The sequence below is a fragment of the Oncorhynchus masou genome, chromosome 31, assembly GCF_036934945.1.
Source record: "Oncorhynchus masou masou isolate Uvic2021 chromosome 31, UVic_Omas_1.1, whole genome shotgun sequence".
NCBI classification, from domain to species: Eukaryota; Metazoa; Chordata; class Actinopteri; order Salmoniformes; family Salmonidae; genus Oncorhynchus; species Oncorhynchus masou.
In genome coordinates this window covers 85013065-85157243 of record NC_088242.1, presented here as the reverse complement: position 1 = coordinate 85157243, position 144179 = coordinate 85013065, and the positions used below count along the sequence as shown (strand labels likewise).

At 42.3% G+C, this 144179-nt stretch overlaps 3 protein-coding genes across 5 annotated transcripts; 2 read left to right on the top strand and 1 right to left on the bottom strand.

Annotated features, from left to right (window-relative positions):
- Positions 1-13682: 13682 nt before the first annotated feature.
- LOC135524624 (N-acetyllactosaminide beta-1,3-N-acetylglucosaminyltransferase 3-like) lies at positions 13683-19598 on the top strand. The gene is made up of 2 exons (XM_064952331.1): positions 13683-13812; positions 18015-19598. Exon 2 carries the CDS (start codon positions 18025-18027, stop codon positions 19180-19182), a length of 1158 nt encoding a protein of 385 aa, XP_064808403.1. The 5' UTR covers positions 13683-13812; positions 18015-18024; the 3' UTR covers positions 19183-19598.
- A 56877-nt stretch (positions 19599-76475) lies between these two features.
- Positions 76476-110695, bottom strand: jak3 (Janus kinase 3 (a protein tyrosine kinase, leukocyte)). 3 transcript variants are annotated; one of them, XM_064952328.1, is made up of 24 exons: positions 110333-110695; positions 109593-109815; positions 109068-109185; positions 108712-108829; positions 106930-107075; positions 106508-106820; positions 100684-100806; positions 100374-100531; positions 100179-100290; positions 88931-89111; positions 86934-87058; positions 86607-86738; positions 85518-85605; positions 84977-85101; positions 84562-84700; positions 84078-84229; positions 83551-83701; positions 81573-81697; positions 80680-80869; positions 79978-80102; positions 79698-79870; positions 79336-79453; positions 78989-79102; positions 76476-78566 (listed from the first exon to the last, which is right to left on the bottom strand). In XM_064952328.1, the coding sequence occupies exons 1-24, from the start codon at positions 110426-110428 to the stop codon at positions 78447-78449; spliced, it is 3465 nt and encodes a 1154-aa protein (XP_064808400.1). In that variant the 5' UTR covers positions 110429-110695; the 3' UTR covers positions 76476-78446. The 3 variants fall into 3 exon arrangements, with proteins under 3 accessions (XP_064808400.1, XP_064808402.1, XP_064808401.1); XM_064952330.1 differs by having other exon boundaries at positions 109593-109668; XM_064952329.1 differs by having other exon boundaries at positions 109593-109799; positions 110333-110417.
- Positions 110696-125396: 14701 nt separating this feature from the next.
- Positions 125397-137508, top strand: slc5a5 (solute carrier family 5 member 5). Its single transcript, XM_064952327.1, has 15 exons — positions 125397-125560; positions 129307-129732; positions 129951-130016; positions 130226-130277; positions 130479-130546; positions 130655-130809; positions 130915-131055; positions 132256-132385; positions 132757-132845; positions 132942-133054; positions 133231-133301; positions 133513-133599; positions 133892-134094; positions 134332-134435; positions 135971-137508. The coding sequence occupies exons 2-15, from the start codon at positions 129367-129369 to the stop codon at positions 136171-136173; spliced, it is 1848 nt and encodes a 615-aa protein (XP_064808399.1). The 5' UTR covers positions 125397-125560; positions 129307-129366; the 3' UTR covers positions 136174-137508.
- The last annotated feature ends 6671 nt before the right edge of the window (positions 137509-144179 follow it).

Below are 144179 nucleotides of genomic sequence, written 5' to 3'. Positions count from 1 at the left end.
GAAGTGGGGACTGGTGAGTGGAGTGGGCTTGGATGGCTCGGCATTTGGGCAATGTTATTAAATTGCTGAGGTCAACACCACAACATTCAGCTGCGGTAGGGGAAGACAGGGAGACACAGATCCTTGTGGACTCTTTTGGCTTATGAGTGGATTTAGTACCATCTTGCAGTCTTCTGTTGGATTCCAAGTTGAGGACCCGTTTTGAGTTCCTTTACTAAGGGTTTGTTTAATCCTCTTGAAACCACGACGGAATCCTGAGTAAAAGATGTGTGTCCCCCATTCCTGTACTTTGTAGTCCTGCAGGAGATAATAGGTTAATCACTTCAATGCAGGTGTCCAAAGCAGGTATTCAATGCAGCAATTCAAATGAAAACTGAAAATGAAAATCAGCTGGCTCTAGATTTTGTTGATGGCAAAAGTCAAATTTCTCATCCACTTTCAATATTGAAGGTTAAAAAATGACTAGATTAAAACGATCAGTAATTGATGAGCTAATCTAAAACAAAAGGTTATTTAAGAAAAATGCACCTTAACTCAACTATAAATTTCTAATACAATTAACTCAGTGTGCTTCATTCAGTAGCTAGACGACTCCTGATATCTCCAGGCAATGGGAACACTGAGGGCCTTCAGAGAAGGCCTAATGATTTATAAAACATTTACCAGTCAAGTTTGGACACATACTCATTCCAGGGTTTTATTTGCATTTTCTTTATTGTACAATAATAGTGAAGACTTAAAAACTATGAAATAACATATGGAATTATGTAGTAACCAAAAAAGTTATTCAACGTAGCCACCCTTTGCCAATAGTGTGCAGAGCTGTGAAATATTCTCTCAGCTTCATGAGGTAGTCACCTGGAATGCATTTCAATTAAAAGGTGTCCCTTGTTAAAAGTTAATTTGTGGAATTTCTTTCCTTCTTAATGTGTTGTGTTGCGACATGGTAGGGTTGGTATACAGAATAGAAGTCCATATTATGGCAAGAACAGCTCAAATAAGCAAAGAGAAACAACAGTCCATCATTACTTTAAGACATGAAGGTCAGTCTATCTGGAAAATTTCAAGATCTTTTAAAGTTTCTTCAGTCGCAGTGCAATCACAAAAACCAGCAAGAGCTATGATGAAACTGGCTCTCATGAGGACCGCCACAGGGAAGGAAGACCGAGTTACCTGCTGCGGAGGATAAGATCATTAGAGTTACCAGCTTCAGAAATGGCTAAATAAATGCTTCAGAGTTCAAGTAAGACACATCTCAACATCAACTGTTCAGAGGAGACTGTGTGAATCAGACCTTCATGGTCTAATTTTTGCAAAGAAGCCCCTACTAAAGGACACCAATAAGAGGTGTGATGGTTTTGGGGTGCTATGCTGGTGACGATGTCAGTAGAGGAAGAGCGGAGAGAGACTGCAATTCGATTGGAAGGGAATAAGCAAACAATCAAATTGGAAGCCAATTCTAAAGTGTTAAGAGATGGGAGCTTGTTGGTGTTCTAAATTAGATAGCTATCTAGGCTACTCACCATACTATAGGCTACAGATCTGAACTATCACTAGAATAGTTATTTATATGAGTAGGCATGTATCTTTGTTGAATCTAATTATTAATCTAACAATACAAATCCTTATTGTTTTGTAAGATATGTAAGGTCTTTTATATGTTGCAATAAAGTTGACTAAAGTAGTAGCATTGTTTTTAACATATTTTTACTTGGTAATGAGTAATAAGTAATTATAGAAATTGCTTATAGGTAACTATAAAGTTACACTTCACTTTAAATAGCTAAATCATGTGTAACAACTAGCAAAAACCTTGTACTTATGCAGGTATGTACTCTGCGTATCACTGTTTATTTTCTCACTTGGATGGCTCTTTCAGAAGCTGATGATTAGATTGTCAGAATGGTTAACGTACTTTGTAGGTACACTTCAAGTAAGTACACGTCAAGATACACTTAATTATAAATAGATAAATCTTGTGTAACCCCTATTAATTACATTGTACTCATGCAGATATTACACATACTCTGTAGTGTACTTGTGGGTTTATCCTCTCACTTGGATTGTGCTTCCAGAAGCTATACAATTAGGGTCAGGTTGTCAGGATGGCTAATGTACTATATAAGTACACATAAGTACACATGGGCTCCCGAGTGGTGCAGTGCAAGAGGCGTCACTACAGTCCCTGGTTTGAATCCAGGCTGTATCACATCCGGCCGTGATTGGGAGTGTCATAGGGCTGCGCACAATTGGCCCAGTGTCGTCCAGGTTTGGTCAGGGGGCAGGCTGTCATTGTAATTAAGAATTTTTCTTAAATGACTTGCCTAGTTAAACAAAGGTAAAATTAAAAGCTGGACGTAATGACGTCACAACTTTAAACAAAAAACATAGAATGTCGAAATAAAATAAAGTGGTTGAAGTGTTTATATGACCCATTTAGTCAAAATAAAATAAAATTGTATTAGTCATGGGGACGACATCATTGATGCACTTATTGATGAAGCCAATGACTGATGTGGTGTACTCCTCAATGTCATCGGAGGAATCCCGGAACATATTCCAGTCTGTTCTAGAAAAACAGTCCTGTAGCTTAGCATCTGCTTCATCTGACCACTTTTTTTTATTGATCGAGTCACTGGTGCTTCCTGCTTTAATTTGGCTTGTAAGCAGGAATCAGGAGGATAGAATTATTGTCAGATTTGCCAAATGGAGGGTGAGGTAGAGCTTTGTACGTGTCTCTGTGTGTAGACTAAAGGTGGTCCAGACTTCTTTTCCCTCTGGTTGCACATTTAACATTCTGATAGAAATTTGGTAAGACTGATTTAAGTTTCCCTGCATTAAAGTTCCCGGCCACTAGGAGTGCCACCTCTGGGTGAGCGTTTTCCTGTTTGCTTATGGAGGAATACATTGATTGCGGTCTGAGTGCCAGCATCAGTCTGTGGTGGTATGTAAACAGCTATGAAAAATATAGATGAAAATTCTCTATGTAGATAGTGTGGTCTACAGCTTATCATGAGATACTCTACCTCAGGTGAGCAAAACCTCAAGACTTCCTTAGATATCGTGCACCAGCTGTTATTTACACAAATACATAGGCCGCAGCCCCTTGTCTTACCAGACACCGCTGTTCTATCCTGCAGATACAGCGTAAAACCAGCCAGCTGTATGTTGATAATGTCGTCGTCGTTCAGCCACGACGCCGTGAAACATAAGATGTTACAGTTTGGAATGTCCCGTTGGTAGTTTACTCCTCCACGTAGGTCATCAATTTATTTTCCAAAGATTGCACGTTTGCTAGCAGAATGGAAAGCAGTGGGGGTTTATTCGATTGCCTATGAATTCTCAGAAGGCAGCCCGCCCTCCGGACCCTTTTTTTCCGCCTTCTCTTCACGCAAATGACGGGGTTCTGGGTCTGTTCCCGGGAAAGCAGTATATCATTCACATCGGGCTCGTCAGACTAGTTAAAGGAAAAAAAGGATTCTGACAGTTTGTGGTGAGTAATCGCAGTCCTGATGTCCAGAAGTTATTTTTGGTCATAAGAGACGGTAGCAGCAACATTATGTACAAAATAAGTTTAAAAATAAGTTACAAACAATGCAAAGAAGCAAACAAAAAAACACAATTGGATAGGAACGTCAGCCTTCTTCTCCGGTGCCATCTGTATTCACAAATTGCACATTAATAAATTGACAACAGCCTGTATGCCATGCCCACCTATCTGTTTCATGTCTCAGGTAGCCCGCAAAAGCCTGTGGATAGAATGCAACAACTGAATAATATTTGTCATAATCCTAACATGCTGACCAGACCGGACACATTGCGTACGCAAGCGTCGCAAAATAAATTTAGAAATCCATGTTATTCAATTATTGCACCCACACTGCTCTTGCGCGCCAACGAGCATCTGCGATGCCAAGGGCTAACATGCTGACCAGATCGGACACATCGCATGCGCGAGCATCACAAAATACATTTGGAAATCCATGTTATTCAGTTATTGCGCCAACGAGTGTCTGCGATGCCAAGGACTCCTTTCTATTTCTGATGCAGATCGCGCTGAAAGTCCTGTCTCTCCCATCTCCTCACTGTTTTATAGAAGCAGGTACCCACGTGTCATCTCCTCATTGGTTAAACCCACGTGGGTGATTGAAAGACGGACTGTTTTGCCGGTGGTCGTGGTAATACTATGAAAGTTTAGATGCTGATCACCATATAAGTTCAATGATGAAAAAGCCTGGAAGGAGGAGAGATGACTAGAAACGATTTGGTTGTCTGTTTTATGCGTGGATTAATTGTCGAAGTAGAGGACCTTGTGCATTTCATGTAAAATAACATCTCAATGTTTATATCCCAGGACAAATTAGCTAGCAACAGCAAGCTAGCGAAATAGGACAGATTGGCTAGCAAGTGCAAGCTAACTAGCTAAATTGCCATACATGTTTAACGCTTATCAACCTGTCCCCAAATTATGTCATTGGTTCAGAGTTTGTTTTGATATTTTAATCTGCGTGTCGTGATTGCATTTGGTGTAGGGGGATAAAATACATTTATGCACGACAGTGCACACGCACAGCCGGTTTGGGTTCCGTGTAATTCTCATGTGCCTAGGCCTACTTATCGCCAGAGTCTGTGACATGGTGAAACTTGAACTCATGTACTAAATCTGAAACAATATGATGGTGACATTTAAAATTGCTGTCATTCTTGAAAGTCAGGACAATCCTTGTCCTGCAAAGAAACATAATTTTTTATAGTTTAATAAATTGATTTAGCAAGCAGTAGGCATTTTCGTGATGCCATCACTTGCCCCACATCTTCTAAATGATACATTTTGAAAAACACTGTTTTCATCATCAATTTTCACAATAAAGGAAGTTCGACAAAAGAAAATCCATCCCTGCCGAACGGATGAAATGTTAATTGATCTTTAGAAAATGTATCTTACATCTGCCGTTTTCATGAAATTCGCAATGATTTTTTTTGCCACATTGCTTAAATCGAAAAAACCTGGGTCAATGGAAACCTGCCTACTGTTTTTGCTAGCACTTGCCCCCAAAAAGTGTACCATCTCTGTTAACTTGGTTGAGTTTACAGATATACTGTAGGTCAACCTCACTGACTGGGTAACTACCAATACTGGTGGTATCCCAGATTGTAATTAATGTGTACGTTACCTATTAGCTAAAATGGGGAGAAGTCAGTCCATAAAAAAACGCTGCTCTGCCTTCTTAACAACACAATCAACAAGACAGGTCCTACAGGCCTTTGTTTTGTCGTACCTAGACTAGTGGACATCGCTAAACACGTATTATATTCAATAAATTAATATGCATTCTCAAACTCTAAATCATCGACAGTAAAACAAGCTTATATATTGTGTTCTGATGGGGTACAACGGTTAAACTAAGCTCATGGGATATTTTATAAATTATATAATTATATAAAATAACGTAAACTCACCCCATTCCTTGCAAATGTGCACAACCGCAACATTCAAACGAGGCTACAAAGAAAACTAATGGGACTGTAGCGACTGTGTTGACGTCAAAATCATGGTAATGACTCTATAGTATTGGAGAAAAGTTTTAAAAAACTGACCCTCCGTTACATCTTGAGGTGTCATGTCGTAACGTACAGCAAGCATAAAGCAACTATTTCTGTCTTACAATCTCTCTCCACCAGGTGTAGCAATTCTATCATCCTTTAAAAACAAGAAATGGACAGTGACTGGGGTAAGGGGGGTGACCTTGTCATTTTTTTTCATCATCATTGCATGCGATCATCATTCTCAAAGCTGCTGTTTACTTCTAAGATCAATTTAGCACCGCCCTAAACCCGATTCAAATTCGACACAAACCTTCAAATAGGTATGTAATGACATTATATAAACTCTTTATAGTGTTTAATTTACATTTTAGAGGCGATAAGGTGATAAGTTGGACAGATCGAGTGGAAAAATTTTCCCACACAACATCTCTCTTCTCACTATCACATATTAGTTTCGCTTCCCTTTAATATTCATATGTGTAAACATACTGAATTGTAATTGGATGCATTTTATCGTCATATCATACTGTGCTATGATTAGTTAAGACCACCCAAATGATTAGGTCATGGTCAGTTTGATCCTGGTTGGCGATACGTGAACATGCCAGTTATAACTAGCTAATAGAGCTACGTTAAGAAATATACTGTAGTACTGCATTTTATTATTTTGTAGAAATTGTGCAAAACAAGACATGGTGTCTGTAACGGTTGTCTTCCTCCCCTTTGACGAGGAGGAGTAGTAGGAAGGATCGGAGGACCAATGGGCAGCGTGGTAAGTGGTCATGATATTTATTATAACTCAGAACACTAAAGAACAAAACAATAAAGCGACAACAAACTAAACGAAACAGTCCTGTACGGTGAATACACAAAACACAGAACAGAAAATAATCACCCACAACTCAAAGGAGAAACCAGGCTACCTAAGTATAGTTCTCAATCAGGGACAACGATTGACAGCTACCTCTGATTGAGAACCATACCAGGCCAAACACAGAAATCCCAAATCATAGAAAAAAGAACAGACTGCCCACCCCAACTCATGCCCTGACCGACCATACTAAAACAGAGACAAAACAAAGGAACTAAGGTCAGAACGTGACAATACCCCCCCCTCCCCAAAGGTGTGGACTCCTGCCGCAAAACCTGAACCTATAGGGGAGGATCTGGGTGGGCGTCTGCTCTGGCGTCTGCTCTAGTCTTTCTCCGCCTCTTAACTCGCCTCTGTGGCCTCTTTAGAGCGGCCTTCGCCGCCGACCTCGGACTGGGGACCCTAGCAGCGGGTCCCGAACGGACAGGCGACTCCGGTAGCTCAGGGCAGACAGGCGACTCCGGCAGCTCAGGGCAGACGGGCAACTCCGGCAGCTCAGGGCAGACGGGCGACTCCGGCAGCTCAGGGCAGACGGCGACTCCGGCAGCTCAGGGCAGACGGCGACTCCGGCAGCTCAGGGCAGACGGGCGACTCCGGGCAGCTCAGGACAGACGGGCGACTCCGGCAGCTCAGGGCAGACGGGCGACTCCGGCAGCTCAGGGCAGACGGGCGACTCCGGCAGCTCAGGGCAGACGGGCGACTCCGGCAGCTCAGGACAGACGGGCGACTCCGGCAGCTCAGGACAGACGGGCGACTCCGGCAGCTCAGGACAGACGGGCGACTCCGGCAGCTCAGGACAGACGGGCGACTCCGGCAGCTCAGGACAGACGGGCGACTCTGGCAGCTCAGGACAGGCGGGAGCACTTGTAGGGAGGAGGCGGAGAGCCAGCCTGGTGCGGGGGGCTGCCACCGGAGGCCTGGTGCGTGGAAGAGGCACCGGATAGACCGGACCGTGGAGGCGCACTGGAGGTCTCGAGCACTGAGCCTGCACAATCCTACCTCCCCGTAGCCAGGCCAGTGCGGTGAGGTGGAATAGACTGCACTGGGCTGTGCTGGCGAACCGGGGACACCATGCATAGGGCTGATGCCATGTACCCCGGCCCGAGGAGACGCACTGGAGACCAGATGCGCTGAGCCGGCTTCATGGCACCTGGCTCGATGCCCACTCTAGCCCGGGCGATACGAGGCACTGCGATGTAACGCACCGGGCTATGCCTGCGCACTGGGGACACCATGCGCCTCACGGCATAACACGGTGCCTGCCCGGTCCACCTCTCTCCACGGTAAGTACGGGGAGTTGGCACAGGTCTCCTACTTGACTTCGCCACACTCCCTGTGTGCCCCCGCCCCAATAAAGTATTGGGGCTGCCTCTCTTCCCAGCCGCGCTGCCTTGCTAGCTCCTCATAATGCTGCCTCTCGGCTTTCGCTGCCTCCAGCTCTGCCTTGGGGCGCCGATATTCTCCCGACTGTACCCAGGGTCCCTTGCCATCCAAGATCTCCTCCCAAGTACAGGAGTCTTGAACCCGCTGCTCCTGGGTACCACGATGCTCGGTCCGGTTTTGGTGGGTGATTCTGTAACGGTTGTCTTTAACTCAGAACACTAAAGAACAAAGCAAATAAAGCGTCAACGAATTAAACAGTCCTGTACGGTGAATACACAAAACACAGAACATAAAAGAAATCAGCCACATCTCTAAGGTGAAACCAGGCTACCTAAGTAGTCTCAATCAGGGACATTGATTGACAGCTGCCTCTGATTGAGAACCATACCAGGCCAAACACAGAAATCCCAAATTATAGAAAAAAGAACAGACTGCCCACCCCAACTCACGCCCTGACCATACTAAAACAAAGACAAAACAAAGGAACTAAGGTCAGAACGTGACAGTGTCAGAGTAAAAGGTCTTAAAAGATGGATTTTTCTGGAGTTCCTTCACCTCGAATGGGCTGGGAGTCTACAAACTTACCCGATGCATGGAGTAAGTACAAACAGCATGTGGAGCTAATGTTCACGGGTACCCTGAAGGACAGAGGAGAAGAGGAAAAGTGCAGCTACCTGCTCCTCTGGATCGGTGAAAAGGGGTAAGATATTTACAATGCATGGACAGTTACCGAGGCTGAATCAAAGGTACTGAAAAATATACTACGATCGTTTTGAAGCATATGTTGCTCCGAAGAGCAATACGATTTTCGCTAGGTACAAATTCCATGAGAAAGTACAGGGAGCTAGCGAGTCTTTTGAACAGTTTGTGACAGAGCTGCGTCTGCTTGTGAAAGACTGTGATTGTGCAAACAAGGATGAGATGGTCAGGGACCGTATTGTATTTGGAATACACTCACCGCGAGTGAGAGAGAAACTTTTGAATGTTGGGTCTGAGGTAACGCTGGACAAAGCTATCGACATAGCCAGATCTCACGAGCTAGCACAGGCTCAGATGAAAAACATTTTGCGAGGCAGCATGTGCGCATTACGTGAACAAGCAGTGCGCAGTCAGGCAGACATAATAGCACACCTCTGATGCACAGAGAGCGCATTTTGCGACACAGATTCAAAACATGTGGATATTGTGGATACAAAGTGCATGGCGAACAAGGAAATTGCCCAGCTAAAGGAAAACAGTGTACTAAATGTGGAAAATGTTAAGGGTTGCATCAATCGAATCTGGTATCAGGATAAATGTGACATTGAGTCACCGATTGTATACTATGTACTTTTTATTAGCTAAGCAATAAGTAGTAAATGCAATATTCGTATATATGGGTTCGCTGTAACACCACGCAGGGTAGAACAGAGAACTGACTTGTTCCTGACAAAGATATTATAATATACTCTGACAGAAGTAATTCTTGCTTCCGAGCTGGCCTGTCACAGTGTAGAGACTGGGCGTGGTTTAAACTCACCCAGCCTATCGTTGATTGTTGGCACACAAGCTGGTCCCGGCCCCCTAGGCACTTCAGCGGTCAGTCGTTGTAGTTGTGTAGAATATCTATGCGCTCGTGCACTCAATACAGTTATCACACACCTGGCTCTTGTTATCTAACAAAAGACTGTTTGTTCCCTACACTACATTCTGTATGTGCCCCCAACAATTCATGATAGCTGCCTACACCCAAGGCCAGCCACAGCCTTTCCGCTAGTCACACCATGTTGCAAAATGTTGCTTTTAACATACACAGACACCCTCATGATAGGCCAAGCATATTTTCAATCCTCACAAAAATGGATTTCACTTTGCAAAAATGTGCAGAGCTTACTGTGGAAAAACAGTACACACCGTGAGTGAAGATGAAATGTCAATCAAAGAGTCAAACGCTGATGAACTGTTTATTAATTCAGTGACACAGAAAAGTCAAATATCAGAGACAGAGCAAGCCTTTGCTGACATTGAGATAGGAACACAAGGCACAAAGCTAAAGTTCAAACTAGACACTGGTGCACAAGTAAACATTATTCCTCTGAATAAGTACCACAGCTTGACATCTGAATGCAAGCTACAGCCGACCACGTGCAGACTGACTGGTTATGGTGTTGGACAGCTCCCAGTAAAAGGCACATGCACTTTCAAATGCAAATACAAAGAAAGTGACATGATGTTGGACTTTTATGTTGTTGACACTAGAGCACCTGCAGTGCTAGGTCTTAACTTCTTGCGTCGAGCAATCCCGGATCCGGGAATCTATTTATAGCCTCAAGCTCATTAGCATAACGCAACGTTAATTATTCATGAAAATCGCAAATGAAATGAAATAAATATATTTGCTCTCAAGCTTAGACTTTTGTTAACTACACTGTCATCTCAGATTTTCAAAATATGCTTTTCAACCATAGCTAAACAAGCATTTGTGTAAGAGTATTGATAGATAGCATAGCTATAAGCCTAGAATTCAGCCAGCAACATTTTCACAAAAACAAGAAAATCATTCAAATAAAATCATTTACCTTTGAAGAACTTCAGATGTTTTCAATGAGGAGACTCTCAGTTAGATAGCAAATGTTTTCAAAAAATACTATTTGTGTAGGACAAATCGCTCCGTTTTGTTCACGTTTGGCTATGAAAAAAAACCTGTATCCAGTTATAGCCTCAAGCTCATTAGCATAACGTAACGTTAACTATTTATGAAAATCGCAAATGAAATGAAATGAATGTGCTAGCTCTCAAGCTTAGCCTTTTCTTAACAACACTGTCATCTCAGATTTTCTAAATATGCTTTTGAACCATAGCAAAACAAGCATTTGTGTAAGAGTATTGATAGCTAGCGTAGCATTTAGCGGGCAACATTTGCACAAAAACCAGAAAAGGATTCAAATAAAATAATTTACCTTTGAAGAACTTCGGATGTTTTCAATGAGGAGACTCTCAGTTACATAGCAAATGTTCAGTTTTTCCGTTTTGTACATCACGTTTGGGTACCAAAAAAAAACGAAAATTCAGTCATCAAAACGGCGAACTGTTTTCCAAATTAACTCCATAATATCGACTGAAACACGGCAAATGCTGTTTAGAATCAATCCTCAAGGTGTTTTTCACATATCTCTTCATTGATATATCATTTGTGGATGTCTACTTTCTCCTCTGAATCGCTTTGAAAAAGACGTGCAGTTGAAGATGACGCACAAATTTCGACGGAGGACACCGGGCGGACACCTGGCAAATGTAGTCTCTTATGGTCAATCTTCCAATGATATGCCTACAAATACGTCACAATGCTGCAGACACCTTGGGGAAACGATAGATCGGGCAGGCTCATTCCTTGCGCATTCACAGCCATATAAGGAGACAATGAAAAACAGAGCCTCAAAAATCCTGCTCATTTCCTGTTTGAAGTTTCATCTTGGTTTCGCCTGAAGCATCAGTTCTGGGGCACTCACAGACAATATCTTTGCAGTTTTGGAAACGTCAGAGCGTTCTCTTTCCAAAGCTGTCAATTATATACATAGTCGAGCATCTTTTTGTGACAAAATATTGCGCTTAAACGGGCACATTTTTTTTATCCAATAATGAAATTGCGCCCCCATAGATGTAAACTGTTAAAGCATGTTTAGACATGGACCTCATCAAGCTAGTTTTATCAGTGACAGCACCAGTAGAGACAGACAATGTACTGGAGGAGTTTGCTGATGTTTTTACAGGAATAGGATTATTCCCAGGAGAATGTACCATTCACCTTGACCCAGACGCAACCCCTGTGGTCTAACCACCGAGAAAGATTCCCCTTGCTCTCTGTGCCTGTCTGAAGAAAGAGTTGGAGAGCATGGAGCAATCTGACATAGTCACCAAGGTTGCAGAACCGACTGACTGGGTAAACACGTTAGTGGTGGTGGAGAAACCACGCACAGGCAAGCTCCGAGTATGTCTCGACCCAAGAGACTTGAACAAGGCTATCAAAAGCCCCCATTATCCTTTACCGATGCTAGATGGCATCACATACAAGCCAGCGGGAGCACACTACTTCAGTGTCATGGACTACTGGGCTATCAGGCTACTGGGCTATCAAGCTCACAGAAGAGTCATCTAAGCTCACAACATTCAACACACTGTTTGGACGCTACAGGTTCCGTCACCTGCCTTTTGGGATTATCTCAGTTTCAGCGAAAGATTGACGAAGTGTACGAAGGCCTCGACGGAGTTGTGGCAATTGTAGACGACATCCTTGTCTATGGTCGAACCAAAGAGGAGCATGACAAAAACCTCTGCGCGATGCTGCAAAGGTCCCGTGAGAGAGGAGTCCGGCTCAACCCCGAGAAGAGCACAGTTGGTGCTACAGAGGTCAGCTACTTCGGACATCTTCTGACAGCGACTGGAATCAAGCCAGATGCACAGAATATCTTAGCCATTAAAGAAATGGAGCCACCAAAGAACCGTGCAAAGCTGGAAACAGTGCTTGGCATAGTCAACTACTTTGCCAAGTTTGCACCCAGCCTCTCCAATGCTAATGCACCCCTGCGCCAACTGATAAAGCAGTCCAGTGAGTTTCTCTGGGACAAGCAACATGACATTGCTTTCCAGAATGTGAAAGACTTGATCACGAGAGAACCAGGACCAATCCTTGCCTACTACGATCCCAACAAAGAGCTCAGAACTACAAGTGGACACGTCGAAGTATGGACTAGGTGCAGTGCTACTGCAAGAAGGAAAGCCCATCGGCTACGCTTCCAAATCTCTCACAGACTGTGAAATCAACTACGTTCAAATCGAAGAGGAGCTCTACAGCATTCTGTTCGGATGTAAACGTTTCCATCAGTACATATATGGATGACAAGTCATTGTGGAATCCGACCACAAGCCCGTGGAGTCAATTATGAGGAAACCACAGGCCGCAGCCCTACCAAGGCTACAGAGAATGATCCTTCAACAACAAAAATACGACTTCACAATCACTCACCGTCCAGGCAAAGACATCCCTGTCCAGACACACTCTCCAGGAAGTTTCTTACCTATAAGGACAGCAACCTCAGTGAAGGCATGGACATGCAAGTGCACACTGTGTATAGCAACTTACCAGTTAGTAACACAAAACTGAAGGAGATCCAAGCAGAAACAGAAAAGGATTCGCACCTCGCACAGCTGAGGAAAGTCATACAGGATGGATGGCCTGAGGAGAGCAGAAAATGCCCTCAGAGCGTCTCAGAATCCTGGAACCATCGTGATGAACTATCACAGATCAACGGAATAATTTTCAAAGGAGAGGAAATCATTATTCCTACCAGTCTCAGAGAAGAGATTTCGACAAAGATCCATGCTGGACACATGGTCATGGTCAGTTTGATCCTGGTTGGCGATACGTGAACATGCCAGTTATAGCTAGCTAATAAAGAGCTACATTAAGAAATATCCTATAGTACTGCATTTTATTATTTTGTACAAAGTGTGCAAAACAAGACATTCCCCACCCGACCAGACGGGGCTCATTGCCTGCTTAAATTATGCAGAAACAGGCAGCGTTTAGGTCATGTAATTCATTCTGTTGGAAAGGGGAGAAATTGTCCTTTACAATGGTATTGACATTACAGTTGATCTGCAAGTATTACGTTTTTGTGGTGCTAAAATAAGGGCAATTGTACGGACCAAGGCGATGTAGGAGTTTACGTTACACAGTATATCATTAATTGATGTATATCATTATTCAGTTTATCACAAATTGATGTAGCAATCGCAGATTGCCACCTTTAATTAATACACGACATTTCTCATAGTCTAAGGTTGGGACTTTGGTTGACGAAAGCGCTCAAAGCAGCAACATAAAATCTAACTGGCAGATAGAGGCCAATGCTCAGGGAGCAAGTGCACTTATAACACCTAGCGCTCACGAGCAAGTGTATTTCTAAACTGATTTCCTGAGCAAAGGACACACATGTTCGAGCGGTTCTGACAATAGGACGCAGGCAGAAAAGGTAATAGACAACGACTTTAATGTGCACTGGAAATATGGAGATATGCTTTTCTATGACTAGGAATGGGTTTTATACTGTAAGTTTATCATACTAGAAATACAGATTCCATATTTGTTCGTTTGTAGGCATATTTTATATTCGTCTAATAGCCCAATAATCTCGAAAAAGTCATTATTTGTGCCAGTTCAAAATTATACATGCGAACAAACAAATAAACTGCTTTTGGACGGTCCAATACAATTATAATAAAGTCATGCAGATCCTTAGGCTACCCAGAGAAAACTTGATGAATTAACAGCGCAATAGCTACTCGTGTATGAGACGTTTGTTTTATTTAGTGTGGCAAAGGCAAATGTGGTTATTATAAGAAAGTGTTAACCTATAAATTCACTGTTTGCTAAAATGTATTATAACAGCGAGTTACCACAGTCTCTGGTGGTTTTAAAACGGGCGTATTTTCAGATTGTGTATGATCTACTGGGACACTCTTATTCTGTTATTGTCAATGAAGGAAACACCTTCACCAACAACAGGATCTCTGACTCACTCAAATCGGTCAGTAGCTTATTAGGTATTTGTAATAATTGTAGTTCTACAAGTACTTGAACAGTGGGTGTGTAGACCTATTTTGTCTGTCAACATCTAGTCTTGGAAATCCCAGACCTATTTCAACAGCACTAAGTATGCATGTATGCAGCACTTTGTATGTCGAAACATTACCATTAAGCGAAATGACTTTTATACGTATTTTTCGGACGTTGACATCAAGTGTGTCTCAGGTGCTGAATGAAAGGTGAGAAGACATATTTTCTGGAATTCGTAAATATGTCTTATATGGACATACAAAAGGAACTATTTTCTGTACATTGAAAATATTTAATTTTCCGGATATTGAAAATACGTATTTTTCAGCCATTGATTGTATGGCCAAATTTCAACTGCTATATATTCTCAATGAAGTAAGCATTATGTCACAAGCATACTTTTCACGCCTCTTAATATGAAATAATAGCCAACTGAAGATTGCAACAAAATATTTGTTATTTCTCCTATTACATGCACTTATGCTAGATTTTTGAATTGCTTTGAAACTAGATGTTCAAAATACTTTTAAGGTACAGAATAAACCAGCAGACCACTTCAACTACAATAACTGTCACAGATAATCTTTTTTTTATTGCTATGACTGCGATATGTTGTGGTTTATCTACCTAAGTTGAATGCATTAGAGCACAGTAAAACACAGAAGAGTATAGTTCAGTATGGTACAGTACAGTACAGTTTAATTCATTAGAGTACAGTAAAGTACAGTACAGTAGGGTACAGAATAGTTTAATTTAGAGTATAGTGCAGTACGGTACTGTACAGTAGAGTTTAATTCAGTAGAGTACAGTTCAGTAGAGTACTTTAAAGTTAAGTAGGGTACAATACAGTACACTATACTTTACTGTACTCTAGTGTGCGCTACTGTATTGTACTGTACTTTTCTTTACTGTAATGTGTACTGTAATGTACTCTGCTGTGCTGTACTGGGCTGTCCAAACTAGTGAACCCTAGATGTCAATGATTGGTTTAGATTTGGTCCGGTTCGGACCAATGTTCGGTTAGCATTTTTTTTATCACTGAGCAAATTTCGGGGCTGAGGAGTGCAAACTTGAAAGTTGTGAAAATTCAATGCAACTTCCGGCGTGCGTTTACTGTGAACACTGAGGCTGTACCCACTTTAAGTTAGTTCTAACAGTGGTCATGTAGGCTACTGTGGATATTTGATCATAACGTAGGCCTACCATAGTGGCCTATCAACAAAAGCAATGGAGAAAATGCATCCCATAGCATTTTAACATGGAAATAGCTGTTCTATCGTTCAGCCTACAGTAGCAGCCAATGTGTGGTGTTCAATGTAGGCCTACATTCCATGAGACTTTTTGAAGAAAAACATGCAGGGCTTGACATTAACCTGTTTATCCACTTGTCCTTCAGACAAGGACGTGACTGAAAATATTGTGTTGTTTGATGCAAGAAACCACTTTACAAAATAAAATTCTTCATTAGTTCCATACCATTATTAAAGAGAATCAGACAAATTATGCTACCCTCTGCCTATTGGCTACTTAGCTTATTCACGCATGTCTCAATAGACAACACTTCCTCTTTAAGACCAAAAAAATCTCTTTACCAAATATGTCTAGAAATGACACGTTTTGTGCTCTTGTAAGAAGCCATCACTCCCCCATTGCTGACTACAAATGATCTATACCTGGGCTAATAACTCATTAACTAGCAAAGGTTATGAGGAAATGTACAAATGTGCACACGTCGCTACATGTAGCTCTCACTTTGATCTCAAAACAAGCACATCTACTCACAACCACTCATGCTGTAAAAACAGTCCAGTTCAAAGTGAATGGCACAGATCCATACAGTGCATTCAATATGTATTCAGACCCCTTCCCTTGTTACATTGCAGCCTTATTCTAAAATGGATCAAATATTTTTTTCCCCTCATCAATCTACACACAATACCCCACAATGACAAAGCAAAAACAGGTTTTTAGAAATGTTTTGTTAATTTATAATAATAAAAAACATTTCAAAAATACCTTATTTACATAAGTATTCAGACCCTTTGCTATGAGACACGAAATTGAGCTCAGGTGCATCCTGTTTCCATTGATCATTCTTGAGCTGTTTCTACAACTTGTTTTGAGTCCACCTGTGGTAAATTAAATTGATTGGACATGATTTGGAAAGGCACACACCTGTCTATATAAGGTCCCACGGTGAACAGTGCATGTCAGAGCAAAAACCAAGCCATGAGGTCGAAGGAATTGTCCGTAGACCCCAAATGTATGCCGGACCGGATGTCTGTGGACGTCTCGGAAAGTCTATGATTGGTTCAAATCAATGTCCTTGGGTTATTGATGCGGCAGGCAACCTGTCTGCATTGGTGGAAAAAGTAGTCAATTATCATACTTGAGCAAAAGTAAATGCTATACATCAAATTCATTATATCAAGCAAACCAGATGGCACAATTTCGTTTTTTACATTTATTTATTTATAGACAGACAGGGTCAGTATTTGTGTTTAGTGAGTCCTCCAGATCAGAGGCAGTAGGGATGACAACGTGTTATATTGATAGATTTGTGAATTGGACCATAATTATGTCCTGCCTGAGCATTCAAAATGTAACAAGTACTTTTTGGTGTCAGGGAAAATGTATGGGTATACATATCCCCATTAGCCGACGCCACTGGGATCCGACACATAACAAAAAATACTTTACAATTTACATACACTACCATTCAAAAGTTTGGGATCACTTAGAAATGTCCTTGTTTTTGAAAAAAAGCACTTTTTTGTCCATTAAAATAACATCAAATTGATCAGAAATACAGTGTAGACATTGTTAATGTTGTAAATGACTAATGTAGCTGGAAATGGCTCATTCTTTATGGAATATCTACATAGGAGTACAGAGTCCCATTATCAGCAACCGTCACTCCTTTGTTCCAATGCCACATTGTTAGCTAGTCCAAGTTTATAATTTTAAAAGGCTAATTGATGATTAGACAATCCTTTTGCAATTATGTTAGCACAGCTGAAATCTGTCAGTCTGATTAAAGAAACAATAAAACTGGCCTTTAGACGAGTTGAGTATCTGCAGCATCAGCATTTGTGGGTTCGATTACAGGCTCAAAATGGCCAGAAAGAAATAACTTTCTCTGAAACTTGTCAGTCTATTCTTGTTCTGAGAAATGAAGGCTATTCCATGCGAGAAATTGTCAAGACACTGAGGATTACATACAACGATGTGTACTACTCCCTTCACAGAACAGCGCAAACGGGCTCTAACCAACATAAAAAGAGGAGAGGGAGGCCCCAGTGCACAATTGAGCAAGATGACAACTACATTATAGTGTCTAGTTTGAGAAACAGACGCCTCACAAGTCCTCAACTGGCAGCTTCAGTAAATAGTACCTTCAAAACACTAGTCTCAACATCAACAGTGAAGAGGTGACTACAGGATGCTAGCTTGTTGTTAAACAAGTTTTCTGCCAGTCTGCAATTTAACCTCATAGTCAGAGTGCTGGAGTATTGAGCCAAAACAACAACAATATGTGTCACTGTTCCAGTAATTACAGAGGGTACTTAATCTCTGGCCCATTTTGTACCTTTAATGCCTTGTTTTTTCTCATTACAGAGCAACAAAAATGAGAAGGTCGTCTCGTTTGCTTGAGTCAACAGCTTTACTTGTGATCAGCATTCTGTGCTTGGTCATAATTTTTATTAAAGAGGACATTCGTCCTAAAAAACCCGCAAACCATTTCCAGATAAACAGGAGGGAATCAGCCTATCAAAACAGACCTCAGAAACCAACCAGTGAGAGCGCAGGTGTTTCTACCTGGGGCCATTGTGAACGGAATGAGTCTGCGGCCAATGTGTCAGGGTTTTCCTCTCTGCCAGTTCACATCCAAGACTTCCTTTTCTATCGTCACTGCCGCCACTTCCCAATGCTGCTGGATGTACCTGATAAATGTGGAGGCCCTCACAAGTCTGCTGACGTCTTTCTTCTGCTGGTCATAAAAAGCTCACCTGCGAATTATGACCGCCGTGAGGTACTACGGAAAACCTGGGCCAAGGAGAGACTGCAGAATGGAGTCTGGATTCACAGGATTTTTCTCTCGGGAACAACAGGCACAGGCTTTGAGAAGAGCAAGCTAAATAAGCTTCTACGCCTGGAGAACCGTGAGCATAATGACATCTTGCAGTGGGACTTCAACGACTCCTTCTTCAATCTCACCCTGAAGCAGATTTTGTTCTTAGAATGGATGGACAAGAACTGCCGCCAGGCCCGATTCCTCCTCAACGGTGACGATGATATCTTCGCCAACACAGATAACATGGTGGACTACCTTCAGAGTCTAAAAGACAATGGTGACAAGCACCTTTTTGCAGGTCATCTAATCCGCTATGTAGGACCCATTAGAGAGTCAGGGAGCAAATACTATGTCCCAGTCCAGGTTCAAGAGTCAGACTCATATCCCCCTTACTGTGGGGGAGGGGGCTTCCTGCTCTCTGGAAACACAGCTATGGTCATTTACAAAATGACCCATACCATTCCCATTTTGCCAATTGATGATGTCTACATGGGAATGTGTCTGGAAAAGGCTGGTCTTGGGCCAGAGTCCCATTTCGGAGTAAGGACTGCTGGACTTCATGTCCCCTCCCAAAACGTGGACACTTACGATCCTTGTTATTACAGGGAAATCATTTTAGTACACAGATTTCTGCCTCATCAGATATATATTATGTGGCACGGAATACATGACCCTAACTTGAGATGTAGTAATTCGCAAGGTTCTCTTTAGCCATCTGTCCTGTTGAAATCAGTTGCCTGTTGAGGTTTGTTTTTCCAGTCTTTTTTTTCCAAACATGTGTGATGTCTGAAAGTTGTTTTTGTTGTTGTAAATACAAACTAATTTTAAGATGTAAATTATGGGATTGATTGCTTCTTCTGTGTATGTACATAGAAATGATCAAAGTTTATATAATGTATTGTTTTAAGTCAGTATCACTTCTTTCTATTTCATAAATGAAAACATGCATATTAAAAAATCTATATGATATTGATTCTATATCAAACGCTAATAAAATAAAATGCATCTTTGATTTTTGCCATGTGTATGGCTTTAGCTCGTTCTGGCGATTGTTGTTAAGTAAATGAGGTAAATATTATTGAGTATATGTATATGTTTATAAAGTATATGTTTTTATTGTTCATTAACCCACCGGACCACAAATAAGCCATATTTCACAATAATTTCCACTGCAGATCACCATAATCAATGGATTTCATGAATTCATATTTTATTTAACCAGGCAAGTCAGTTCTTATTTACAATGACAGCCTTCCCCAGCCAAACCCAGATGACGCTGGGCAAATTATGCGCTGCCCTATAGGACTCACAATCAAGGCTGGATGTGATACCTCTGCGCCACTCGGGAGCCTACTCAGAATCTGTCATCCTTTTCTCTTCAGTACTTCAGCTGTAGCCACACATTTTAACATTTATAGTATGAAAGTAATACTATTATTACATAAACCAAGTAGAGACATGGGACGGCAGGTAACCTAGTGGTTAGAGCATTGGGCCAGTAAACAAAAGGTTGCTGGATTGAATCCCTGAGCTGACGAGGTAAGAATCTGTTGTTCTGCCCCTGAACAAGGCAGTTAACCCACTGTTCCCCGGTAGGCTGTCATTGTAAATAAGAATCTGTTCTTAACAGACTTGCCTAGTTAAATAAAACAACTTTTGGAAGCATACAAACAACATTCTGTTATTACAAGTGCCTGATACTGTATTGGCAAAGGGGGTACTTAGTCATTTGTTCAACTGAAATGTGTCTTCCACATTTACCCCAACCCCTCTGAATCAGAGAGGTGCGGGGGGCTGCCTTAATCGACAATGCCCGGGGAAATATTTTTACTTAAGAACTTTACACCACTGCTTAAGTAGTACTTTAAAGAATTTGTACTTAAGTAAAAATATTTTGAAGTACTAAAGTAGTTTTTTGGGGTTTCTGTACTTCACTTTACTATTTATATTTTTGACAAATTTTACTTAATTCCTAAAGAAACTAATGACATTTTTACTCCTTACATTTTCCCTGACATCCAAAAGTTACGTTTTGGATGCTTAGCAGGACAGAAAATGGTCCAATTCACACACTTATCAACTGAACCTCTATGGTCATTCTTACTGCCTCTGATCTGGTGCACTCACTAAACACAAATTCATAATCTGTAAATAATGTCTGACTGTTGGAGCATATCCGGAAATTTAAAAAACAAGAAAATTGTACCGTCTGGTTTGCTTATTAATACAAGGAATTTTAAATTATTCATACTTTTACTCTTGATACTTAGGTATATTTAAAACCAAATGCTTTTACACTTTTACTCAAGTAGTCATTTCCTGGGTGACTCACTTTTACTTGAGTCATTTTCTAATAAGGTATCTTTACTTTTACTCAGGTATGACAGTTGGGTACTTTTTCCACCACTGTACTTATGTAGTTTTTTTGGGTATCTTGACTTGACTTGACTATTTATATTTTTGCCAACTTTAACTTCACTACATTCCTAAAGAAAATAATGTACTTATTGTGAGCGGACCAAGTAATTTGGTGTTACTCTAAAGCGGAAAGTTGGAATAAATGAGTCAGGTGTAGGTTTTCTTAACTGAACAAAGTTCTCTATTGAGGGATTTCTTTCAACTCAAACACTCCAACACAATCAATGATGATCTTCCACGGAAAACATAAATCTTCTTCTTTTCACAAAAAAGGAACACAAGACGAGTGTCTTTAAACTAGGACATAAATCACGTATTTATCACCATCTTAATGCTTAGCTCGTGGATAGCTCCCCTCTCGTAGTGGCCTCCCCCCAGAGGTAGTTTGTCTTCTTTTCTCCTTCCGAAAGGTACGTCTTCCCCTTTAGAGGAGCAAACACTCTTTTCTTTCTTTTTCCTCCTTCACTGACGGTTCCCTCCTCTCTCTTGTAGGGGAAAGAGAATCGGTCATTAGTGCCGTCAGCTGTGCTTAATTGCCTCTAATCACCTCATCCCGTCAGTTGAGGATGCCTGGTTATTCTTTAAAAGTAACTTCCTCACCATTTTAGATAAGCATGCTCCGTTCAAAAAATGCAGAACTAAGAACAGATATAGCCCTTGGTTCACTCCAGACCTGACTGCCCTCGACCAGCACAAAAACATCTTGTGGCAGACTGCAATAGCATCGAATAGTCCCCGTGATATGCAACTGTTCAGGGAAGTCAGGAACCAATGCACTCAGTCAGTCAGGAAAGCTAAGGCCAGCTTCTTCAGGCAGAAATTTGCATCCTATAGCTCCAACTCCAAAAAGTTCTGGGACACTGAAGTCCATGGAGAACAAGAGCACCTCTTCCCAGCTGCCCACTGCACTGAGACTAGGTAACACGGTCACCACCGATAAATCCATGATTATCGAAAACTTCAACAAGCATTTCTCAACGGCCGGCCATGCCTTCCGCCTGGCTACTCCAACCTCGGCCAACAGCTCCGCCCCCCCGCAGCTACTCGCCCAAGCCTCTCCAGGTTCTCCTTTACCCAAATCCAGATAGCAGATGTTCTGAAAGAGCTGCAAAACCTGGACCCGTACAAACCAGCTGGGCTTGAAAATCTGGACCCTCTATTTCTGAAACTATCCGCCGCCATTGTCGCAACCCCTATTACCAGCCTGTTCAACCTCTCTTTCATATCGTCTGAGATCCCAAGGATTGGAAAGCTGCCGCAGTCATCCCCCTCTTCAAAGGGGGAGACACCCTGGACCCAAACTGTTACAGACCTACAGTGCCTTGCGAAAGTATTCGGCCCCCTTGAACTTTGCGACCTTTTGCCACATTTCAGGCTTCAAACATAAAGATATAAAACTGTATTTTTTTGTGAAGAATCAACAACAAGTGGGACACAATCATGAAGTGGAAAGACATTTATTGGATATTTCAAACTTTTTTAACAAATCAAAAACTGAAAAATTGGGCGTGCAAAATTATTCAGCCCCCTTAAGTTAATACTTTGTAGCGCCACCTTTTGCTGCGATTACAGCTGTAAGTCACTTGGGGTATGTCTCTGTCAGTTTTGCACATCGAGAGACTGACATTGTTTCCCATTCCTCCTTGCAAAACAGCTCGAGCTCAGTGAGGTTGGATGGAGAGCATTTGTGAACAGCAGTTTTCAGTTCTTTCCACAGATTCCCGATTGGATTCAGGTCTGGACTTTGACTTGGCCATTCTAACACCTGGATATGTTTATTTTTGAACCATTCCATTGTAGATTTTGCTTTATGTTTTGGATCATTGTCTTGTTGGATGACAAATCTCCGTCCCAGTCTCAGGTCTTTTGCAGACTCCATCAGGTTTTCTTCCAGAATGGTCCTGTATTTGGCTCCATCCATCTTCCCATCAATTTTAACCATCTTCCCTGTCCCTGCTGAAGAAAAGCAGGCCCAAACCATGATGCTGCCACCACCATGTTTGACAGTGGAGATGGTGTGTTCAGGGTGATGAGCTGTGTTGCTTTTACGCCAAACATAACGTTTTGCATTGTTGCCAAAAAGTTCAATTTTGGTTTCATTTGACCAGAGCACCTTCTTCCACATGTTTGGTGTGTCTCCCAGGTGGCTTGTGGCAAACTTTAAATGACACTTTTTATGGATATCTTTAAGAAATGGCTTTCTTCTTGCCACTCTTCCATAAAGGCCAGATTTGTGCAATATACGACTGATTGTTGTCCTATGGACAGAGTCTCCCACCTCAGCTGTAGATCTCTGCAGTTCATCCAGAGTGATCTTGGACCTCTTGGCTGCATCTCTGATCAGTCTTCTCCTTGTATGAGCTGAAAGTTTAGAGGGACGGCAAGGTCATAGATTTGCAGTGGTCTAATACTCCTTCCATTTCAATATTATTGCTTGCACAGTGCTCCTTGGGATGTTTAAAGCTTGGGAAATATTTTTGTATCCAAATCCGGCTTTAAACTTCTTCACAACAGTATCTCGGACCTGCCTGGTGTGTTCCTTGTTCTTCATGATGCTCTCTGCGCTTTTAACGGACCTCTGAGACTATCACAGTGCAGGTGCATTTATACAGAGACTTGATTACACACAGGTGGATTGTATTTATCATCATTAGTCATTTAGGTCAACATTGGATCATTCAGAGATCATCACTGAACTTCTGGAGAGAGTTTGCTGCACTGAAAGTAAAAGGGGCTGAATAATTTTGCACGCCCAATTTTTCAGTTTTTGATTTGTTAAAAAAGTTTGAAATATCCACTAAATGTCTTTCCACTTCATGATTGTGTCCCACTTGTTGTTGATTCTTCACAAAAAAATACAGTTTTATATCTTTATGTTTGAAGCCTGAAATGTGGCAAAAGGTCGCAAAGTTCAAGGGGGCCGAATACTTTCGCAAGGCACTGTATATCCATCCTGCCCTGCCTATCTAAGGTCTTCGAAAGCCAAGTCAACAAACAGGTCACTGACCATCTTGAATCACACCGTACCCTCTCCGCTGTGCAATCTGGTTTCCAAGCCGGTCACGGGTGCACCTCAGCCACGCTCTAGGTACTAAACGATATCATAACGGCCATTGATAAAAGACAGTACTGTGCAGCCGTCTTCATCGACCTTGCCAAGGCTTTCGACTCTGTCAATCACCATATTCTTATCGGCAGACTCAGTAGCCTTGGTTTTTCTGAGGACTGCCTTGCCTGGTTCACCAATTACTTTGCAGACAGAGTGCAGTGTGTCAAATCGGAGGGCATGCTGTCCGGTCCTCTGGCAGTCTCTATGGGGGTGCCACAGGGTTCAATTCTCGGGCCGACTCTTTTCTCTATATATATCAATGATGTTACTCTTGCTGTAGGCGATTCCCTGATCCACCTCTACGCAGACGACACCATTCTATATACTTCCGGCCCGTCCTTGGACACTGTGCTATCTAACCTCCAAACGAGCTTCAATGCCATACAACACTCCTTCCGTGGCCTCCAACTGCTCTTAAACGCTAGTAAAACCAAATGTATGCTTTTCAACCGTTCGCTGCCTGCAGCTGCAGGCCTGACTAGTATCACCACCCTGGATGGTTCCGACCTTGAATATGTGGACATCTATAAGTACCTAGGTGTCTGGCTAGACTGTAAACTCTCCTTCCAGACTCATATCAAACATCTCCAATTGAAAATCAAATTCAGAGTCGGCTTTCTATTCCGCAACAAAGTCTCCTTCACTCATGCCGCCAAACTTACCCTAGTAAAACTGACTATCCTACCGATCCTCGACTTCGGCAACGTCATCTACAAAATAGCTTCCAACACTCTACTCAGCAAACTGGATGCAGTTTATCACAGTGCCATCCGTTTTGTCACTAAAGCACCTTATACCACCCACCGCTGCGACTTGTATGCTCTAGTCGGCTGGCCCTCGCTACATATTCGTCGCCAGACCTACTGGTTCCAGGTCATCTACAAGTCCATGCTAGGTAAATCTCCGCCTTATCTCAGTTCACTGGTCACGATGGCAACACCCACCCATAGCATGCTCTCCAGCAGGTGTATCTCACTGATCATCCCTAAAGCCAACACCTCATTTGGCCGCCTTTCATTCCAGTTCTCTGCTGCCTGTGACTGGAACGAATTGCAGAATTTGCTGAAGTTGGAGACTTTTATCTCCCTCACCAACTTCAAACATCTGATATCTGAGCAGCTAACCGATCGCTGCAGCTGTACAAAGTCTTATCGGTAAATAGCCCACCCAATTTTACCTACCTCATCTCCATACTGTTTTTATTTATTTACTTTTCTGCTCTTTTGCACATCAATATCTCTACCTGTACATGACCATCTGATCATTTATCACTCCAGTGTTAATCTGCAAAATTGTAATTTGCCTACCTCCTCATGCCTTTTGCACACAATGTATATAGACCCTTTTTTTCAACTGTGTTATTGACTTGTTTATTGTTTACTCAATGTGTAACTCTGTGTTGTCTGTTCACACTGCTATGCCTTATCTTGGCCAGGTCGCAGTTGCAAATGAGAACTTGTTCTCAACTAGCCTACCTGGTTAAATAAAGGTTAAATAAAAAAAAATAAAAAAAAAAACTCACATTTCTGGCTGGGCTACTATCCGTGAGCCCAGCCTGCCCTCTGTTGGTCCTTCTACATTATTTAATTCTTACATTTTCCCTGACACCCTAAAGTACTCGTTACATTTTGACAGGAAAATGGTCCAATTCATACAATTATCAAAAGAACATCCCTGGTCATCCCTACTGCCTCTGATCTGCCGGACTCACTAAACACAAATGCTTTGGAATGTGAGTTTTGGAATGTGCCCCCGGCTATCCATCAATAAAAATATAAATAAATCAATTGTGCTGCCTGGTTTGCTTAATATAAGGAATTTGAAATTGTTCATACTTTTACTTTTGAGACTTAAGTACATTTGAGCAATTCCATTTACTTTTGGCAGTTAAGTATATTTAAAACCAAATACTTTTAGACTTTTACTCATTTAATATTTTACTGGGTGACTTTCACTTTTACTTGAGTCATTTTCTATTAAGGTATCTTTACTTTTACTCAAGAATGACAATTGAGTGCTTTTTCCACCACTGCTTCTCTTACACTACTTTTGTAAATGTAATTTGCATTTTAAAACCACAAGTATGTAGGTGACTCACTCAAGTCATGTTCCAGTCCAGAGATCAATCAAAAAACGTTTTACCATCTGTATGTGTTGTAGAGTTTGTTGGAAACAAACATGTTTTTTAAGTCCTTTATGTTTTCTAAATGCCTTGATGGTCATAGTGCTCTCTAAGGCTTTCCAAGAACTCATTAAACAGGACATTTACTGTTGTTCATTAACCTTCATACTACCGACGGAGGTCATTCTGTCCCCAAAGGCATATATTGTTTTTAATCAAAGGCCAAAGGTGGTGTCATGACGTTGGCCTGGGGGGTAGGTTTATGACAGTCATAAATACCTCTTCCCCCTTTTTCCTCTCTCTACCCTACTGAGGTTACATTTGGCCCGCCCTGTGAAGGCACATGGGCTACAAAACTTTTCAAACACGCCCTCCTCTCCCTTCCTATATAAGCCCTTGACGACAATAGAACTTCCTATTCCGAGGATGTGAGGACGACGGTCTGATGTCAGAATGGTTCAGATAATAACTACAGAACGTAGCCAACATCAGCGTGAGCTTGGTTGCGAATGGTATGAACTTTGAACTCTTATTCACTATAGAAGTGATAGCTCCTAGCCGTTGAGTTAGCAAACTATCAAAGGAGGTGGTCACCACTCCTCCGCTAATTAGTGAACCTCCACCCATAAAAGGATTGATCTCTGACCTCAGCAGCGATACCAACCCTAATTATACCATTAGCGAAAAAACAGCAGAAATTGCGAACGCTCTGCAAAATCAACCATCAAACACAGGCTTTGTGACGGTTCTACCCACTTTTGCACCGATGTATCGCCATAAAAAAGTGGCATCGGTCCAATACCACAGTGAACAGCTGAAGCACGTGCCAGACATGGCTAACATGAGGGGACAGGTGGAGAGAACTGAGCAACTAAGATGGCATAGCAGTTCAGACGTCTATTGTCCTCGTCTTGTCATGTCCCGTATATATATATATATATATATATATATATATTTACAACTTTTTTCATACATTTTTTTTTTTAAATTTTCCATAAACTCATCTTCAAAACACTCTCCTGCAACCCGCCTCACCAATTTATATTTATAAAAAAGTATTATTTACCTCAAATCTGTAATCCTGCAAGAAGCTAGCCAGAAACTCCAAGAAGCTAGCCAGAAACTAGCCAGAAGCTAGCCAGGAGCTAGCCAGAAGCTAATCCAGAAGCTAATCAGAAGCTAGGTCAGAAGCTAGCCAGAAACTAGCCAGAAGCTAGCCAGGAGCTAGCCAGAAGCTAATCCAGAAGCTAATCAGAAGCTAGTTAAAGCTTTCCGGAGCTAGCCAGCTGAGGAGTTCCATCAATCACTCCTGGGCTGCGGTCACCTATCCGGACCTGTTTTGCTGCCGCGGAGCCCCACCGGGCCTTCATGGCTGGACTGCCGACGTTATCTACCCGTTATCTACTCCTCCGTCGCGACGTTGCCTGGGCACCCATCTGCGGCCTGCTAGCCATTAGCTGTCTTATCGGCTGCTATCTGAATAGACAATCGGACAATTTATTTATTTATTTTTATTGTTATTGTTATTTTTTCTCTTCTTGGGCCTATTGTTTTTATTTTTGTTGTTGTTGTGTGATTTGGATTAATCCCCTCTACCACACGGAACCCCACTAATCTACTGACGGAACGCAAGAGGTGGCTAATAACAGACGTCCATCCTATGCTAGCTTGCTACTGATGGCCTGGCTAGCTGTCTAAATTGCCGTGACCCCCAACCAACCTCTCCACTCTCCGGACCCTTTTGATCACTCGACTAAGCATGCCTCTCCTTAATGTCAATATGCCTTGTCCATTGCTGTTCTGGTTAGTGCTCACCATACCTTATCCAACCTATTAGTTCCACCACCCACACATGCAATGACATCTCCTGGTTTCAATGATGTTTCTAGAGACAATATCTCTCTCTTCATCACTCAATACCTAGGTTTACCTCCACTGTATTCACATCCCACCATACCTTTCTCTGTACATTATACCTTGATGCTATTTTATCGCCCCCAGAAACCTCCTTTTACTCTCTGTTCCAGACGTTCTAGACGACCAATTCTTATTGCTTTTAGCCGCACCCTTATTCTACTCCTCCTCTGTTCCTCTGGTGATGTAGAGGTGAATCCAGGTCCTACAGTGCCTAGCCCCACTCCTATTCCCCAGGCGCTCTCTTTTGACGACTTCTGTAACCGTAATAGCCTTGGTTTTATGCATGCTAACATTAGAAGCCTCCTCCCTAAGTTTGTTCTATTCACTGCTTTAGCACACTCTGCCACCCCGGATGTTATAGCTGTGTCTGAATCCTGGCTTAGGAAGACTACCAAAAATTCTGAAATTTTAATTCCAAACTACAACCTTTTCAGACAAGATAGAACTGCCAAAGGGGGCGGTGTTGCAATCTCCTGCAAATATAGCCTGCAGAGTTCTGTCCTACTATCCAGGTCTGTACCCAAACAATTTGAACTTCTACTTTTAAAAATACACCTCTCTAAAAACAAGTCTCTCACCGTTGCAGTCTGCTATAGACCACCCTCTGCCCCCAGCTGTGCTCTGGACACCATATGTGAACTGATTGCCCTCCATCTATCTTCAGAGCTCGTGCTGCTAGGCGACCTAAACTGGAACATGCTTAACACCCCAGTCATCCTACAATCTAAACTTGATGCCCTCAATCTCACACAAATTATCAATGAACCTACCAGGTACCTCCCAAAAGCCTTAAACACGGGCACCCTCATAAATATCATCCAAACCAACTTGCCCTCTAAATACACCTCTGCTGTCTTCAACCAAGATCTCAGCGATCACTGCCTCATTGCCTGCATAATGGGTCAGCGGTCAAACGACCTCCACTCATCACTGTAAAACGCTCCCTGAAACACTTCACCGAGCAGGCCTTTCTAATCGACCTGGCCGGGGTATCCTGGAAGGATATTGATCTCATCCCGTCAGTAGAGGATGCCTGGATATTTTTTTTAAATGATTCCTAACCATCTTAAATAAACATGCCCCATCCAAGAAATTTAGAACCAGGAACAGATATAGCCCTTGGTTCTCCCCAGACCTGACTGCCCTTAACCAACACAAAAACATCCTATGGCGTTCTGCATTAGCATCGAACAGCCCCCGTGATATGCAGCTGTTCAGGGAAGCTAGAAACCATTATACACAGGCAGTTAGAAAAGCCAAGGCTAGCTTTTTCAAGCAGAAATTTGCTTCCTGCAACACTAACTCAAAAAAGTTCTGGGACACTGTAAAGTCCATGGAGAATAAGAACACCTCCACACAGCTGCCCACTGCACTGAAGATAGGAAACACTGTCACCACTGATAAATCCACCATAATTGAGAATTTCAATAAGCATTTTTCTACGGCTGGCCATGCTTTCCACCTGGCTACTCCTACCCCGGTCAACAGCACTGCACCCCCCACAGCAACTCGCCCAAGCCTTCCCCATTTCTCCTTCTCCCAAATCCGTTCAGCTGATGTTCTGAAAGAGCTGCAAAATCTGGACCCCTACAAATCAGCCGGGCTAGACAATCTGGACCCTTTCTTTCTAAAATTATCTGCCGAAATTGTTGCCACCCCTATTACTAGCCTGTTCAACCTCTCTTTCGCGTCGTCTGAGATCCCCAAAGATTGGAAAGCAGCTGCGGTCATCCCCCTCTTCAAAGGGGGGGACACTCTTGACCTAAACTGCTACAGACCTATATCTATCCTACCATGCCTTTCTAAGGTCTTCGAAAGCCAAGTCAACAAACAGATTACCGACCATTTCGAATCTCACCATACCTTCTCTGCTATGCAATCTGGTTTCAGAGCTGGTCATGGGTGCACCTCAGCCACGCTCAAGGTCCTAAACGATATCTTAACTGCCATCGATAAGAAACATTACTGTGCAGCTGTGTTTATTGATCTGACCAAGGTTTTCGACTCTGTCAATCACCACATCCTCATCGGCAGACTCGATAGCCTTGGTTTCTCAAATGATTGCCTCGCCTGGTTCACCAACTACTTCACTGATAGAGTTCAGTGTGTCAAATTGGAGGGTCTGCTGACAGTCTCTATGGGGGTGCCACAGGGTTCAATTCTTGGACCAACTCTCTTCTCTGTATACATCAATGAGGTCGCTCTTGCTGCTGGTGAGTCTCTGATCCACCTCTACGCAGACGACACCATTCTGTATACTTCTGGCCCTTCTTTGGACACTGTGTTAACAACCCTCCAGGCAAGCTTCAATGCCATACAACTCTCCTTCCGTGGCCTCCAATTGCTCTTAAATACAAGTAAAACTAAATCCATGCTCTTCAACCAATCGCTACCCGCACCTGCCCGCCTGTCCAACATCACTACTCTGGACGGCTCTGACTTAGAATACGTGGACAACTACAAATACTTAGGTGTCTGGTTAGACTGTAAACTCTCCTTCCAGACCCATATCAAATATCTCCAATCCAAAGTTAAATCTAGAATTGGCTTCCTATTTCGCAACAAAGCATCCTTCACTCATGCTGCCAAACATACCCTTGTAAAACTGACCCTCCTACCAATCCTCGACTTTGGCGATGTCATTTACAAAATAGCCTCCAAGACTGCATCCAATTTGTTGAGTAGGGTATATCACAGTGCAATCTGTTTTGTCACCAAAGCCCCGTATACTACCCACCATTGCGACCTGTACGCTCTCGCTTCATACTCGTCGCCAAACCCACTGGCTCCATGTCATCTACAAGACCCTGCTAGGTAAAGTCTCCCCTTATCTCAGCTCGCTGGTCACCATAGCATCTCCCACCTGTAGCACACGCTCCAGCAGGTATATCTCTCTAGTCACCCCCAAAACCAATTCTTTCTTTGGCCGGCTCTCCTTCCAGTTCTCTGCTGCCAATGACTGGAACGAACTACAAAAAGCACTGAAACTGGAAACACTTATCTCCCTCACTAGCTTTAAGCACCAACTGTCAGAGCAGCTCACAGATTACTGCACCTGTACATAGCTCACCTATATTTTAGCCCAAACAACTACCTCTTTCCCTACTGTATTTAATTGATTTATTTTGCTCCTTTGCACCCCATTATTTTTATTTCTACTTTGCACATTCCTCCATTGCCAATCTACCATTCCAGTGTTTTACTTGCTATATTGTATTTACTTTGCCACCATGGCCTTTTTTTGCCTTTGCCTCCCTTATCTCACCTCATTTGCTCACATCGTATATAGACTTGTTTATACTGTATTATTGACTGTATGTTTGTTTTACTCCATGTGTAACTCTGTGTCGTTGTATGTGTCGAACTGCTTTGCTTTATCTTGGCCAGGTCACAATTGTAAATGAGAACTTGTTCTCAACTTGCCTACCTGTTTAAATAAAGGTGAAATAAAAAAATAAAAAAAATACTGACAAAAGCTGGAAATGAAAACATTCTGCTAGTCGAGGAACTGCGTTTGAAATCTGAACAATTAAAAGTAATTGCAAATACTTACGACGATGAACTAGCACAAACTCTTCAACAAAATCGTCGTCTCCAGGAACAACTCGATTTAGCCAAAACTAAATACAATGTTATCCACTCCAAACTAGATAAATCTGTTGAGTTATCTACAAACAGGAGCGCGCAATTTGATAACATGCAGGCAGTTTTGTTGAACGTTACTCAGAGTAACACGGTTCTACTCAAAATTCTACAGACCAAAGAAAATCAATTGATGAACACAATGACTAAGTTGGATGACAAATCAGCAGAACTCATTGAAGTCGCTGAATGAATGATGAGAGAACTCAGGTGATGAAGATGGAAATCTTGATTTCTAAGCAAGAGGAAGAAATCTCATCACTGAATCTCTCGCTCCTGTGACGACCCTCCCACTCTGTCTGCCGTATTCTCTCTTTGTTCTTGTTTCCTTATTAGGATGCCGGTGGGCGGAGTTGGGAGGGTCGTCAGCTACATGGGAAACACCTGGGCCCGGTGTGTCCCAGGATAAATACACCACTTCCCCATTCATGGAAGAGACTCTCTCCATGCAGAGACCTTTACAGATTTTGTTGTGTATCTTGGTGGTTTATTGGCTATGTGTTAGTTGCCTGTGTCTGCACTATATATTTAGCTTCAGTTTCTCGGTCACTTTGGATTTTCTTTTTTCCTTGTTTTGGAAGAGAACGTGAGCCGGGTGCGCCATTCTCCTTGCGGAGATGGTGCAAAATCCACCAACGCGGTCGGTCCCTGGGATTGGGCTGGCCAACACGATTCGGTTTGCTTGGAAGGAAAAGGAGTTGGAGCCTTTAGGGCGGGAAACTATTGGAAGGACAATCTTGATGGGGATTCTTAAGCTGACGGTGAATGACGTATTTTGTTTCCAAGGCAACTCATTGGGAGGGAGCATATGACGTGGCACTACATACAGAGGAGAAACACGATGATATCCAAAGAAGGGCAAGAGCAGTGGGAGGTGAGAGGAACAAGCCTGGCGAGGAACAAGTTTAGGGTTGTAACTGTCAACATTTACAACCCATACGTTAAGGACGAGGAGGTGAGGGCCTTTCTGGGGAGATACATGGATAACATCTCCTCAGCAAGGCACCTCAAAGACTCCCTTGGGTTTTGGAATGGGAGGAGAGGTTTCCAGGCCCTCCTCAGGGAGGACCCAAAGGGACATGGTGGCTACCTCCATCCTCCAGCTATGTTCTCCCTGGGTGCTGACAGGGGGACATTGTTTTATGCACGTCAGCCCCCATTTTGCAGGTGCTGTATGGCCTACAGCCACATCCTCACCTTGTGCAGCACAAGAAAGTGCAGATTTTGTGGATCTGGGGAGCACGAGGCGAAGGACTGTGACAAGCCTAAGGCGTGCCACGGGTGTGGCTCGTCAGCACACCTGTGGCTGTTGAGAGCTCTCTAATGAGGATGGGAAAATGGAAGGTGCCTGGGATGGATGGGCTGCCGGCTGAGTTTTACCTCAGGTTTTGGGGTATACTTGGACCAGTAGTCCTCAAAATCTTGAAGGCCATCCTTGAAACGGGGGTCCCGGGGGGGATCAATGGCTGTTGGTGTGCTGTCACTTCTTTATAAGAAGCGGGAAGCAACTGACCTTGGCAACTGGCGGCCGTTGACCATGCTGTGCGTAGATTACAAGATACTTGCAAAGGTTTTAGCAGACCGGTTGCGCACAGCCCTTCCCTACGTCGTCCACGAGGATCAGACTTGCGGGGTAGAGGGCCGCTCTATTAGATGGAACCTACAGTTGATCAGGGACTCCATCGCTTAGGTTGAAGATAGAGGGCGGCCTTTAATGGTAGCAGCACTAGATCAGGCGAAAGCCTTTGATCGCGTGAATAGATCTTTTCTATTCAGGGTGTTAGGTAAATTAGGATTTGGGGAGAAGTTCATAGGATGGATCCGTACCTTATATGTCGGAGCGGGGTGCCGAGTTAGTGTAAATAGTCACTTAGGTGACGTTTTTGACCTCTCGTCTGGGGTCAGGCAGGGATGCCCACTTTCGGCTCTCCTCTTCGTTCTTTACATGGAGCCTCTGGGGGCTGCTATTAGAGCAGACACAGGGGTGGAAGGCTTGTTGATCCCTGGAAGCGGTGGGCTGCATGTTAAGATGACGCAGTACGCCGACGACACTTCCTTGCTGCTATGCAAGGATTCGTGCCTGACAAGGTCCCTTGCCATCATTGGGGATTTCACCCAAGCGTCGGGGGCAGTTCTGAACTATGCAAAGTCTTCCATTAAGTTTTTTGGAAGATGGCGCGGTAGGACGGATGTGCCCGGGGGGTTATCTCTCTGTGAGGGGGCCCTGAGGATTCCTGGGGTCTATTTTGAGACCTCTGGCTCAGCGACGCTGGACTGGAACATGCGTATCGCAGTGGTACAGAAGAAGCTAGCAATGTGGAAGGCTAGGTCTTTGTCTTTTATGGGCAAGGTCCTGGTACTAAAAGTGGATATGTTGCCGTCTCTTTTGTATTTGGCGTACATCTACCCATTGCCGGCTTGTCTGAGGAGGCCTCTAGTGAGGCTTGTGTTTCAGTTCATGTGGGGTGGCAGGTACGAGTGAGTTGCCAGGGCACGCATGCTCTGTCCAATCGGGGAGGGAGGTAGGGGGGTACCACATCTCCCCCTCAAGCTGGACACAATTTTTGTTTGTTTCTTGTTAACGGAGCTTGCTCATCCAGTGATACACCCGTCCGGTTACCTCCTGCGGGTGTTCTTCTTGTATCAGGCGAGAAGCGTAATGGTGTGGTCTAACACGGGTCCTCGGGCGGAACAGCTGCCGTGGCACTTTGGCCATGCGGCCAAGTGGCTGCGTGCGCACCCAGAGGTTGAAGTTGCCCGAGTAGGTTTAGATCACAGGCACCTGTACGAGGAGGTCAGACAGGCAGGGAGTCCAGCGCCTGTAGTGGGCATCTGGCAATGGTCTGGGAGGGAGTGCAGGCGCGGGGCCTGGACAACAGGCTCAAAGACCTGAATTGTTTGAGCCTCCATAGTTTGGCGCAATCACCCACCTGTCCAAGATCCTCTTGTGGCAGGGAGGAGACTGTGCGCCATGCCTTTTGGGACTGTGCCTTTGCCGGAGAAGTATGGGCTAGGGCACGGGTGTTGTTAGGTTTGGTATGAGGTGATTTTGTATTGACGTGGGCCAGGTTAGAGAGAGGTGTAGGGAGAGCGAGAGGGACGGATAGGGACAGGTTTCTGCTCTGGCTTCTCATGAGTCTCTTTAAACGGGGGCTGTGGGAAGCCAGGCAGAACATGGTTAAGACAGGGAGAGATTGTGGGGTGTAAGGGATTTCACCCCCGTAGTGGACAAAAATGAATGGCAAATTATTGGCATAGGACAAACCATGTACACATTGGCCAATACCACCCAAAGCGGCGTTGATTCATGCAAAGTTTACTTCTATTGCCATATGGGTATTGCCAGTTGTAACACTTCAAAAATCCAACAGGTGGCGATTGCACTCCACCATGGTTTTTCATATTGATATTGGACTCCAAGTCAACATCCAAAAGCCAAATTTTGAAAAAACAAATTTTTTGAAAAAAACGTATCACCCCTTAAAAAAGTGCTTTCTGGACCGTTTTTCGAAATTCTTTCGCTTTTTTTGACAATTACACATGTATAAGAACTGTATGAAAATACTTTTGTCCAATTTTATTATCATAATTTTTTTACTTTTTTTTTGCGCATATTGCATATGTTTTGTCCATTTGCAATATGATTTCATAGGAAGTCAGAAGTCAAAAGTCAAAAATTATAAAATTTCATAAAAAACTTCACACACCCCTAAAAAAGTGCTTTCTGGACCGTTTTTCGAAATTTTTTCGCATTTTGTGTCAGTTACACACGTATAAGAACTGTATCAACATACTTTAGTCATATTTTATTATCATAATTTTTTTTTTTTTTTTTTACTTGCGCATATTGCATGTGTTTTGTCCATCTGCAATATGATTTCATAGGAAGTCAGAAGTCAAAAGTCAAAAATTATTAAATTTCATAAAAAACTTCACACACCCCTAAAAAAGTGCTTTCTGGACCGTTTTTCGAAATTTTTTCGAATTTTGTGTCAGTTACACACGTATAAGAACTGTATCAACATACTTTAGTCATATTTTATTATTATAATGTTTTTGTTTTTTTTTGCTTGTGCATAAGGCATATGTTTTGTGGGGGCCAAATGTCATAAGAAATTTGACATGCTCAAAAATCCTTCAGAAATGCAAAATTGACTGGCCTGATGAACTCGGGATGGCCGGGCAGTGATTGTTGTTCCTTTCAATCACTCGTGGTGTTGATTTCATCATGTCCATTTGTTTATGTTTTCTCACTTTTGCAAAGTCACTGTGCATTTGCCATATGGTTAACTGGGCATTCACCATCACCAATTTGTCATGAATATCAATATGAAAAACCATGGTGGAGTGCAATCGCCACCTGTTGGATTTTTGAAGTGTTACAACTGGCAATACCCATATGGCAATAGAAGTAAACTTTGCATGAATCAACGCCGCTTTGGGTGGTATTGGCCAATGTGTACATGGTTTGTCCTATGCCAATAATTTGCCATTCATTTTTGTCCACTACGGGGGTGAAATCCCTTACAATCACTCGTGGTGTTGATTTCATCATGTCCATTTGTTTATGTTTTCTCACTTTTGCAAAGTCACTGTGCATTTGCCATATGGTTAACTGGGCATTCACCATCACCAATTTGTCATGCCATAAAAATCATGCAGGAATGCCAAATTGACTGGCCCGATGAACTCGGGATGGCTGGGCAGTGATTCTGGTACCTCTCCATCGCTCGTTTGGGTTGATTTCAGAATGTCGCTTTTGGTGATGGTACCTCACCGCTTAAACATATTGCTAATGGACAAGAGTCACCTGCAAGTCACCGTCCATCAGTCAATTTGATATCATTCAAAGCTAACTATTGGAGGCACTGTCAGTCTCTACGCACCCCAATGATACGTCCCTCCATCCATGTTGTGTATCTGTGTGATTTAGTTTTCCTTTGAATTTTTATGGGAAAAATGACTGATTTACAGTTCATGGGGGTTGCCTAATCATATATATGAAGTTTTGGAAAGATCTGATTTTTTTAACCCCTCCAAACAGCCCATGAGACACCAATTATGGCACTTCCGGTTGGCACAGGAAGCTGTAACTCAACATACATCCTCATTGGGGTATTCCATTAGAGAATCCTGAGTTTTAAGTCTATACCATGAAAACTGACTGATTTACACAGGGTTCAATGCACTATGTCCATCAAATTGCAGGCAGTGTATGGGTATACACTTTTAGGGCGATTTGAACCACTTCCGGTTGGTCCAGGAAGCTTAGAATCGACACAGGTAGACCTTATAGTGGCCTGATGGACTGGTACCAAAGACAGGTTCATACAGCATTCATAACCCATAAAGACTCCAGGTTGTATTTAGTGGAGCAGCCAATGTATTCCTATGGGGAGAGAAGTCAATGAACACTGTTTTTATGTAAACACCTTCTTTTGACTGTGAAGGGTTAATGTCACACGGTCAAGGATAGGCTTGGACAGATCAGGAGGACCTTAGGAACAGTCCTGTGGTTGAATTGTCTTTCTAAACCTAACGGTTCCGCCGCTGTCACCCAAAATCAAATGACGTACTGGTGAAGGCTTCATATTGGGCCTATTTTTCTCATGGTCGCCGCGCTCAGACCGAGCGAGCTACGGTCAAGCGGGGCACCTCGTTGGACTCGGCACAGTCTGGACACTATGGTCATGCCATTGTTTGTGTTGATTTCAGAATGTCCATTTGGTCATGTTTTCTCACTTTTGCAAAGTCACTGTGCATTTGCCATATGGTTAACTGGGCAGTCACCATCACCAATTTGTCATGCCATAAAAATCATGCAGGAATGCCAAATTGACTGGCCCGATGACCTCAGGATGGCTGGGCAGTGATTTTGGTACCTCTCCATGGCTCGTTTGGGTTGATTTCAGAATGTCGCTTTTGGTGATGGTACCTCACTGTTAAAACATATTGCAAATGTTCCTTACTTTTGCAAAGTCACTGAAAATTTTTGCAGGAATGCCAAATTGACTGGCCCGATGACCTCGGGATGGCTGGGCAGTGATACTGGTACCTCTCCATGGCTCGTTTGGGTTGATTTCAGAATGTCGCTTTTGGTGATGGTACCTCACTGTTAAAACATATTGCAAATGTTCCTTACTTTTGCAAAGTCACTGAAAATTTGTGCAGGAATGCCAAATTGACTGGCCCGATGAAGTCGGGATGGCTTGGCAGTGATTCTGGTACCTCTCCATCACTCGTTAGGGTTGATTCCAGAATGTCCATTTGGTGATTTTTCTCACTCTTTCAAAGTCACTGTGCATTTGCCATATGGTTAACTGGGCAGTCACCATTACCAATTTGTCATGCTATAAAAATCACGCAGGAATGCCAAATTGACTGGCCCGATGACCTCGGGATGGCTGGGCAGTGATACTGGTACCTCTCCATGGCTCTTTTGGGTTGATTTCAGAATGTCGCTTTTGGTGATGGTACCTCACCGCTTAAACATATTGCTAATGGACAAGAGTCACCTGCAAGTCACCGTCCATCAGTCAATTTGATATCATTCAAAGCTAACTATTGGAGGCACTGTCAGTCTCTACGCACCCCAATGATACGTCCCTCCATCCATGTTGTGTATCTGTGTGATTTAGTTTTCCTTTGAATTTTTATGGGAAAAATGACTGATTTACAGTTCATGGGGGTTGCCTAATCATATATATGAAGTTTTGGAAAGATCTGATATTTTTAACCCCTCCAAACAGCCCATGAGACACCAATTATGGCACTTCCGGTTGGCACAGGAAGCTGTAACTCAACATACATCCTCATTGGGCTATTCCATTAGAGAATCCTGAGTTTTAAGTCTTTACCATGAAAACTGACTGATTTACACAGGGTTCAATGCACTATGTCCATCAAATTGCAGGCAGTGTATGGGTATACACTTTTAGGGCGATTTGAACCACTTCCGGTTGGTCCAGGAAGCTTAGAATCGACACAGGTAGACCTTATAGTGGTCTGATGGACTGGTACCAAAGACAGGTTCATACAACATTCATAACCCATATAGACTCCAGGTTGTATTTAGTGGAGCAGCCAATATATTCCTATGGGGAGAGAAGTCAATGAACACTGTTTTTATGTAAACACCTTCTTTTGACTGTGAAGGGTTAATGTCACACGGTCAAGGATAGGCTTGGACAGATCAGGAGGACCTTAGGAACAGTCCTGTGGTTGAATTGTCTTTCTAAACCTAACGGTTCCGCCGCTGTCACCCAAAATCAAATGACGTACTGGTGAAGGCTTCATATTGGGCCTATTTTTCTCATGGTCGCCGCGCTCAGACCGAGCGAGCTACGGTCAAGCGGGGCACCTCGTTGGACTCGGAACAGTCTGGACACTATGGTCATGCCATTGTTTGTGTTGATTTCAGAATGTCCATTTGGTCATGTTTTCTCACATTTGCAAAGTCACTGTGCATTTGCCATATGGTTAACTGGGCAGTCACCATCACCAATTTGTCATGCCATAAAAATCATGCAGGAATGCCAAATTGACTGGCCCGATGACATAGGGATGGCTGGGCAGTGATTTTGGTACCTCTCCATCGCTCGTTTGGGTTGATTTCAGAATGTCGCTTTTGGTGATGGTACCTCACCGCTTAAACATATTGCAAATGTTCCTTACTTTTGCAAAGTCACTAAAAATTCTTGCAGGAATGCCAAATTGACTGGCCCGATGACCTCGGGATGGCTGGGCAGTGATACTGGTACCTCTCCATCGCTCGTTTGGGCTGATTTCAGAATGTCGCTTTTGGTGATGGTACCTCACTGTTAAAACATATTGCAAATGTTGTCTCACTTTTGCAAAGTCACTGTGCATTTGCCATATGGTTAACTGGGCAGTCACCATTACCAATTTGTCATGCTATAAAAATCATGCAGGAATGCCAAATTGACTGGCCCGATGCCATAGGGATGGCTGTGCAGTGATACTGGTACCTCTCCATCGCTCGTTTGGGTTGATTTCAGAATGTCGCTTTTGGTGATGGTACCTCACTGTTAAAACATATTGCAAATGTTCCTTACTTTTGCAAAGTCACTGAAAATTTGTGCAGGAATGCCAAATTGACTGGCCCGATGACCTCGGGATGTCTGGGCAGTGATTATGGTACCTCTCCATCGCTCGTTAGGGTTGATTCCAGAATGTCCATTTGGTGATTTTTCTCACTCTTTCAAAGTCACTGTGCATTTGCCATATGGTTAACTGGGCAGTCACCATCACCAATTTGTCATGCCATAAAAATCATGCAGGAATGCCAAATTGGGCCCGATGACCTCAGGATGGCTGGGCAGTGATACTGGTACCTCTCCATTGCTCGTTTGGGTTGATTTCAGAATGTCGCTTTTGGTGATGGTACCTCACTGTTAAAACATATTGCAAATGTTCCTTACTTTTGCAAAGTCACTGAAAATTTGTGCAGGAATGCCAAATTGACTGGCCCGATGACCTCGGGATGTCTGGGCAGTGATTATGGTACCTCTCCATCGCTCGTTAGGGTTGATTCCAGAATGTCCATTTGGTGATTTTTCTCACTCTTTCAAAGTCACTGTGCATTTGCCATATGGTTAACTGGGCAGTCACCATCACCAATTTGTCATGCTATAAAAATCATGCAGGAATGCCAAATTGACTGGCCCAATGACCTCAGGATGGCTGGGCAGTGATACTGGTACCTCTCCATCGCTCGTTTGGGTTGATTTCAGAATGTCGCTTTTGGTGATGGTACCTCACTGTTAAAACATATTGCAAATGTTCCTTACTTTTGCAAAGTCACTGAAAATTTGTGCAGGAATGCCAAATTGACTGGCCCGATGAAGTCGGGATGGCTTGGCAGTGATTCTGGTACCTCTCCATCACTCGTTAGGGTTGATTCCAGAATGTCCATTTGGTGATTTTTCTCACTCTTTCAAAGTCACTGTGCATTTGCCATATGGTTAACTGGGCAGTCACCATTACCAATTTGTCATGCCATAAAAATCATGCAGGAATGCCAAATTGACTGGCCCGATGACCTCGGGATGTCTGGGCAGTGATACTGGTACCTCTCCATCGCTCGTTTGGGTTGATTTCAGAATGTCGCTTTTGGTGATGGTACCTCACCGCTTAAACATATTGCTAATGGACAAGAGTCACCTGCAAGTCACTGTCCATCAGTCAATTTGATATCATTCAAAGCTAACTATTGGAGGCACTGTCAGTCTCTACGCACCCCAATGATACGTCCCTCCATCCATGTTGTGTATCTGTGTGATTTAGTTTTCCTTTGAATTTTTATGGGAAAAATGACTGATTTACAGTTCATGGGGGTTGCCTAATCATATATATGAAGTTTTGGAAAGATCTGATATTTTTAACCCCTCCAAACAGCCCATGAGAGACCAATTATGGCACTTCCGGTTGGCACAGGAAGCTGTAACTCAACATACATCCTCATTGGGGTATTCCATTAGAGAATCCTGAGTTTTAAGTCTTTACCATGAAAACTGACTGATTTACACAGGGTTCAATGCACTATGTCCATCAAATTGCAGGCAGTGTATGGGTATACACTTTTAGGGCGATTTGGACCACTTCCGGTTGGTCCAGGAAGCTTAGAATCGACACAGGTAGACCTTATAGTGGTCTGATGGACTGGTACCAAAGACAGGTTCATACAACATTCATAACCCATATAGACTCCAGGTTGTATTTAGTGGAGCAGCCAATATATTCCTATGGGGAGAGAAGTCAATGAACACTGTTTTTATGTAAACACCTTCTTTTGACTGTGAAGGGTTAATGTCACACGGTCAAGGATAGGCTTGGACAGATCAGGAGGACCTTAGGAACAGTCCTGTGGTTGAATTGTCTTTCTAAACCTAACGGTTCCGCCGCTGTCACCCAAAATCAAATGACGTACTGGTGAAGGCTTCATATTGGGCCTATTTTTCTCATGGTCGCTGCGCTCAGACCGAGCGAGCTACGGTCAAGCGGGGCACCTCGTTGGACTCGGCACAGTCTGGACACTATGGTCATGCCATTGTTTGTGTTGATTTCAGAATGTCCATTTGGTCATGTTTTCTCACTTTTGCAAAGTCACTGTGCATTTGCCATATGGTTAACTGGGCAGTCACCATCACCAATTTGTCATGCCATAAAAATCATGCAGGAATGCCAAATTGACTGGCCCGATGACCTCAGGATGGCTGGGCAGTGATTTTGGTACCTCTCCATCGCTCGTTTGGGTTGATTTCAGAATGTCGCTTTTGGTGATGTCGCTTTTGGTGATGGTACCTCACTGTTAAAACATATTGCAAATGTTCCTTACTTTTGCAAAGTCACTGAAAATTTTTGCAGGAATGCCAAATTGACTGGCCCGATGACCTCGGGATGGCTGGGCAGTGATACTGGTACCTCTCCATGGCTCGTTTGGGTTGATTTCAGAATGTCGCTTTTGGTGATGGTACCTCACTGTTAAAACATATTGCAAATGTTCCTTACTTTTGCAAAGTCACTGAAAATTTGTGCAGGAATGCCAAATTGACTGGCCCGATGAACTCGGGATGGCTTGGCAGTGATTCTGGTACCTCTCCATCACTCGTTAGGGTTGATTTCAGAATGTCCATTTGGTCATGTTTTCTCACTTTTGCAAAGTCACTGTGCATTTGCCATATGGTTAACTGGGCAGTCACCATCACCAATTTGTCATGCCATAAAAATCATGCAGGAATGCCAAATTGACTGGCCCGATGACATAGGGATGGCTGGGCAGTGATTTTGGTACCTCTCCATCGCTCGTTTGGGTTGATTTCAGAATGTCGCTTTTGGTGATGGTACCTCACCGCTTAAACATATTGCAAATGTTCCTTACTTTTGCAAAGTCACTGAAAATTTGTGCAGGAATGCCAAATTGACTGGCCCGATGAAGTCGGGATGGCTTGGCAGTGATTCTGGTACCTCTCCATCACTCGTTAGGGTTGATTCCAGAATGTCCATTTGGTGATTTTTCTCACTCTTTCAAAGTCACTGTGCATTTGCCATATGGTTAACTGGGCAGTCACCATTACCAATTTGTCATGCCATAAAAATCATGCAGGAATGCCAAATTGACTGGCCCGATGACATAGGGATGTCTGGGCAGTGATACTGGTACCTCTCCATCGCTCGTTTGGGTTGATTTCAGAATGTCGCTTTTGGTGATGGTACCTCACCGCTTAAACATATTGCTAATGGACAAGAGTCACCTGCAAGTCACCGTCCATCAGTCAATTTGATATCATTCTGACACCAAACTGATACAAACTGACACCAAACCCACTTTTCCCAACTCATTTAGGAGCCAAGTATAACATACTTCAGAGCTGGCCCAAAATTCACAAGGCCTTCGGTACAAAACATTAAAAAACCATAAAACACATAGTTACTTTCTAGCTGAGGGGCCAGTTCGGACATTATGTGTAGTCCTATGTGAGGCGACCCCGAATCCCGAGTTTCGGCCCGATAGGTCATTTGGTGTCCGAGTAAAAGCCTAATTGGTGCTGAAAATCCACTTTTTTCAATGCCTTGCTACGGGGTCCTTGAATGAGCTATCGGACCGAGATGTTGGGTTCTGTCTCTATGGGCCGAGACGGTCACAATGCACCTAGTCTTGTGTCTCTGGGACATTTCTAAATGTCGCCATTTTCGTAATGGTCAAAATGAATTGAAGTCATTGCAAATGTTCGACGCTGTTTCTCGGTCCGAGAACATTCTAGAGCGCCGTAACTCACCACGCACTATCTACCTGAGGTCTAGAACAGGATTCTAAAGTTTCGGAACTCTAGGTCTGACGGTTCTTTTTTAGCTCGAACAAAGCTAACTATTGGAGGCACTGTCAGTCTCTACACACCCCAATACGTCCCTCCATCCAAGTTGTGTATCTGTGTGATTTATTTTTCCTTTGAATTTTTATGGGAAAAATGACTGATTTACAGTTCATGGGGGTTGTCTAATCACACATATGAAGTTTTGGACAGATCTGATTTTTTTAACCCTTCCAAACAGCCCCTGAGACACCAATTATGGCACTTCCGGTTGGCACAGGAAGCTATAAATACACACATGTCTTGACTGACATAGAAACCTAGGGAATCCTGAGTTTTAAGTCTTTAAGTTGAGAATTGACTGATCTACACAGGGTTGAATAATGCAGAGGCCTCGGCACCTTTCGAGGTGATGTACATCCAAATACCTTTTGGGTCAATTTAACCACTTCCGGTTGCTCCAGGAAGCTTAGAATCGACACAGGTAGACCTCATAGTGGTCTGATGGAATGTCATAGAAGACAGGTTCATACAGCATTCATAACCCATAAAGACCCCAGGTTGTATTTAGGGGAGCAGGCAATGTATTCCTATGGGGAGAGAAGTCAATGCACACTGTTTTTTTGTAAACACCTTCTTTTAACTGTGAAAGGTTAATGCCACACAGTCAAGGTTAGGCTTGCACAGATCGGGAGGACCTTAGGAACAGTCCTGTGTTTGAATTGTCCTTCTAAACCTAACGGTTCCGCCGCTGTCACCCAAAATCAAATAACATTGTGGTGCAGGCTTCATTGTGGGCCTATTTTTCTCATGGTCGCTGCGCTCAGACCGAGCGAGCTACGGTCAAGCGGGGCACCTCGTTGGACTCGGCACGGCCTTGGGATTATGTTTATGCCATTGCCTGCTCTCTGTGTCTTTAAACACCACGCTTTGTCACTCCATCCTTGCTGTGTGTGTGTGTGAGAGCTTTTCTTTGACATCTGTTGGGAAAAATGACTGATTTACAGTTCATGGGGGTTGTCTAATCACACATATGAAGTTTTGGACAGATCTGATTTTTTTAACCCTTCCAAACAGCCCCTGAGTCACCAATTATGGCACTTCCGGTTGGCACAGGAAGCTATAAATACACACATGTCTTGACTGACATAGAAACCTAGGGAATCCTGAGTTTTAAGTCTTTAAGTTGAGAATTGACTGATCTACACAGGGTTGAATAATGCAGAGGCCTCGGCACCTTTCGAGGTGATGTACATCCAAATACCTTTTGGGTCAATTTAACCACTTCCGGTTGCTCCAGGAAGCTTAGAATCGACACAGGTAGACCTCATAGTGGTCTGATGGAATGTCATAGAAGACAGGTTCATACAGCATTCATAACCCATAAAGACCCCAGGTTGTATTTAGGGGAGCAGGCAATGTATTCCTATGGGGAGACAAGTCAATGCACACTGTTTTTATGTAAACACCTTCTTTTAACTGTGAAAGGTTAATGCCACACAGTCAAGGTTAGGCTTGCACAGATCGGGAGGACCTTAGGAACAGTCCTGTGTTTGAATTGTCCTTCTAAACCTAACGGTTCCGCCGCTGTCACCCAAAATCAAATGACATTGTGGTGCAGGCTTCATTGTGGGCCTATTTTTCTCATTGTCGCTGCGCTCAGACCGAGTGAGCTACGGTCAAGCGGGGCACCTCGTTGGACTCGGCCCTGCCTTGGGATTATGTTTATGCCATTGCCTGCTCTCTGTGTCTTTAAACACCAAGCTTTGTCACTCCATCCTTGCTGTGTGTGTGTGAGAGAGCTTTTCTTTGACATCTGTTGGGAAAAATGACTGATTTACAGTTCATGGGTGTTGTCTAATCACACATATGAAGTTTTGGACAGATCTGATTTTTTTAACCCTTCCAAACAGCCCCTGAGACACCAATTATGGCACTTCCGGTTGGCACAGGAAGCTATAAATAAACTCATATCCTCATTGGGGTATGCCTTTACAGAATCCTGAGTTTTAAGTCTTTACGTTAAGAACTGAGTTATTTACGGAGGGTTTAGTGAGTGTGTGTTATTTCAGAAAATCATAGAAAATCACAGAAATGTCGCAGAGCTCCGCAGCACATTTTAAAAATACTCGTATGAACACCCTGCAACTGGATCTGTAACCGTTGAAAAAAAAAACCACCTATATCTGAACATCACGATCTGGTCACCGTACGATTTCTCGTAAATGACGATAGATAAATGGCCGATTTTTTTATTGACACCGGAGGCTCCTTGACTTTGACGTGAAGTGAAAAAATCTTTTCTCTATTTTCATTTTGGACCTTTAATCCCAGAAATATGGCCATAACTCAAAAACCGTTGAGGCCTAGACGCCATCTTGTTCGGGGCCATCTTCCCATAATGCCAAACCTACGCTCACCAAGTTTCGGCTTCGAAATATTTTCGGTTTTCGAGATATGGCACGTCGTGATTCGGGATGTTTTGTCCAATAGCAATATGATTGCTTATGCCCTCTTGTGGGATATTTCGGCATAGCGCAAAAATGGGCTAAAATTTGTTTATTTTATTAAACGAAAACCGAATGTCCGACAAAGTTCATTTGATGACTTCCCGGTAGGTCTGGCCCTACCGCTCGGCCCGACGCCGTCCCCGAATTTCTAAAATGTTTTCAGACGTCTAGTAAGGGACCGTACAGTTCCAATAGGGACTTTCTCACTAACCATACGGTGATTGTCGAAATGTTCCCTTAGGGTATGGAAGGATAGTGAGGAGGGTGGAAGGAGACTTGAGGGGGAGGATGAAGAGGAAGGAGAGGAAGTGGGGGCAGCATGCTGCCCGGGAGAGGTGGAATGGGGGTTTAGAGCTGGGTTTCATTTAGATTTGTAAGGGGATAGATTAGGGACGGGGAGATAGGGAAAGCTAGTTTGTAGGATGAAGGGGAGGGAATATGCTCCCCTGAGGTTTTTTTGGGGGGGTTTTGTTTAGTTAAATTAAAATTCCATTATTGGAGTATGAATGAAAATGATGAGTAGTAAAGAATGAATGGTATTGAACGTAATAAATTATTTTTTCTAAAAATAAAAAAAAATCTTGGTGGTTTTTGGTTGTTTACTTTGGCACCGTTCAACATTATCACATTCATGCAAAACACTCACTTACACTACTGATTACTGATTAAACACACCATTGTATATTGTACTTAGTTTACTTTATTTAATAAATATATGTTTTGTTACTCCTTATCTCCACGTTGTCTCCCTTTTGTTACGGGCTTTGAGCCGGTTCGTGACAAGTGGGAGCTCATCCAGGATCTTAGAACGTATTGGTTTGGGAAAACGTGGAGGTAATGTTAAATTCTGTACGTGTTTGGTTTGCATATTTTGTTTGTTTTGAGTTTGATAGGCCCATTATTGGTTGCCTTTGTTGTTTGGTTTGTGTGCTGCGTTGGAGAGAGTATAATGGTTAGTTTCCAGGCCCTGCCCATCCTGGAAACTCTTGTTCTACTTGCTGTTGGGACATTGGTCTGAGGATGTGAGTAAATCGGCTGTGTACCTCGGTGGGAGATTTGGGTGGGGTAGTGGAACTTGCTACCCGGAGCTATAGCCTTTTCTCCTGATGGGCTGAGCGACGTGTTTCATTTTTGGAATATGTTGGGCATGGATAAATGTTATTTTTGTGGGGGCACATCCGTGGCTTGGTGGAATTTGACAGCATGCTGGGGAGTTTTATATCCTTGCCAGCGGGCTACAGTGGGTAAATAACCACCGCAAATCCGCACGAAACCTAGGGTTGAATTATTTTAGGTTTTGGGGAAGCTCCGTATCATCTCTCTTCTGTGGTGCTCAGGGTGATTGTCATTTCTCTGGTTGTGGTCTGATGTGCTCAGCAGAGTGGTTGAGCAAGGTTATTTACTTATGACTACGGCGTCTTAGGTAGACGAGTTCATTCACGTTCCATCAGAGGAACTGTTACAATTATGTACTAAAGAACAGCTGTTGAAGATCGCTGAACACTACAAGATTGAAATTATTGAAATTCTGTTACGTTGGGAAGTGACTATGAACCGTTGGGAAGTGACTATGAATCGTTGGGAGTTGTTGTAAATTAAGAAGGACCCTGATGTTCTTTTCATTGGAGTTTGTAGCTGATGCGGTCTCTTTTGTGCCCTGTTCCTGAATGTTCACGTATTGACCATTGTTTGGCGTTCCTGTCTGTTTCCTGTCTGTTTCCTCCTGGTCTTGTGTTCTTCTTTCCTCTTAAACGTTGCTTCCTGTGGGCTGAGGTCTGGGGAGGAGGTTGGCTGGGGCAAGTGGAAGTGTGAACACGTAATCCCTCATAAATTTGAGATGCAGAGGCTGTGTCAATTTGGGACACAGAGGCTGTGTCAATGCAGCAGAATACCGCCCTTAGTTACCATCTGGAGGAAGTCCAGAATGGTCACGCTGTAGAGCGGAGCCTTGTAGAGTGTTACGGATACAGGTTTCCTGTGGGTGTGTGTGTATGTATCCTGTGTTCTTTTCTCTCCTTCTCCCCTCACAAGTGAAAATCATCACTCCCCAATCAGTCACCAATCAATCATCAATCAGAAGACACACCTCCTCCTGTATCCTACCCAATCACAGTTCCTTTCCCTTGGTTTAAAAACCCTGTCAGTTGTTTGCTCTAGAGCTCAATCTCTCCGTAAATGCCATATGTCTGTAGATCGCTATGGTTCACCCTCTCCTACTATGTCTCTATCACTCTTGATGTATTGAGCTATTTTTTGTTTGAGCACCTCCATATCACTTTGTCCTCACCTGTGAGTATTGGTTATGGTGTTTGTGTTTGTTTGCTGGTGGGAAAAAGGGGAACCAAGACAAGGCGCCCATGGGCATACACTACCCGTAGATAAACTTTGTTAAAAACACTAGTTAGAACTCACTGTATTTTTGGTTAGTTAGCTGCTGTTGAAATAGGCTAGTCTAGCTTCGGGGTGTTTTGGATGCTTATTGTTTCTTTCCTTGGGTCCAGCTCAGCCCTTTTCCTGCCCCCCCCCCCTCCCCATTACAGTGTGTTTTCTAATAAACCATGTGTTTGACGGTAATTTAGTTGTCTGTGGTTATTTCGTTCTCACTTTTACTTTTTCACTGATATAATTTGCATGTGTTATGTTACGGGTCTCGTTACCATCTCCCCTAGACTGTCGGGCCAAAAGGGATTCATAACAACCGAAGCCCTGTACTCAAAGGAGTGACGACGATAGGTTTCAGACATTGCCTCCATTAATAAATCCTGTTCAGGCTAGGGACAATACTGCCCGCTTTGGATGAATTGCGTGCCCATAGTAAACTGAAAAGAAAATCTGTCCAAAATTGCTAATATATGCATATAATAATTATTATTGAATAGAAAACACTCTAAAGCTTCTAAATCCATTCAAATTATGTCTGTATGTAAAGCAGAACTCACAGGGCAGCCATTCTCCCAAACTCTCTCATCAAAGAAAGTTGCTCCAACTTTGACGTCATCGCGCCCACCCTTCCCAACCAGCTACGGATCTCGGCACAGTTTCTATTTCTTCAGCGTGCTCTCGTCTATCAATGAGACGTGGAACGGAGAAAATCGCACGAGCTTTGACGGGTTGGCGGGCAAAACACTGAGGTGTCACGAGCTTTTAGGTGCGCTTTCTGGCAAAAAGGGTTTCTTTGTTCCAGGTCGCCTGAGGAGAGTTGCGTTCTTTTGATTTAATCGCCAATTGTTTTGTACGTTAATAACATCCTAAAGCTTGATTCTGCACTTAGTTTGACCAGTTTAGTCGACATATAATATGTAATTTTGAAGCGCAACTGTTCGTGATCAGAAGTCCTTTTTGGGGTAATTCACCTGAAGCTGTTAGCATTTGCTAATACAAAGACACACCAACTGAAACCAAATGTTATATTAGGTAAGTATAACTCCTTCCACGACATTCTGATCGAAGACCATCAAAGGTAAGGGAATATTTATGTTGTAAAATTGTATTTCTGTCGACTCCAACATAGCAGAGAAATATTGCTAATGTCTGAGCGCCGTCTCAGATTATTGAATAGTGAACGAATTCTGTAACGTTAAAAATAAATGTAACACAGCGTTTGCATTAAGAAGCAGTGTATCTTTCTAAATATATGTAGAACATGTATATTTAGTCAAAGTTTATGATGTATATTGCTGTTATCTGGCGTTATCTGTCAAAGCTATTTATAATTTCTCCGGACATTTCTGTAGCATTTTTTGAACATGGCTCAATGTAAACAGAGATTTATGGATATAAATTGCATATTATTGAAAAAAACATAAATGTACTGTGTAACGTGCTATTACTGTCATCTGATGAAGATTTTCAAAAGGTTAGTGAATTGTTTTTCTTTTAATCCTGCGTTTGTGATTGTGCTATTTTCATGACCATTTGGCTACATATTGTATGTTTTCCTAGTGGTGGTTTGATATACATAGGTGCTATGTTTTCGCCGTAAAACATTTTAGAAATCTGACTCGCTGGGTAGATGAACAAGGTGTTTATCTTTCATTTAAGCTATTGGACTTGTTAATGTGTGGAGGTTAAATATTTCTAAGAACATTTTTGAATTCTGTGCGCCATCTTTTGAGTTGAGGGGGGGGGGGTGCCCCTAGAGACCCGTGTATCCTCAAGACGTTTTAACCTCTCTGCGCACCGAACCCGTTAGCGGGATTAAATTCGACAACATACGGTGATTGCTACATAAATAGTCATATTAAACATTCATGAAAATACAAGTGTCTCACATGTTTCGAAAGCCTAGAATCTTGCTGCGTTGTCAAAAAGGATTTACTGCGAAAGAATACGATGAGACTATCTGAGAACAAAGCCCCATTTTAAAAATAACTATTTCAACCAGCACAGGCGTACCATCACAAATTGCAATAAAATAAATTGTTTACCTTTGACGACCTTCCTCTGTTTGCAATCCCAATGCTCATTGTTACACAATGAATGGTCTTTTGTGTGATAAAATCCATTTTTATAGCCTAACACAACATTTTGTGAACCGCTTGTGTCGTGAATTCCGTCTCATTCCATTTTCGACGACACATTCGATGTAAATACACACACTAAACGTGACTTTTCCAGTCATGTTTTGTTTCATTGCAATCAACTGGTTTGTTTGTAACAATCAAACCTGATGGGTCATTTCGTGGGACGTATTGACTGAAAGAAACCGATTTGAAGACAAGTAATGACATTGTGCACCAATGATATGACCGCTGTTTCGTTGATTTACTATTTTAACCCAATGACCACTGATCGTCTTGAAATCTAGCTGGGTAGATAGCCAATGAGCTGAGGTAAACGGCAATATGGAATGTTTATGTGTTGGAAGACCAACCCATGTTGTAAACTCCGGCATAAAGAGGGTCATTCGCCATTCAAGTTTCATACCGGAAGGAGCCACGCATGTTACACACAGCATTGTTTTGGTGAAGCACATCTTCAGCTGTTTATATATCAATCAGTATGGCGACTAAGTCAGGGAAAGCTAAATCTAAGTCTAGATATACAGATGTACACACAATTTTAGAAGAAATTGATCGGGAAAGTGAGACAGATTGTTGGAGGACGATTAATTTAGCGATTCCCAACTGAAGGTATATTTTTTGAATGGAGAGGACATCGTTTTGGACTGGTAAGTTCTTCTCGTGCTAATGCCGTTGTTTGAAATTAATCATATAAAATATTATTTAAAAAAATTATTAGTAGCAATATATAATAATATAATGAAATGTGAGATGCGTGTGTCTGCAGCCCCACCCCACCCCCACATGAAATAGCCTATTTGAGGCTGTTGAGGGGAGGGCAGGCCCACAACAATGGCCAAAGTGAAATGGAGTCAGTAGATACAGCTGGTCTGTTGTAATATAATAAAGAAAGTAGATATAGCTGGTCTGTCATAATATAATATAGACAGATCTAGCTGAAATGTCAAAATATAAAATAGACAGTAGATCTAGCAGGTCTATAATATATTCAACCTTATCCTGTTGAAACTCCCCATCCCGGATCCGGGATCGTGACTAAAGCCTCAGGCTCATTAGCATAACGCAACGTTAACGATTTCTGAAAATCGCAAATAAAATGAAAATAATGCATCTGCTCTCAAGCTTAGCCTTTTCTTAACAACACTGTCATCTCAGATTTTCAAAATATGCTTTTGAACCATAGAAATTGACTAATTTGTGTAAGAGTATGCTAAGCTAGCTTAGCATTTTGAGTAGCATTTAGCACGCAACATTTTCACAAAAACCAGATAACCAAATAAATAAAATCATTTAACTTTGAAGAGCTTCGGGTGTTTTCAATGAGGAGACTCTCAGTTACATACCAAATGCGCAGTTTTTCCTGAAAGCGTCTGTGTGTAGGAGAAATCGTTCCGTTTTGTACATCGCATTTGGCTACCGAAACGAACCGAAAATTCAGTCACCTACAACATCAAACTTTTTCCGAATTAACTCCATAATATCGACCGAAACATGACAAACGTTGTTTGGAATCAATCCTCAAGGTGTTTTTTCACATATCTCTTCATTGATATATCGTTCGTGGAAGCTTGCATTCTTCTCTAAATTCCATGGAAAAATACTTGCAGCTGACTTTTGCGCACCAATTTCGGCGCAGGACACCGGGCGGACACCTGGTAAATGTGGTCTCTTATGGTCAATCTTCCGATGATATGCCTACAAATACGTCACAATGCTGCAGACACCTTGGGGAAACGACAGAAAGGGCAGACTTACTCCTCTCGCATTCACAGCCATATAAGGAGACAATGGAAAACAGAGCCTCAAAAATCCTGCTCATTTCCTGGATGCCGTCTCATCTTGGTTTTGCCTGAAGCTCACGTTCTAGGGCACGCACAGAAAATATCTTGGTAGTTCTGGACACGTCAGAGTGTTCTCTTTCGAAAGCTATCAATTATATGCATAGTCGAGCATCTTTTTGTGACAAAATATCTTGTTTAAAACGGGAACGTTTTTCATCCAAAAATGAAATAGCGCCCCCATAGCATCAAGAGGTTAAGTTCCCTGTACTCTATATCTGTTTATTATACCTGTTGATACAGGGCTCATATGTGAAACTATTCTAACTGAACATTTTCTTTCAGTAACACTGACTCCAAATGGGAGCTCCCAGTGCCAAGGTGTCCATCCCCCACTGAAGCTGGTTCATCCAGCTCCTGCCACAAGTGGTGTTCATCTGCCCAAATGTATTTCTGCTGGCATGGATGTGCCTCAGGGCCAAAAGGACACAGCATGGAGGCGTCTCTGTGTTCTTTGCAAAATGAAGTCCCCCATCACCTACACCACATGCTTGGTGACCCCCTGCTTTACAGCAGAAAGAGACTGCTATGGCACCTGGCATTAGCAGCACAATATTGTGTAGAGGACTGAGGGTCTTCCAAATATTGAAAGTGTTATTTTGTAAATGTATATATATATATTTTTATGTTTTTTCTCCATTTTTGGGGGGGTGTGTAAGAATACCATTTTGGTATTTTGTATATAGTTGTTCCATTCAAAATGTATAACTTCACCAATTTGGCCACTTGAGTACATTTGGGCTACTTGTGTGGGACACCTGGGTGACTTCATGATAAATGTCATGTAGCACACTCATTTTGGAAGTTATCATTCTGAAACCTTGCACCTTGCAAGTACTGTTGCCCTCTTATGTGTTTCACTGAAATTGTTCCCATCATTCTATCTGAATGTTTGTTTTGTCTTATTCATTTGAAAGATGATGATATAAAAATGAAAAAACATATGTTTTTTTCATTGTATTATCTAAACCAGATCTATTGTGTTATATTCTCCTACATTCAATTCACATTTACACAAACATCAGAGTGTTTTCTTTCAAATGAAACCAAGAATATGCATATCCTTGGTCCTGGGCCTGAGCTACAGGAAGTTAGATTTGGGTATGTCTTCAGGCGGAAATTGAAAAAAGTAGGGAGGACGCTGTAAGAGGTTTTTAAGTGTCCCTCAGTCTTCTCCTCTTGGCCATTCGGCACTGAGTAATATGTCGCCTCTTGGTCAACAAAGCCAAAGATTGGCTTCTCCTCTTGGCCTTTCTGCCCCATTTTCCCCACAGGATGAAGCCAACCCTCTCCGGCCGCTTGACGCGGAATACCTTGACAAACTCGTCAAGAATTTCCCCACCTTTGACCCCATTCCAGCCAAACGATACTGAGACATTCCTAGCTGACATAGAGGAGGCGTTGGATGGCTACCCGAACGCTACGGGTTCTGACAGGGTTTACCTGTTGAATTGAACGTCGAATAGACGCGTGACAAGGTTCATTCGCCTACAACAGCAACACGTGCTAAATGACTATGCTAAACTTGCCACAGCTTTGAAATTAGAATTCAGTGCAACTCGCAAATACGATCGCTCACTGGCTAACACGGTCAAACAAGCTCGGAACGAACACCCACAAGCTTACTATCATAGGCTTCGTTCAGCTTACTCTGGCCTACTCACTGAAACAGGCATGGAAGACCTGTTACCATTAAAACAAATGTTCCTGTTGAACCTGTATCCTACCTTCATTACCTACTTGGGCCCTGCTGCCCACGTTGGTTTGCCTATCTTACAACTCAGAGAGCTTGCAAGCACAGCTTTTGAGGCATCAAAAGCTCTCAACGCTAAGAGCCCTGACCATTTGGTTTTGAAGTTTGACCAGGAGCACTCACTCCAGTCAGAGGGTGCATTATCAGGTATTGGAGCGCTAAGAGATGATGCACAACAACAGTTTCTACCAAGAAACCATGATTCCAAAAACCTCCGCAGTCGAAATAACTAAAGTACGTCGCCATCAAAACGACTACCGCTACAATCGACCTGTTCACTATGTACCTGTACCCAACCCACACAGAGTGTCAGAGCACAAGGGTAGCAAAGGGTTGAAAGATGATCAAAACGTAGACCAATGTTCTCCAGAAGTTCAACTACGTGAAGAACTAAAGCGAGAAACATTTGAGAAAAGGGTAAAAGATAAGGCACAAGGACTAGACGGGGAATTACCGGACATCAGGTCCGCAGGAATTAACCTCTTGAAACTCCCCATCCCGGATCCGGGATTGTGACTAAGCCTCAGGCTCATTAGCATAACGCAACGTTAACGATTTCTGAAAATCGCAAATAAAATTAAAATAATGCGTTTGCTCTCAAGCTTAGCCTTTTCTTAACAACACTGTCATCTCAGATTTTCAAAATATGCTTTTGAACCATAGAAATTGACTAATTTGTGTAAGAGTATGCAAAGCTAGCATAGCATTTTGTGTAGCATGTAGCACGCAACATTTTCACAAAAGCCAGATAACCAAATAAATAAAATCATTTACCTTTGAAGAGCTTCTGATGTTTTCAATGAGGAGACTCCCAGCCACATACCAGATGCGCAGTGTTTCCTGAAAGCGTCTGTATGTAGGAGAAATCGTTCCGTTTTCTACATTGCGCCTGGCTACCGAAACGAACCGAAAATGCAGTCACCTACAACGTGAAACTTTTTCCGGATTAACTACATAATATCGACCGAAACATGGCAAACGTTGTTTGGAATCAATCCTCAAGGTGTTTTTTCACATATCTCTTCATTGACATGCAGTTCGTGGAAGCTTGCTTCTCTCTCTGTGCCCCATGGAAAAATACTGGCAGGTGACTTTTGCGCACCAATTTCGGCGCAGGACACCGGGCGGACACGTGGTAAATGTGGTCTCTTATGGTCAATCTTCCAACGATCTGCCTACAAATACGTCACAATGCTGCAGACACCTTGGGGAAACGACAGAAAGGGCAGACTCATTCCTCTTGCGTTCACAGCCATATAAGGAGATCATGAAAGACAGAGCCTCAAAAATCCTTGTCATTTCCTGGATGCCAAGTCATCTTGGTTTTGCCTGAAGCTCACGTTAAAGGGCACGCACAGAGAAGATATTTGTATTTCTGGACACGTCAGAGTGTTTTCTTTCGAACAGTAGCAATTATATGCATAGTCGAGCATCTTTTTGTGACAAAATATCTTGTTTAAAACGGGAACGTTTTTCTTCCAAAAATGAAATAGCGCCACCATAAGTGTAAGAGGTTAACACCCATAGCAAGGACGTTAAAATTCAAATCTCTCCCACTCCCGCTCTCACTCGAGACCCTATCCAGGGCCCGCTTGATCAAGAAACAAGCCCACAAGCTTTGTCTATAGACTCTGATACAAAGGTTGCGAAGAAAAAGGTCAAACGCTTCGTTAAAGCCAAGCCCACTCAAAATCTGAAAAGTCTATCTGCTTCCACCTTGAACAGAATTGACACATCACGTTGTTGCGAACGAGCACACTTTGTGGGGAATATGTCCACTAAACACTAATCGAAACGCCCATACCTGGAAACAGTCCTGGAGGACTGCTTAACTTGTCATGCGCTAATTGATTCGGGTGCGACAATATCACTCATCTCTCAAACATTGTTTGATGATCTAAAAAGGGCTTTGAAGCCAACTAAACGTTGGTTAAAAGTGGAACGATGCGACACTACACTTCAAGGGGTCACTCAGACTACCTCACCTCTCACATTGAGAGTCACGCTGAAACTACACTTCAAGGACGTATCGCTCGTTCACCCTGTGTATGTTACGCTAGCTGCAATGCAATCATTCACGAGAGGTATCTGTCAAAAGCACCCATTGGGGAAAATATGTTTAGAAACCACTTAGGGCAGAATGCAATCCAAGGAGATATTATGATATCTCGACACATTCCATCAGCCAATCTGATTGACCATTCTTATCATGATTTCGAGCCAGCTGTCTCTGTGAATGAGCAACTTCCCTCCTCCTTGCAGTTGTGCAATACGGTAGTTGATGTGAACTTCTCTTGCCCTTTGGACACTTCCGCAAGCACTGCAGCCGTCTCAGCAAGAAAAACATTGATGCGCAGAGTATACTCTGCTTCCGATGATACACCTTCCGCTTTGTGGGGGACTGTCAACCCTTACAATGACACTAATGGCGTCAGTCCAGCAAATGACCCGATGACTCCCACTGGTGAAACACTTTGCGATATCACAGACCGATACTGGTACTGAAGAGGTTGCCACACATGGACGCGGTGGGGACTGACAGACCTCAACAGCCACTGAGGGTGTTGAAGCACAAACATCAGGAGATTTGGTTGAAAGGTTACAGCCACTCTCATATTAACGCTGCCACTTGCAACTCGTACAAAGGGTCCGAACTTTTCGTTTGCACCTCGGATACCAACACCACCCACTGGTGGGGGGATCCCGAGACACAAAGGGGGGGAATAGTAGCCCAGACCCAGGATGAGCCTTATCGAGGCCGGTGGGGGGGTAGAGACTACGGACAACACCGTACGAGGCCGCCAGAGCATAAATCAAATCTAGTTCCCGGTAACTAATTGTCATCAGCAACCGCTGAATAGCATAGCGCCACAGTCAAATAATATTACTAAAAAATATTCATATTCATGAAATCACAAGTGCAATATAGGAAAACACAGCTTAGCCTTTTGTTAATCCACCTGTCTCAGATTTTGAAATGATGCTTTACAGCGAAAGCAATCCAAGCGTTTGTGTAAGTTTATCGATAGCATAACATAACATTATGTACACTAAGCATCAAGTAACTAGGTCACGAAAATCATAGTTTACCTTTGATGATCTTCGGATGTTTTCACTCACGAGACTCCCAGTTGCACATTAAATGTTCCTTTTGTTCCATAAAGATACCGACGTTTGTTTGACGCGTTGTGTTCAGAAATCCACAGGAAAGAGCGGTCACGACAAAGCAGACGTATATTCCAAATAATATCCATAATGTCCACAGAAACATGTCAAATGTTTTAAAAAAATCAATCATCATGTTGTTTAAAAAATAGATAATTAGATAATATATCAACCGAGTGTGTAGGTTTTTCAATAACAGCGGGAGGAACAATGGCGGCTTTACTCAGTTGCGCAAAAACTCACTCTGAGAGCCCCCACCTATCAACTTACGCAATGTGATCCTTCACGCTCATTTTTCAAAATAAAAGCCTGAAACTATGTCTAAAGACTGGTGACACCTTAGGGAAGCCATAGAAAACGGAATCTGGTTGATATCCCTTTAAATGGAGGATAGGCTTGCATAGGAACAGAGAGGTTTCAAAATAAGAGGCACTTTCTGATTGGATTTTCCTCAGGCTTTCATCTGCAATATCAGTTCTGTTATACTCACAGACAATATTTTTACAGTTTTGGAAACTTTATAGAGTGTTTTCTATCCTAATCTGACAATTATATGCATATTCTAGTTTCTGTGGCTGAGAAATAGACAGTTTCAAATGTCTGTTTTTTACAAAAACGAAAATACTGCCCCCTACACGCAAAAGGTGTCGTGGCGGAATCAGAATTATTTAGGTAGCAATTATAAATAAAATGTTTTATTTATTTTATTGCATGCTTATGTGAGATATGTCATTAGAATGTCTATTTTTGGATAATACTGTTGGCCGGTTGCAGTTATCTGTTCTCTGTCAGGTTTCAGTTACTTGGGCCACAGAAAGGTGAGAGGTCAAGCTTGTCTTCATATGTAAACAAATCTTTTAAACCATGTTAAGGGATGATTGAGGGGGAACCAATTATCTCTTGGCTCCACAATGTCTGTGTGCCAGTCACTGTGTCTCCGTGAGCTTGTCCAGAATGGGAGTGTCTAAAATGACAATTGATATATATATCCTAATGTCTTGGTACTATGTTGTACCAAGAACAAGGAGTAGAACCTCGTTTTAGGAGAGCAAACTGAACGATAATTTATAGCTAATGCTGTCTGGCTATGGAATACTCCTCTCTCAAGTAAAGTCTTCCTTTGTAATGTTCCTAAGATCTGTTATTCGTCATGTGAGTTAAGATGGGTGTGTTTTGGCTATAAATGATACTAAGAACTGTTTTGTAAGCACTCTCAGAGACACCGAATTGATCTGAGAGTCACAGGGTTGTGATGGAGCTCATATAATTAAAGATGGACTTTATGATAACTCTGACTTGTGTGTGGTTTGCTCTCATGATTTGGTAAATACAGGAAATTTCCACTACATTTGGTGACAATGAGGGGATGTGAATCTTCACTCGGTGACCGTTCCTGACGATCTAGGTAAATAAATCCTGCACGAGGGATCCCCAAAACTTGGGATCTTAGGGGAACCACACTTCGGGAACGAAGCAGATGGACCAACCTTTGATCTGAGAGGAAGCGAGCCGAGTGGATACCACATCTCTAACTGAGTTTTTTTAATGAAAATGAACCACACACAGATTTGAAGTCGAGTTTTTTAAAATATGCCTGTTACGTACACTCTGAGTGTGAATTCCTTTGTAAGGAAGGCACCTTGGCGGCGTAAGCATGGCCGAGTCAGGGGAGAGTAATCTGAGGGTTTGTGGACTCAAAAGATACTCTGCCACTGTCCGGTTGCTAGTGACCAAGAGCTGTCCTGACACTGAATTGATCACAGTGTGGATTGGTGCGGTCTGTCGGGGTGAGGGGTGAGGGGCCAGGGGACTGTGTATTCTAGGTGAAACATGGCACTTGGTGAAGCCCTATTGGAAGAAGGACCTCATTCTGTGCGTCTGTGTGATTGTCTAAGTGAACCTCAGAGGTGGTGAATTCCAATTATTTTAAATGTGCTAGCCAGGTATGCCCTGGGTTACTCTGTGTGAGTATTTTGTTATGGGATCACTAGGTAATAGTTGTCGGACCGTTCTGTGTGAGCGGGGTAGGTTGACTCTGTATGGGTAAACTTTTTTATGTTCTGATGTTCTATGTGGATGTCTGACCAGTGCTGTGTGAACATCTGACCAATCCTGTGTGGGTGATCCTTAAAGTTCTGTGTGAGTACCTAAGATTTCTTAAGTTTTATATGGATTGTGTGAATTATTTGAAATGATGATAAATTGTATGTGTATAATCAATTACTAATCAATTACTAGAGATTTGATAAAGTAATGCTGAGAATAATTAGATACAATTTAAACCACCCATTCGTAGACGTACATAGGTTTTGAGTTGGTATCTTTAATGTATAATTTGATAAAGATTATACATTATACATTTAATAGTGCTTAAAACCTAAGCACTATTAATAAACTAGTCTACAAAATCTGGGAAATTGAGCTCTAGAAACGGATTAGAGTGTGTCTACTTTTGGTTATTTCACCCTAACGATGTAACTAATTATTTTTCTGGGAATTGCCGATAGTGACGTGTCCTGATTTTACTTGTAAAGTGGGTTTATTTGTTCTGTTCACTAAATTATCTGCTGGAATAATGTATTGAGAATTGAGTCTTATTTAAATTACTGTATCAATAGAGAAGACAGTTACCTAAATTTAAGAAATTCTGAATAATAGCGGAGAGATGATGGCGATAGAAAGTGATTACTGAAATGTTTTTCATTCTTATAGATTGACTGACACATGTTATAATTTTGGCGCTGCGTGTGTTAATTTTAAAGAAATAGGATACATTTCATAAGTGTGAAGAGCAAAGAGAAGATGAAGTTATAAAGTTGGGTTTTAATCTTATGATAGAGGTAAGGAAAAACGTTGAAATGAGAGGGGTTATATTTTTGCCCACTGGGGGGAAAAAAAATAGTACAGTTAAACTGAAAGTGATTCAGGTGTGAGTAAGGAAACATTGTGATAATGTATTCTGATGGTTATTGATTCTTGGTTTGATTGTTTAAGTAACACCAGTTAATTTGAGCAGGAAAGTTCATGTAGTCTAACATTATAGTATGTTTCCATTATGTGGAACAATGTCAGGTCATTAAAGGTGATTACTGGTTGAGTAGTTTGAGAGCCTGTTGGCAGAAGACTGAATGGGTATGAATGTTGAAATGCAAGCTTGGGCCAAACTAGTAAACTAGTATGTTAAGTGGGGAAGTATCATAGATTTTAATTATAGTGTTGTTACCGCTATAATCAAAACAATTTGATATGTTTTGGTAAATTAGCTAGGTTGAATTTGGTTATTTGAGTTCCTTTTTTATTTGCTTTTTAAAAGAGAGGTTGGAATCAAGTATGATGCCTTGGTAATTAAAATCAGATATCACCAGGAGCTTTTTCCATCAGTAGTTGTTTTTTGAGGAACATGCAGACTGTGTTTTATTTTATTGAGATGTAAACATGAGTCTCAGTTAGGGGGAGTGATGAGCTCTACAGCAGAGTCTCACAACTCAATCGCTGGTTGAAAACTGTTTTCTGCCCCTCCCAAAAGATAGAATTTATAGATAATTGGCCCTCTTTCTGGGACTCACCCACAAACAGGACCAAGCCTGACCTGCTGTGGAGTGATGGACTCCATCCTAGCTGGAGGGGTGCTCTCATCTTATCTACCAACATAGACAGGGCTCTAACTCCTCTAGCTCTACAATGAAATAGGGTGCAGGCCAGGCAGCAGACTGTTAGCCAGCCTGCCAGCGTAGTGGAGTCTGCCACTAGCACAGTCAGTGTAGTCAGCTCAGCTATCACCATTGAGACCGTGTCTGTGCCTCGACCTAGGTTGGGCAAAACTAAACATGGCGGTGTTCGCCTTAGCAATCTCACTAGGATAAAGACCTCCTCCATTACTGTCATTATTGAAAGAGATTATGATACCTCACATCTCAAAATAGGGCTACTTAATGTTAGATCCCTTACTTCAAAGGCAATTATAGTCAATGAACTAATCACTGATCATAATCTTGATGTGATTGGCCTGACTGAAACATGGCCTGATGAATTTACTGTGTTAAATGAGGCCTTGCCTCCTGGCTACACTAGTGACGATATCCCCCGTGCATCCCGCAAAGGCAGAGGTGTTGCTAACATTTACGATAGCAAATTTCAGTTTACAAAAAAAAAAAATGACGTTCCTGGACTATTGGACCGCCATTTTATTACGTTTGCAATTGCAACAAATAATCTGCTCAGACCCCAACCAAGGAACATCAAAAGTCGTGCTATAAATTCACAGGCAACACAAAGATTCCTTGATGACCTTCCAGATTCCCTCTGTCTACGCAAGGACGCCAGAGGACAAAAATCAGTTAACCACCTAACTGAGGAACTCAATTTAACCTTGCGCAATACCCTAGATGCAGTTGCACGCCTAAAAACTAAAAACATTTCTCATAAGAAACTAGCTGCCTGGTACACAGAAAATACCCGAGCTCTGAAGCAAGCTTCCAGAAAATTGGAACGGAAATGGCGCCACACCAAACTGGAAGTCTTCCGACTAGCTTGGAAAGACAGTACCGTGCAGTACCGAAGAGCCCTTACTGCTGCTCGATCATCCTATTTTTCGAACTTAATTGAGGAAAATAAGAACAATCCAAAATTCCTTTTTGATACTGTCGCAAAGCTAACTAAAAAGCAGCATTCCCCAAGAGAGGATGGCTTTCACTTTAGCAGTGATAAATTCATGAAATTCTTTGAGGAAAAGATCATGATTATTAGAAAGCAAATTACGAACTCCTCTTTAAATCTGCGTATTCCTTCAAAGCTCAGTTGTTCTGAGTCTGCACAACTCTGCCAGGACCTAGCATCAAGAGAGACACTCAAGTGTTTTAGTACTATATCTCTTGACACAATGATGAAAATAATCATGGCCTCTAAACCTTCAAGCTGCATACTGGACCCTATCCCAACTAAACTACTGAAAGAGCTGCTTGGCCCTCCTATGTTGAACATAATAACCGGATGTGTACCAAACTCACTAAAAGTGACAGTAATAAAGCCTCTCTTGAAAAAGCCAAACCTTGACCCAGACAATATAAAAAACTATCAGCCTATATCGAATCTTCCATTCCTCTCAAAAATTTTAGAAAAGGCTGTTGCGCAGCAACTCACTGCCTTCCTGAAGACTTCAGTCTGGTTTTAGACCCCATCATAGCACTGAGACTGCACTTGTGAAGGTGGTAAATGACCTTTTAATGGCATCAGACCGAGGCTTTGTATCTGTCCTCGTGCTCCTAGACCTTAGTGCTGCTTTTGATACCATCGATCACCACATTCTTTTGGAGAGATTGGAAACCCAAATTGGTCTACACGGACAAGTTCTGGCCTGGTTTAGATCTTATCTGTCGGAAGGATATCAGTTTGTCTCTGAATGGTTTGTCCTCTGACAAATCAACTGTACATTTCGGTGTTCCTCAAGGTTTCTGTTTTTAGGACCACTATTGTTTTCACTATATATTTTACCTCTTGGGGATGTCATTCGAAAACATAATGTTAACTTTCACTGCTATGCGGATGACACACAGCTGTACATTTCAATGAAACATGGTGAAGCCCCAAAATTGCCCTCGCTAGAAGCATGTGTTTCAGACAAAAGGAAGTGGATGGCTGCAAACTTTCTACTTTTAAACTCAGACAAACCAGAGATGCTTGTTCTAGGTCCAAAGAAACAAAGAGATCTTCTGTTGAATCTGACAATTAATCTTACTGGTTGTACAGTCGTCTCAAATAAAACTGTGAAGGACCTCGGCGTTACTCTGGACCCTGATCTCTCTTTTGAAGAACATATCAAGACCATTTCAAGGACAGCTTTTTTCCATCTACGTAACATTGCAAAAATCAGAAACTTTCTGTCCAAAAATGATGCAGAAAAATTAATCCATGCTTTTGTCACTTCTAGGTTAGACTGCTGCAATGCTCTACTTTCCGGCTACCCGGATAAAGCACTAAATAAACTTCAGTTAGTGCTAAATACGGCTGCTAGAATCCTGACTAGAACCAAAAAATTTGATCATATTACTTCAGTGCTAGCCTCCCTACACTGGCTTCCTGTCAAAGCAAGGGCTGATTTCAAGGTTTTACTGCTAACCTACAAAGCATTACATGGGCTTGCTCCTACCTATCTCTCTGATTTGGTCCTGCCGTACATACCTACATGTACGCTACAGTCACAAGACGCAGGTCTCCTAATTGTCCCTAGAATTTCTAAGCAAACAGCTGGAGGCAAGGCTTTCTCCTATAGAGCTCCATTTTTATGGAACGGTCTGCCTACCCATGTCAGAGACGCAAACTCGGTCTCAACCTTTAAGTCCCTACTGAAGACTCATCTCTTCAGTGGGTCATATGATTGAGTGTAGTCTGGCCCAGGAGTGGGAAGGTGAACAGAAAGGCTCTGGAGCAACGCACCGCCCTTGCTGTCTCTGCTTGGCCAGTTCCCCTCTTTCCACTGGGATTCTCTGCCTCTAACCCTATTGCAGGGGCTGAGTCACTGGCTTACTGGGGCTCTCTCATACCGTCCCTGGGAGGGGACGGTATGAGAGACCCCCCTTGGGTTGTGCCGTGGTGGAGATCTTTGTGGGCTATACTCAGCCTTGTCTCAGGATGGTAAGTTGGTGGTTGAAGATATCCCTCTAGTGGTGTGGGGGCTGTGCTTTGGCAAAGTGGGTGGGGTTATATCATTCCTGTTTGGCCCTGTCCGGAGGTGTCCTCGGATGGGGCCACAGTGTCTCCTGACCCCTCCTGTCTCAGCCTATTTATGCTGCAGTAGTTTATGTGTCCGGGGGCTAGGGTCAGTTTGTTATATCTGGAGTACTTCTCCTGTCCTATTCGGTGTCCTGTGTGAATTTAAGTGTCCTCTCTCTCTAATTCTCTCTTTCTCTCTTTCTTTCTCTCTCTCGGAGGACCTGAGCCCTTGGACCATGCCTCAGGACTACCTGACATGATGACTCCTTGCTGTCTCCAGTCCACCTGGCCGTGCTGCTGCTCCAGTTTCAACTGTTCTGCCTTATTATTATTGGACCATGCTGGTCATTTATGAACATTTGAACATCTTGGCCATGTTCTGTTATAATCTCCACCCGGCACAGCCAGAAGAGGACTGGCCACCCCACATAGCCTGGTTCCTCTCTAGGTTTCTTCCTAGGTTTTGGCCTTTCTAGGGAGTTTTTCCTAGCCACCGTGCTTCTACACCTGCATTGCTTGCTGTTTGGGGTTTTAGGCTGGGTTTCTGTACAGCACTTTGAGATATCAGCTGATGTACGAAGGGCTATATAAATACATTTGATTTGATTTGGTCTCTGAGCAATTTTGTCATCTGAACCATTATAATAGTAGTGTAGTTTGTTATTTGCATGAATTTATCACTGTATCATCTACATACATTGGAACTTCAGACCCTGTACAGACTAAAGGAAGATCATTAATGGATGTGCTGAACAGTATTGACCTTCGGGGAATGGAAGCTTTGTGGATATGAGTGGGGGGGAAAAAAAGTTTGTTTCGATTTTTACGCTGATGAGACAGCGCCAACTTTTGAAAGATTTTAGATTTGTTTAAAAAATCAGGATCATTTTTACTAAATTTATATCAACAGGTTGAAATTATTCGATTGCTGATTAAAGGGGTTTGTTTATTTGTTTATGGTTTGTTTTAGGAGTTGATTTAACTTAATTAAACATTGTATTCTGATGTGTTTGAGTAGGATTCTTTCTTCCGGGATGGATGGAAATGATCTACATATGTAAGTTGAAGGAGCCATGGGAGAACACGTTTATTAAATGCCTGGGATTAAATTACTGATTTCTTACTACGTTTGCGACAGAGGAAAAAGTATTTAGATAGTAAGGATAATTGTATCTAAGGGCAACATGTTCAATTAAGCATACATATACATTGACGTTGATTAAAACTTATGATTAATGATTTGAGGTACAGTGGAATTATCATTAGGTTTGGTTTATAGTTCACTTTTGAGTTTCGGAATCGAAGTAGTATAATGAATTGTGTTTTTTCTGGGAAAATGGGTATTTCATTGTCTCTCTTTGGAATGTTTCCAGGGACTATACTCTTGGGGAGAGTGAGTGAGATTGAGGTCATAAACTACCACATTGAAAAGGGCCTGGAAGTTTTTGTTTTAGTGCAAAGGTATCTTAAAGGCCTCAAAATACATGTTCAACTTTACTAAGGCTGGTATTTTGCTCGGACCCTTAAGTGATCCTAGCATAAATCGTAATTGGATGTTCCGTTGTGCATGTGAGTTTATGCTTACGCAAGTGCATATGTCAAGGGAAGGAAACCAAGTATCCTGGCAGATTACAACTTGTTCCGAATGAGTCTGACGTAGTCAGGTAATTTCCAGGTCAATGGAGGTCAGTCAGAATTGGTGTCGAGGGAGTCTGTAGTGGTTTTACTACCAGTCACTGTCTTCCACTATTGTAGTGGCGGTAGGTATGAAGAAGTATACTTCATAGCTATGTTATCCACGGAGGAGCTAACCTCATGACGGAAGTACTCTTTAAGTATTAGACCAGTCGTACGTGGTGTGATTGAGGTTCATGACTTCTAATAACTTTTCTCCTGAACGGAGGGTTCTATTTATTAGTGGTGTGTGTAACCATTGGAAGAGTGCAATGGAGATTCCTTTCCCCGTGTTGCACTCTGTGTGACTCCTATGTCGCTGTTATCAATAGCAATTTTACTCCTGAGGTTACTAATCCTCTTACTGAGTGTTGCTGGACTGACTGTGGTATTGGTACTGGTACTCAAGGGGTCCAGTTGTCCTACCGATTTATTCTGAAATGTTATCCTACAGGAAACATGATTAGAGCATTTTACTAGTTGTCTTGTAGTGACTACTACACATGGCAAGGAATGATTATTGTTGCCATTTGTTTTGGAGGTGGACAAGTCCACTGGACTTCCTTTATGACCAGTGTGGTACACCTCAGTACTATCTTAGATATGTTCTAAGATAATCCCCGTCTAGGGGCCTGTCTGCTCCTCGCTGTTCTCAAAGGGGAGTTAACCGTTGTAGTGGAAATTTCCTGTATTTACCAAATCATGAGAGCAAACCACACACAAGTCAGAGTTATCATAAAGTCCATCTTTAATTATATGAGCTCCATCACAACCCTGTGACTCTCAGATCAATTCAGTGTCTCTGAGAGTGCTTACAAAACAGTTCTTAGTATCATTTATAGCCAAAACACACCCATCTTAACTCACATGACGAATAACAGATCTTAGCAACATTACAAAGGAAGACTTTACTTGAGGAGTATTCCATAGCCAGACAGCATTAGCTATAAGTTATCGTTCAGGTTGCTCTCCTAAAACGAGGTTCTACTCCTCTTTCTTGGTACAACATAGTACCAAGACATTAGGATATATATATCAATTGTCATTTTAGACACTCCCATTCTGGACAAGCTCACGGAGACACAGTGACTGGCACACAGACATTGTGGAGCCAAGAGATAATTGGTTCCCCCTCAATCATCCCTTAACATGGTTTAAAAGATTTGTTTACATATGAAGACAAGCTTGACCTCTCACCTTTCTGTGGCCCAAGTAACTGAAACCTGACAGAGAACAGATAACTGCAACTGGCCAACAGTATTATCCAAAAATAGACATTCTAATGACATATCTCACATAAGCATGCAATAAAATAAATAAAACATTTTATTTATAATTGCTACCTAAATAATTCTGATTCCGCAACGACACCTTTTGCGTGTAGGGGGCAGTATTTTTGTTTTTGTAAAAAACAAACATTTGAAACTGTCTATTTCTCAGCCACAGAAACTAGAATATGCATATAATTGTCAGATTAGGATAGAAAACACTCTATAAAGTTTCCAAAACTGTAAAAATATTGTCTGTGAGTATAACAGAACTGATATTGCAGACGAAAGCCTGAGGAAAATCCAATCAGAAAGTGCATCTTATTTTGAAACCTCTCTGTTCCTATGCAAGCTTATCCTCCATTTAAAGGGATATCAACCAGATTCCGTTTTCTATGGCTTCCCTAAGGTGTCAACAGTCTTTAGACATAGTTTCAGGCTTTTATTTTGAAAAATGAGCGTGAAGGATCACATTGCGTAAGTTGATAGGTGGGGGCTCTCAGATTGAGTTTTTGCGCAACTGAGTAAAGCCGCCATTGTTCCTCCCGCTGTTATTGAAAAAACCTACACACTCGGTTGATATATTATCTAATATATTTTTTTTAAACAACATGATGATTGATTATAAAAAACATTTGACATGTTTCTGTGGACATTATGGATATTATTTGGAATATAAGTCTGCTTTGTCGTGACCGCTCTTTCCTGTGGATTTCTGAACATAACGCGTCAAACAAATGTCGGTATCTTTATGGAACAAAAGGAACATTTGATGTGCAACTGGGAGTCTCGTGAGTGAAAACATCCGAAGATCATCAAAGGTGAACTATGATTTTCGTGACCTAGTTACTTGATGCTTAGTCCGCAGGTAGTATAACTTTTCATTACATTTCATTATAGTACAACGGTTTGATTTGTCTAATCTTAGCAATTTCTTCTTAGCTAGCTACATAGCCGTCTTTGTACCAAAGATAATTGCGTAATTATCGTATTTCGTCGTCCTAACGTAGTCTACACTGCTATCTGCCCAGCAGCTAGCTAACGTCCACTAGCACAGCAGGTAGCTAACGTCCACTAGCACTGTAGAAACTATTACACTCAACGACTCGATTAGTGTAGTGTTAGCTAGCTACATAGTTGTCTTTGCTGTCTTCGTATCCAAGGTAATTGTGTAGTTTAGAGTGTGTAGACTTAGAGTGATTATCTTAATTTACCGAGGTTAGCTAGCCAACTATTTGTCGTCCTTAACGTAGGAGTCACTGCTAGCTAGCTAGCCAACAGCTAGCCAACGTCTTCCGAATTGAACTTCAACAACCCGGTCAACATTCCGCCTCGCTCCACAGGTAGTATCACATTTTCATTTCACTTCATTACAGTACAACGGTTTGATCGTAGCTAGCTAGCTACATAGCCGTCTTTGTATCTAAGACAATTGTGTAGTCTGGAGCGATTTTCTAGGTTAGCTAGCCAGCTATTGTCGTTCTTTTAACGTAACGTTACGTAATCAACACTGCTAGCTAGCCAGCTAGCCCCCGAATAGCAGCACTGTACACTCGACGGAACGACTTGATTAGTGTAGTGTCAACAACGTAGCCACTGCCAGCTAGCCTACTCCAGCAGTACTGTATCATTTCAATCATTTTAGTCAATAAGATTCTTGCTACGTAAGCTTAACGTTCTGAACATTCGATAAGTGTAGTCCACTTGTCATTCCAATCTCCTTTGCATTAGCGTAGCCTCTTCTGTAGCCTGTCAACTATGTGTCTATCTATCCCTGTTCTCTCCTCTCTGCACAGACCATACAAACGCTCCACACCGCGTGGCCGCGGCCACCCTAATCTGGTGGTCCCAGCGCGCACGACCCACGTGGAGTTCCAGGTCTCCGGTAGCCTCTGGAACTGCCGATCTGCGGCCAACAAGGCAGAGTTCATCTCAGCCTATGCCTCCCTCCAGTCCCTCGACTTCTTGGCACTGACGGAAACATGGATCACCACAGACAACACTGCTACTCATACTGCTCTCTCTTCGTCCACCCACGTGTTCTCGCACACCCCGAGAGCTTCTGGTCAGCAGGGTGGTGGCACCGGGATCCTCATCTCTCCCAAGTGGTCATTCTCTCTTTCTCCCCTTACCCATCTGTCTATCGCCTCCTTTGAATTCCATGCTGTCACAGTTACCAGCCCTTTCAAGCTTAACATCCTTATCATTTATCGCCCTCCAGGTCCCCTCGGAGAGTTCATCAATGAGCTTGATGCCTTGATAAGCTCCTTTCCTGAGGACGGCTCACCTCTCACAGTCCTGGGCGACTTTAACCTCCCCACGTCTACCTTTGACTCATTCCTCTCTGCCTCCTTCTTTCCACTCCTCTCCTCTTTGACCTCACCCTCTCACCTTCCCCCTACTCACAAGGCAGGCAATACGCTCGACCTCATCTTTACTAGATGCTGTTCTTCCACTAACCTCATTGCAACTCCCCTCCAAGTCTCCGACCACTACCTTGTATCCTTTTCCCTCTCGCTCTCATCCAACACTTCCCACACTGCCCCTACTCGGATGGTATCGCGCCGTCCCAACCTTCGCTCTCTCTCCCCCGCTACTCTCTCCTCTTCCATCCTATCATCTCTTCCCTCTGCTCATACCTTCTCCAACCTATCTCCTGATTCTGCCTCCTCAACCCTCCTCTCTTCCCTTTCTGCATCCTTTGACTCTCTATGTCCCCTATCCTCCAGGCCGGCTCGGTCCTCCCCTCCCGCTCCGTGGCTCGACGACTCATTGCGAGCTCACAGAACAGTGCTCCGGGCAGCCGAACGGAAATGGAGGAAAACTCGCCTCCCTGCGGACCTGGCATCCTTTCACTCCCTCCTCTCTACATTTTCCTCCTCTGTCTCTGCTGCTAAAGCCACTTTCTTCCACTCTAAATTCCAAGCATCTGCCTCTAACCCTAGGAAGCTCTTTGCCACCTTCTCCTCCCTCCTGAATCCTCCTCCCCCCTCCCCCCCTCCTCCCTCTCTGCAGATGACTTCGTCAACCATTTTGAAAAGAAGGTCGACGACATCCGATCCTCGTTTGCTAAGTCAAACGACACCGCTGGTTCTGCTCACACTGCCCTACCCTGTGCTCTGACCTCTTTCTCCCCTCTCTCTCCAGATGAAATCTCGCTTCTTGTGACGGCCGGCCGCCCAACAACCTGCCCGCTTGACCCTATCCCCTCCTCTCTTCTCCAGACCATTTCCGGAGACCTTCTCCCTTACCTCACCTCGCTCATCAACTCATCCCTGACCGCTGGCTACGTCCCTTCCGTCTTCAAGAGAGCGAGAGTTGCACCCCTTCTGAAAAAACCTACACTCGATCCCTCCGATGTCAACAACTACAGACCAGTATCCCTTCTTTCTTTTCTCTCCAAAACTCTTGAACGTGCCGTCCTTGGCCAGCTCTCCCGCTATCTCTCTCAGAATGACCTTCTTGATCCAAATCAGTCAGGTTTCAAGACTAGTCATTCAACTGAGACTGCTCTTCTCTGTATCACGGAGGCGCTCCGCACTGCTAAAGCTAACTCTCTCTCCTCTGCTCTCATCCTTCTAGACCTATCGGCTGCCATCGACACTGTGAACCATCAGATCCTCCTCTCCACCCTCTCCGAGTTGGGCATCTCCGGTGCGGCCCACGCTTGGATTGCGTCCCTACCTGACAGGTCGCTCCTACCAGGTGGCGTGGCGAGAATCTGTCTCCTCGCCACGCGCTCTCACCACTGGTGTCCCCCAGGGCTCTGTTCTAGGCCCTCTCCTATTCTCGCTATACACCAAGTCACTTGGCTCTGTCATAACCTCACATGGTCTCTCCTATCATTGCTATGCAGACGACACACAATTAATCTCCTTTCCCCTTCTGATGACCAGGTGGCGAATCGCATCTCTGCATGTCTGGCAGACATATCAGTGTGGATGACGGATCACCACCTCAAGCTGAACCTCGGCAAGACGGAGCTGCTCTTCCTCCCGGGGAAGGACTGCCCGTTCCATGATCTCGCCATCACGGTTGACAACTCCATTGTTTCCTCCTCCCAGAGCGCTAAGAACCTTGGCGTGATCCTGGACAACACCCTGTCGTTCTCAACTAACATCAAGGCGGTGGCCCGTTCCTGTAGGTTCATGCTCTACAACATCCGCAGAGTACGCCCCTGCCTCACACAGGAAGCGGCGCAGGTCCTAATCCAGGCACTTGTCATCTCCCGCCTGGATTACTGCAACTCGCTGTTGGCTGGGCTCCCTGCCTGTGCCATTAAACCCCTACAACTCATCCAGAACGCCGCAGCCCGTCTGGTGTTCAACCTTCCCAAGTTCTCTCACGTCACCCCGCTCCTCCGCTCTCTCCACTGGCTTCCAGTTGAAGCTCGCATCCGCTACAAGACCATGGTGCTTGCCTACGGAGCTGTGAGGGGAACGGCACCGCAGTACCTCCAGGCTCTGATCAGGCCCTACACCCAAACAAGGGCACTGCGTTCATCCACCTCTGGCCTGCTCGCCTCCCTACCACTGATGAAGTACAGTTCCCGCTCAGCCCAGTCAAAACTGTTCGCTGCTCTGGCCCCCCAATGGTGGAACAAACTCCCTCACGACGCCAGGACAGCGGAGTCAATCACCACCTTCCGGAGACACCTGAAACCCCACCTCTTCAAGGAATACCTAGGATAGGATAAAGCAATCCTTCTCAGCCCCCCCCCCCCTTAAATGATTTAGATGCACTATTGTAAAGTGGCTGTTCCACTGATGTCAGAAGGTGAATTCACCAATTTGTAAGTCGCTCTGGATAAGAGCGTCTGCTAAATGACTTAAATGTAATGTAAATGTATAATGTTATGTTATGCTATCGATAAACTTACACAAACGCTTGGATTGCTTTCGCTGTAAAGCATCATTTCAAAATCTGAGACAGGTGGATTAACAAAAGGCTAAGCTGTGTTTTCCGATATTGCACTTGTGATTTCATGAATATGAATATTTTTTAGTAATATTATTTGACTGTGGCGCTATGCTATTCAGCGGTTGCTGATGACAATTAGTTACCGGGAACTAGATTTGATTTATGCTCTGGCGGCCTCGTACGGTGTTGTCCGTAGTCTCTTCCCCCCCACCGGCCTCGATAAGGCTCATCCTGGGTCTGGGCTACTATTCCCCCCCTTTGTGTCTCGGGATCCCCCCACCAGTGGGTGGTGTTGGTATCCGAGGTGCAAACGAAAAGTTCGGACCCTATGTACGAGTTGCAAGTGGCAGCGTTATTATGAGAGTGGCTGTAACCTTTCAACCAAATCTCCTGATGTTTGTGCTTCAACACCCTCAGTGGCTGTTGAGGTCTGTCAGTCCCCACCGCGTCCACGTGTGGCAACCTCTTCAGTACCAGTATCGGTCTGTGATATCGCAAAGTGTTTCACCAGTGGGAGTCATCGGGTCATTTGCTGGACTGACGCCATTAGTGTCATTGTAAGGGTTGACAGTCCCCCACAAAGCGGAAGGTGTATCATCGGAAGCAGAGTATACTCTGCGCATCAATGTTTTTCTTGCTGAGACGGCTGCAGTGCTTGCGGAAGTGTCCAAAGGGCAAGAGAAGTTCACCTCAACTACCGTATTGCACAACTGCAAGGAGGAGGGAAGTTGCTCATTCACAGAGACAGCTGGCTCGAAATCATGATAAGAATGGTCAATCAGATTGGCTGATGGAATGTGTCGAGATATCATAATATCTCCTTGGATCGCATTCTGCCCTAAGTGGTTTCTAAACATATTTTCCCCAATGGGTGCTTTTGACAGATACCTCTCGTGAATGATTGCATTGCAGCTAGCGTAACATACACAGGGTGAACGAGCGATACGTCCTTGAAGTGTAGTTTCAGCGAGACTCTCAATGTGAGAGGTGAGGTAGTCTGAGTGACCCCTTGAAGTGTAGTGTCGCATCGTTCCACTTTTAACCAACGTTTAGTTGGCTTCAAAGCCCTTTTTAGATCATCAAACAATGTTTGAGAGATGAGTGATATTGTCGCACCCGAATCAATTAGCGCATGACAAGTTAAGCAGTCCTCCAGGACTGTTTCCAGGTATGGGCGTTTCGATTAGTGTTTAGTGGACATATTCCCCACAAAGTGTGCTCGTTCGCAACAACGTGATGTGTCAATTCTGTTCAAGGTGGAAGCAGATAGACTTTTCCGATTTTGAGTGGGCTTGGCTTTAACGAAGCGTTTGACCTTTTTCTTCGCAACCTTTGTATCAGAGTCTATAGACAAAGCTTGTGGGCTTGTTTCTTGATCAAGCGGGCCCTGGATAGGGTCTCGAGTGAGAGCGGGAGTGGGAGAGATTTTAATTTTAACGTCCTTGCTATGGGTGTTAATTCCTGCGGACCTGGTGTCCGGTAATTCCCCGTCTAGTCCTTGTGCCTTATCTTTTACCCTTTTCTCAAATGTTTCTTGCTTTAGTTCTTCACGTAGTTGAACTTCTGGAGAACATTGGTCTACGTTTTGATCATCCTTCAACCCTTTGTTACCCTTGGGTACAGGTAAATAAATCCCCTCAATGTCAAATACCTCAAATAGCTTTCTCCCTTCTGAAACTAAGTTAACAACCTTTATTCTACAAGACAAACTTGCACATGTTTAATAACACAGAATAATCCATTTGAGGAAAATAAAAACATAACATAGAAATGCCCCCTAAGTTACATGAGAACCAGTATCTAAACACAGGCCTCCTCACAACATATAGGACAGACATCCCTCCAAGTCCTCATGCTCAGAAATATACTCAGGAATAGAGAATAGGTCAGGGAAATCATTCATATTCCAAATCATAATTAACAACCCAACTATTTATCCAACCAATATTTAGAATGACATTCCTCAGTGATTCAAATGTGTCTTATCACTCAAAGTAAAAACCTCAATTTAACACACATTAATTTTAGCAGATTTACATTCAGTATAATTATCCCATAATTCTACTATTAACTTTTTTAATCATGATTATAATACAGATCAGTATCTCAATGCATTCTTAATCTAAATTACTACAATTTACATGGTGTAGACCTCTTCAATCAACCTGATACCACAACCCCCCCTCTCAGGCACGGATTCTTCTGGCATCTCTTTCGTTCTTCTTCAGATAGCTTCTCAGTTCAAAGTGGACGTCCCATGATAATGTCCCAATTTCAATGTCTCATCTTTACCACTCATGTCTTGTCCATTCGTCAACCAATATACCAGCATCATTAGAAAATGTTAGAACGGATCTCTCTCCATGATCACTCCAAGTGGACTCTCACAGTATTAGAGAAACATGAAAGAAAATCAGTTGATAGCTTAGATCTGATACTGTACACCAATTTAAAAAAAAAATTCAACTAACCTAATCAAATTAAAATCACTAAACTGAAAAAAACTCAAAAGAAAAATGATTTAACCCATATGGTCATAGGAAAATAGACTTAAAGCAGCATACCCTTAGTTAAAAGCAATGCCCTCTCACTCTTCACAGTGGTCCAAATTACAATTATGGCTAAGAAACATATTTACCAATTACACAAATTATCTTGAAAGCTGTATTACAAATGACCATAAATTCATTATCCAAATGGCTTTCCAATGCGGGTGATCAAGCCACAACGGACGGTCATCAGAAGGTCATACAAAACCCTTCAAAGCAGTGTTGTTCACTATATTAGACAAATTGCAAACAATAGTCAAATAGTTCCAACATGTTGTATCCCATGTTCCCAGAACATTCTTTATCAAAAGAATTAGCGTGTGTAATGAAAACTCAGAAAATAAAAACTCCCATGTGGTGAGTGCCCCTTTAATTAACTCTATAGCTACAGCACTCACCAGTTTTCTTCTCAGAAGTCCATAGGTCATCCCTGTAGACTGCCCAAAACTAGTGCCTCAAAACTAGTGCTACATTTTGCAACAGAAACGGGGATTCTGGACATTCTCGTAAAGCCCAGCTCATTGGCTATCTAGCTAGTATTGTTTCACCCCGATTGGTGCTTATTAGAGTCGACCAAGTGATGACCAGCCGCGTCATCGGCGTGCCGTGAAGGCATCGCTCTCTGACCAAATATGGTGTCCTATAGGATACACTACACCCCTAATGATATAGTGAAGTCTGGTTACTTTCTAGGATCTCTGAAGAATATATATACACGTGATTTGACTGGTTGAAACAACGTTTAGGGTTAGATTTTCACTTTTTTTGCTAATTGAAAGAGTGGAAATACAAAAATCGATCGTGCATGCTATATGGACCTTTTTAGGATATGAAAAATGATTTTATCGAACAAAACAACACTTCATGTTATCTCTGGGATCCTTTGGATGATAAATCAGAGCAAGATTTCATAATGTAATTACACATTTCACCTTCAGAGGTGAATTTATCAAACCTATCGCGGTGAAAAAAAGTATTTTGTTGTTAGGAGCTTTCCTCAAACAATAGCATGGCATTTTTTCACAGTAATAGCTACTGTAAATTGGACAGTGCAGTTATATTAACAAGAATTTAAGCTTTTCATATATATTTATATATAACATTTATAAGAAAAATGGATGTAGCAGATTGCCCCTTTAAGTCTATCAAAGTGTACGAGTTTGAGCATGAGTGCATTTAGGGGCAGCTCTCTGTCTCTCCTTCTCGCATTTCCAAATCATTATTAAACCTGTTGATAAATTATCCAACCCAAATGTATAATGACAGTCCCTAGTACTTCACGTGGGGTCTATCACTTCAATTTAAGACCCTCAATTTAGCACACACCGACACTTGCAGAATGTACATTTACATTGACATACAGTATATTCATCTTATATTTCTAGTAATCACATTCCTCCTCACAGCCCCCATTTTTCTACCAGTACACCAGCAGCAAGATAGAAGTTTGGACGGGATTTCTCTCCATGCTCACTCCACATTGACTCAGGTCGCACTCCTGAGAGAAAAGACATTTGAGAGAAGGCAGTTGATGGCCTTGATGTATGATCTTAATTTGAGAATGAGAATTTTCCTGTGCCACAGGAAATGCAGATGAGCTTCGTGATTTACATAAATTCACTGAAAAGCTGCACTTACACGGTTATATTAACAGTGTTGCACTTTTCACATAGCCTACTTTTGTCCAGCTAATTTATTTTATTTACGTTTATCTCACCTTTATTTAACCAGGTAGGCCATAGGCTAACCACCGATCAAGCAACATTATGGACTAAACGTTAAAATCCTGTTGCTGCAAGATTATTTTGCTACAATAATACTGGTAAAATGAATATCCCATATTGGTACCTATCTCACATCTGATCACATGTTCCATATTTGGATTCTGTGCTGTATATTCTGTATTTTATTTATGTATTTTGAATGTAGGGCTTTTGTGTGTGGGGATTTTGTATGCAGGGCTCAATTGGAAAGGAGACCTGGGGCTCAATGTTGATTCCCTGTTAAAATAATGGCTCAATTAAAAAAGTTTAAAAGTAAACCTGAAGATGACAAGCTCTTATAAGAATATTGTTTATTTGTGTGCTTAGACACTCAAAAGATTACATCATGATTTATTATCAAAAGGTTTCTTTCCAGTCGTTATTAGGTTGTGAACAAACATAGGTTGGTACTCAAAAAACATATATATTCAACCCACTGGATGCTTCAGCTGCAAACACAACATACAAGTCACTCAAACATGTGTGTATGCATTCTGACTAGGCCGAGTCACCTCCTTGTATGTCTAAAATAAACAATCTGTCTATGTTGCTAGACCAGAATTCAGTCTGTTCCTCTTACTGGTATTGTCATGGTCCTGCCAAAGTTCCTTCTCTCTTCAACTGTTAACCGTAACTCGAGTTGAGTTCCACATGCTTCCTGGTACTACTTTTTTGGAAACTGGCCTGCATTATCAGGAACTGAGACTAAACTGTTGCTCTTTCCATAAGTACATAATATTCAGCAATAACATGTTTGCCCACTCTCTCAATCAGAAACTTTCCATGCACAACGTTCCTATTCACCTTTCATTAACTCCTAACATATACAGTTGAAGTCGGAAGTTTACATACACTTAGGTTGGAGTCATTAAAACTCATTTTTCATCCACTCCACAAATGTATTGTTAACAAACTGTAGTTTTGGCAAGTCCAGAAAATGATGTCATGGCTGTAGAAGCTTCTGATAGGCTAATTGACATCATTTGAGTCAATTGGGGATGTACCTGTAGATGTATTTCAAGGCATACCTTCAAACTCAGTGCCTCTTTACTTGACATCATGGGAAAATCAAAAGAAATCAGCAAATACCTCAGAAAAACATTTGTAGACCTCCACAAGTCTGGTTCATTCTTGGGAGCAATTTGCAAACGCCTGAAGGTACCACGTTCATCTGTATATACAATAGTATAAGTATAAAGTATAAACACCATGGGACCATGCAGCCGTCATACCGCTCAGGAAGAAGATGCGTTCTGTCTCCTAGAGATGAACGTAATTTGGTGCGAAAAGTGCAAATCAATCCCAGAACAACAGCAAAGGACCGTGTGGAGATGCTGGAGGCAACAAGTACAAAAGTATCTATATCCACAGTAAAATGAGTCCTATATTGACATAACCTGAAAGGCAGCTCACCAAGGAATAAGCCACTGCTCCAAACCGCCATAAAAAAGCCAGACTACAGTTTGCAACTGCACATGGGGACAAAGATCTGACTTTTTGGAGAAATGTCTTCTGGTCTGATGAAACAAAAATAGAACTGTTTGGTCATAATGACCATTGTTATGTTTGGAGGAAAAAGGGGGAGGCTTGCAAGCCGAACAACACAATCCCAATCGTGAAGCATGGCGGTGGCAGCATCATGTTGTGGGGGTGCTTTGCTGCAGGAGGGACTGGTGCACTTCACAAAGTAGATGGCATCATGAGGAAGGACAATTATGTGGATACATTGAAGCAACATCTCAAGACATCAGTCAGGAAGTTAAAGCTTGGTCGCAAATGGGTCTTCCAAATGGACAATGACCACAAGCATACTTCCAAAGTTGTGGCAAAATGGCTTAAGGACAACAAAGTCAAGGTATTGGAGTGGCCATCACAAGGCCCTGACCTCAATCCTATAGAACATTTGTGGACAGAACTGAGAAAGCGCGTGCGAGCAAGGAGGCCGACAAACCTGACTCAGTTACACCAGCTATCTGAAACGTTTGACCCAAGTTAAACAATTTAAAGGCAATGCTACCAAATACTAATTGAGTGAGAAAGTGGTGATCCTAACTGACCTAAGACAGGGAATTTTTATTATTAAATGTCAGGAATTGTGAAAAACTGAGTTTAAATGTATTTGGCTAAGGTGTATGTAAACTTCCGACTTCAACTGTACATTTATTATACATGTAATGTAATCAATACGTTCTAATATGGTAACAGGAAGATGTATATTTCAAGTTAGAATGCAACATTCTCTAATAGGGTTGGCTTCAGTTATATTCATCCTTTTGAACCTTCTCTCTCATCTTGGATGCTGGTCTCAATCTGATCTCCCAGGGTGGAGAACGTTGGCCGTTCCTCAGCGCTGTATCCCCAGCACGCCGTCATCATACTATAAATCTGTTAAATAAAACAATGGAAGGTTACAAAAACAGGCAAAATAATAACTTTCATACCTGAGACATCCCTATGTCTAGTGTCTATGCCTGTAAAAACTCAGGATAGGACCAATATTAATTAATTTATCTTAAAGTTTGACTTTGTGCACTCCTCAACACGCATTTAAAATCATTGTGTTGTTGTGGGTATGGACTAGCTAAAGCAGCATTTCCCAAACTTGGTCCTCGGGACCCCAAGGGCTACACATTTTGGTTTTTTGACAAATTAGGGTTAAGTGCCTTGTTCAAGGGCACATTGATGGATTTTTCACCTTGTCGGCGTAGGCATTTGAACCAGTGATCTTTCAGTTACTGGTCCAACAATCTAACCGCTAGGCTACCTGCCACCCTAGGCGTGGCATATGGCTGTGGAAGGTGTCTTACTCTGGGAGGGCAGAGTGGTGGAGCAGGCAACCTCCAGTTGTCCTTCAGGATATCAACCAGATGCATTGAAATGGAGAGACCCTGCATGTCATTGCCAATCTCCTGCATATATAGCTTTAAATGTGCAGTGGATGGGAGAGAAAACATGTCAGAATCAAATTAGGCATTTATGGGCAGGTAATGTACAATCATAATAATTTAGTTAAAATCATTGACACAAAAAAATGAAAATATTTTTTTATGAGCTTAAAGTAATATAATGTCAAGGTTGAGATAGCTCAAGCTGAAACACAGATATTTAATGAGACCAGTAGAACAAGGTATTAAGGCTTGGTTAAGCCACTTACCCTCTTTGGATTGCAGTTGTGCTCACAATAGGAGAAGAGCTCATGAAGGACGACTCCAAAACTCCAGACATCTGACTTGTGGGAGAATTTGGACTCTGTGATGGACTCTGGGGCATACCTGGGTATGAACAGAAGCCTTATTAGAAGACAACTTGCCTTAGAGCTCATTTCCATAGAAAATGAAGATGCTCTCAGCAGCACTTCAAGTCTATTGACCTGGATTCATTGGAGAATCAGGTGCGTTAGTGCATGAACAGAAATGTGCACTAAATGTGCACACTATCGCGCTAACCAGGGAGAACACTGAAGTAGATCATGTCAAACATGAGTGGAAAGTAAATTCCAAATGCAATGGCAGTTACCAGAAAATGGGGCTTTCACCAGGATGTGTCACACGGTAGTACTCCTTGTCAAAGGGAATGATCTTGGTCAGGCCAAAATCAGCTATTTTGACCAGTGTGTCACTTGCTACCAGAATGTTCCTAGCAGCCAGATCCCGGTGCACGTAGCGCATGCTCTGCAAGTACTCCAATCCCTAAGTGTGCAAAACAACACAATTAAGGTTTTTCCCCTTTACAATGTAGAGATTAACAGTCTTGTATGGAATAGTCAGGACTTCTGCTATTTGAATTGGGCTCATACTTTACAGATTTGAGAGGCAAAAAGCAACATCCTCCGGTTGTTGACGAGCTGCCGGTTCTTCTCCAGGTATCCAATCAGACTGCCATAGGGCAAATATTCCATCACCAAGCTCATGCTGAGTCGACCTACCCAAAATGTGGATAAACATTCAGAGAGTTAACACAAACATTCCTGCCTTGAAACAGCTATTATTTACATGTAGGCTGAAGGTTCTTACTTCTAATACACTACCTAATCTTTTACATGTTTTTTCAAGAATAGGAAGAGAAAGAAGTTCCCTCTGGGGAAAAACAAATATTTATATTTTATTCAGTGTCTTGAGTATAAATAACAAAGAGGGCACATTTAAGAAGCTAATAAAGATATGGAGGTTGACAAAGACAGTTTTGAGATGGTCTAAAGTTATCAAGTAATGGCATTTCTGGCATTTCAGCTATGATTATCAAAATCACAAAGATTTCAGCCCATTTTATGTTCCATTGACTGTTGCATGGTCTATTGACATTGACTGAAAGGATACCAAAAAGCCCAACAAACTTCAAATATGAGTTTGTCTAGCGACACTTCATAGAACAGGTACATTTCCCATGCTATCAACTGTGGTGCAGCTGCAGATAACCTTTTTTATTTCATAGGTGGCATTATAGCCTACAAAAAGTGTTATTGGGGTCTTGGTGTATGAATTTATTTGCATGTTCTTACCCATGCTGTAGCAAACACCCCTGTATTTGACAATGTAGTCACAATGCAGGGAGCGAATGGTGTTGATTTCCTTTTGAAAGTCTTCCAGGTTTGACTGCTTGTTGGGCTGTAGCTTCTTCACAGCAATCAGCTCGCCCGTGTTGTCCCCCAGAGGATCATATCGGCACAGCTCAACACTGCCAAAGTTCCCCTAAATACAATGAGGACAGAACGTTTTATATTAAAACATGTACTGTAGTATACAGTACAACAGGTTGGGGGTGTTCGTATCTTAACCTAGTCAATTCTAGGATTGAGTTGTGAATTAGATTAAATTGATGTATTGAAAACGGTCATAATTGAAAGTAATGTTCACCACTCCAATTCCTGAATTAAAGTTACTGTACTGTATGTTGAAATAGATTTGACCCTTGGTACAGGATGCCTCAAATGTTTTGTTCAGAATAGTGTGGATTGCAGAAGGATAGGAGAACACTGTCCTCTTGTGGTACATGATAAAAAGTGAAGTGACCATTTCTAGGGCTTAGTTTTTTTCTCATTATTTTCTTTTGTTCCCCAAATAACATCTGAAAGCAGAGAGTCAGTCGACTTGCGTTCAGCCATGCATTTTCTTTTAGAATCAACATAAAGGCACAATATGTCATTTCAACTACCTGACCCTGCCACTTTGTTTGCTGAGCCAGGGGATAGGGCTGGGGAAATGCAACTACTCTCAATGTCATAGACGGAGCTACTGTATGGATGCAAGGACTGACAGCAGCCTGTAAGAAATTAATCATCATAGCTTTTAAAGCTATACAATGTTTGTTTACAAAGACTCAATTAACAACAAAAGGAGATGAGAGGTGGAAGCACAGCATGTGTGAAAGCAACTCATGCAGGTGACAAGTTACCTTCCCCAGAGGAGAGATATAGCGTAGGTGTCTCTCCTCATACACTGATTGGTCCTGCTGGTGGGAGGGGCCTAATGCTCTGTCCCTGTCAGGGAGAGGCTCCGCAGCATGGAGTATCACGTAATCTATGGCACAGGAAGAAAGGCGCTCAGAAGCTATATCACTACTGATGCCTTTCATAAATCACATAGGGACAGATTTAAAAGTGTTTGCCTCAGAGCAAAGATTAAAGGAATACAGGAATAAAAGGTTATCAATAAGTAGAGGTCAGCTTAAGGTAACTGTCCAGTGTTTCCAGATTTCTATGAAATATGACCTATAATTACTTACAAATGAGTGAAATAGTTTCCCTTCCAAAAAATGCTAATTAAGTACATTAAAAGCAGATGTTCTGTGTTGGAATGAGTTCTTCAGGCTATACACATAGGATAACCCTTTTTGGTTACAGATAGAACCCTTTTGGGTTCTATGTAAAATCCTTTCCACGGAGGGTTCTACATGGAACCCAAAAAGGTTCTACCTGACACCAAAAAGGGTCCTACCTGGTAAGACTGCCCCTGACAAAAATGTTTTGGGGTCAACCGAGAGTTTTTTAGAATGTGTATTTTTGCATATATAGACACACCCTATGTTTGAGTAAAATCAACTATATGTAGGCTACTGAGCTTGTCTGATGCTTTAAGCACTGCGATTAAAAATGAAAACACACAAATTACAAAAGAGTGAGCCAGAGATCAATGTAGCTTAACCAGAAGAAATAAACCTCTTCCCGACCTTTCTCCCGCTGCTGCTGGCCTTTGCAGATTCTGCCTTTAAGCTCCTGAAGTTGCCGGTAATAGGCTGCACCAGCGATCGGCAACCTTTTCCATTTGGAGTGCCAAGTTATCGTACCATTTCGACTGAGTTGTGTGCCAGTTATGATTTCATATGCACATTTTCGTGGAACAGTTTCAATTAATTTATAATAAAGTCTTTATATCTGAAAATCAATGTCGTGGTTAATCAAAATGTAAATCTAAATTAAAATGATACAAATCTAAAAGTAACTTCTATTGCCATTGCTACGTTGAGGAACTATTGTTAGTCTCAATGGATGTAAAAACAGACTTCCTTTACTTGCTGTTTGAGGCAAGGAAAAAATTACTTAGAGAAGCACCACAGTAATGGTGAGTTAAGACAATCAGAAAAAGTATCAGATCCCCAAATGGGCCATTTATAGGCCTACATTTGCATGCATGCCAGTTAGCCTAGGCCTACTTCTATGAGTAATCAGATGTGTTTCCTTATTCAAGATTGACAAGAGCACTACAAACAAAAGACAATTAATAAATTGACAACTCGTAAATGGAATGAAATCAACCAAAACTTTGTTCTCAAAAGTATAGCCTAGGTTGTGCGCTCTGCAAACAACTTGTCCACTTCTACAATGACAATGATAAGACTGGAGTAATAATAATATATTAAATCCATTAACAGAAATTACCCTAACCAAACAAACATTGCAGATTTGAAATCTTGGGAATTAACAGTAGGCTAAATGTAGCCTACTACCAGTGATACTGGTGTGCCATCCCCAATGGCCTCAGCAATGGATTCGTCCACTTAGACAGGTGTAAATCAGACAGGTGTCTTTCCTACCAAACATTTTTTTTATATATATCGACTAAAAAATCTTGGTCGACCAAGAGCCTATCGACCAAACAATCAACCAGTCGACTAAATAGAGTCAGCCCTACTACCTGGAACCAAAAAGGGTTCTCTTATGTGAACAGCTGAAGAACCCTTTTGGAACCCTTTTTTCTAAGAGTGTAGAACAAACAGGTCAATAAAAGACAAAGCCCCTAAACTAAAGGCCAGTTTGTGTTTAGCTGTGTTTTATTAAACAAATTCCCACCTGTAAATAGCAGGTAGAAACTATAATTCTGGACCACACCAGGTGTTTTAAGTAACATGGTTTGGATTCATTAGCGAGAAGTACCTGACGTTATCAGACTGTTCAGTTGGCGAATGATGCTTCGACAGGAGGGCCTGAATGCAGGCTGGTAGTTCATACACTGACTGATAAGATCCGCCAGCTCTGTCCACTCTGAGGAGGGTAGCTGCTTGTAGGTCTCGTAAAACTGCAGCTTCTGCTTGAAAGAAGCAGAGGTTAATTCAACATACTGGTTTTCTACAAAAACACTGTGGTGAATTTGTGTGGAATTTGACCACATATTTTCTGAAAACCGCTTAAAAGGTAATCAACGTTGGATTAATGTAAGTGTAATACTCAGGATGTAGACAAAGACTAATCCAAGGAGAATTAACAGTTGGTAATTTCCTGTGGGTTATACAGAGAAAATAAACTGCACTTGATTTTCCTGAAACTATAATTGTATAGGTTTCATGAATATATAACTTTGGCCCTTATTCATGAATATATAACTTTGGCCCTTATCCATAGGGTAAGTCAATATCAGATACTGTACATTATTGTGTTAGTGGTAGTAAAAGGTGGGAGTTTACCCTCTCGAGGTCCAGGCCCTGTAGTGGTGCCTGTCCTCCATTGAATAACTCCCACAGCGTGGCACCGAAGCTCCACTTATCACACTCCAGCTCTAGCCTCTCTGGAGCCTCCAGCACCTCCGGAGCTACCCATGGAATCCTGTCAAGCACCACTGTACACACACACCCACCCAGACACACACACACACACACCCACCCAGACACACACACCCACCCACCCAGACACACACACCCACCCACCCAGACACACACACCCACACACACCCACACACACACACACACACACACACACACACACACACACACACACACACACACACACACACACACACACACACACACACACACACACACACACACCCCATACAGTATATACAGAACACAAACAGTTAAAAGCATGAGGTTCTTAAATAAAACATAACTTTTCGAAGCCATTCCCAGTATGCATGTATACTCTCTGCATGACATTATGATAACTGTTTACCATCTCTGCCCAACATTGCCAAGTTGATGCCCGGGTCACTCAGCTTAATGAATGGAGAACTTCCTTGGGATGCATCCCCCTCTCTGGCCAAGAGCAGATTTTTGGCACAAATATTCCCATGAGTAATGTTTTTCTCTTCCTATTTGATGAAGGAAGAGACAGAATGTAACCATTTATTTGAATAGTTCTTAACGAAAGTGTATGCTCAAACAATGAGCAAGTAGTAGCAGTTTAACTAGTGTATATACTAGTATTGACAATGAAGAAATGTCTAAGGATAGTTAATCAAACATCTAATGATTATCAATTTGAACAAAGGTGCTTCCACAGAAAACATACAAAATACTTCCGCAGAAGTTATGTATTATCAACTGAAGAGAAAGAGAAATCAGGCCAAAGATCAGGTTCATCTCACCAGGAAATTGAGCGCACTAGCCAGCTGTTTGGCTACGTCAAGTTTCCAGCTGACCGACACTGACCCTTCCCTCTTCAGGTACAGGTCAAGGGCCCCACACTTGATAAACTCCTGCACCATGACGTCTGCAAGGTTAAGAGATGACCAGCGCAGCATGATTAGATGTGTTACAATAGCAGCAGCTCCTTGAGAGAGAGTTGAGTCAGAACTGCTCAAAGCCCCCACATAAAATGAAGTGGAACTGCATTAGCAGACTCTGTAGCACTTTAGATTACAGTGCCCTTAATACCGTGTCACTACTCATATAATTTCAATGTATGTATGTATTGTAATTACTCATTGTTACAATGAGTTACAGTGAATTTACGGCAGTAACCCTAACTCTAACAGTAGCCTTAACACTGACCTCAGCCCTAACACTATAACCTGTAGTTAATTTAAATTGTGCCTGGATTTTTAAAATATTTTTTTTAAGGTTTGGTGATTTTGTAGAAATCTGTGATAAATGGGATGTTAAGTTGAGAGGTTGATGCTTACTCACTCTTGGATCTGTGAACACTTATCCCATAGACAAGGAGAAGGTGCTTGTGGGAAATCTGGCTCATCAAGCTGGCAGCTTCAAAGAATGACTAGAAATGACAAGCAAACAAATACTTAGAATGTGTGACCACTGTAGCTACTCTCCTTTTATTTGGACAGGATTTTCTTCAGTAAGGTGTAACAAGGGATTGATGCAGGTGTTGGTATCCTATCTTAGCTACTGTTTCATGTGGCAAAAAGCTACAGCCACCTGCTGTAAAACATCCCCGTAGGATTCAAGAGACAATGAAACACATCCGATAATGCGTTTTTAGAATATTCCAAAAAGACCTGATATAACATGACACAAGTTAACAAAACCCCTCCAAAAAGTTTTCTAAAAGGGTCTATGTCTTTAGATGCTTAGTTTGTTATACCATAGACCACCCCTTCCCAAATGGAAAAACCCTCCAACTGAAACTGGCTACTTGATTAATAATAAATAAATAAATATATATATATATATATATATATATATATATATATATATATATATATATATATATATATATATATTACCTTTCTTTAACTAGGCAAGTCAGTTAAGAACAAATTCTTATTTACAATGACGGCCTACACCAGCCAATCCCGGAGGACGCTGGGCAAATTGTACGCCGCCCTATGGGACTCCCAATTCCCGCAGGTTGTGATACAGCCTGGAATCGAACCAGGGTGTCTGTAGTGACACCTCAAGCACTGAGATACAGTGCCATAGACTACTGCACCACTAAATCATTTTTTCTTTGACATTGTGATTGTTGTTAAAGAGTAATTATATTGTGCCGAGCGTATTGCTCTTACAGTTGATTGGATCATTTGACTCAATACATGTCAATTAGAGTAAAGTAGGATATTAAAATGGTCCTCTTATTATTGATTAAAACTAAAAGGACTCATAAAATTCAGAAAAAAACTCAGCACCTGGGTTTAAACAAGAACACCTTCTGGTAGATATGGACTAATGCCATGAATGGGGAAATTACAATTCTGATGCAGCCACAGTATCACATTCTATTTGACTTCTGAAATGCACATGATCTGTTTTGCGTACCTCCCAGCAGTTTTTGTGGTTTGCATCCAGCTCCTTAAGCAGAACATCTGTCACATGTCTGTCCCCATCACGGATGTCTATCTTGCTGCCTTTGAAGATTCGCGTGAAGGATCCCTGTCCCAAGCTTTCAGACTGACAGAAATTATACACACAGTAAAGTGAGTAAACCATTCATTCACTCAAACTGTCATTCATGGCCTTGCCCATCTTCCCTTATACAGGGTTTGTCATAAGACAGAATTCATTTAAACTTGAATGGCATTAAACCCACATAACAGAGAACTGATAGGATGTTTGAGTAAAGCTCGAGGCTTCTACTGAACTCACCCATCGCAGATCCTCGTACTTGATCATGTGGAACTGGATGTGACTGGGTTTGGTCCTTTGCAGCATCGGAGACCCCTGTGCCTCTACTGAGCTGCTACCGCGGATGATGACCATATTTGAGAGTTCTACAGCAAGTAAGGTGTAGTTTTTGTGATGAATGATGTAGCATTATGCAGATGTATCATTGCTAATTGTTATGATTGAGATACAGTGCCTTGCGAAAGTATTCGGCCCCCTTGAACTTTGCGACCTTTTGCCACATTTCAGGCTTCAAACATAAAGATATAAAACTGTATTTTTTTGTGAAGAATCAACAACAAGTGGGACACAATCATGAAGTGGAACGACATTTATAGGATATTTCAAACTTTTTTAACAAATCAAAAACTGAAAAATTGGGCGTGCAAAATTATTCAGCCCCCTTAAGTTAATACTTTGTAGCGCCACCTTTTGCTGCAATTACAGCTGTAAGTCGCTTGGGGTATTTCTCTATCAGTTTTGCACATCGAGAGACTGAAATTTGTTCCCATTCCTCCTTGAAAAACAGCTCGAACTCAGTGAGGTTGGATGGAGAGCATTTGTGAACAGCAGTTTTCAGTTCTTTCCACAGATTCTCGATTGGATTCAGGTCTGGACTTTGACTTGGCCATTCTAACACCTGGATATGTTTATTTTTGAACCATTCCATTGTAGATTTTGCTTTATGTTTTGGATCATTGTCTTGTTGGAAGACAAATCTCCGTCCCAGTCTCAGGTCTTTTGCAGACTCTATCAGGTTTTCTTCTAGAATGGACCTGTATTTGGCTCCATCCATCTTCCCATTAATTTTAACCATCTTCCCTGTCCCTGCTGAAGAAAAGCAGGCCCAAACCATGATGCTGCCACCACCATGTTTGACAGTGGAGATGGTGTGTTCAGGGTGATGAGCTGTGTTGCTTTTACGCCAAACATAACGTTTTGCATTGTTGCCAAAAAGTTCAATTTTGGTTTCATCTGACCAGAGCACCTTCTTCCACATGTTTGGTGTGTCTCCCAGGTGGCTTGTGGCAAACTTTAAACAACACTTTTTATGGATATCTTTAAGAAATGGCTTTCTTCTTGCCACTCTTCCATAAAGGCCAGATTTGTGCAATATACGACTGATTGTTGTCCTATGGACAGAGTCTCCCACCTCAGCTGTAGATCTCTGCAGTTCATCCAGAGTGATCATGGGCCTCTTGGCTGCATCTCTGATCAGTCTTCTCCTTGTATGAGCTGAAAGTTTAGAGGGACGGTCAGGTCTTGGTAGATTTGCAGTGGTCTGATACTCCTTCCATTTCAATATTATCGCTTGCACAGTGCTCCTTGGGATGTTTAAAGCTTGGGAAATCTTTTTGTATCCAAATCCGGCTTTAAACGTCTTCACAACAGTATCTCAGACCTGCCTGGTGTGTTCCTTGTTCTTCATGATGCTCTCTGCGCTTTTAACGGACCTCTGAGACTATCACAGTGCAGGTGCATTTATACGGATACTTGATTACACACAGGTGGATTGTATTTATCATCATTAGTCATTTAGGTCAACATTGGATCATTCAGAGATCCTCACTGAACTTCTGGAGAGAGTTTGCTGCACTGAAAGTAAAAGGGGCTGAATAATTTTGCACGCCCAATTTTTCAGTTTTTGATTTGTTAAAAAAGTTTGAAATATCCAATAAATGTCGTTCCACTTCATGATTGTGTCCCACTTGTTGTTGATTCTTCACAAAAAAATACAGTATTATATCTTTATCTTTGAAGCCTGAAATGTGGCAAAAGGTCGCAAAGTTCAAGGGGGCCGAATACTTTCGCAAGGCACTGTATGTATAATCAAATAAATATTATGTCTTCTGATTTCAATATGAAATATATTTTAGTCTCATTTGATTGTGAAGTAACCAATGGTCAATGATCAGAATCCTACGATTTAGCTTTAAGTTTGAGCCAAATAAATATTAAACTGGCTTGTTGTCCTGTACCTTTCGGTCGAGGTGGACAACATCTTTCCAGCTTGACAGGAACCTCAGCCAGGAGCAACTTGCTTTGTTGGAAGAAGTCAGTGAGTTCCCTCAAGCTGAGGAAGGACTTGTGGACCCCCGAAAGACTGAATTGTTCATTCTTCATAATTAGACAGTCTTTGTAATCCAGCCCAAGAGGAGTCTAAGAGAATATTGAAAAGTACACCCCGTAACACATTATTTGGGGTGGCGTTCAGCCACAACTCTGTGATGCATAAGATATTACAGTTTGAATGTCCCGTTGTGGGTTTAATCTTCCACGTAGGTCACCCATTTTATTTTCCAAAGTTTGCACATTTTCTAGCAGAATGGAAAGCAGTGGGAGTTTATTCAATTGCCTACGAATTCTCAGAAGGCAGCCCGCCCTCCGGACCCTTTTCTTCTGCCTTCTCTTCACGCAAATGACAGGGATCTGGGTCTGTTCCCGGGAAAGCAGTATATCATTCACGTCGGGCTCGTTGGACTAGTTAAAGTAAAAAAAGGATTCTGCCAGTTTGTGGTGAGTAATCGCAGTTCTGATGTCCAGAAGTTATTTTTGGTCATAAGAGATGGTCGCAGCAACATTATGTACAAAATAAGTTAAAAACAACGCAAAAAACACAATTGGATAGGAACACGTAAAACGTCAGCCTTCTTCTCCAGTGTCATCTGTATTCACAAATTGCGCTTTATAAATTGACAACAGACTGTATGCCATGCCCACCTATCTGTTTCTGTCTCAGGTAGCCCGCAAAAGCCAGTGGATAGAATACAAGAATGTTATAATATTTGCCATAATCCTAATTCTCATGTGCCTAGGCCTACTTATCGCCAGAGTCTGTGACATGGTGAAACTTGAACTCATGTACTAAATCTGAAACAATATGATGGTGACATTTAAAATTGCTGTCATTCTTGAAAGTCAGGACAATCCTTGTCCTGCAAAGAAACATACTTTTTTATAGTTTAATAAATTGATTTTGCAAGCAGTAGGCATTTTCGCGATGCCATCACTTGCCCCGCATCTTCTAAATTATACATTTTTTGAAAAACACTGTTTTCATCATCAATTATCACAATAAAGGAAGTTCGACAAAAGAAAATTCATCCCTGTCGAACAGATAAAATGTTAGTTGATCTTTAGAAAATGTATCTTACATCTGCCGTTTTCATTAAGTCGCAATGATTTTTTTGCCACATTGCTTATTTGTCAATGGAAACCTGCCTACTGTTTTTGCTAGCACTTTCCCCCCAAAAGTGTACCATATGTGTTAACTTGGTTGAGTTTACAGATATACTGTAGGTCAACCTCACTGACTGGGTAACTACCAATACTGGTGGTATCCCAGATTATAATTAATGTGTATGTTACCTATTATGACAACTTGAAACTCCTTGCCATCCAAGTGAGAGGATAAATCCACAAGTACACCACAGAATACATGTAATATCTGCAAAAGTACAATGTAATTACTAGGCGTTACACAGGATTTAGCTAGTTAAATTGAGGTTTATCTTGAGGGACACTTGTAATTTACATTAACATATTTTAACCTTTATTTAACTAGGCAAGTCAGTTAAGAGCAAATTCTTATTTACAATGACAGCCTCCCGGGGAACAGTGAGTTAACTACCTTGTTCATGGGTATAATGACTGATTTTTACCTTGTATAAATGGGGATTCAATTCAGCCACCTTTCGGTTACTACTCGCCCAAGGTTACCTGCCGCCAGCTGTTTTAATCGGAACAAGATAGTTCAATGGAAATGCTCTGTGGCAAGCAATTGTAGCATATACTTTCTATGCAAACTTTGTAAATGTCACCAAAAAGGTAAGGTAATGGAAACATACAGTGCCTTGCGAAAGTATTCGGCCCCCTTGAACTTTGCGACCTTTTGCCACATTTCAGGCTTCAAACATAAAGATATAAAACTGTATTGTTTTGTGAAGAATCAACAACAAGTGGGACACAATCATGAAGTGGAACGACATTTATTGGATATTTCAAACTTTTTTAACAAATCAAAAACTGAAAAATTGGGCGGGCAAAATTATTCAGCCCCTTTACTTTCAGTGCAGCAAACTCTCTCCAGAAGTTCAGTGAGGATCTCTGAATGATCCAATGTTGACCTAAATGACTAATGATGATAAATACAATCCACCTGTGTGTAATCAAGTATCCGTGTAAATGCACCTGCACTGTGATAGTCTCAGAGGTCCGTTAAAAGCGCAGAGAGCATCATGAAGAACAAGGAACACACCAGGCAGGTCCGAGATACTGTTGTGAAGAAGTTTAAAGCCGGATTTGGATACAAAAAGATTTCCCAAGCTTTAAACATCCCAAGGAGCACTGTGCAAGCGATAATATTGAAATGGAAGGAGTATCAGACCACTGCAAATCTACCAAGACCTGGCCTTCCCTCTAAACTTTCAGCTCATACAAGGAGAAGACTGATCAGAGATGCAGCCAAGAGGCCCATGATCACTCAGGATGAACTGCAGAGATCTACAGCTGAGGTGGGAGACTCTGTCCATAGGACAACAATCAGTCGTATATTGCACAAATCTGGCCTTTAAGGAAGAGTGGCAAGAAGAAAGCCATTTCTTAAAGATATCCATAAAAAGTGTCGTTTAAAGTTTGCCACAAGCCAGCTGGGAGACACACCAAACATGTGGAAGAAGGTGCTCTTGTCAGATGAAACCAAAAGTGAACTTTTGGCAACAATGCAAAACGTTATGTTTGGCGTAAAAGCAACACAGCTCATCACCCTGAACACACCATCTCCACTGTCAAACATGGTGGTGGCAGCATCATGGTTTGGGCCTGCTTTTCTTCAGCAGGGACAAGGAAGATGGTTAAAATTGATGGGAAGATGGATGGAGCCAAATACCGGACCATTCTGGAAGAAAACCTGATGGAGTCTGCAAAAGACCTGAGACTGGGACGGAGATTTGTCTTCCAACAAGACAATGATCCAAAACATAAAGCAAAATCTACAATGGAATGGTTCAAAAATAAACATATCCAGGTGTTAGAATGGCCAAGTCAAAGTCCAGACCTGAATCCAATCGAGAATCTGTGGAAAGAACTGAAAACTGCTGTTCACAAATGCTCTCCATCCAACCTCACTGAGCTCGAGCTGTTTTGCAAGGAGGAATGGGAGAAAAAAATTCAGTCTCTCGATGTGCAAAACTGATAGAGACATACCCCAAGCGACTTACAGCTGTAATCGCAGCAAAAGGCTACAAAGTATTAACTTAAGGGGGCTGAATAATTTTGCCCGCCCAATTTTTCAGTTTTTGATTTGTTAAAAAAGTTTGAAATATCCAATAAATGTTGTTCCACTTCATGATTGTGTCCCACTTGTTGTTGATTCTTCACAAAACAATACAGTTTTATATCTTTATGTTTGAAGCCTGAAATGTGGCAAAAGGTCGCAAAGTTCAAGGGGGCCGAATACTTTCGCAAGGCACTGTAGCGACTGAGTGGAGATTTTGAAGAGCGCACATTCACAGGTAGGTAATTAGTGCCTACTGAGCCTCCAACCAGTGTAATCTCGGACAGCCAGAGCATCTGTCCACAAGAGATTACAACCCTGTGACAGTTATTACTGAAACAGATGCAGCTGAGAACAAACTAAACACGAAATGGTGAATTTAGTGGAAACTTTCCCATTTGTAACAAGCATTTGTTGTTACACCTCTGTAATTACCTTCTGCAATTACCACCAGTTACATGGTGTTATTATAGTGTAACAGAGTTATTACAATTAACTACAAAACTTGGTACAGTGTAATTATACAATACTAAGGACCCCTTAAAATGAAGTGTTACCACAAAAAGTTTTAAACTCTAACCAGCGTATTTGCAAACAGCACAGGAATGAAATCATCCACATGTATTGATATCATGTTTACTAATGATGCAGAAATGTGCTCTAAAGCAGTGTCCACATCCATTGGATGAAGTGATCATAATATAGTAGCCATATCTAGGAAAACCAAAGTTCCAAAGGCTGTGCCTAATATAGTGTATAAGAGGTCATAAAATACATTTTGTAGTGATTCCTATATTGAAGAGAATATTTGCTGATCTGTGGTGTGTAATGATGAGCACCCAGACGCTGCACTTGACGCATTTATGTAATGTGTTATTCCAGTTATTAATAAGCATGCACCCATTAAGAAAATGACTGCAAAAACGGTAAAATCCCCAAAGAATGACAAGGAATTAAAAAATGGTATGGTTGAGAGGGACGAAGCAAAAAGAATGTCAAATAAATCTGTCTACACAGCTGGTACTGTAAATTGAGAAATCATGTGACAAAACTAAACAAAGAAGAAGAAGAAACTGTGAAACTATGAAACTAAGATAAATGATACAGAGAATGATAGTAAAAAGCTTTGGAGAACCTTAAAACCCCATAAGGTTGGTGTCCACGCCTCCGAGGAAATCAAATAAGCGTAATAAGGCAATCCCCATCAAAATCCATCAGTTTAAGCTAGAGATGTTTTTAGTTTGCATTGGATGCGTCTCAATCCACCATATCTGCCTATGTCGCACTTCTGAATCTGCGCTTAAAGGTGACAGAGCTAGAGCAATGTTTGTCAGACCATGAGACATCCCGAAAATCGTTCTTCTCGCAACATTGTCTGTAGTGTCCGAACAGGATGGTGTTCTTAATTTTGCTCTATGACCTCCACAGGTGTCAGGAGACTCGTCTGAAGTCGGTACAGACCCTTTGCTATGAGACTCGAAATTGAGCTCAGGTGCATCCTGTTTCCATTGATCATTCTTGAGATGTTTCTACAACTTGGTTGGAGTCCACCTGGGGAAAATTCAATTGATTGGACATGATTTGGAAAGGCACAGTGCATGTCAGAGCAAAAACCAAGCCATTAGGTCAAAGGAATTGTCCGTAGAGCTCTGAGACAGGATTGTGCCGAGGCACCGATCTGGGGAAGTGTACCAAAAAAATTCTGCAGCATTGAAGGTCCCCAAGAACACAGTGGCCTCCATCATTCTTAAATGGAATAAGTTTGGAACCACCAAGACTCTTCCTAGAGCTGGCCGCCCGGCCAAACCGAGCAACCAGGGGAGAAGGGTCTTGGTCAGGGAGATGACCAAAAACTTGATGGTCACTCTGACAGAGCTCCAGAGTTCCTCTGTGGAGATGGGAGAACCTTCCAGAAAGACAACCATCTCTCCAGCACTCCATCAATCAGACCTTTATGGTAGAATGGCCAGACGGAAGCCAATCCTCTGTAATAGGCACATGACAGCCCTCTTGGAGTTTGCCAAAAGGCACCTAAAGGACTCACAGACAATGAGAAACAAGCTCTCTGGTCTGATAAAACCAAGATTTAACTCTTTGGCCAGAATGCCAAGCGTTACGGCAGGAGGAAACCTGACACCATCCATACAGTGAAGCATGGTGGTGGCAGCATCATGTGCATCCTGTTTTAGCAGCAAGGACCCCGAGACTAGTCAGGCACGAGGGAAAGAGGAACGCAGCAAAGTACAGAGAGATCCTTGATGAAAACCTGCTCAAGAGCGCTCAGGACCTCAGACTGGGCCAAAGGCTCACCTTCCAACAGGACAACAACCCTAAACACACAGACAAGACAGCACAGGAATGACAAGTCTCTGAATGTCCTTGAGTGGATCAGCCAGAGCCGGACTTGAACCCGATTGAACATCTCTGGAGAGACCTGAAAATAGCTGTACAGCGACACTCCCCATCCAACCTGACAGAGCTTGAGAGGATCTGCAGAAAAGAATTAGAGAAACTCCCCAAATACTGTTGGGCCAAACTTGTAGCCTCATACCCAAGAAGACTCAAGGCTGTAATCACTGCCAAAGGTGCTTCAACAAAGTACTGAGTAAAGGGTCTGAATATTTATATAAATGTGATATTTCTGTTTTTTAATTGTAAAAAATGTGCGTAGATTGATGAAAAAAAAAATGATTTAATCCATTTTAGAATAAGCTTGTAATGTAACAAAATGTGGAAAAAGTCAAGGGTTCTGAATACTTTCCGAATGCACTGTATGGAGACAGTTTGCTGCCAAAAATATTATTTAAATACATGTAAAGGAAAATAATTATAATTATAATAAAACGTTTCCTGATCTTCCATTTTATATATTTTGTGTGACTATCTGTTGTTCCATGTAGTGAATGTGTTATTCAAAGAATTTGTATGGGCTAATAGCAGTAATGCCCAAAATAATTGTTCATCAAATAATTTGGTTCTATTTTTATTTGATAGTTCAAATAGTGATAGTTGATAGTTCAGTTTGATAGGTCATAAAATTATAAATCAAATAGCTAAATGACCCTAGATTTGAGCTTTATTATGATGATACTATTTCCATAAATTAAATGGTGTACTGAAGCATGTGTGTTACTGTATGAAGTGAAGTTCTTAAGTTAAACCATTCAACTGCAATGGTTTTACATGTGTAAGGGCTATGAAATAAGGATCAGATACTAGTCGGATTGTACAACACAGAATGAAGGGTTTGAAAGTGTGCTGTCTTATGTGTTGATTTCGCTTACTTTTAATATACAGTACCAGTCAAAAGTTTGCACACATCTACTGATTCAAGAGTTTTTCTTAATTTTTATTATTTTGTAGAATAATAGCAAAGACCTCAAAACTTTGAAACAACACATATGGAATCAAATGGAATCATATGTGTTAAAAAAGTGTTAAACAAATCTAAATCTAAATATATTTTATATTTGAGATTCTTCAAAGTAGCCTCCCTTTCCCTTGATGACAGCTTTGCACACTCTTTGTATTCTCTCAATCAGCTTCATGAGGAAGTCACCAGGAATGCATTTCAATTAACAAGTGTGCCTTGTTAAACGTTAATTTGTGTCATTTCTTTAATGCGTTTTAGCCAATAAGTTTTGTTGTGACAAGGTACGGGTGGTATACAGAAGATTGCCCTATTAGGTAAAAGACCAAGTCCATTTTATAGCAAGAACAGCTCAAATAAGCATAGAGAAACGACAGTCCGTCATTATTTTAAGGTCAGTCAATACGGAAAATGTCAAGAACTTTGAAAGTTTCTTCAAGTGCAGTCGCAAAAACCATCAACCACTATGATGAAACTGGCGCTCATGAGGACCGCCACAGGAATGGAAGATGCAGAGTTACTTCTGCTGCAGAGGATACGTTCATTAGAGTTACCAGCACCTCAGATCGCAGCCCACATAAATGATTCACAGAGTTCAAGTATCAGCCTCCAGGCTGTGTAAGGGCTATTTGACCAAGAAGGAGAGTGATGGAGTGCTGCATCAGAAAACCTGGCCTCCACAATCACCTGACCTCAACCCTATTGAGATGGTTTGGGATGAGTTGGACCGCAGAGTGAAGGCAAAGAAGCCAACAAGTGCTCAGTATATGTGGGAACTCCTTCAAGACTGTTGGAAAAGCATTCCAGGTGCAGCTGGTTGAGAGAATACCAAGAGGGTATTAGCTGTCGCTGTCATCAAAGGAAAGGGTGGCTACTTTGAAGAATCTCAAATATAACGTATTTTGATTTGTTTAACACTTTTTTGGTTACTACATGATTCCATATGTGCTATTTCATAGTTTTGATGTCATTACTATTATTGTAGAAAATAGGAAAAATAAAGAAGGAACCCTTGACTGAGTAGGTGTGTCCAAACTTTTGACTGGTACTGTACGTGTCACGTTCTGACCTCTATTTCCTTTGTTTTGTCATTATTTAGTATGGTCAGGGCGTGAGTTGGGGTGGGCAGTCTATGTTTGTTTTTCTATGATTTGGGTATTTCTATGTTTCGGCTTAGTATGGTTCCCGATAGGGGCTCTGGCGCCCCTGGGCTGAGGGGCTCTGGCGCCCCTGGGCTGAGGGGCTCTGACGCCTCTGGGCTGAGGGGCGGGAGCTCTGGCAGCGCCGAACAGGCGGGAGACTCCGGCTTCGCTGGAGTGGAGGAAGGCTCTAGCAGGCGAGGCGCACTGTAGGCCTGATTGGGTGGTGCTGGCACTGGTGGTACTGGGCCGATGACACGCCCAGGAAGCCTGGTGCGGGGAGCTGCCACCGGAGGGCTGGTGCATGGAGGTGGTACTGGATAGACCGGACCGTGCAGCACCTGCCCAACCTTACCCAGCCTGCCCAACCTTACCCAGTTGAATGCTCCTGGTCGCCCTGCCAGTACGGCGAGGTGGAATAGCCGCACTGGGCTATGCAGGCAAACTGGGGACACCTTGCGCAAGGCTGGTGCCATGTAAGCTGGCCCAAGGAGACACACTGGAGACCAGATGCATAGAGCCGGCTTGATGGCACTTGGCTCAATGCTCACTCTAGCCCGGCCGATACGCGGAGCTGGTATGTACCGCACCGGGCTATGCACCCGCACTGGGGACACCGTGTGCTCCACAGCATAACACGGTGCCTGCCCGGTCTCTCTTGCCCTCCGGTAAGCACAGGAAGTTGGCGCAGGTCTCCTACCTGGCTTCACCATACTTCCTGTGTATCCCCCCCCCCCAAGACATTTTAGGGGCTGACTCTCAGGCTTCCTACCGCGCCGCCGTGCTTGTTTCTCCAACTTCATTCTCCTGTAACCCTCTTCGCACTGCTCCAGCGAATCCGCCCCTCTGTCCAGAGCTTCCGCCCCTCTGTCCAGAACTTCCGCCCCTCTGTCCAGAGCTGCCGCCCCTCTGTCCAGAGCTGCCCCTCTGTCCCGAAGGCGTGAGTTGGGGTGGGCAGTCTGTTTGTTTTTCTATGATTTGGGTATTTCTATGTTTCGGCCTAGTATGGTTCTCAATCAGAGGCAGGTGTCATTAGTTGTCTCTGATTGAGAATCATACTTAGGTGGCCTGGGTTTCACTGTGTGTAAGTGGGTGATTGTTCCTGTCTCTGCACCAGATAGGGCTGTTTTTGGTTTCCCGCGTTTATTGTTTTTGTAGTGTTTGTGTTTATTTATTTTTATTAAACATGAATCAATATAACCACGCTGCGTTTTGGTCCGCCTCTCCTTCACCACAAGAGAACCGCTGCAGTACGTATTTTAATAGAACCTCCTTTGACAGTTTAAGCCATAATCTAATGATTACCTTAATATTTAACAATCGTTATCACAGAAGTGATAAAAGGAGGGAGTGTAATTGTATACAGTATGCATCTACTCTCACTCTTTCTTTGTTCATGCAGGTGACTGTCACACCCTGGCCTTAGTTATCTTTGTTTTCTTTATTATTTTGGCCAGGGTGTGATATGGGTGATTTATGTGTTTAGCCTTGTCTAGGGTTTTTTGTAGATTTTATGGGGTTGTGTTCAGTTTAGGTGTCTAGGTAAGTCTATGGTTGCCTAGATTGGTTCTCAATCAGAGGCAGGTGTTTATTGTTGTCTCTGATTGGGAACCATATTTAGGCAGCCATATTCTTTGGGTATTTTGTGGGTGATTGTTTCCTGTCTTTGTGTTTTATGCACCAGTTAGGACTGTTACGGTTTTCAAGTTTATTGTTTTGTGGTTTGTTCATGTTTGAGTTTTCTTATTAAAGAACCATGAACTATAACCACGCTGCGTTTTGGTCTGCCTCACCTTCCCAGGAAGAAAGCCATGACAGTGACTGTGATCTCCTCCTCAGACCAATTGGCAAAACACCCAGAATATGTTCTGGAAGTTAGGATAAGAGAAATTGCTCAGTGTCTTGGGAAACTGAGCCCGCGCTATAACAGCCAGTCACCTGCAGGAACCAACCCTATGAACCATGCCTATGTAGCTTTTTCTGTGTAGCAGTATTTAGTAAGAAAACAGAAGGGACCGCCCTGCCGGAGCTTTTGGCAAACTTGTACTTAGTATATGTGTTGCTTGTAACCTCTCCAATTAACTGATAATAAAGAACGATTAATTTAATATTGACTTCAGATGTTTCCTTGGTATTGAATTTCCACCACAAACTGATAAGATGTTTGTGGGAGCTGTTTTGATAGACTTCAGTGCAGCTTTTGACATTATCGATAATAATCTGCTGCTGCAAAAACTGTGTTATGTCTACATCTGCTGCTATATCGTGGATCGAGAGTTACCTGTCTAACAGAATACAGAGGGTAACTCACAATTATACGTCAGCTACCACAGCAAGTGAAATCACTGCAACACTTAACAAAGAGCTGCAGTAAGTTTTAGAATGGGAGGCAAGTAATAAGGTAGTAGTAAATATTTCAAAACCCAAAAGGATTATATTTGGGTCAAATCATTAACTACTACCTTATTACTAAACCTAACTAAATCTTGTAATGACTAAGGTGGAAATTGAGCAAGTTGAGAAGATTAAACTGCTCGGAGTAACCCTGGATTGTAAACTGTCATGGTAAAATCATATTGATGCAACGGTAGCTAAGATGGAGAGAGGTCTGTACTTAATAAAGCGTTACTCTGCTTTCTTGACAAAATAAGTCCTACAGGCCCTAGTTTTGTCACACCTGGACTACTGCCCAGTCATGGTCAAGTGCCACAAAGAGGGACATATGCAAATTACATTCGGCCCAAAACAGAGCAGCACAGCTGGCCATTAAATATATATTGTATATGGAGAGAACATCAATGATATGCATGTCAATCTATACTGTCTCAAAGTAGAGGAGAGATTGAATGCATCACTACTTGTCTTTGTGAGAGACATTGACACGTTGAAAACACCGAGTTGTCTGTTCAAATGACTAGCATACAGCTCAGACACCCATGTAAAGCCCACAAGACATGCCACCATAGGTCTCTTCACAGTCTCCAAATCCAGAACAAGCTCTGGGAAACGCACCGTACTACATAGAGCCATTACTACATGGAACTCTATTCCACATCATGTAACTGATGCAAGCAGTAAAATCAGATTATAAAACAGATACAACTAAACCTTATGGAACAACGCTAACTGTGAAGACACACACACACACACACACACGCACATACGTGCACACAGACGCTGGCACACACACTCTACACACAGGTACATGGTAATATTGTTGTATGGTGATATTATACATTTTCTATTGTAGATATGCAGTGGTGTAATAATGTTATAAGATGTACAGTTATTTATTATTATTTTTGATTGTAAGGGGGATTCCTAATAAATACAATACAATACAGGTGGACCATCCGGACTATCTAAATAAAGTGTGACCAAAAGTAAATCCAGATTAAAGCAATTTGAGGTTTGATTATGTTTCATAATTGTCAACTTTTTACCTGAACGCAGACAGTGAGAAAGAACTTGTCATAGTCTTTGGGGCTGCGTCTTAGCAGAAACCTGCCATCTTTGGCGCCTACTTTTTTCAGCTTGTGCACTGCAAACTCAGACCTGAGAAAACAACATATAAAGGCACACAGACGTTTACATCTAATGTATCTCTATGGGTTTGATATAAGTCTGAAAGAACCTACGTGATTGGCCCATGGCAGTTGCTTTCAATGTCTTCAAGCAGGCTGGGAGGAGCAACGTCTTGACAGAAATAGTGACTGGAGTCTGTAGTCAGCCTGAAGTAGCCATCCACAAGTGAAACAAATGAAAGCGCCTCAGTCACTGTTTGAAACTCGGCCTCCTGTGGAGAAAAATGGTGACATGCACACTTTTTCATTAGCCATAAACCCCCCGAAATGGATGTTGCTCAGGTGCAATGAGTCAGCACCAATTGTTTTTGATTAGGCATTACTTAAGGATGTATAGAGCATTGATTCAGTGTTATCAACCAACCAGGCATCTGTCGTCCTGCCGGGTGATCGTGACCACCCTGCTGTCCTGGGGAACCTGCTCGTGGCACGCCCTCTTGATGTTGATGTCGATGATCTCTGGGAAGTCACAAAATGTCTGCCACTCCTGTGAAAGAATGTACAGTTATAAAAATACTACTGTTCCCTGAAGGAGGGAACGAAGTATAACATACTATGGGGAGTTAACCCTGAAGCAAACTGAAATCACGCCCAATGTGCCAATGAATGCCGAGCCCGCCCTTGGAAGCCCCGCCTTCCTGGCTATAATACCAGGGCTCACATCCATTTCCTCAATTCAGTACCGCTCTTCAGCGAGCCCAAACCCCATTGACGGCTTGGGGCCAAAATATGTTATACCTCGTTCCCTCCTTCAGGGAACAGCAGTTATAGTCATAACTGTACGTTCCCTTGTTCCTTTTCAGGAAGTCACTTGATATAACATACTATGGGGACATACAATCAAGCCCCAAGCCGGCTCAGAGGGTACCAAACAAGGAGGCCCATGGCAGCCCAAGCACACACAGGTTCCTCCGGCTCAAAAAAGGCTACAGAAGCCACTTTTGTCCCTCAGACTTAACCGAGAAGCCTGAACTGTCAGAGAGAAGCCTGAACTGCAGTCCAAGTTCCTATACCCCACAGTTCCAATACCAATATTAACCTTGAGAGCCTAAAATGTCAGAACTCATAAAAGGAACTGCAAGTCCAAAACAACAAAACACATGTCGTAACTTGGTAAAGTGCACACGGGCGCTGCATAAACATCGACCAGAGACGATGAACCCCGGCAGACCAAGGCTCAAACCCACAGGGAACCGTGGTAACCCGGACAAAATCCTGCATAACTTCGACCACGGCAGCCATGTCCTTAAACCCTATCAGTTCCAAAAAGGCTCACACAAGACCTGAGTCTGGAGTGCCAAAATTCACAAAATGAACCGTAAGTCCAAAACAACAGAGAACCTGATGTGACTTGATAATGCGCATTCGCGCTCTGCCTCATCGAAGACACAAGGTAGCTCAAGGCTTAATCCCACAGGGGAACTGTTTCAGACTGTTTCAGACACCTCTGAAGACACTAGCCACTTCCATGGTAATCGGAAGAGCTTAGGTGATTTACCTCTGAACACTCAAATGCTGGTTTCTCAACCAACTGTTGGATAAGGGGTACAATGGGGTGTTAACAACACTCGGTGGAGAAAACAGATCCTGACTGCCAATGTGTCCAGCCTGAGACATTAAGTTATCCTGATTCTCAAAACGTACCATTGTTACGAATGTGGAGTCACATTCGGAAGGTTGTGGCCTTCGGGTGTAGAGTATTGCAGACTTGAAATACTGTTATAAATAGCCAGGACCCCAAAAAATCACTATTTCACGAATATCATCATTCAGGGGGTCTAGCAGCTTCATCATCATGGTACTTTTTGAGTATAGATTTTTTTAACCTTTTTTTAACTAGGCAAGTAAGTGAAGAACAAATTCTTATTTTCAATGACAGCCTAGGAACAGTGGGTTAACTGCCTTGGTCAGGGGCAGAACGACAGATTTTTAGCTTGTCAGCTCGGGGATTTGATCTTGCAAACCTTTCAGTTACTAGTCCAACGCTCTAACCACTAGGGTACCCTGCTGCCCATATTAGGTATAATTGAAACTTTTATCTCATTATTGTAAGTGATTAAATAAGTATAGCTAGTTATAATTGTAACATTTTGGCAGATTATAAGAAAAGACAGTCAGTCATTACCTGGCTAAAAGAGAAGGAATATTATGTCTATCGTTTACAGGAAACTCACTCTCCAATTACAGATGATATTGTATGGAAAAAGGACTGGGAGGGAGAAATATATTTCTGTCATGGGCAAAGAAACTCAAAAGGGGTGATGATATGAATCAATAACAATTTCGATCCGAATGTGCAAACTGTCCAAACAGATTAGATAGTAAGGTGGATCATTTTAAATATTCTATTGGACGATAAACAGATTTGGCTAATTAATCTATATACTATATACTGTACATGGTGGTGGCTTAATCAAACTAGTCATCTTGATTACTTTCTTGTATCCCTCACACTGGCACCAAAAGTAAAAAAAAAAAAAAAAAAAATTAAAAAAAAAGCTTTGATAGGGGGCAGAATGCAGTCGGACCATCAAATATAACTCTTACAGAATTTCCACGTGGGCGAGGACATTAGAAATGTAATCAAAGCCTACTGGATGACAACCTGTTTTTAATCAAGACAAAGAATTTTTAAGACAAAGAATAACTTTATCCTGCATAACATAGGTAGAGCAGATTCCCATATTGTATGGGACACTTTTAAATGTGCCATTAGAGGTTATGCAATTCGATACTCATCTTTAAAACAAAACATTTAGGTCAAAATAGTTAATATTATATTCAAAGGAAATAGTATAAATAACAGTACAGATGGATAGCAATAAAAACGGTACCATAGAGGCAAATAATAAGTTATGGATGAACTTATTTGGGAACGATCAAGTATAATGTATTACAAAAGTAAAGCGAATTGGATGGAAAATCTTCAACATAGAAATGCTACCAATGTGGTCTTCTGAGTGACGCAGCGGTCTAAGCCACTGCATTGCAGTGCTAGAGTCGTCACTACAGACCCAGGTTTGATTCCGTGTCACAGCTGGCCGCGATCGGCGCACAATTGTCCTAGTGTGTCCGGGTTAGGGAGGGTTTGGCTGGTCGGGATGTCCCTGTCCTATTGCGCTCTAGCGACTCCTGTGGCATGCCAGGTGTATGCATGCTGACACGGTCACCAGGTGTACGGCGTTTCCTCCAACAAATTGGTGTGGCTGGCTTCCGGGTTAAGCAGGCATTGTGTGTCAAGAAGCAGTGTGGCTTGGTTGGGTCGTGTTTCGGAGGACGCATGACTCTCGACCTCGCCTCACCCGAGTATGCACGGGAGTTGCAGTGATGAGACAAGACTGTAACTACCAATTGGAAATCATGAAATTGGGGAGAAAAAGTGGTAAAGTTATTTTTTTTTCTTTTTTTTTTACATCATTGTTGGATAAGGGCTTGTAAATAAGCATTTCATGGTAAGGTCTACACATGTTGTATTCAACACAGGTGACAAATAAAAATTGATTTTATTTAGCATGTGTAAAGATCCATGACCTTCCAGAGCCAACTAAACAAGACTGGTCAAGCTCTGTTTTTATTCTGACTTCTCAATACTGAGCTTCTACTTCTTATCATTAAAGACATTCTGACTTGTACACACTCGGAACAGGCCATTTTACGGTTTTGCCCACATTGACCGAGCCACTTGGGAGCACTGTTGCCTTAGTAAATTATTGGGGAGGAGGGCCCCCGAGCCAAACAACCTTGTGTCACACCCTGACCATAGTTTGCTTTGTATGTTTCTATATTTTGTTTGGTCAGGGTGTGATCTGAGTGGGCATTCTATGTTGTGTGTCTAGTTTGTCTGTTTCTGTGTTTGGCCTGATATGGTTCTCAATCAGAGGCAGGTGTTAGTCATTGTCTCTGATTGGGAACCATATTTAGGTAGCCTGTTTGGTGTTGGGTGTTGTGGGTGATTGTTCCTGTCTCTGTGTTTGCACCAGATAGGGCTGTTTTGAGTTTTCACGTTTCTTGTTTTGTTAGTTTATTCATGCATAATGTCTTTATATATTAAACATGAATAACCACCACGCTGCGTTTTGGTCCGCCTCTCCTTCACCTCAAGAAAACCGTTACACCTTGTTAGCGAAACTGGCTCAAAAAAACATCAGCCTGTCCCTCTCAGGAATCCAGAGAACTGGCTCTGTTTATTCGGAAGCACTGTGCTAGGATTACCCATCTTGTTAGCCTCTTGAGCTAAGTAACGCGCCACTCATCAGCAAAATCTTTAAACAGGGGTTAGAAACGCTTCACAGCTGCAGGGACAGGAAGTAAATACCTTCCTCCAAACCTGGAGGAACCCCTATCAACTCTGACCACCGATCTTTCTCACAAAGTCAGCCCGACTCCCAGTGGAAGTTGAACCCAGCCGGAGACAATGGTCTTGCAAACTGGTCTGAGCCAAGGCCTCCGAGTGTGTTTCCACCCCAGACAAAAGGACAGCACTCGTGAGAATCTTACATTTTTCATCGTGAAACCACATGCCCTCGGGCACGGTCAGAGGTTCAAACCCAGCTGGTTAGCCTTTTCAAACGTACTCTTACCACTCAAGTAAGGAAGCATTAGCTACACAAGCAGAGCAGAAAGTAGTTAGCTTTCACCAAACACAAAAACCGATACCAAGACCCAAAAACTCGCAACATCTAGTGGGACGAGTACTTTATCCTCATAACAGACACTTAAATCGGATCTGAATCTCCTAGCCATCATGTGCTTGAAAGTGAAGAGTGAAGAATTGAGGAAATGGAGCGAGCCCCCATATTATAGCCAAGAAGGCGAGGCTTCCGAGTGCGGGCTTGGCATCCATTGGCAGGTTGGGCATGATTTTAGTTTGCTTCAGGTGAATAGGATTGGTTATTAACTCAAGTGATAGAAAAATGACATATTTACCTGATTTGTTCGATATTTAGCAATTATTTACTTAACAAACAGTGAGATATTTCTGTCCTGCTAATACTGAGTTTGTCTGTCCACTCTAGCTTCCTGCCGCTAGGCTGGGTGTCATAGACATGGTTTTTACTAAAGATAGCTTGAAGCTGAAAATTGATTGATGTCTCGGTGATAAAAAACAAACAGCCAAATTCCATTCTATCATTTGTGGGGCATGTGAGACATATGCCTCTGGTCTAACTGGACCTACATTCTATCTAGGAGATTGTGGTTGTAACTGGGATAGAGAGGAGTAGAACAAAGGCCTCAATGGTTCTTAGACATCCTGGCATCTGGGAAATTAGGCCAGAGTAGGCGGTTTAGATAACGCCAGGTGCAGATAAAGACAGGATGAGACCAAAGTGGCTCGTGGTGCCCGTCAATCTATAAGGGAAGGGTGGAGCCAGCCATGGTTGAAGCATTTTTAGGTTTGGTATATAAAGACATGGTATTCTCTGTATGATTAAAGCACTCGGTCCGACAGTCAAGACTGCTGGGCTGGCTTCCCGGGTGGTGCAGTGGTTAAGGGCGCTGTATTGCAGTGCCAGCTGTGCCAGCTGTGCCATCAGAGACTCTGGGTCCGCGCCCAGGCTCTGTCGCAACCGGCGGCGCGATGCACAATTGGCCTAGCGTCGTCCGGGTTAGGGAGGGCTTGGCCGGTAGGGATGTCCTTGTCTCATCGCGCACCAGCGACTCCTGCGGCGGGCCGGGCGCAGTGCGTGCTAACCAAGGTTGACAGGTGCATGGTGTTTCCTCCGACACATTGGTGCGGCTGGATTCCGGGTTGGATGCGCGCTGTGTTAAGAAGCAGTGCGGCTCGGTTGGGTTGTGTATCGGAGGACGCATGACTTTCAACCTTCGTCTCTCCCGAGCCTGTACGGGAGTTGTAGCGATGAGACAAGATAGTAGCTACTAAAAACAATTGGATACCACAAAATTGGGGGGAAAAAGGGGTAAAATTCAACAACAAAAAAACACAAAAAAAGACTGCTGGGCTGACGGCTTCATTACTGCAAAAATTAATAGATATTAAATAAAGATGATTGTTAGAAGAAATGACCAAGTCTCTCTCAGTACTGAATTTCCACGACACTCCCCATAGCATGTTATATCGAATGACCAACTGAAAGGGAACATTATTTATGTTTCGTGGTCAGTCAATGTAGATATAGGATGATAGTCATGATCATGACCCACAGTAGGGACTTTGCACATTCTCTCACCAGGACATCTGCAGGGCAGTGACTTCCACTGAATTGTATACCGCTCTCTCCGGAGACCCGCATAAGTTTGAATGTTGGTTCCTTCTGCTGCAGCTGGGAGCCAGGATGGTTCACCTGAAAGGTCTCAGTGCCATGGGAAGGCTCCACCCCTGCCAGCTCCATCAGGTACTTCAGCTTTAGACTGCGTTCCCCCACCGAGCAGCGGCCAAGCTTCTTCAGGAACCGTTTCAGAGTGTTGCGGATTCTGTAGCGCGCAAGCCGGCTCAGTTGCTGGATTTCCTGCCGATGTGTCTCGGGAAGGCATGACTTGTAACTGAAAAAAATGGTAATTGATATATTGTGCACAGCCAAATAAGAAACCAAGAGACCCGTTGGCATAAAGAAATGTACTCATTTTCATACCCTCTTTTCAGTATTCATACCTGACATTCTTGCACACCTCCCTTACGCTCTGGTTGTGTTCCTTAGCCAGTCGCAATAGGTCGAGCACTGCCAGGCCAAGACACTCCTCCTGGACGCTCAAGGGAGGTGAGACCCCTGCCTGGCCAGCCACAAAGTCACTACGGGACTAAAGGGTCACAAAAAATTAAGAATATACACAGAATGCAGGAAGTAGTAGAACACTTACAGTGCCTTCGGAAAGTATTCAGACCCCTTGACTTTTTACACATTTTGTTAGGTTACAGCCTTATTCTAAAATTAATTAAATTGTTTGTTTTTTTCATCAATCAACACATTGACAAAGCAAAACAGGTTTTTGATTTTTTTTTGCTAATTAATAAAAAATAAAAAACTGAAATAGCACATAAGTATTCAGACCCTTTGTTGAAGCACCTTTGGCAGCGATTACAGCCTCAAGTCTTCTTGGGTATGACACTACAAGCTTAGCACACCTGTATTCAGGGAGTTTTTGTCATTCTTCTCTGCAGATCCTCTCAAGATCTGTCAGGTTGGATGGGGAGCGTTGCTGAATAGCTATTTTCATGTCTCTCCAGATTTGTTAGATCGGGCTCAAGTCTGGGCTCTGGCTGGGCCACTAAAGGACATTCAGAGACTTGTCCCGAAGCAACTCCTGCATTGTCTTGTCTGTGTGCTTAGGGTCGTTGTCCTGTTGTAAGGTGAACCTTTGCCCCAGTCTGCGGTCCTGACCAATCTTGAGCAGGTTTTCATTAATAAGGAGCTCTCTGTACTTTGCTCCGTTCATCTTTGCTTCGATCCTGACTAGTCTCCTAGTCTCTGCCGCTGAAAAACATCCCCACAGCATGATGCTGCCTTACAATAATTCATAGTAGGGATGGTGCCAGGTTTCCTCCAGACGTGACCCTTAGCATTCTGACCAAAGAGTTTGTGATTGGTGGAGTGCTGCAGAGATGGTTGTCCTTTTGGTTCTTGGTCACCTCCCTGACCAAGTCCCTTCTGCCCCGATTGCTCAGTTTGGCCTGGTGACCAGCTTTAGGAAGAGTCTTGGTGGTTCCAAACTTTGTCCATTTAAGAATGATGGAGGCCACTGTGTTCTTGGGGACCTTCAATGCTGCAGAATATTTTTGGTACCCTTCCCCATATCTGTGCCTCGATACAATCCTGTCTCGGAGCTCTACGGACAATTCCTTTGACCTCGTAGCTTGGATTTTGCTCTGATATGCACTGTCAACTGTGGGACCTTATATAGATAGATGTGTGCCTTTTCTAAATCATGTCCAATCAATTGAATTTACCACAGGTGGACTCCAATCAAGTTGTAGAAACATCTCAAGAATGATCAATGGAAACATGATGCACCTAAGTTCAATTTTGAGTCTCATAGCAAAGTGTCTGAATACTTATGCAAATAAGCTATCTGTTTTTGTGTTTTTATACGTTTGCAAAAAAAGTCTAAAAACCTGTTTTTGCTTTATCAGTATGGGGTATTGTGTGTAGATTATATTTTTATATTATACATTTTAGAATAAGGCTGTAACATATCAAAATGTGGAAAATACAAAATGTTTGAATACTTTCCGAAGGCATCCTACGTATACATGCATGTGTTCTGCCCTTGTGGACATTCTAAAGCTAATCATTCACAACAAATGGCCTTATGTAGTTTTGGAAAATCAGAATTATGCGATAATGTAATTTCACATTATTTATTGCCATATCAAAAGAGTCTATATCTAAATATGAGTTTTGGCTTACTGCAAAGTTTGGAAGTGTTTTCTATGTACCTGTGCAAAGAGATAATCAATGACACAGTAGTCGAGCACTGCACTGATTCTGCCTCTTCTCAGACAGTAGCGGTATGATGTTTTTGACCCCTCTCCAAACCAGTTGGCAAAGAAAAACCTTTGTAACAATAGGGGCAATAAAAAAGTACCATTTTATACATACATGAGTCATTCAGTTCACATTCACAGCTATTAAAATCCCTTTGTATGATAAAACAGTATGGTGGTGCTATGCTGGTGCACTACACATGACTAAGACCAAATAAAGTGCAACATAACAGTTAATATTGGGCATAAAATGTATTTCTAGTCAAATGTTTATTTTTTACACAAAAATCCATAAAGTTTTTTCTCACCTGACTCTGTAGCGAATGCTAATGTTTTCATCAGTGCTGAAAACATGTGTTGGGGGGTAAAAGTTGGACAGATCATCAAACGCCAAAGCAAATAGGCTGTGGTACACTGGTAGGATTCCTAAGGAGAGAGAAAAGTTATTGTAAGAAATGTTTTTTTTTTGCAGGTTTGAACATCCATGCTAATACGTGACTGCATTCTCAAGAAATATAAAGCGAATAGACAGCAAGGTTCTGAAGGAAGATACACAAGGCTCCAATAAATATTTTGTAATTCCACAACAAATGGGTATGCACACTCAAAAGGTGGCGTAGTCAAGGAAATTTACAAAATTCCTCCCTTAAAGGGGCAATCTGGGATTTAAATAACAACAAAGTGATCAACTTGCCACTTTTTTAGTAAGCAGCTTAATGATGTTTATTTCACACCATACTACAATTACTCCTCAGACTGTTACAATATATGCTCTTCAACAGGGTTAAATAAAAAAAATGACAACCATATTCACATAAAAACACATATCTTACCACATTTTTTTGCTGCCAGGACACAGACCCTTTCAGCAGAGATTTGTCCAGAGGATATGTTGAATGTTGTTCCCACCTTTGTGGCAGGGAGGAAGTAGAGATGGACTTGTAAACCAGAGCCAGAACCAGACATTTGGCTGCCCCCCCTCTCCCTGTCCATTAGAGGTGCTGTCTCCTCCTCAGTGAGATCCATTGGCAGAACCACTCCTGAAACACAAATTATCTGAGAAACTGCAAGTAAATTTAGGGAAGAGGAAGGATAGTGACGTCCTAGATTTTACAAGAAGAGGATGACGTCAACAAGCTCACTACTAAAGCCACAAGGGAAAATGAAATGTTATTAAAAGCTAGGGGTTTCCTAAACAGAAGAACTAAACCATGGGGATCTACACAATACATTTTGTTGAATCTATTTCAACAAGACCAGGTTGAGCCTTTTTGATCAGAAAACTGAAAATATATGTTGAAAAATATATACAAATAGTAAAAAACATACCGCGTGAGAGCAACACTCTCATTTAAACAAACCTAACATTCCAACACAGTTGTGAGTCTTAACATCCAAAGATTAACATTTGAACTGGACTCAAGCACTTAATCACATAACCTCAATTACTTAATCAATGTTGTCTTGACACTACCTAGTGTCAGCTTGACAAAAATAAGCAGTAAAAGACATCAATTGAAGTTGAGTCTTCACCACTACATCCACACAGTATCCTATGTACGTACTCCATTACCTCAAAATATGATTGACAGCAAGGTGTCTTCTTTCTGATCAGGCATCCATGTCTTCGATGTCTCTTGTTGATGAGGCTTTTGCTTCTATGTTTCATGGTGGTGGGAGGAGGAAAGTAATACAGTTTCCTGTTTGAGACAGAGCAACATATTTCCTGACCAAAATATTTATTTTGATTAGTATCTTCAACCTGTTTTAACCTCACCCTGTTCTAGTTTGCAGAAGAGACTTAACAATAAATTACATCTGTCAATACCATTTCCTCTGTGGGGAAAAGGAATGTAAGACTTGAAAGTGTGACAGTAATGGTATGAGAAATTATTTTAGCCTTTTTCACATGTAGCAGATATAGACAGAAAATGTGTAAACAGACTTGAACATGAGTTGGAATGTTATTCAACTGACTTGTTCAAGACAAAAAGAAAGCTCTTTGAAGCTGTACTGTGGTTTCCTCTTTCACTGACAAGCAGTGGGTTCATGTAGTTTCCTGTCACGAACCAAACAAAAAAAGATACCCAAGTTATATGAATGTGAAAACCCTGTGTTGTTCAATGGGAAGACTTAGCTTCCCATTAGGCATTGACTGTTTGCCATACGAGGTTATGTTTCTCTTAATGTAATTTAGATTTCACCATAGCCTCTCAAGCCTCTCAAACCTCTCTATCGGTATATGAAATTATTCAATATTGCCCTTGATAATTTTAATCAGGTGTGTTGATGCTGTACTACAGTTGGTAATCTTCCATTGTTTAGACTATAAGGCCATACCATTATGAGTCTTCCGTTAAGAGTTCATATCATATTTGCTGAGTGTACCATAAACTGCAAAGGCAGTCTGACTTGAAGATGTTCATCCGAACGTTGTGAGTAGAGTGCGGGTTTGCTATTACTCTTTATGGAGTGCAGTAGCACTTCAAGACTTCTGGTCTGCCAGTTTCCAGACCTTGTTAGTTCCAACTGTTTACAGAGTTTCAAGCACATGAGCAAGTTGACATGCATGGCTCATGGGGTGGAAAAGTGGGAGGTTCTAGGTCTGAGATTGAGCAGGCAGCAGGAAGCAAAGGCAGAACACAAAACACAGTTTAACATTTATTTTCTTAAGGCACATTCCAGCACATTCTCAAAACAGTTCAATTCCTTTGTTTCCAAACTCTGTTCCATAAATATCACTTCTTACTTTTACTATAAAACCATGCTACTTAAGACACATACAAACCAACCAAACAGGAAGCAACACAGCCCAGCAGCCAGCTGTCTTTCTTCATTTATACTCAATTACAGCACAAACTCATTTGCCACGTGCTCTTCTATGGTATATTGGCGTTCGCACAATTTAGTGTGCATGCTGCCACCTACTGTGAAGAATGGAAACAGGATTCCATACAAACTAGTAAAATAAAGAAACTACACTAAATCAAACTACTTTTCTCTTCAAAATAAAAACGGATCTTATCCCTACATAGGCTCAAGGGGAGCCTAGGAGGGCAGGCCGTCATCTGGCGCCAGTACCCCTTGCAAGTTCTCTGTTGTAAACTCCTGAAGTCCCAAATAACTTTTCTGCCGAAGCCACAATAATGTCCCGTTTCTTTGACACTCGAGCCATACAGTTTATAACTGTGTCAATGAATGCCACAGAATCTAACTTTTTAACACACAGGGTCTATTTTGACTGGCAGAAAACATTTACAACTGGCAATGGTAAATCCAATACCATTATCTTCACTAGTTACTTTTTCTCAATGCTTTTATAATCACAGCCGCATAGGAGATTCGATTGACCACTAACTTTAGCCACCTTAATCGCCTTCACCCTTACAGTGCACTCCAGGAACTCGGGATCATGATCCCCACCACAATTTCAACATTGTCATCCTTCACACCTTTCTTCAGTATACTCTGTCCGTCTGCACACACTTTCAAATCTAATTTTATTGGTCACATACACATGGTTAGCAGATGTTAATGTGAGTGTAGCGAAATGCTTGTGCTTCTAGTTCCGACAGTGCAGTAATATCTAACAAGTAATCTAATAATTCCCCAACAACGACCTAATACACACAAATCTAAAGAGGTGAATGAGTATGTACATAAGTATATGCATGAGTGATGGCCGAGCGGCAAGGTGCGGTAGATGGTATAAAATAAGGGCGCTGTATTGCAGCGCCAGCTGTGCCATCAGAGATCCTGGGTTTGCGCCCAGGCTCTGTCGTAACCGGCCGCGACCGGGAGGTCCGTTGGGTGACTCACAATTGGCCTAGCGTCGTCTGGGTTAGGGAGGGCTTGGTCGGTAGGGATGTCCTTGTCTCATCGCACACCAGCGAATCCTGTGGTGGGCCGGGCGCAGGGCGCGCTTGCCAAGGTTGCCAGGTGCACAGTGTTTCCTCCGACACATTGGTGCGGCTGGCTTTCGGGTTGGATGTGCGCTTGTGTTAAGAAGCAGTGCGGCTAGGTTGGGTTGTGTATCGGAGGAGGCAGGACTTTCAACCTTCGTCTCCCCCTAGCCTGTACGGGAGTTGTAGCGATGAGACAAGATAGTAGCTACTGCAACAATTAGACAATTGGGGAGAAAAAGGGGTAAATAAATAAAAAGATTGTATAAAATAGTCACTTTAAACTACATGTGATGAGTAATGAAAGATATGGAACCATTATTAAAGTGACGTAGTTTAAAGTGACTAGTGATTCATTTATTAAAGTGTCCAGTGATTGGGTCTCAAAGTAGGCAGCAGCCTCTGAGTTAGTGTTTAGCAGTCTGATGGCCATGAGATAGAAGAGTTTTTTCAATCTCTCGGTCCCAGCTTTGATGCACCTGCACTGTCATCACCTTCTGGATGATAGCGGTGTGAACAGGCATCGCTCTTGAAACATGCATCCTTACATTTTCTCACACTGCAATGGTTGGGGAACGAAAGCTCTTACAGCAAATCTTAAGTAACCAAGCGTCAAGTAACCAAGCACGCAGTGCATGCTGACCCGGTTGCCAGGTGTACGGTGTTTCTTCTGACACATTGTTGCAGTTAGCTTCCAGGTTAAGTGGGCATTGTGTCAAGAAGCAGTTGGGTTGTGTTTCGGAAAACGCACGGCTCTTGACCTTCGCCTTTCCTGAGTCTGTATGGGAATTGCAGTGATGAGACAAGACTAACTACCAATTGGATACCATGAAAAAGGGGTAACATTTTATTTTATTAATAAAAAAATGTTAACACAGAACCGACACTTTCCTCCATTCACCTAGCGGGTAAGGTGTTGGGCACCAACTACCCCTAGAATTCTCTTCAGGTATTTAATGTTAACATATGTTGTCACCCCTGAAATTGCTCCTTTAACAGGCACTCTGCTCCAAAGTACAATACTTCTGTTGTGTGGATTGTTTTGAGGCCCACTGCAATATTTCTCTATTCTTCATAAACACAATTAATCAGTATAAGACTACCTCGATATGACCAATCCACCATGCCTCTGGACTGCATCAACTCCTGTGGACAGCCAACAAGAAACACAAAAACAGGGGGTTTAAATACATTCAGCACAAATCACATAACCAGTCAATTATCCAATAGAAATAATTGTTTCTGATTACATGCAAATGAGTCACACCTGTGACACATGTACGATATTGTTAAGTAATCACCAAAGTTGTGCACTCCAGTCACAAATTTGATGACTTGAGACATGACTTTATGGAAAATAAAATAACTTGAGACTTGACATGGAGCCTCAGGACTCGACTTTGACTGATGACTTGAACTTATCTGGACAGGTTTTGTAAGTTATTTTGTGGCACGGAGTCAACGTGGATTACTCTACACACATAGCCAGAGACAATAAGCAGCATCGCTCCTGCAAAAAAACCTGCAACAGATTGGCTAGTGAAATGCATACACAGCACTCTGATTGGACCAACAAACTGTCAGTCAACACAGATTGGGTGAGTGAGCAAACAGTCATATTGCAGGAAGAGAGGATTGCCATAAAAATATGTAGCTCAAATTTTTGGGTGATTAAGAATGTTAACTGTTTACTTTGCAATCTCACCAGCAATGGGGCAACAATTACTAGCATAGGCCTACTGGTCTTTTGGTTTGTAACAAATGCTTGAAAATTATGATTTACTTATGAAGTTTGCATTTGGAATGTTTTGTTTAAAATAAATGACTGTGGTGACGACGCACCATAGGCACAGATCTTCACGTGCGCTCACCAAACTCCTGCCAGAGGAGTGTGCTTTTTTTCTCTTGTTGAAATTTTAGCTTTCGCACGTTTAAATGCATAGGCCCTATGTGGTAAATCTATATTCCATCTAATACAATAATTGCTAGCATTTCATCATTCAAACCCTGTACCGTTTATTGCAACACCTAGACATTTCTGTTTCATGTCTGATACATGTCTACGATACATGTTAATTTAGCCAGCCATTTCAAATAATTGTAATTCACCACTTCTGAGGATCACTTAGAAGGTCACAGACACTTTTCAGAATGAGGTCCTTCTTCCAATAGGGTTTCAACAGGTACCGTGCTTCACAAAGTACCCACAGTCACTCTGGTCCCTTGCCCCTACAGACAGCACCAATACCCACTGTGATCAATTCAGTGTCAGGACGGCTCTAGTTCGCCCGCAACCGACCAGTGGCAGAGTATCTTTGAGTTCACAAACTCTCAGATTACTCTCCTCTGACTCGGCCCTGCTCACACAGGAATACACACTCAGAGCCTACGTAATAGAGGCTTTTCTTAACTTGACTTTGTGTGTTTCACTCAAGTCTTTATTTGTTTTAAACTAAGTTCAAGATGTGGTATCCACTCGACTTGCTGCCTCTTAGGTTGGTCCATCTGCTCTGTTACCGAAGTGTGGTCTCCCTGAGATCCCAAGTTTGAAGGATCCCTCGTGTACGATTTACCCAGGTTGTCAGGAGCGGTCATCAAGTGAAGATTCACATCCCATCCCCCTCACCAAAAGTGGTGGTTAATTTCTTTACTATCAACTGAGGAGAGACAAACATATCACACAAGTCAGAGTTATACTTAAACTAAATCTTTAATCACTTATTAATAAGGGAGCAGGTCAATACAACGCACACATATAAAGTGAATCGATTGAGTGCTCTACGATAACGAAGGCTGGTCATGGCTGGTTGACGATTCATGCTCAGATGATTCGTTGAGAGCCCAGAGACAAAAGTACAAAGGTCTTTTATAGCCCAGATACACCCCTTTTAACCTACATGACAAACAGATATATAGAATGGGTCACAAGGTCAAGATCTGTATGAAAGATGCCTATAATACATAGCAGACAGTATCTGCTGTGTCAACAGTTCTCATTGTGTAGAGACCAGTGTCCGGCCCCGTATAGAACAAAAACATTAACTCATTGCTCTGGAATGCTCTTTAGGTTTTATCACCCAAAAGACATCGTAAATCTCCTGTCAGTGTTATCTCCCAGAAGCCCATCCTCAGTAGAACACACACAAGTTAACAGAATACTCTATTCTGTTGCATAAAACAACCATTTGATGCAATAAAATTTGTATAACATAATCTTGCAATTTTCCACTCCAGTGGGAGCAATGTTTATTATGCACCTGGATGTTCACAAGACTCAAGGTAGAAGTTATATTTATGTAATTCAATGTATCGTTTCCGTTGTTCATGTTTCCCGGGTTATGTCGGAGTTCCGCGTGTCTTTGTCCTTTGTCTCTCTCTTTCTGGTTGTTGGTAATAGGAGCATGTGTTCCTCAGTGTGCATAGAAATAGGCTACATGGCCGAGCGCCACGCTTTGGAGTCATGAAGTTAAATAAGATTAAATGAGTGTTCCATGTATTCATGGTGTCGAAATATTATTAACACAATTGTAACAATGGATGTGGAAATCGCCTTTGACCTTGTAGAACCATGGTATGGTCCTGGGGTCCTGGGGTCTTATGTAGGCCTACCTGTTTGAGCTCCTGTTAGACAGATTCTATTTTTGGTTTCTCAAGTGGAGTCTGTACAGTCTTGCCCTCTATCTGTGTCCATTCAGATAGGACAGGTTAAGCCTGATACAGAGGCTATTTCCTTTGGGCTATTGCCCGTGTATATTTGGTAAATCTACTTGTATTGTTTATTTATTTACACCAGTGTGTCAGAGGAAACACCGTACACATGGCGACCGTGTCAGCGGCCGGCTGCGACAGAGCCTGGACTCAAACCCAGAATCTCTAGTCAAATTAAATCAAATTAATTTATATAGCCCTTCGTACATCAGCTGATATCTCAAAGTGCTGTACAGAAACCCAGCCTAAAACCCCAAACAGCAAGCAATGCAGGTGTAGAAGCACGGTGGTTAGGAAAAACTCCCTAGAAAGGCCAAAACCTAGGAAGAAACCTAGAGAGGAACCAGGCTATGTGGGGTGGCCAGTCCTCTTCTGGCTGTGCCGGGTAGAGATTATAACCGAACATGGCCAAGATGTTCAAATGTTCATAAATGACCAGCATGGTCGAATAATAATAAGGCAGAACAGTTGAAACTGGAGCAGCAGCACAGCCAGGTGGACTGGGGACAGCAAGGAGTCATCATGTCAGGTAGTCCTGGGACATGGTCCTAGGGCTCAGGTCCTCCGAGAGAGAGAAGGAGAGAATTAGAGAACGCACACTTAGATTCACACAGGACACCGAATTGGACAGGAGAAGTACTCCAGATATAACAAACTGACCCCAGCCCCCCAACACATAAACTACTGCAGCACAGCTTAGACCACTGCACCACTCGGGAGGCCCCTACTTGTATATTTTGCATGATATGGTGCTTTTGTATTTATTAAGGATCCCCATTTGTAGCAGCTACTCTTCCTGGGGTCCAGCAACATTAAGGCAGTTATTTTCAATTTAAAAAATGACATGACATTATATTTCAGTATCACTTTTCACAAAGTAGTGTGTGCCCACTACTCTACCACATTTACAATACAAAATCCATGTGTATGTGTATGTAGTTTATATGCGTGTCTGTGCCTGTGTGCCTGCTTGAATCAGTTACCTGATGTGAAATAGAGTGTGCCTCCCATAGTCTACTCTAGACTTTGGGATTGTGAAAAGACCCCTGGTGGCATGTCTTGTGGGTAATGCATGGGTGTCCAAGCTGTGTGCTAGTAGTTCAAATCAGCTTGTCAATACTTCTTACAAAAACAAGTGATGAAGTCAATCTCTCCTCTGCTTTGAGCCATGAGTTTGAGATTTATTAATATTAGCTCTCATGTACATTTAAGGGCCAGCCGTGCTGCCCTGTTCTGAGCCAATTGTAATTTTCCTAAGTCCCTCCTGACCACATGACTGGACAGTGACTGGACAGTAGTATAGGTGTAACAAAACCAGGGCCAGTAAGACCTGCCTTGTTGATAGTGTTGTTAAGAAGACAGAGCAGGTCTCCCGAGTGGCGCAACAGTTTAATGCACTGCAGTGCTTGAGGCGTCACTACAAACCCGGGTTCGATCCCAGCCTGTGTTTCAGCCGGGCGCGACCGAGAGACCCATGAGGCGGTACACAATTGGCCCAGCAACGTCCGGGTAAAGGGAGGGTTTTGGTGGTCCTGATGTCATCACCTAACTCTGATTCCAGCGCCGACAGAGATGGCCGCCTCGTTTCATATTCCTAGGAAACTATGCAGTATTGTTTTTTTTACAGGTTATTTCTTACATTGGTACCCTAGATAATCTTAGGTTTCATTACATACAGCCGGGAAGAACTACTGAATATAAGAGCAACATCAACTCACCATCATTACGACCAGGAATATGACTTTCCCAAAGCGGATCCTGTGTTTTGCCTTCCACCCAGGACAATGGATCGGATCCCAGCCGGAGAACCTAAACAACGTCGCTGTAAAAGAGGCAAACGAAGCGGGCTTCTTTTCAGGTTCCGGAGACGGGCACATTGCGCACCACTCCCTACCATACTACTCGCCAATGTCCAGTCTCTTGACAACAAGGTTGATGAAATCCGAGCAAGGGTTGCCTTCCAGAGAGACAGCCGAGACTGTAACGTTCTTTACTTCACGGAAACATGGCTCGAGACTCTATCGGAGTCGGTCCTGCCAGCTGGTTTCTTCACGCATTGCGCCGACAGAAACAAGTCTTCTTTCTGGAAAGAAGAGAGGCGGGGGGGATATGCCTTATGATTAACGAGACGTGGTGTGGTCATAACAACATACAGGAACTCAAGTCCTTCTGTTCACCTGACTTAGAATTCCTCACAATCAAATGTCGACCGCATTATCTACCAAGGGAATTCTCTTCGATTATAATCACAGCCATATATATTCCCCTCAAGCAGACACATCGATGGCCCTGAACGAACTTTATTTGGCTCTTTGTAAACTGGAAACCACATATCCTGAGGCTGCATTCATTGTAGCTGGGGATTTTAACAAGGTTAATCTGAAAACAAGACTCCCTAAATTGTATCAGCATATCGATTGTGCAACCAGGGCTGGTAAAACCCTGGATCATTGTTATTCTAACTTCCGCAATGCATATAAGGCCCTCCCCCACCCTCCTTTCGGAAAAGCTGACCACAACTACATTTTGTTGCTTCCAGCCTACAGACAGAAAATAAAACAAGAAGCTCCTGCGCTCAGGTCTGTTCAACGCTGGTCCGACCAATCTGATTCCACGCTTCAAGACTGCTTCGATCACGTGGATTGGGATATGTTCCACATTGCGTCCAACAACAACAATGACGAATACGCTGATTCGGTGAGCGAGTTCATTAGAAAGTGCATCGGCGACGTCATACCCACAGCAACTATTAAAACATTTCCAAAGCAGAAACCGTGGATTGATTGCAGCATTCGCGTGAAACTGAAAGCATGAACCAAGGTGGCCGGAAACATGACCAAATACAAACAGTGTAGCTATTCCCTCCGCAAGGCAATCAAACAAGCTAAGCGTCAGTATCGAGACAGTAGAGTTGCAATTCAACGGCTCAGACACAAGAGGTATGTGGCAGGGTCTACAGTCAATCACGAATTACAAAAAGAAAACCAGCACCGTCGCGGACCAGGATGTCTTGCTCCCAGACAGACTAAATAACTTCTTTGCTCGCTTTGAGGACAATACAGTGCCACTGACATGGCCCACTACCAAAACCAGCGGACTCTCCTTCACTGCAGCCGACGTGAGTAAAACATTTTAAACGTGTTAACCCTCGCAGTGCTGCAGGCCCAGACGGCATCCCCAGCCGTGTCCTCAGAGCATGCACAGACCAGCTGGCTAGTGTGTTTACGGACATATTCAATCAATCTTATCCCAGTCTGCTGTTCCCACATGCTTCAAGAGGGCCACCATTGTTCCTGTTCCCAAGAAAGCTAAGGTAACTGAGCTAAACGACTACCGCCCTGTAGCACTCACTTCCATCATCATGAAGTGCTTTGAGAGACTAGTCAAGGACCATATCACCTCCACCCTACCTGACACCCTAGACCCACTCCAATTTGCTTACCGCCCCAATAGCGGATACAGGCAATGATCGCTGAGATCCTGATTGGAGGTGTATTTGGAGGGCAAGTTGGTCAGGATAATGTCTATGAGGGTGCCCTTGTTAATGGATTTAGGGTTGTACCTGGTGGGTTCATTGATGATTACTGTGAGATTGAGGGCATTTAGCTTAGTTTGTAGGACTGCCGGGGTGTTAAGCATATCCCAGTTTAGGTCACCTAACAGAACGATGGGGGGTGATCAATTCACAAATGGTGTCCAGGGCACAGCTGGGAGAGGAGGGGGTCGATAGCAAGCGGCAACAGTGAGACTTATTTCTGGAGAGGTTCATTTTTTAAATAAGAAGTTCAAACTGTTTGGGTATAGACCTGTAAAGTATGACAGAACATTGCAGGCTATCTCTGCAGTAGATTGCAGCTCCTTCCCCTTTGGCAGTTCTATCTTGTTGGTGGCCTTCCTAAGCCAGGATTCAAAAATGGCAAGGACATCAGGGTTCGGCGTAGTGTGCTAAAGCAGTGAGTAAAACAAACTTAGAGAGGAGGCTTCTGATGTTGACATGCATGAAACCAGGGCTTTTTCGATCACAGAAGTCAACACATGAGGGTGCCTGGGGACACGCAGGGCCTGGGTTTATCTCCACATCACCCAAGTAACAGAGGAGGAGGAGGATGAGGGTACGGCTAAAGGCTATCAAAACTGGTCGCCGAGACCGTTGTGGACAAAGAATAAAAGGAGCAGATTTCTGGGCTTTGTAGAATAGATTCAGGGCATAATGTGCAGACGGGTATGGTGGGGTGCGGGTACAGCAGAGGTAAGCCCAGGCACTGAGTGATGATAATAGAGGTTGTGTCTCTGGATAAGCTGGTTATAATGGGTGAGGTCACCGCATTTGTGGGAGGTGGAACAAAGGAGGCATCAGAGGTATAATGAGTGGAACTAGGGGCTCCGCAGTAAACTGAAACAACGATAACTAACCTAAACAACAGTGTACAATAGTACCGTGATTAATGAACAGTCCAGCGGGCATCAGCTATGTAGCTATGTGATCATAGGGTCCAGGGGACAGCAATATATGGGACAGGGAATCCGCGGAGTAGTTGTTACTAAGCTAGCACACGGGCGACACAGCGTTTAAATTTAGTAGCCCAGGGCTAGTAGAAGCGTCTGCTCCGATGTCCAATGGGGGCCGGTTGAAGGCACAGCGGATGGAATATTCGTCGGCAGACTTGTCGTGGTGTTGCGGCAGGGCACCGTGTCAACTAAAGGATCCAAGCCAGATGGCGAAAGAGGTATTGTAGTTGTAGTAATCTAGTTTTCTATCCGGAAGATGCGCTTGGCTCACTGCTAACTGGTGCTAGCTTTGGGGCAAATTTTCCAGTTTTTGCTGTGAGAAGTTACCTCACTCTTCCACCAAGGCACCTGCAAGTTCCAGGACATTGCTGGGGGGAATGGCCCTAGCCCTCACCCTCCGATCCAACAGGTCCCAGACGTGCTCAATGGGATTGAGATCTGGGCTCTTCGCTCGCCATGGCAGAACACTGACATTCCTGTCTTGCAGGAAATCACGCCCAGAACGAGCAGTATGGCTGGTGGCATTGTCATGCTGGAGGGCCATGTCAGGATGAGCCTGCAGGAAGGGTACCACATGAGGGAGGAGGATGTGTTCACAGTGTTGAAATTGCCTGCAATGACGACAAGCTCAGTCCGATGATGCTGTGACACACCGCCCCAGACCATGACGGACCCTCCACATCGAGCCCGCTCCAGAGTAAAATCCTCGGTGTAACACTCATTCCGTCGACGATAAACGTGAATCCGACCATCACCTCTAGTGAGACAAAACCGCGACTATGGGATTCTTTCTTTTGGTGTTTTTCCAGAGTCAGTAGAAAGGCCTCTTTAGTATTCTAAGTTTTCATAACTGTGACCTTAATTGCCTGCCGTCTGTAAGCTGTTAGTGTCTTAACGACGGGTCGACAGGTGCATGTTAATGAATTGTTTATGGTTCATTGAACAAGCATGGGAAACGGTATTTAAACCCTTCACAATAAAGATCTGTGAAGTTATTTGGATTTTTACGAATTATCTTTGAAGATAGGGTGCTGAAAAAGGGCTGTTTCTTTTTTGCAGAGTTTAGCTAGACAGTTAATCTACTGGTGCCAAAATTTGACTGTACAGTTGTGGCCAAATGTTATGAGAATGACACAAATATTAATTTCCACAAAGTTTGCTGCTTCAGTGTATTTAGATATTTTTGTCAGATGTTACTATGGAATACTGAAGTATAATTACAAGCATTTCATAAGTGTCAAAGGCTTTTATTGACAATTATGACATGATGTTAATGCAAAGAGTCAATATTTGCAGTGTAGACCCTTCTTTTTCAAGACCTCTTCAATCCGCCCTGGCATGCTGTCAGTTAACTTCTGGTCCACATCCTGACTGATGGCAGCCCATTCTTACATAATCAATGCTTGGAGTTTGTCAGAATTTGTGGGGTTTTGTTTGTCCACCCGCCTCTTGATGATTGAGCACAGGTGCTCAATGGGATTGAGGTCAGGGGAGTTTCCTGGCCATGGACCCAACATATCAATGTTTTGTTCCCCGAGTCACTTAGTTATCGCTTTTGCCTTATGGCAAGGTGCTCCATCATGCTGGAAAAGGCATTTTTCGTCACCAAACTGTTCCTGGATGGTTGGGAGAAGTTGCTCTCGGAGGATGTTGGTACCATTCTTTATTCATGGCTGTGTTCTTAGGCAAAATTGTGAGTGAGCCCACACCCTTGGCTGAGAAGCAACCCCACACATGAATGGTCTCAGGATGCTTTACTGTTGGCATGACACAGGACTGATGGTAGCGCTCACCTTGTCTTCTCCGGACAAGCTTTTTTCCGGATGCCCCAAACAATCGGAATGGGGATTCGTCAGAGAAAATGACTTTACCCCAGTCCTCAGCAGTCCATACCCTGTACCTTTTGCAGTCTTTCTCTGATGTTTTTTCTGGAGAGAAGTGGCTTCTTTGCTGCCCTTCTTGACACCAGGCCATCCTCTAAAAGTCTTTGACTCACTGTGCGTGCAGATGCACTCACACCTGCCTGCAGCCATTCCTGAGCAAGCTCTGTAATGGTGGTGCCCCGATCCCGCAGCTGAATCAACTTTAAGAGATGGTCCTGGCGCTTGCTGGACTTTCTTGGGCGCCCTGAAGCCTTCTTCACAACAATTGAACCACTCTCCTTGAAGTTCTTGATGATCCGATAAATGGTTGATTTAGGTGCAATCTTACTGGCAGCAACATCCTTGCCTGGGGAAGCCCTTTTTGTGCAAAGCAATGATGTCGGCACGTGTTTCCTTGCAGGTAACCATGATTGACAGAGGAAGAACAATGATTCCAAGCACCACCCTCCTTTTGAAGCTTCCAGTTTGTTATTCGAACTCAATCAGCATGACAGAGTGATCTCCAGCCTTGTCCTCGTCAACCCTCACACCTGAGCCAGTTTTAACGAGAGAATCACTGACATGATGTCAGCTGGTCCTTTTGTGGCAAGACTGAGATGCAGTGGAAGTGTTGTTTTGGGATTCAGTCATTTGCATGACGAAGAGGGACATTGTAATTAATTGCAATTCATCTGATCATTCTTCATAACATTCTGGAGTATATGCAAATTGCCATCATACAAACTGAGGCAGCAGACTTTGTGAAAAGTAATATTTGTGTCATTCTCTCAACTTTTGGCCACAACTGTAGGATATCAGGTAATTTTAATTATTTTTGCTATAGATGAATAGTGTGAACTTATGTTTTCCTTTTCATCTTTCTAGTGTTAGTTAGTTACTGGCTACATTAGCTAGATCTTCAGCCAGCATGAAACAAAAGGGGGGGACAAGGGTTGTTCAAAACTCTGACGCAGTTGTCATTTCAGGGCCCACAACCGGTTTTTAAATGCATTTTAATGTTTAATAATTGTATTATTTGCTTTGGCAGCAGCAAATGGAGATCCATAATAAATACAAATGTCAACAGATCCCTCAGTGCTGCATTGTCCCGCATCACAAGAGACATGCCAAACGAGAGATGTCTAAAAAAATGTAATAAAATTGGCCATCATTGATGCAATTTCAATGTTGCTTTGTGTATCACCAAATTTGCTTAAGATGATTTTACTGCAACACTTCTCACTACATCCAAGTTTCTTAACATAGCTGTTTCAAAGAACTGTCAGTCAAGGCGAGCTCATGGATATAAGCTTCCCGCCCATTCAGCCTGTCTCTTCAAACAACATTTTTCCCACATTTTAGAGCATTTCTGTTGCCCAAAAACATTATAGGTGATATTTTAGTCACTCAAAATGCTGTTTTTACATGGGAATCAGAATCTTTTCGGGACCCTTTAAGGGCTTACAAAAGTCTTCAGAGTACACTTTTTTTTTTGTACACATTGTTGATACAACTCTGCAACCAGCTGTTTTCTCCAATATTGGATGACGTACCAGATATTTGGCAGCTGCTGAAGGGATCAATTGTGTAGGCTTGTAGGGAAGAAGCAAACAAGTCAATTAGGTATGTGTATGTTTTTGGAGCCTTGACGGTAGCTGTTAGTCAGCCAGAGCTAGTGAAGTGATACTATATCAGGAGTCATACAATTCTGTTGTCAAGTGCAGCTGTATTCAGTTGGATAGTCTTCAAAGAGGCATTGCGACAACTAGTATTGTGACATAAGCTGAGTCGTGGTGTGTTGTATGAGTTTTCCAAGGCATTTACACTGCCGGATCTCCTGTACTTTTGGTGTTCAGACCCTTTATGGCTAAACGAATATCGTGAAATGCATTCAATGGGAACTCAAGACTCCCATGTAAAGGTGATTTGTAGCATGAAACAGAATGAACCTGTACTATTTGTAAAATAGGGTAACTTAAAGCTAAAGAGGAGAGTCACATACCACAACCTACTCTTTGTGAAATGTATTTGTAAAGCAAGTTTGTTGAATATTCTCCATTGTGTTTTGGACTGATGAAATCATAAGTGATATCATGGATGGTCAGTCCTTGCATCACAAAGCTCTGTCTATGAATTCAAAAGTTTTTTTCGCAAGCTCCATCCCTCAGCTTTTTACAGAAACGGGGCAGGCAAGATGCTTTATCCTTTTAACTGATAATTGTTGCGTTAAAGATGTCCGCATACACAAGGACATGTAATTAAATGTTTTACCTATTGATCTATTTATGGATGTCAATTAGTATATTATGCCCATGGATTTCAGCCTGTGTTGACTCATATGGGCATCAATAAAACTGAACTTGAATGTTTTTATAAAATCCTGAAATATTAGCACATTTTAAATGTAGGTGAAAGTGAACTGCATATGCTCAATTAAACACAATCAAGATCTAAACCAGTGTTAATTCTGATGCATTTAGTGTTTTTAACCCATCCCTTTCCCATTAGTTAATTTCAGCAGCATGACAATAAGGAACATTTCAACTTAATAAAATCCCTCTTATTCTAATCCTCCTGACCTCTTTTACTCTTGCTCCTCCCCCAATACCTTGTTCAACACACAAAGCACCTTCCACTCACTGTAACAGACCAAGTTTGCAGAGCCACTTTTAATGAAAGGTGCTGCTATTCTTCATCACTTGGTATTCTAAAAATGTCCTAATGTCTTAGGCTATTGTCAATTGAAACTCTGCAGAAGAAGAAGGTTCGAAGGTAAAGGGTTTTCAGAGACTGGGAATTAGAGTTTTAGAGAGGACACAGGTAAGGTTATTTGAACTTTTTCAAGTTTGTCAAATTGTTTTGTGGTTTTAATCTGATCATGGATACAGGATATAATGGAATGAGTTTCCCGCTTAACCTGTATAATGGTCTCATAACCAAATGTTGGGTTATTGAGACACTATTTATGAACCCACTAAAAGTGCCAGTGTGCACAACTATGGTTTTCGAGGTAGGGGAGACAAAGTGGCGGGGTCCTCCCCCAGACATTTCTTTTCCCACCTAAAGCCCATTTCCTGCATTTCTAGACAATTTTGACATGATCCATGGCACTTCTATCCAGTTATTTTTTTGAAAATCAAAAATAAGCAAAAAGGGCCACTGTCATCAAGCAAGCTAAGATATCATTATTAAACATGTTAAAGGATTGATAAAAGAACAAACTAGAGCAAAGGTAATTCAATAATCAATATTGTATTGCACCGTGAACCAAATAGCCTCACAAATGGAACTTAACGCAAAGTACAATGACTTTTATCAAACAAATTTAGTCAGACAATTGTTAAAGTTTTCGTGAATATATAGTTAGTCTTCACTTTTTCAGACTCTGTTTTGTCATTTACCCAGAAAATAATCCATGGGGCCAAGAGAGACAGTCATCTATGGTTCAAATTTGTTTCTAAAGCCACGGCCAACTTAAGCTAACTTCAGGCAATAATAACTAAAAAACTATGGGAGTGATAGGGACTAGCTCACCATGTAAAAGTAACTTAGAACCAAGTTTTTGAGTTGATTTGGTCATGCAATTTTAAACATGGTTTGGTTGGACCCTATCTATTTTTTGGGGGGTTAAGTTAGCAGTGGCTTTTGAAACAAAACAAAACTGTGGATGACAGTCTCTCCTGGCCCCATTGACTTCTTTCAGGGCACATGGACAAATTGAAGTAAAAGAAATGTAAAGATCCTTTAACATTTTATTTGGTCCCTTCAAATTGAAACACTTTAGCCCCGGAACATTTAGTTTCATACCCTCAGCATATAATCAAATGATGTGCCAGAACAGGAGCTATACAGATCTTTATCTGAAGGAGTACTTCACTGATTCACGTTATTTAGGCTGCATTTTTGTGATGACATTGGCCTACTTTTGACTACTTTGATACACAAACTGTAAGTGAATGTCACAATAGTTTTGGTCCCTAAAATGGGTGGACTATGTACAAAAAGTGCTTTAATTCTAAACGGTTCATACAAAATGGATGTAAATACCTTCAAATTAAATCTGAACTTTAATTTTTTTATTTTACCAGGCAAGTCAGTTAAGAACAAATTTTTATTTTCAATGACGGCCTAGGAACAGTGGGTTAACTGCCTGTTCAGGGGCAGAACGACAGATTTGTACCTTGTCAGCTTGGGGATTTGAACTTGCAACCTTTCAGTTACTAGTCCAACACTCTAACCACTAGGCTACACTGCCACCCCAACCTCAGTCATTGTATCATTTCAAATCCAAAGTGTTGGAGTACAGAGCCATAACAACAAATTCACTGTCACAATACTGTTGGAGCTCTGTAAGTTCCTGGGAGTCTTTGCTTTCAGGAATGGGGTCATTGATAATAGGTAATAACCCAAACTGCCAAATTCCCACACTGTCACGCTGGCTATAGAAGCCGCTGGTTGCGATGTCAAACTTGCCTGGCAACCCATCCACATCGCTCTGGCAAAACACCACACCCACTAACATGTCTTCTCTGCAATGAGAATAGATTTGCTTCCACCTCAACAACTTCTTGAATCGGAATACATTCAAACCGTTCTGATTGGCCCGAGAAACCGAATCATGAACCATGCAATTTTGACTTAAGCACAAACGACTTCTAGGATTTCGGTGGTCGGTGAAGTTGTTTACACAGTAACTCATTTAGGCTTGCCATAACAAAGAGGTAGAATAATTATTGACTCAAGACATTTCAGCTTTTCTTTTTTCAAATGAATAAAACTAATAAAAACAATATGGGGTATTACAGTTGAAGTCGGATGTTTACAGTTTAGGTTGGAGTCATTAACTTGTTTTTCAACCACTCCACAAATTTCTTGACAACAAACTATAGTTTTGGAGAGTCGGTTAGGACATCTACTTTGTGTATGACGCAAGTAATTTTTACAACAATTGTTTACAGAAAGATTATTTCACTCATAATTCACTATATCACATTGCCAGTGGGTCAGAAGTTACATACACTAAGTTGACTGTGCCTTTTAAACAGCTTGGAAAATTCCCAAAAATGATATCAGGTCTTTAGAAGCTTCTGATAGGCTAATTGACATCATTTGAGTCAATTGGAGGTGTACCTGTGAATGTATTTCAAGGCCTACCGTCAAACTCAGTTCCTCTTTACTTGACATCATGGGAAATCGAAAGACCTCCACATGTCTGGTTCATCCTTGGGAGCAACTTCCAAACACCTGAAGGCACCACGTTCATCTGTACAAATAATAGTATGCAAGTATAAACACGCAGCCGTCATAACGCTCAGGAAGGAGGAGCGTTCTGTCTCCTAGAGATTAACGTACTTTGGTGCAAATCAATCCCAGAACAACAGCAAAGGACCTTGTGAAGATGCTGGAGGAAACAGGTCCAAAAGTATCTATATCCACAGTAAAACGAGTCCTATATCAACATAACCTGAACGGCCACTCAGCAAGGAAGAAGCCATGCTCCAAAACTGCCACAAAAAAGACAGACTACGGTTTGCAACTGCACATGGGGACAAAGATCGTACTTTTTGCAGAAAAGTCCTCTGGTCTGATGAAACAAAAATATAACTGTTTGGCCATAATGACCATTGTTATGTTTGGAGGAAAAAGGGGGAAGCTTGCAAGCCGAAGAACACCATTCCAACCGTGAAGCACGGGGGTGGCAGCATCATGATGTGGGGGTGCTTTGCTGCAGGAGGGACTGGTGCACGTCATAAAATATATGGCATCAAGAGGAAGGACAATTATGTGGATACATTGAAGCAACATCTCAAGACATCAGTCCGGAAGCTTGGTCGCAAATGGGTCTTCCAAATGGACAATGACCCCAAGCATACTTCCAAAGTTGTGGCAAAATGGCTTAAGGACAACAAAGTCAAGGTATTGGAGTGGCCATCACAAATCCCTGACCTCAATCTTATAGAAAATGTGTGGGCAGAACTGAAAAAGCGTGTGCGAGCATGGAGGCCTACAAACCTGACTCAGTTACACCAGCTCTGTCTGGAGGAATGGGCCTAAATTCACCCAACTTCAAATACTAATTGAGTATATGTAAACTTCTGACCCACTAGAAATGTGATGAAGGAAAGAAATCATGAAAGAAATCAAATTTAAAAAAAATTCTCTGTACTATTATTCTGACATTTCACATTCTTAAAATAAAGTGGCGATCCTGACCTAAAACAGGGAATTTTTACTAGGATTAAATGTCAGGAACTGAGTTTAAATGATTTTGGCTAAGGTGTATGTAAACTTCCGACTTCAAATGTCTGTATCCATTTAAAAAAAGGAACTGTATGTGTATCCATTTGGAAAAAGGAAAGGGTTGTGAATGCTTTCTGAAGGCACTATATATGACTGGGACTCGTTTTATCTGTAAATGTAAAGTTTCTTTCATTCAATACATTTTTCCTAGCAACCTTTTATCAGATGCACCAATTGCAGTTGAAAGGTCAAAACAGCAGTTTAAAGGTGCTGTATCATATCCTCTATGTCGTAATTTATACTCATTATGCATACATCCTATTCAGTCCCAAAAAACACCTGGAGCATCTGATTCTACCATCCAACACGACAAGGAGGACAAAGCAATGGATGGAGAACATATCCCCGAACGACCCCGACCAGGTTTTGTCCTGGCAGACTACGTCGTCTTTGCTGCCATGCTGCTCGTTTCCATGGGAATAGGGCTGTTCCAGGCCCTGAAGAAGAAACCGGGTGATGCTAAGGTGGATGACTTCTTCACCGGTGGCCGTAGTATGCCAGTCATACCCGTGGGAATGTCACTGTGTGCCAGCTTCATGTCAGCTGTCCAGGTCCTGGGAGTGCCAGCTGAAGCCTCCCTCTATGGTTTTAAGTTCCTATACATGTGCCTTGGGCAAACCATCAACTCCTGTCTGACTGCATACCTGTTCCTGCCAGTGTTCTACCGCCTTGGTATCACCAGCACCAATGAGGTTTTGTTACCCTTTACATTGACAGCATCCATAGAGATGCCATGCACATACAACACATAGCTACTAAATCTACGCAATTAAGAAATAGGGTTATGGCCTAGCAACTGTTGAACTTTAAATGTTTGTGTGTGTGGGGAAGGCAGGGGGAGGGATAGGAAGAACAGTATGTGTGGAAGGATACTGTTTTGTTATAATTACTCTTTGCTTTGCTGTCACAGTACCTCAAGATGAGATTTGGCAGAGAGATGCAGCTGCTTGGAAGTGTCCAGTTTATAGTCTCAACAGTAAGTAAGGCAAACTGATAGAGCATGCGCAAAGTCGTCTTCATATGACTTTATGCATAATGTTGAGATCAGAATGTGTACCTACGTACGTACGTACGTACGTACATACATACATACATACATGCATACATATTAGATATGTGTGTGTGTGTGTGTATAACATATACTGTCAATTAGCCATTGATTTATAATTTATCATTTCTTTCCAGCTGCTCTACACAGGAATTGTGATCTATGCTCCAGCCTTAATCCTGAGCCAAGGTATGATCTCTGGAGAAGCACAATAATGTGTATGCAACCTCCTGTATGTAATTCTTTTATAAATGCATGTATGACTATAGAGACCATGAGCTGTTGTGAAGGCTTAGTAAGCGTTATAATGCTATATACCACCTGTGTGTGATACATTATCAATGTGTTGCGTACAATTGTTATTAATATGTTTTAATTATTGTATTCCAGCCACTGGGCTCAATATGTGGGCATCCCTCTTCTCAACTGGGTTCATTTGTACTTTTTACACCACATTGGTAAGACTTAGAGAACGCCTTCTCCATACTTCATAGTAAATGGACTGTATTAGCGCAGGGTGCTACTCTGAATCTATCTTATCTGTCTGTCTGTCCTCCGCACCACAGGGAGGAATGAAAGCAGTCATCTGGACAGACGTGTTCCAGATCCTGGTCATGCTCTCTGGCTTCATCGCCATCTTCATCCAGGGCACTGTTTTGGTTGGTGGGCCAGCAATGGTTTTGGAGATTGCCAACAATGGTTCACGAATGAACTTTAATGAGTAAAAAACTGCCTTTTATTCAACTAACAATATGCCTTTCAGCTATCCATTGCACAATCGCCCCCAAAAATCACACTTACCATCATTACCTTCTCTTTTGATCAGTTTTGACTTCGACCCAAGGAGGCGATACACATTCTGGAGCTTTACTGTTGGCGGTACGCTGTTGTGGCTGTCCATGTATGGTGTGAACCAGTCACAGGTACAACGCTACATCTCCTGCAGAACTGAGCGACAGGCCCAGTGGTGAGTGCAGACATCCACTTTCAGCAAAGCCTATGCTGGATCACAGTTTCTTATTTTCACATAAGATAAAGCAAGATAATGTAAGATTAAGATCATATGCAAATTCACATTTTGTGAAATGTATTAATATATTTTTAACGCTGCCAATGAATAAAAGCAGATTCTAGATTCTTTAGACCTTCCTATATAAAAAAAGGGAGGCATATAACTGTAACCAACTGGACTAGTGGTTACAGGAAATAAAATAAACTGGTAATACGCAACCCCTTGGTTTATACAGAAGCAAAGGCGAGTTCTGAAATACTAAGGAACCCTGAGGCATACAGGCTATCAAATGAACATTAAGAGAAGCACGGTGCATGTTCAATAGTTTGTTATACAGTAAGTCAAATGAGCAATGGTGTTTTTATTATTTATAAATAAGAGCCACAAATCAATCACTTCACACAGGAAAGGCTGATTACTGATAGGAATGTTCAGAGTAATTATAACCAGGATGTAATGATTCCCAAATCACTCCAGAATGACTCACTTTACTTTATAAGACGCACAGCACTTCTGTAAGAAAAATGTTCAGTATATGTTAAGACAAGGGCTCTCCAACCCTGTTCCTGGAGAGCTACTCTCCTGTAGGTTTTCAATCCAACCTCAGTTGTAACTAACCTGATTCAACCAGCTGATTATTAGAATCAGGTGTGCGAGATTAGGGTTGGAGTGAAAAAGGTACAGGACCGTAGCTCTCCAGGAACAGGGTTGGAGTGAAAAAACATACAGGACAGTAGCTCTCCATGAACAGGGATGGAGAGCCCTGGTTTAGACCATCACTCAAATGATGGCAGTCAATCTTGTCCCAATCCCAGATTAGTTGGACTAGAGGGAAGGGTATGTCTTACCCACAAGACCAGGGTCCTTATTCATAATGTGTGATCCTCAGATAACGAGTGCTGATCTAGGATCAGTTTTACCCTTTATTATATAATGAAGGTCAGCACTCCTACTCTGAAACTGTTTATGAATATGGGCCCTGGAAATGATAATTTATGATAATTCAACTGTTTGGTAACAAGGAGGAACAGGACGTCTACTGATAAAACACTGTCTATTGACCGATAATATAAAAGAAGGATGATTGCTGAAAAATAAATGTCCCACAAGGCTGTACTGGACTAAACATAGATGTTTGCGTATCCTTCTCTGCAGGGCGTTATTTGTCAACCAAGTGGGCTTGTGCCTCGTTGTAGGCAGTGCAGCCACCTGCGGCATTGTCATGTTTGCCTTGTACTCCCACTGTGACCCTTTGAAGTCTGGAAAGATTGCTGCTCCAGACCAGGTAATGAGTAATGATATAACTACTACAATCTACACCAGTGGTTCCCAACTTTTGTTGTAGCCTCAGACAAACATACCTGATTCAACTCATTGAGGGCCTGATGGTTAGTTGACAAGTTGAATCAGGTGTGCTTGACAAGGACTACAATAAAAATGTGTACTGTTGGGGGTATTCAGGGACCGGGGTGGTCCTAAAGGGGTGGTCCTAAAGTGAAATCTACATCCACTTGAGGTACAAGGAGAGCTAAAGTAAATGCACCCAATGAACTTTCACAGAATTGTAAACATTTTATTTTCTCCCTTTTTATGAAATGATTGCGCTTGTGTTAGTATTTGGGCTTTCATACATTTCCCCTCTTCTCTCTTTCAAAGTATATGCCATACTTGGTGCTGGACATCTTTCAAGACCACCCTGGCTTTCCCGGTCTTTTTCTAGCTTGTGCATACAGTGGCACCCTGAGGTATCCAATCCCTGTCTGTAATATGCATCAAGTCATAAATCAACATTTGACTGACACCACTGATGACATCATTGCTGGTAATTCACTGCTTTACAGTACCGCCTCCACCAGCATCAACGCTATGGCAGCTGTTACCATGGATGATCTACTGAAACCAACACTAGCCAACATGTCACAGAAGAGGTTGATTTTAATTTCCAGAGGGCTGTGTAAGCGCAATTTTAAAGTTATATTTTTGTATTAGGTCAGCAACTCTTTCTCTAAAGTGAAAAACACCCTAAACAGTTTGGTTTTTGTACCAAATTATTAAATAATCAATGTGGTACAAAAGAATGTGACCTTATCAAGCTGGCGTTGTAGCATCTAATGTGCCGCTGTGTTTTAGCTTTCATGTATGGGGCTGGATGTATAACGGTGGCTGCTCTCTCATCCTTCTTGGACTGGGGAGTTCTTCAAGTAGGTTCCTCCCTTCACCATATTACATTCCTCCTCATGTTTAAAGTCTCTGTAGGCCACGGACTCAGATCAGGTACACAAAAGGCTTTCTTATGGACACCAATACAGGTGTACCAAAATGCTGTCCTGACATACAGCCATAAGCCTTGGGGACTGAGAATAATGAAGGATTTGTCCAGTGTCACATTGTCCCTATTCTTCTCCTCCTCAGGGGTCCTTCACAGTCATGGGAGTGGTTAGTGGCCCACTTCTTGGGGCTTTCATCCTGGGGATGTTTGTTCCCGCTAGTAACAGGCCGGTGAGTTGGACAAGATGCTGTTTGCACAATGGGAACATTTGGGGAGAGAGAGAAGATCAGCTGCTCATGTAATAAGAGTTACAGGGGTGTCCATCCATGATTCTATTTTGATGCTTAGGAGGGTGCCATGATTTGATATGGGGATATTGCCCCATACCCTTTTTCACCTTTAATTCTAACCCCCCATAGGAAGATTATTTGTACAGCTAAGACCACAGTTTTGTTTTAGCTCATTCCAGAGAATTCCATAATGACTGATTGCCTTCAGAGATTATATTACTTTTGTCTTTAGGGCGTGTTTAGTGGCGTGGCGGTGGGCTTCTCCATATCCTTGTGGCTGGTCATTGGATCAACCCTCCATCCTCCCAGTCTGCAGACCATGGGAGTCCTGCCCACCTATACAGATCAGTGTCCATCAAGTAACAGCACAGTCAACAGCAGCCTGGGCATGGACACACCCTCCGCCTCCACGCCGCTTCCCCTATATCAACATGGGTGAGGAAGACATATGGAGAGACATACTAACAAATTGAGAGTAGTACCACCAGTAGAAGTAGCAAAAGTGTGTTATCATCAATCATATATCTCATTAAAGTGTTCATAACTCAATAACTTGTCTCTTATCTTGAATGTTGGATAGTTTACGGCCCAGATGTTCCTGGTCTGGTCATATGGTTAGGAAAGGCTCTTGGCCTTATGAGGTACGCTGACCAAGGACATATTTCTCCACAGACGGACAAGTCTGCAGAACTTTTATTCCATGTCCTACCTCTACTTTGGTGCCGTGGGGACAATTTCAGTGGTGCTGGTTGGGGTAGCTGTGAGCTATGCAACAGGTAATAAAAGTACGATTTATTTATAATTTCCTCAATGTTTTTATCGTTTAATACCATGTCTTGACCATTCAGCTCAGACAGACATACAGTGCATTCGGAAAGTATTCAGACCCCTTGACTTTTTCCAAGTTTTGTTACATTACAGCCTTATTCTAAAATGTATTCCATTTTTTTTGTTGCATATTTACATAAGTATTCAGACCCTTTACTCAGTACTTTGTTGAAGCACCTTAGGCAGTGATTACAGCCTTGAGTCTTCTTGGGTATGATGCTACAAGCTTAGCACACCTGTATTTGAGGAGTTTCTCATATTCTGCTCTGCATATCCTCTCAAGCACTGTCAGGTTGGATGGAGAGCGTCGCTGCACAGCTATTTTCAGGTTTCTCCAGAGATGTTATATTGGGTTCAAGTCCGGGCTCTGGCTGGGCCACTCAAGGACATTCAGAGACTTGTCCCGAAGCCTTTGCTCCTTTGTCTTGGCTGTGTGCTTAGGGTTGTTGTCCTATTGGAAGGTGAACATTCACCCCAGTCTGAAAACCTGCTCTAGAGCGCTCAGGACTTCATCAAGGATCTCTCTGTACTTTGATCCGTTCATCTTTCCCTCGATCCTGACTAGTTTCCCAGTCCCTGCCACTGAAAAACATCCCCACAGCATGATGCTGTCACCACGCTTCACTATAGGGATGGTGCCTGGTATCCTCCAGACGTGACGCTTGGCATTCAAGCCAAAGAGTAATATCTTAATTTCATCAGACCAGAGAATCATGTTGGTGGAGTGCTGCAGATATGGTTGTCCTTCTAGAAGGTTCTCCCATCTCCACAGTGGAACTCTGGAGCTCTGTCAGAGTGACCATCAGGTTCTTGGTCACCACCCTGACCAAGGCCCTTCTCCCCCGGTTGCTCAGTTTGGCCAGACAGCCAGCTCTAGGAAGAGTCTTGGTGGTTCCAAACCTATTCCATTTAAGAATGATGGAGGCCATTGTGTTCTTGGGGACCTTCCTTGCTGCAGACATTTTTTTTCTTACCCTTCCCCATTTATGTGCCTAGACACAATCTTGTCTCGGAGCTCTCTCTATGGACAATTCCTTCGACCTCATGGCTTGGTTTTTGCTCTGACATGCACTGTCAACTATGGGACCTTATATAGACAGGAGTGTGCCTTTCCAAATCATGTCCAATTAATTGAATTAACCACATGTGGACTCCAAGTTGTAGAAACATCAAGGATGATCAATGGAAACAGAATGCACCTGAGCTCAATTTAGAATTTCACAGCAAAGCGTCTGAATACTTACGTAAATAAGGTATTTGTTTTTTTTATTTTTTATAAATTAGCAAAATATTCTACAAAACTGTTTTCGCTTTGTCGTTATAGGGTATTGTGTGTAGATTGAAGAAAAAAATGTAATTTAATCCAGAATAAGGCTGTAACCTAACAAAATGTGGAAAAAAGGGAAGGGGTCTGAATACTTCCCAAAAGCACTGTATATACACACACGCAGTGTGTGTGTAATTATATTTTCTGTTTAAACAGGACCTACCAAGAGAAATACCATTGACCCTGGCTTGCTCTGGTGGGACTTACAACAGAAAACCCTGGACAGTCAGATGGACAATCCACAGATAGTGCCTCTACACCACTTGCACAATCAAGATGTTGGTGAAAAAGAGGCCCTGAGCGCTGCGCGGAAAACTACCTTAACTCAATGTTCCCCAATAAAGTATAGAGAGCTTTGAGAGAAGAAAGGTGGACACACACACACACACACACACACCAGTCAAAAGTTTGGACACGTACTCATTTAAGGGTTTTTCTTTATTTTACTATTTTCTACATTGTATAATAATAGTGAATACATCAAAACTATGAAATAACACACATGGAATCATGTAGTAACCAAAAAGTGTTGAACAAATCTAAATATATTTTTATATTCTTCAAAGTTGCCTCCCTTTGCCTTGACGACAGCTTTGCACACTCTGGACATTCTCAAAACCAGCTTCACCTGGAATGCTTTTTCAACAGTCTTGAAGGAGTTCCCACAAATGCTGAGCACTTGTTGGCTGCTTTTTCTTCACTCTACGGTCCAACTCATCCTAAACAATCTCAATTAGGTTGAGGTCGGGTGATTGTGGAGGCCAGGTCATCTGAAGCAGCACTCCATCACTCTCCTTCTTGGTCAAATAGCCCTTACATAGCCTGGAGGTGTGATGGGTTATTGTCGTGTTGAAAAACAAATGATAGTCCCACTAAGCACAAACCAGATGGGATGGTTTATCGCTGCAGAATGCAGTGGTAACCATGCTGGTTAAGTGTGCCTTGAATTCTACATAATTTACAGACAATGTCACATCTCCATGCTTCACGGTGGAAACTACACACGTGGAGATTATCCGTTCACCTACTCTGCGTCTCACAAAGACACGGCAGTTGAAACCAAAAATCTCAAATTTGGACTCATCAGACCAAAGGAAAGATTTCCACTGGTGTAATGTCCATTGTTTGTGTTTTTTGGCCCAAGCAAGTCTCTTCTTATTATTAGTGTCCTTTAGTAGTGGTTTCTTTGCAGCAATTCAACCATGAAGGCCTGATTCACACAGTCTCCTCTGAACAGTTGATGTTTAGATGTGTCTATTACTTGAACTCTGTGAAGCATTTATTTGTGCTGCAATCTCTGAGGCTGGTAACTCTAATGAACTTATCCTCTGCAGCAGAGAGAACTCTGGGTCTTCCTTTCCTGTGGCGGTCCTCATGAGAGCCAGTTTCATCATAGCGCTTGATGGTTTTTATCACAGCACTTGAAGAAACTTTCGAAGTTCTTGACATTCTCCGGATTGACTGTCCTTCATGTCTAAAGTAATGATGGTCTGTCATTTCTCTTTGCTTATTTGAGCTGTTCTTGTCATAATATGGACTTGGTCTTTTACCAAATAGGGCAATCTTCTGTATACCACCCCTACCTTGTCACAACAACTGATTGGCTCAAACTCATTATTTTCCACAAATTAACAAAGCACTATCTCATGAAGCTGAGTGAGAGAATGCCAAGAGTGTGAAAAGCTGTCATCAAAGCAAAGGGTGGCTACTTTGAAGAATCTCAAATATAAAATATATTTTGGTTTTGTTTAACACTTTTTTTGGATACATGATTCCATAGTTTTGAAGTCATCACTATTATTCTACAATGTATAAAATAGTAAAAATAAAGAAAAACCCTTGAATGAGTAGGTGTGTCAACTTTTGACTGGTACTGTAGATCTCTATATCGAAAGGGACAGAAATTGTCATCCTCAGGCACAGCAGTTTGAGGTTCTTCAGCAACATGTTCATCATGTACAATTATCTGAGATAGCCAGTATATGTTCATATCATGGGTTTTGAATAGAATATTTTGGATGGGACACATGGTCTTTCATTTTAAAATGAGATTTCATTGTGGTTATATAAGGGGATATAGCAGACCTAGATAAATACTGATTTAGCTTGGAGTATGCACTTTTGGGACATAGTACCGGGAAAACTAAATCAAGTGCAGCTCAACTATTTGAAAGCATTTTGACCTTGGTCTGTAATGAATTATACTATGTTACATAGTTGTAAGCAATATAACAATGTCTGACTAAACACTACAGTTTTACAGTAGCTGCCTATGTAACTACCATGCAAGTACACAATTATAGCAACACTTAAGTAGAATGGAAAGGTTTTCATTAAATTTTAGTCAGTTGGCGTTCAGTTGAATGGAATCAATCAATAGAATCAAATAAAGCTGCAGATGTTTTTTGACATTGATCAAAGGGCCTTTCACAAAGGAGTCCATTATGGTTCTATCCACATGCCTTATCAGCTACACACACACCTGCAATTCCAACCGTGGCGATGATAAACATGAAACCCAATGAGAGCATCCCGAAACCAAAGTGTTGACGCATCATATCGCCTAGTCTCCTTTCCTCCTGATATAAGCTAAAAAAAAATATGATATGAAAAAACTGGACAGATGAATGGACATTCCCAGCAGTTATTTATTATAATGCCTTCACTTTTCTTCAGTGCAGATAAAATGAAAGGAGACAAGTATAGGAATCCACTTTAGACTATTGAGATGTAGCTTTATGCTCAGGGACATTCTTTGAAATCCAGGAATATAGACTGGATGATTGTTTAGCAACAAAACCGACGAGTGCGCAACTACTTTATTGGGAAAAACAGACAGGATTGGCTTAGATTGTTCACAACAAGTATTTTTGTTCTGTATCTATGGATGCGACCCAGTTGTTTTTTCAAACTGTTTTATTGCCATACTGGCTGGCAACGTTTTTATCCCTTGCTTGCTAGCTAGCCAACTACAGCTAACTTACAGTCACGTTCAAACTGTGCAGCCAGAATAACAGCAAAGTAGCTGCATTTGCATTTGTTTAAGCTGTTTTCTAGTGACATTTATTTGGAAACATCCATAAAAATGGGCTAATGATGCACGATGACACCTGACATAGACAATGTGCTCTTTCAGACTGCAAACTAGCTGCATTTCTTCTAAAATGTCTTTGTATATATCCATAAAAATGTGCTGATTCATGATGTTGGATTCTAGCTGGAAATATACTTACTATACTAGAAGTTAATGATTACATTGGTGGCAGGTAGCCTAGTGGTTAGAGCATTGGACTAGTAACCGAAAGGTCGCAAGATCAAATCCCTGAGCTGACAAGGTAAAAATCTGTCTTCTGAACAAAGCAGTTACCTCACTGTTCCTAGGCCGTCATTGAAAGTAAGATTTTGTACTTAACTGACTTGCCTAGTTAAATAAAGGTAAAATAAAGTATTAGGAATGTATATGTTGGGGTCAATGGAGGGTGGATAAGAACTTATTTCTTAGGGATCCCCAACGCAGTAGCTACTCTTCCTGGGGTCCAAACACATTAAAGCACATACAATACATATAAAACAGTACATCATAACATTATTACACCACTACATGTTTACAATACAAAATGTATAATACCACCATACAACAATATTACAATGATGCGTGTGTCTGTACCTTTGTGTGTGTCTCTTCACAGTCCCCGCTGTTCCATAAGGTGCATTTTTACCTGTTTTTAAAGCAATTTGATTTCACTGCTTGCATCAGTTACCTGACGTGGAAAAGAGTTCCATGTAGTCATGGCTCTATGTAGTACTGTGTGCCTCCCATAGTCTGCTCTGGACATGGGGATTGTGAAGAGACCTCTGGTGGCATGTCTTGTGGGGTATGCATGGGTGTCCAAGCTGTGTGCTAGTCGTTTAAAGAGACTGCTTGGTACATTCAGCTTGTCAACACTTCTTACAAAAACAGGTAGTGATGACGTCAATCTCTCTTCCACTTTGAGCCATGAGAGATTGACATGCATATCATTAATGCTAGCTCTCGGTGTACTTTTAAGGGCCAGCCGTGCTGCCCTGTTCTGAGCCAACTGCAATTTTCCTAAGCCCCTCTTTGTGGCACCTGACCACATTACAGAACTCTAGGTACTACAAAACTAGGGCCTGTAGGATTTGCCTTGTTGACAGTGTTGTTAAGATGGCAGAGAAGCTCTTTTTTATGGACAGACTTCTCCCCATCTTAGCTACTTTTGTATCAATGTGTTTTGACCATGACAGTTTACAATCCAGGGTTACTACAAGCAGTTTAGTCGCTTAACTTGCTCAATGTCCACATTATTCATTATGAGATTTAGTTGAGGTTTAGGGTTTAGTGAATGATTCGTCCCAAATACAATGCTTTTAGTTTTGGAAATATTTAGGACTAACATATTCCTTGCCACCCATTCTGAAACTAACTGCAGCTCTTTAAGTGTTGCGGTCATTTCAGTTGCTGTAGTAGCTGATGTGTACTGTAAAGTGTTGAGTCATCCTCATACATAGACTCACTGGCTTTACTCAAAGCCAGTAGTATGTCGTTAGTGAATATTGAAAAAAGTAAGGGGTCTAAACAGCTACCGTGGGGAATTTCTGATTCTACCTGGATTATGTTGGGGAGGCTTCCAATAAATAACACCTTCTCTGTTCTGTTAGAAAAGTAACTCTTCATCCACAATATAGCATGGGGTATACAGCCAAGTCTGTTGTCAAATAGAATTGTATCTGGTCAAACACAATTTTTTCCAGAAGTTTACTAAGGGTTGGTAACAGGCTATTTGAGTCAGTAAATAGGGCTTTACTTGGGTAGCGGAATGACTTTTTCTTTCCTCTAGGCCTGAGGGAACACACTTTCTAGTATACTTAAATTGAAGATGTGGCAAAATCGTCCGCTATTATCCTCAGTAATTTTACATCAAGACCCCGGTGGCTTATTGTTGATAGACAACAATAATTATTTCACCTCTTCAACACACTCTACGGAATTCCAAAGCACAACACTTATCTTTCATAATTTGGTCAGATATACTTGGATATGTAGTGTCAGCGTTTGTTGCTGGGATGTCATTCCTAAGTTTGATTGTCTTGCCAATAAAAAAGTAATTAAAGTAGTTGGTGTAATGAACACGAAGGGAGACAGAGAGATGGTTTCAAGCGCAGGGCACAGCAGGTGTTTATTGTGAAGGACCACAGGAGGAGGCAGGTAGCTGGGTCCAGGGGCAGTCAGAAGGTCATACACAGGGGGTCCAAAAGGGCAACAGTACAGGCTGGGAAAAGGCTAGTAATGTAGTCTGGGAGATCAGGCAAAAACTATCATACATGGGAGGAGTAAATCACAAGGAAACAAACAAACAATACCTTACAGTGATGGGGTGCAAAGAACTGAACTAAATAGTGTGTGATAATCACCTGTGTAAACAGGTGATTAGAATTCGGGTGATTGGGATCTGGAGAATGAGCTGCGTTCAGGGGATCTAAGTCGCTCTGGATAAGAGCGTCTGCTAAATGACTTAAATGTAAATGTAAATGTAGGTGTTTTGAGAGTGTGAGTTGGAAGCAGACGTTACAGTTGGCAATTTCAGTGGGTTTTGTGATGAATGAAACATCTGATTCAATGAATGATGGAGCCAAGTTTACCTTTTTCCAAAAATTTAATCTAAGATGCTCCAACGCTTTTTACTATCATTCATTTTCGTTTCATAGTATAGTTTATTTGTATTAAGTTCAGTCACATGATTTCTTAATTTGTAATACGTTTGCCAATCGATTGGGCTGCCAGACTTATTTGCCATACCTTTTGCCTCATCCCTCTCAACCATACAATTGTTCAATTCCTCCTCATTACACACCACAGACCAGCAAATATTATTTACATCATCAACATAAGAATCACTAGAAAACTTATTGTATGACCTTTTATACACTATATTAAGCCCAGGCTTTGGCACTTTGGTTCTCCTAGATATGGCTACTATATTGTGATCACTACATCCTATGGATTTGGATACTGTCCCCACAGTGACTGTACGTGTATATACCCCAACCAGAAGCCATGGATTACAGGCAACATCCGCTGCGTTCAAGGAGTGGGACTCTAACCCGGAAGCTTATAATAAAGCCCTCCGACGAACCATCAAACAGGCAAAGCGTCAATACAGGACTAAGATCGAATTGTACTACACCGGCTCATCAGATGTGGCAGGGCTTGCAAACCATTACAGGCTACAAAGGGAAACGCAGCTGAGAGCTGCCCAGTGACACGAGCCTACCAGACGAGCTAAACTACTTCTATGCTCGCTTCGAGGCAAATAACACTGAAACATGCATGAGAGCACCAGCTGTTCCGGAAGACTGTGTGTCACGCTCTCCACAGCCGATGTGAGCAAGACCTTTAAACAGGTCAACATTCACAAGGCCACAGGGCCAGACGGATTACCAGGACGTGTACTGCGAGCATGCGCTGATCAACTGGCAAGTGTCTTCAGTGACATTTTCAAACTCTCCCTGTCCGAGTCTGTAATACCAACATGTTTTAAGCAGACCACCATAGTGCCTGTGCCCAAGAACATTAACATTAGTAACCTGCCTGAATGACTACCAACCCGTAGCACTCACATATGCAGCCATGAAATGCTTTGAAAGGCTGGTCATGGCTCACATCAACACAATTATCCCAGAAATCCTAGACGCATTCCAAATTTGCATACCGCCCCAACAGATCCAAAGATGATGATCTCTATATTGCACTCCACACTGCCCTTTCCTACCTGGACAAAAGGAACACTTATGTGAGAATGCAATTCATTAACCTGTTGAAACTCTGGGGGCGCTATATCATTTTTGGATGAAAACTCGTGCCCGTTTTAAGCGCAATATTTTGTCACAAAAAGATGCTCGACTATGCATATAATTGGTAGCTTTGGAACGAAAACACTCTGACGTGTCCAGAACTGCAAAGATATTCTCTGTGCGTGCCCTAGAACGTGAGCTACAGGCAAAACCAAGATGAGACGGCATCCAGGAAATGAGCAGGATTTTTGAGGCTCTGTTTTCCATTGTCTCCTTATATGGCTGTGAATGCGAGAGGAGTAAGTCTGCCCTTTCTGTCGTTTCCCCAAGGTGTCTGCAGCATTGTGACGTATTTGTAGGCATATCATCGGAAGATTGACCATAAGAGACCACATTTACCAGGTGTCCGCCCGGTGTCCTGCGCCGAAATTGGTGCGCAAAAGTCAGCTGCAAGTATTTTTCCACAGAATTCAGAGAAGAATGCAGGCTTCCACGAACGATATATCAATGAAGAGATATGTGAAAAAACACCTTGAGGATTGATTCCAAACAACGTTTGCCATGTTTCGGTCGATATTATGGAGTTAATTCGGAAAAAGTTTGACGTTGTAGGTGACTGAATTTTCGGTTCGTTTCGGTAGCCAAATGTGATGTACAAAACGGAGCGATTTCTCCTACACACAGACGCTTTCAGGAAAAACTGCACATTTGCTATGTAACTGAGAGTCTCCTCATTGAAAACATCCGAAGCTCTTCAAAGGTAAATGATTTTATTTATTTGGTTATCTGGTTTTTGTGAAAATGTTGCGTGCTAAATGCTACTCAAAATGCTAAGCTAGCTTAGCATACTCTTACACAAATTAGTCAATTGCTATGGTTCAAAAGCATATTTTGAAAATCTGAGATGACAGTGTTGTTAAGAAAAGGCTAAGCTTGAGAGCAGGCGCATTATTTGAATTTTATTTGCGATTTTCAGAAATCGTTAACGTTGCGTTATGCTAATGAGCCTGAGGCTTTAGTCACGACCCCTGATCCAGGATGGGGAGTTTCAAGAGGTTAACTACAGCTCAGTGTTCAATATCATTGTGCCCTCAAAGCTTATCAATAAGCTAAGGACCCTGGGACTAAACACCTCCCTCTGCAACTGGATCCTGGACTTCCTGACGGGCTGCCCCCAGGTGGTAAGGGTAGGTAACAACACATCCGCCGCCCTGATCCTCAACACAGGGGCCCTTCAGGGATGCGTGCTCAGTCCCCTCCTGTACTCCCTGTTCACTCCTGACTGCATGGCCAAGCACGACTCCAACGCCATCAATAAGTTTGCCAACGACACAACAGTGGTAGGCCTGATCACAGACAACAACGAGACCATGTGGTGCCAGGACAACAACCTCTCCCTCGATGTGATCAAGACAAAGGAGATGATTGTGGACTACAGAAAAAAAGATAAACGTGCACATAATAACCGAGCTTCAAGTTCCTTGGTGTCCACGTCACCAACAAACTAACATGATCCAAGCACACCAATACAGTCATGAATAGGGCACAACAA

Bases quoted from the DNA above. Each gene is read 5' to 3' on its own strand.
- slc5a5 (XM_064952327.1), top strand. From the start codon at position 129,367: ATGGATGGAGAACATATCCCCGAACGACCCCGACCAGGTTTTGTCCTG. The intron at 132,386-132,756 runs GTAATGAGTAAT...TCTCTTTCAAAG, and splicing joins AGATTGCTGCTCCAGACCAG to TATATGCCATACTTGGTGCT. The intron at 133,600-133,891 runs GTGAGTTGGACA...TTTTGTCTTTAG, and splicing joins TTCCCGCTAGTAACAGGCCG to GGCGTGTTTAGTGGCGTGGC.
- LOC135524624 (XM_064952331.1), top strand. From the start codon at position 18,025: ATGAGAAGGTCGTCTCGTTTGCTTGAGTCAACAGCTTTACTTGTGATC.
- jak3 (XM_064952328.1), bottom strand. From the start codon at position 110,428: ATGAAACATAGAAGCAAAAGCCTCATCAACAAGAGACATCGAAGACAT. The intron at 100,532-100,683 runs GTTGGTTGATAA...TTTTCTCCACAG, and splicing joins GGCAGGACGACAGATGCCTG to GAGGCCGAGTTTCAAACAGT. The intron at 81,698-83,550 runs GTACTTCTCGCT...CCTGTGCCATAG, and splicing joins GAACAGTCTGATAACGTCAG to ATTACGTGATACTCCATGCT.